The sequence below is a fragment of the Balaenoptera acutorostrata genome, chromosome X, assembly GCF_949987535.1.
Source record: "Balaenoptera acutorostrata chromosome X, mBalAcu1.1, whole genome shotgun sequence".
Classification (NCBI taxonomy): Eukaryota; Metazoa; Chordata; class Mammalia; order Artiodactyla; family Balaenopteridae; genus Balaenoptera; species Balaenoptera acutorostrata.
The window spans coordinates 185,907-329,133 of NC_080085.1; the positions used below are offsets into that span (position 1 = coordinate 185,907).

At 54.3% G+C, this 143,227-nt stretch overlaps 1 protein-coding gene across 2 annotated transcripts; it reads right to left on the reverse strand.

Annotated features, from left to right (window-relative positions):
- Positions 1–12,024: 12,024 nt before the first annotated feature.
- PPP2R3B (protein phosphatase 2 regulatory subunit B''beta) lies at positions 12,025–75,282 on the reverse strand. Of its 2 annotated transcripts, none has more exons than XM_057539153.1 (13): positions 74,182–75,282; positions 51,668–51,853; positions 26,866–26,969; positions 26,541–26,643; positions 25,712–25,786; positions 24,202–24,288; positions 22,434–22,590; positions 19,143–19,191; positions 18,138–18,227; positions 17,261–17,436; positions 16,494–16,612; positions 16,181–16,287; positions 12,025–12,822 (listed from the first exon to the last, which is right to left on the reverse strand). In XM_057539153.1, the coding sequence occupies exons 1-13, from the start codon at positions 74,512–74,514 to the stop codon at positions 12,672–12,674; spliced, it is 1,737 nt and encodes a 578-aa protein (XP_057395136.1). In that variant the 5' UTR covers positions 74,515–75,282; the 3' UTR covers positions 12,025–12,671. The 2 variants fall into 2 exon arrangements, with proteins under 2 accessions (XP_057395136.1, XP_057395137.1); XM_057539154.1 differs by lacking the exon at positions 74,182–75,282 and adding an exon at positions 59,226–59,489.
- Between the last annotated feature and the right edge of the window lie 67,945 nt (positions 75,283–143,227).

Below are 143,227 nucleotides of genomic sequence, written 5' to 3' on the forward strand. Positions count from 1 at the left end.
GTGGTCACAGAGCACCGAGCTCATCTCCCTGTGCTATGCGGCTGCTTCCCACTAGCTATCTGTTTTACATTTGGTAGAGTATATATGTCCATGCCACTCTCTCACTTCTTCCCAGCTTACCCTTCCCCCTCCCCGTGTCCTCAAGTCCATTCTCTATGTTTGTGTCTTTATTCCTGTCCTGCCCTTAGGTTCTTCAGAACCATGTTCTTTTTTTCAGATTCCATATATATGTGTTACCATATGGTGTTTGTTTTTCTTTCTAACTTCATTCTGTGTGACAGACTCTAGGTCCATCCAGCTCACTACAAATAACTCAATTGTGTTTCCTTTCATGGCTGAGTAATATTCCATTGTATACATGTGCCACATCTTCTTTATCCATTCATCTGTCGATGGACACTGAGGTTGCTTCCCTGTCCTGGCTATTGTAAATAGAGCTGCAAAGGACACTGCAATGGTACATGACTCTTTTGGAATTATGGTTTTCTCAGGGTATCTGCCCAGGAGTGGGATGTCTGGGTCGTATGGTAGTTCTATTTTTAGTTTTTTAAGGAACCTCCATCCTGTTCTCCATAGTGGCTTATCAGTTTACATTCCCACCAACAGTGCAAGAGGGTTCCCTTTTCTCCACACCCTCTCCAGCATTTGTTGTTTGTAGATTTTCTGATGATGCCCTTTCTAACTGGTGTGAGGTGATACCTCATTGTAGTTTTGATTTGCATTTCTCTAATAATTAGTGATGCTGAGCAGCTTTTCATGTGCTTCTTGCCCATCTGTATGTCTTCTTTGGAGAAATGTCTATTTAGATCTTCTGCCCATTTTTGGATGGGGTTGTTTGTTTTTTTTAATATTGAGCTGCATGAGCTGTTTATATATTTTGGAGATTAATCCTTTGTCCGTTGATTCGTTAGCAAATATTTTCTCCCCTTCTGAGGGTTGTCTTTTCATCTTGTTTGTAGTTTCCTTTGCTTTGCACTTTTAAGTTTCATTAGGTCCCATTTGTTTGTTTTTATTTCCATTACTCTAGGAGGTGGACCAAAAAAGATCTTGCTGTGATTTATGTCAAAGAGTGTTCTTCCCATGTTTTCTTCTAGGAGTGTTATACTGTCTGGTCTTACATTTAGGTCTCCAATCCATTTTGAGTTTATTTTTGTGTATGAGTGTTCTAATTTCATTCTTTTACATGTAGCTGTCCAGTTTTCCCAGCACCACTTATTGAAGAGACTGTCTTTTCTCCATTGTATATCCTTGCCTCCTTTGTCATAGATTAGTTGACCATAGGTGCGTGGGTTTATCTCTGGGCTTTCTATCCTGTTCCATTGATCTGTATTTCTGGTTTTGTGCCAGTACCATATTGTCTTGATTACTGTTGCTTTGTAGTATAGTCTGAAGTCAGGGAGTCTGATTCCTCCAGCTCCGTTTTTTCCCCTCAAGACTCAGCTTTGGCTGTTCAGGGTGTCTTGTGTCTCCATACAAATTTTAAGATTTTTTGTTCCAGTTCTGTAAAAAATGCCATTGATAATTTGATAGGGATTGCATTGAATCTGTAGATTGCTTTGGGTAGTATAATCATTTTCACAATATTGATTCTTCCAATCCAAGGACATGGTATATCTCTCCATCTGTTGGTAACATCTTTAATTTCTTTCATCACTGTCTTATAGCTTTTTGCATACAGGTCTTTTGTCTCCCTAGGTAGGTTTATTCCTAGGTATTTTATTCTTTGTGTTGCAGTGGTAAATGGAAGTGTTTCCTTAATTTCTCTTTCAGATTTTTCATCATTAGTGTATAGGAATGCAAGAGATTTCTGTGCATTAATTTTGTATCCTGCAACTTTACCAAATTCATTGATTAGCTCTTGTAGTTTTCTAGTGGCATCTTTAGGATTCTCTGTGTGTACTATCATGTCATCTGCAAACAGTGACAGTTTTACTTCTTCTTTTCCAATTTGTATTCCTTTTATTTCTTTTTCTTCTCTGACTGCCGTGGCTAGGACTTCCAAAACTATGTTGAATAATAGTGGTGAGAGTGGACATCCTTGTCTTGTTCCTGATCTTAGAGGAAATGCTGTCAGTTTTTCACCATTGAGAATGATGTTTGCTGTGGGTTTGTCGTATATGGCCTTTATTATGTTGAGGTAGGTTCCTCTCTGCCCACATTCTGGAGAGTTTTATCAAAAATGGGTGTTGAATTTTGTCAAAAGCTTTTTCTGCATCTGTTGAGATGATCATATGGTTTTTATTCTTCAATTTGTTAATATGGTGTATCACATTGATTGATTTGTGTATATTGAAGAATTCTTGCATCCCTGGGATGAATCCCACTTGATCATAGTGTATGATCCTATTAATGTGTTGTTGGATTCTGTTTGCTAGTATTTTGTTGAGGATTTTTGCATCTATATTCATCAGTGATATTGGTCTGTAATTTTCTTTTTCTGTAGTGTCTTTGTCTGGTTTTGGTATCAGGGTGATGGTGGCCTTGTAGAATGAGTTTGGGAGTGTTCCTTCCTCTGCAATTTTTTGGAAGAGTTTGAGAAGGATGGGTGTTAGCTCTTCTCTAAATGTTTGATAGAATTCACCTGTGAAGCCATCTGGTCCTGGGCTTTTGTTTGTTGGAAGATTTTTAATCACAGTTTCAATTTCATTACTTTTGATTGGTCTGTTCACATTTTCTGTTTCTTCCTGGTTCAGTCTTGGAAGGTTATACCTTTCTAAGAATTTGTCCATTTCTTCCAGGTTGTCCATTTTATTGGCATAGAGTTGCTTGTAGTAGTCCCTTAGGATGCTTTGTATTTCTGTGGTGTCTGTTGTAACTTCTCCTTTTTCATTTCTAATTTTATTGATTTGAGTCCTCTCCTTCTTTTTCTTGATGAGTCTGGCTAACGGTTTATCAATTTTGTTTATCTTCTCAAAGAACCAGCTTTTAGTTTTATTGATCTTTGCTGTTGTTCTCTTTGTTTCTCTTTCATTTATTTCTGCTCTGATATTTCTGATTTCTTTCCTTCTGCTAACTTTCGGTTTTCTTTGTTCTTCTTTCTCTAGTTCCTTTAGGTGTAAGGTTAGATTGTTTACTTGAGATTTTTCTTGTTTCTTGAGGTAGGATCGTATTGCTATAAACTTCCCCCTTAGAACTGCTTTTGCTGCATCCCATAGGTTTTGGATCATCGTGTTTTCATTGTCATTTGTCTCTAGGTATTTTTTGATTTCCTCTTTGATTTCTTCAGTGATCTCTTGGTTATTTAGTAACGTATTGTTTAGCCTCCATGTGTTTGTGTTTTTTACGTTTTTTTCCCCTGTAATTGATTTCTAATCTCATAGCATTGTGGTCGGAAAAGATGCGTGATATGATTTCAATTTTCTTAAATTTAGTGAGGCTTGATTTGTGACCCAAATGTGATCTGTCCTGGAGAATGTTCCGTGCACCCTTGAGAAGAAAGTGTAATCTGCTGTTTTTGGATGGAATGTCCTATAAATATCAATTAAATCTATTTGGTCTATTGTGTCATTTAAAGCTTGTGTTTCCTTATTAATTTTCTGTTTGGATGATCTGTCCATTGGTGTAAGTGAGGTGTTAAAGTCCCCACTATTATTGTGTTACTGTCGATTTCCTCTTTTATAGCTGTTAGCAGTTGCCTTATGTATTGAGATGCTCCCATGTTGGGTGCGTATATATTTATAATTGTTATACCTTCTTCTTGGGTTGATCCCTTGATCATTATGTAGTGTCCTTCCTTGTCTCTTGTAACATGCTTTATTTTAAAGCCTATATTATCTGATATGAGTATTGCTACTCCAGCTCTCTTTTGATTTCAATTTGCATGGAATATCTTTTTCCATCCCCTCACTTTCAGTCTGTATGTGTCCTTAGGTCTGAAGTGAGTCTCTTGTAGACAGCATATATATGGGTCTTGTTTTTGTATCCATTCAGTGAGCCTGTGTCTTTTGGTTGGAGCATTTAATCCATTCATGTTTAAGGTAATTATCGATATGTATATTCCTATTACCATTTTCTTAATTGTTTTGGGTTTGTTTTTGTAGGTCCTTTTCTTCTCTTGTGTTTCCCATTTGTTGTAGAGCTGGTTTGGTGGTGCTGAATTCTCTTAGCTTTTGCTTGTCTGTAAAGCTTTTGATTTCTCCATCGAATCTGAATGAGATCCTTGCCGGGTAGAGTAATCTTGGTTGTAGATTTTTCTCTTTCATCACTTTAAATGTGTCATGCCACTCCCTTCTGGCTTGCAGAGTTTCTGCTGAGAAATCAGCTGTTAACCTTATGGGAGTTCCCTTGTATGTTATTTGTCGTTTTTCCCTTGCTGCTTTCAATAATTTTTCTTTGTCTTTAATTTTTGTCAATTTGATTACTATGTGTCTCGGCATGTTTCTCCTTGGGTTTATCCTGTATGGGACTCACTGCACTTCCTGGACTTGGGTGGCTATTTCCTTTCCCATGTTAGGGACGTTTTCAACTATAATCTCTTCAAATATTTTCTCGGGTCCTTTCTCTCTCTCTTCTCCTTCTGGGACCCCTTTAATGTGAATGTTGTTGCGTTTAATGTTGTCCCAGAGGTCTCTTAGGCTGTCTTCATTTCTTTTCATTCTTTTTTCTCTATTCTGTTCTGCAGCAGTGAATTCCACCATTCTGTTTTCCAGGTCACTTATCCATTCTTCTGCCTCAGTTATTCTGCTATTGATTCCTTCTAGTGTAGTTTTCATTTCAGTTATTGTATTGTTCATCTCTGTTTGTTTGTTCTTTAATTCTTCTGGGTCTTTGTTAAACATTTCTTGCATCTTCTCGATCTTTGCCTCCATTCTTTTTCTGAGGTCCTGGATCACCTTCACTATCATTATTCTGAAATCTTTCTCTGGAAGGTTGCCTATCTCCACTTCATTTAGTTGTTTTTCTGGGGTTTTATCTTGTTCCTTCATCTGGTACATAGCCCTCTTCTGCCTTTTCATCTTGTACACAGCCCTCTGCCTTTTCATCTTGTCTGTCTTTCTGTGAATGTGGTTTTCGTTCCACAGGCTGCAGGATTGTAGTTCTTCTTGCTTCTGCTGTCTGCCCTCTGGTGGATGAGGCTATCTAAGAGGCTTGTGCAAGTTTCCTGATGGGAGGGACTGGTGGTGGGTAGAGCTGGGTGTTGCTCTGGTGGACAGTGCTCAGTAAAACTTTAATCCACTTGTCTGCTGGTGGGTGGGGCTATGTTCCCTCCCTGTTGGTTGTTTGGCCTGAGGTGACCCAGCACTCGAGCCTACCTGGGTCTTTGGTGGGGCTAATGGTGGACTCTGGGAGGGCTCACGCCAAGGAGTACTTCCCAGAACTTCTGTTCCCAGTGTCCTTGTCCTCATGGTGAGCCACAGCCACCCCCCGCCTCTGCATGAGACCCTCCAACACTAGCAGTTGTGTCTGGTTCAGTCTGCTATGGGGTCACTGCTCCTTCCCCTGGGTCCTGATGTGCACACTACTTTGTGTGTGCCCTCCAAGAGTGGAGTCTCTGTTTCCCCCAGTCCTGTCAAAGTCCTGCAATCAAGTCCCAGTAGACTTCAAAGTCTGATTCTCTAGGAATTCCTCCTCCCGTTGCTGGACCCCCAGGTTGGGAAGCCTGACGTGGGGCTCAGAACCTTCACTCCAGTGGGTGGACTTCTGTGGTATAAGTGTTCTCCAGTTTGTGAGTCACCCACCCAGCAGGTATGGGATTTGATTTGATTTGATTGTGATTGCGCCCCTCCTACCATCTCACTGCGGCTTCTCCTTTGTCTTTGGATGTGGGGTATCTTTTTTGGTGAGTTCCAGTGTCTTCCTGTCAATGACTGTTCAGCAGTTAGTTGTGATTCTGGTGCTCTCGCAAGAGGGATTGAGTGCACATCCTTCTACTCCGCCATCTTGAACCCATCTCCTGGATTGCCTTTTATTTTGAGTTTTACTTTCGGGACGGGTTCTTCTCTGTTTTCAACCTCTGACCCCCCGGGGGCTTTTCTACAAGAGGTGAGGACACAGTCTCACCGGTTTTTTCTCCACCTTCTTTTGCTGGGTTTTCCATGCCCCCCGGAGGCCGCCTGCACGTGGCTCAGTTCAGCTCTGGTCAGAGTGGCCGTGTAGCCTCACCGTGGCCCCCTTGCTGCCCGGGGGCCCCACCCTCCCCACGGAAGGCGCGTCCCCGGTTGAGGGCCCAGCACGGCGGCCATGGCTTGGACCCTCTGCTGAGGGTGCATCTCGCCCCGAGGACGAGGCTCGGGGTCCAGCCTCCCCGGTGGGTGTTGGACGCACCTCCGCGCTGGGCCAAGGCCGGGCCCGAGGGGCGGGGGGTGCTGAGGGCACCACAGGCACAGTTAGTCTGGGGTCCAGGCAGTGCGGCTGGGCCACGGGTGGCTGTCCCCACTCTGTGACTTTCAGTTTTGGAACACAGTGGCCACCAGTGTGTGCTTAAAGTGTTGCCGTGGTAACCGTCCCTTTCTGCAACTCCCAGCATTGCCACCACTTTGGTGACACCTTCGAGGAGACGGTGACCAGGACGAACATAACCGCGGGCTCTGAAACGCCCCATCCCTGCTCTTCTGCCGCAGCAGGAAGCCTGGAAGGTCTGACGGTGCCCCGCGGCCACCCAGCCGGGACGTGAAGTCACGGTGAGTCGCCGGGGCCTGAGGACGGCGGGGAAACGCCGGGGTCACCTGCTGCCTCCTTAGAAATCACCCGCCCTGGTCTGCAGTGTGTCCTCGGCTGCGCATGGGCACGGGGAATCCTGGTGTCCTGTCCTGTCGGGCAGTGGTTACAGCAGAAGGGCCGGCTGTAACATCAGACGTTTGTCTCTTGTCCTGGAGGCTGGACTCTGAGACCAGGCTGCCAGTGGGTCAGGTTCTGCAGAGGCCTCTTCTGGGCCGGGTCATAGGCGGCCCCTTCTGTGTCCTCACAGGACAGAGGGGAAGCTCTGTCCTGAGTCTTACGAGGACTCTGACCCCATCATGGGACCGCAAGCGTGTGACGTCATTAACCCCGATCACCTCCCAAGGCCTCACCTCCTAATCCTGTCCCACCGGGGGGTTAGGGCCTCCACACGTGGATTTGGGGGGACATGCACACTGAGTCCACCCCATGTGGCTTATGAAGTCAGCCCCACCTTAGGGACGTTGGCCTTTGTGTCCTGTCCCTGAGGACAGGAGGGGGGGATGGGAGGAAACGGCCCCGGTGTGTCATTGGGATATGTGACAGGTCGGGGGTGGCACATGGAGGGGGGGGGGGGTCTCGCCCTGTTGCCCAGGCTGGGGAGTAACCTGTGGTTCTGTGTTGGGCTGGACTGTCCCCGGGGTGGGGGGCGGCTTTCCCAGCTGAGCCCGGGACCTTCCTGCCGTCTGCAAGAACCCCAGGGCATCTCAGGGGCCGGGTGAGGGCAGCACTTACCTACAGGTGCTTCTGCGTCTGCCGGGGACAGGCGTCCCTCACCCCGGGGCGTCTGGGCAGTTCCTGCAGCTGCCTGCTCTCTGGTCAGGCTGCAGACTGTCCCCTCCGTAGACCCGCCCACTTGGGCATCCCCGCACACCCGACCTTGGCCCATCCTTACACAGGGTACGAGGGAGGGCCCCGTGCGTGAGCTTCGTGTTGAGTGTGGGGACTTGTGCTGCCGACGGTGACGCGGGGAGGGGTCTCCCCGTCCCTCGGGGTGGGCATCTATCTGTCCTCTGTCTCATCTGAGCTGTCACGTTGTCATGACGGCGTGCGAGCGAGGTTGGTTTTCTGATTCTTCGTCTTCGTGGAAGAGTTGACCCCAGAATCGTGGCGTCCGGGGTGTGGCGAGTGGCTGTCTCACCCTGGGTTGTGTTTCCTCGTGTGTTTCCCTCGCCAACACCCCTGCCTTCACATCGGGGGTTACTCACAAGTGTCGGCAGATTCTCTGATGAGCCCGCCTTGAATCAGGGCCAACCTGGTCTCGGTCCCGAAAGTGTGTCGGGGGAGGCGGTGCTGCTCTTCTCGCCTCGTCCACTCGTCTGGGCTCGGCGCCGTGTCTGAGCCCTGGTAGGGACGGCCTGCAGCCCCCGGGCCTCAGGCTTTCTGCTGCTGCCGCGGATTCTCCCCCCTTGGGGGTTGACCCCCTGCCCCTCGCGCGCTGCGGCGGTTTCTCAGGAAGGGCCGGGACGGAGCCCCTCTCGGAGCGTGAGCGCTGGGCGGGCGTTCCCGGCCGGCACGGGTCCTTCAGGACCCGGGGCTGCGCACAGGCCAGGTGCCCAGCTTCCCCTGGACAGCCGTTGGACGTCCTTTACCCTCCCCGTCCTGCAGGGACGTGGCGACCAGCCTCCCCTCTTCTGCGGTTTCTGAGATCCTCACGCGCAGGTTTCACGTCGGTTTCGTGCAGTTTGCTCCTGGGCGGGAACGGCCTCGTTCCTTCCTCGTTGTGGAGCAGGCCGAGACGTCCAGACCATCCCCGAATTCCAGGAACCGAGCGTCCAACGTTGGCGGCCACGTCGGGCTCCACACGTGCCCTTCTCTCTTGGTAATGAATCGTGAGCGTCTCCCCTGGTCAGCGGGTTTCCGTCCGGTCGTCGTGCTGAAAGGCTGTGAGGGCGTCCGTGGACCGGAGGTGACGTGGCCGGTGCGGGTGTAGCTGGATGTAGGCAGACCCTGCCCCCAGCATCTCGGCCGTGGATCAGTGGCCTCCGTGCGTGTGTTGCTGTGGTTCTGTGCCCCGCCCAGCCCCGTGAGTGTCCCCAGCCTCAAGGGTCCCCGTTCACCTGCACTGCATCAGCCTGTGGGTCACCCTTCCCTCGACCACACGCCTGTTTCCCGGGACCCTGTCATTATTTTGCCTCTGGGGGAGGCGAAGGTGGGGAGGCTCTTCCGGATTCTTCTCTGGATTGTCTTGAACCTGGGTTACCTGGGGAGGGGGCTCTGCCCTGCTGTCTTGGTTGACAACCTGATCCAGACACCGGCCCACTCCCCTGAAGTATGGGGGCCGGGGGAGGCCCCAGGTAGGTCTGGGGTCCGAACCCCTGCGGCTCAGACCTGGGTCACAGGCCTGTGGGTGTGGCCACGGTGCAGAGGTTTTCCAGCCTCAGTTGGGGGTGAGGAGCCCCACACCCTTCCCCTGGAAGGAAAGGGGGTGTCAAGGCCACGATGGCTTCTCTTGGTAAAACATGCAGATACGGATCCCCAGAGCCGGGACACCGCCTCCTCCCACCCCTGCAGGTTCACCCGGACCCTGGCATATTGGGTGCCCCCAGACCGCCCACCCCTGCACATGGGAGGGCCCCCTGACCCTGCACTGGGAAGGTCTCTCAGACCCCTGCACATGGGAGGTGCCCCCTGACACCCCCACGCGTCCTTGGACACATACGGCCTGGGCAGCGACCCCACGGAGTGCATTTGCGTCCCCTGCTACTCCACGGGCTGCTGGCTCACAGCCTGGTGCTTACGCCACCCACCGGGTGCACAGGTACGCTTAGGTCCCGCCCCTCTGCCTGAGCCCCGCCCACTTCTCTGAGCTCCAGTTCCCCCATCAGAGCTCTGCCAAGTCCTGAGCCCCGCCCACCTCTGGCCCCGCCCTAGCAGTCCCGCCCCTCCTCTGGACCCACCCCGTCTCTAAGCCTCACCCTTCCACCTGAGCCCCGCCCACTTCTCTGAGCTCTAAGTCCTGAGCCCCGCCCACACCTGGCCCCACCCACACTGGCCCCGCCCTCTGGGCCCATCCCTGCATAAGCCCCGCCCTCTCCCTGAGCCCCGCCCCCAGGGATGGGCAGGCCTTCGCCTTCCCGGAGGCCCGAGGCCCCGGAGCCCCAGGTGAAGGACGGAAGGACAGAGGAGGACCATAGCTGCCAGCGCATCCCCAGCCTCGGCGTCCTGCTCCTGCTCGCCCAGTTCCGCAGGATCCTGGCAGAGCGTGCGTGCCCAGCCCGCGCTGTGGTGAGGAGGGCCGGGGGGATTCCCGCGGGGCAGGACGCTCCCCCGCCCCCGAGCCTCCGTGTCCCCGCACGGCGTCCACGCCGCTGTGAGCGTGGGGAGGGGGCACAGGTGGGCTCCTGGGGGGGTCCCCTCCCCCGTCCCCATCCCCATCCAGGTACCCTGTGGGGAGGGGGCACAGGTGGGCTCCTGGGGGGTCCCCTCCCCCGTCCCCATCCAGGTACCCTGTTGCTGCAGGCTCGCCCACTTGTGGGACTTCATCCCCGAGGGCGTGCAGGCCTTGGGGGAGGGGGGCGCGGAGCCTGTCGACAACCCGTCGCCGCCCCCAAGGGGTCTGTGGGGAGGTGGGGGGGGCGGGGGGTGAGAGGCGGGCGTCCTCGGAACAGCGAGAGGCCTTGGGGGCGGGGGGAAGCAGCAGCCCTGCTGTACCACCGCGGCTGACCGCTCCTGCCACTGCAGAGCTGCCCGCGGGACGAGCTCCACCTGGACCCCCGGCCGGCACCTCCGTGGGCGGCGGGGAACCCAGAACCGTCTGCAGGGTCCCCAGTCCAGCAGGTGAGGCGTCCCCTGTGCTGTGGGTAATGGGGGGCAGCGAGGGAGCAGGTGGGACTCTGCAGCCGCTGGGGTCTCCCAGGTGAGACCTGAGCCCAGCGTGGGGATGGGAGGGGCCCCTGTGCAGTCAGCACCGGGGATCCAGGTCCTGGTCCCAGTGACCCGGGGCCACCGTGTGCACCATCACCAGCGGCTGGCCGGTTGTCAGGTGGCCCAGGCCCCACTGAGCCACCCCAGGTGCTCTGATACCCCAGGTATAGACTGGGGCTCGCTCGGGCGCCTCAGGCGTGCGCCCAGGCCCGCGTGGCTCAGGCCACTGGGTCGGGGGCGCCCTGGGGTCCTGGCGTCCCTCCTGACTCTGGGCTGGGGCAGTGCTGCCGGAGCCCCGGTGAGTGTGGGCCTGGGACGGCCCTTTAGGAGCAGAGGTGCCCCGCTCCGGGGCACCTTGTGCAGACCCTGCGTGGTCAGTGCACCAGTCCGGGGGGGCTCTGGGCGGGAGTGCGGCTGGCCTTGCCCCCAGCTGTCTTCAGAGCCCCAACAGCTGTGGCAGGTGAGGGTTCCCCGTCTGCCTTCTGGGGACTCGCCAAACTGTCCCTAACTGACTGGGAACCACCCTGTGGGCGGCCGGGCTGACCTCTGGCCCCGTGTTTGTCCGTCCCAGGCCCTAACGTTTGTGCATCCGTCCACGTGTCCTGAGCACCTGTCCTGTCTGTCTGTCCACAGGGCGGGTCTGACTGAAGGCGAGCCACACCCGCTGGAGCTCACGTTGGCAGTTCCTCCTCCATCGCCAGGTGCCCAGGGGCCAGCGTGTGCCGATGACCCAGGCCTCGGGGCCCCCAGGCTGCGGGGCGGGTGACGGCGGCCCCTGCCCAGGACAGGGCTGTGTGACCATCAACTGGGGAGTCGCCTGCCCACAGCCGCCTCAGTGGCCAGTCGCCGTGCCCGGCTGGGAAGGCAGGTGCCAGAGCCGGCCCTGCTCCCGCCCGTGGGGCTCTGCCCTGTGTGGTCCCACGTGGTGTGGCTCTGCGGGGGGCCGGCTCCTCCTCTCGCTGCCGGCCCTGCCGTGGGCGCGTCTTCTGTCCACCGCCGCGGGCCCAGCTGCAGGGTGGACGGACTCATTCCCTGAGGTCTGCTCAGCGCCCAGACCTTAGACGGCCTGTCCCTGGCCTGGGCAGGGGGACGCTCGTCGACCACCTCCCCCTGGACACGCGGGACCGCGCCCTCCCCTCAAGTCTCAGGTTGGTGCCGACTCAGCCGTGCCGGACCCGGGGGTGGCCCGAGCGGCGTGGAGGGTGGGCGTCGGGGCCTCCCTGTGGTGTCTGCGGGGAAGGCTCGCGCCCCGTCACGCACAGATCAGAAGTGACCGCGGGCGACAGCGGCCACCCGGGCCCACCGTGGCCGGAGGGTCAGGCTGCGAGTGCCCCGGGGCCCAGGGCCTGGGACCTGCGCCCCCGGCTCCTTGCCCTGAAGGCCTCCACACCCTGCGGTCTCCCCGCACTGACACCACCGTCTGTCCCCACGTCCCTCTGTGACCTGCGTTCGGAATCCCCGGCCGCTGTGTCCGTTTTTGTCCCAAGGTGAGCCTGGGGCTGAAAATCCTTAATTTCTTTATTTGAAAATACAAACGTGATCTCATAAAACGTTTTTAAACTGCTCTGCACAGCAAATAAAGATCAACTTTACATATTCTGTACATTTACACAAAAACAGTAGAAGATGATATGCTGACGTGGGCGCTCCCTCTGGGGGAGAAGCTGCGGCCAGGACAGTGGCCCCTGCGGGGGCGCCCGCGGGACGGAGGCGCCGGGGCTCCCGGAATGTTCCTGACGACCACACCCCGCCCCGAAGTCAGCGCACCTCCACGACCGCAGGCAGATCTCCCGGGTGGCGCCTGGGAGCCGCTCAGCCGGACGAGGTGAACCGTCGGCCAGGCGACGCGAGTCTGCAAACACCTACACTTGGAAGCTGGACGGCGGGGCCGAGGTCGCCCTGCCTGCCGGGGACGCTGGGGCGCGCGTGTCCTTGCCGCCAGGCCGGGCTGGGGCTCTCGCACGCGCGGCAGCTCCTCCGGGGCGGGTGGGGCCCCCCTCAGTGACTGTCTCTGGCCAGCTTCTGTGCTGAATAAATAAGAACGTCTCTCCATACAAACGCACTTCACTTTCTGTAAAAGAGCTCCACGAGCACGCCGTTCTGTTCCCGAGGCAGAGGCCGCGTTCACGCCCCGCGGAGGCCACAGGTCACGAGGGCGGCAGGTCGTCATCCCCGCACTCGTACTCATACAGCTCGACGGCGCCCAGGCCGGTTGGCACCTCGAAGAAGGGCCTCTGGGCCAGCGGGGACCGCAGCGCGCCCAGCTTCTGGTCCACGGGGCTGAGCTCCGCCTCGTACCTGCAGGGAGGGGCTTGGTGAGGACGCGGACAGGCGCGCCCCCCACCTGTGCTCCCCCACGGCCGGAGGCGCTGCTGGCAGACCCCCGATGCGTGAGCGCAGGACCGCCACGCCGACGGCCTCCTTGCTGAGTCCTGCCCGCGGGGAAAACAGGCACGTCCCCCGCCCAAACTCCTCCCGAGGGCGGGAGGAGGCACCCTCACTGTTGCAGGAGGCCGTGACCCCGACTCCAGGATGGTTGCCAGGAGGCCCGCGTGACCCCGGTGCCAAAGCAGGGCACAGTGTCACAAGAAACTGCAAGTGATCGCTGCAGCAGAATCCGAGAACAAACAAGAAGGCCCGTGTACCGTGACCAGGCCTGTCACGGGAAGGCAAGGCCGGTTCAACCACGAGAACCACACCGTATCTGTGTCGGCAGACGACAGGCGAGAAGCCACCTGGCCAAGGCAGCTGACGAAGCGCAGGATTCAGAGTCTCCGCGAACGGCAGTGAAGCGGAGCGTCCGCAGGCTGGGGAAGCACGTGGGCGGAAGCATCCCACAGCAGCGTCACGCTTCCCGGGCAGCGGGGGACTCCACCCCTGACGTGGGATCAAGGCCGGGCCGTCTCCCGTCACCACTCTGATCCAGCACCGTGCTGGGTGGTGGAGGAACCACCACAAGATGAACAAACCGTACTTCTCTACGTCACCAGTGAACTGCTGGGACGGAGACCTCAGCAGGACCGCTTCAATACCAAACACGACGACGTACTCGAGTACAAATCTCACAAAACACGTGTAAGAGCCATACACTGAAAACTACACAACACTGGCAGGAGAGATCAGAGGCCTAAATAAACGGAAAGAGTGCTTTGCGGGTCAGGAAGCCCGATGTCACTAAGGCGTCACTGTCCCCAGAGTGCTCATTCCTTTCTCAGAGTCTCAGCTTAATATCGTGTAGAGACAAGCTTGTTCGTAAACGTCCACGTCAAAACAAAGGAACCAGCACAGCCGACACCACGCTGAAGCACGTGGGGTCTCACCTCGCAGAGGCTGGGTGACCTCGCAGCTGCAGGAAGCACAGCCGGGTGGGCGGCCAGAGGCCAGCCACACCGGTCACGGGACAGACGGTCCCGAGACCAACTCACAGGTGGTCGCCCGGTCACGGTGCCAAGTCTCACCACGCAGAGACCCGGCTCAGCCCAGTAAACGTCTCCCAGGCGCTTCCTGGACAGTCAGGCCGAGTCTACGATTCACACAGAAGCCAAAGCAACCGGAGTGACCCCGACGGTCCTGAGCAAGACGAGAGTCGGAGGCCTCGCTGCGTGATCACTGCCGCACCCCGAGGCCACGGCAGGCGAGACGGCGTTGCACCGGGGGCCGGACAGAGACGAGCGTCAACAGAACCGAAGGAGCTCACAGACAGACCCACAGACACGGTCAATTGATTCTCAACGGAGATGCCGATCTGGTGGCCTTGCGTTACACTGGACATCCACGTGCATAAAAAGTAACCGGGACCAGACCCCATGCCCCACAGGGGAGGTCCCTCAGAGCAGATCACAGACCCAGCGCAAAGTGGAAAACGCTGCAACTTCCAGAAGAGTCTCTGTGGCTTTGGATTAGGCAATCATTTCTTACATGTGACGCCAAAGCCCAGCCCATAAAGACAAAGTGGCAAATGGCAGTTCATCAAAGTTCAGAGCGTCTCCTCCGTGATACACAAGGTTAGGAGAAGGAAAAGATACACCACAAACGGCGAGGAAATACAAGTCCCCTCTCTCCTGAAGGGCTTGTATCCAGAAGACGTAAAGAACCCGAGACTCGATCAAAAGGAAACAAGTAACCCACGATGGGGAACAGACAGAAGACACGGCCCTTCACCAGAAAAGGGCGACAAGGACAGCTAAAGCCGGGACGCAATCCTGCTGCACACGTCCGAGTGGCTACAATTAAAAAAACAAACCAACCGTAACCACGGCAGAGCCGGCGAGGATGTGGAGCGGCGGGAACGCACGCCCGACACCGGCGGGGACGCAAAGTGGCGCAGCCACGTGGGAAGATGGGTGGGCGGCTCGTGGAGGTGACCCGGAACCTCCCGCCCAGGCTCTGAGCCAGGAGACGAGCGCTTACAGCCCCACGAAACCAGCTCGCACGTCTCAACCGCGCAGCCGTCCACGCGTGCCCAGGCCCGAAGCAACGGACACCAGCAAGCAAGCGTCCATCGCCGGTGAGGACGCGGCCAGGTGTGAAGGGGCCCAACCTCCTGACGCGCCCAGGGACGCGCGGGGCTCTGAGAGGCCGCGTGCTGAGAGCAAAGGCGGGCGTGAAGGGGCTGGGGGATTCCACCTCTGTGACCTTCTGGAAAAGGCCAAACACCTGGACCAAAGACAGGCCCTGAGGGTGGGCGGGGTCCGGGGTGACAGGCGTGCTCACCGTCCCGCCCACTCTGAACCCCCTCGGACCCCTGGGCAGGCAGCGCCGCTGTCGGCAAGCTGAAGCCCCCTCCTCAGAGGCGGAGGGTGACCGTCAGGCCCCGGGCTCCGCTGCCACCCGTGCGCCACACACACGAGCAGCCATGCCAGCCCCGGCCCTGGGGCCGAGCAGCCACGGCAGGGGAAGAGGCAGGCGGGGAGGCTCTGGGCGGGACCGGGTGGGGGTCCGAGCCCGTCAGGGACCCAGGCATGAACGCTGGACCCCAACCCTCCTCCACCGCAAGGCTGCTTTCAAGCCTGAGGACCAAGGCCCTGGGGGAGACGCGCAGTCCCCGGCCCCCCTCACCTGTCCACACCCGCCAGCCACGGGGGAGGAGGGGCGTCGGCGGCAGGCGCGCCCACTGAGCTACAACCACGCTCCCCGACGGGAAGCCCCACGAGGGGCTGCCCTGCCAGCTCCCCCGGCCACCCTTCCGCAGGGGTGGGCTCTGCGCCCCTCAAGCCGCCTGCTGGTCCCACCCCCGAGGGCGAGGGAGCTCGGGAGATGGCACATGGGACCCCGGAGGACCCTGTGTAGAGCCGCGGAAGGGCCTGGCTCAGCAGGAAGCCCTCCCGGGGCCAGGGCAGCGTGAGGCCGGGCGGTTGGGAGCGGAGTGAGCGCCCGGGGACAGGGCGGGGAGCTGCGGGCCCAGCCTCCACAGGTCCCTGTCCTCGGGGTGGGGCGGTGGCAGGTGGAGCAAAGCAGGCATCTGGGCTGTGACACAGGGGGAGTGTCCCCGTCCCCCCAGCTGGCCGTCCCCGCGTCCCGGGCCCCCGTCCCCCCACCTGCATCCCCGCATCCCGGGCCCCCGTTCCCCCCAGCTGGCCGTCCCCGTGTCCTGGGCCCCCGTCCCCCCACCTGCGTCCCCGCGTCCCGGGCCCCCGTGTCCCCGCCGCGCCCTTACTCATCGTCCCAGGGCTCCCCCACGGCCTCCTCAGCCACCAGGATGTCGTACTCCTCGGCGGCGTACCTCTCCCAGTCGGACATCTCGGGGCCCTCGCTCTCGCTCTCCTGCGGGAAGCATGCGCGTCATGTCACCCGGGCGGGGGGCGGGGGGAGGGGGAGAGGACCCGGAGGTGCCCACGCGCCCCGCCCCCCCCCACCCTGAACAGGGAGACCCGCTCTCCTGCGGGAAGCATGCACGTCATGTCACCCGAGGGGGAGGGGAGGGGACCCGGAGGTGCCCCCGCGCCCCGCGCCCCACTCCCCCCGCTCACCCTGAACACGGAGACCTGCTCTCTCTGCTCGTGGTCCAGGTACTTCTCAATGTTGAAGAAGGTGTCGAAGAAGACGCTGGCCAGCTTGCACTTCTTCAGGTCGTGAAGCGTGATCCTCCCTGCGGGCAGGGGCGGCACGTGAGCTCACGCGGCTCCCACGTGCGCCCAGGAGCCGCGTCCCCTCCGTGCGTGCGTAACGACGCGCCTCAGGACCCAGCGCCCCCCGCCGCGAGCCAGGCCACGGGTGTGGGCAGAAGCCCGGGGGAGGGGGAGGGCGGGAGACAGGGCCCGACGCAGCGAGGGCCGCGCGCGAGTCACCTGAGGGCGGGACCGGAGCTGCCCTGGACCCGCGGACACGGGGCAGGAGGCCCTAAGCCAGGGCAGGAAGGCCCAGGACACCGTGGCCCCCGGTGCCGACACCTGAGACCAGGGTGCAGGACACGGACGCACGACACCGACTGAGGCGGGTGGGTCCGGGCAGAGCCAGCCTCTGACCCTGGAAGGTGTCCTGGGCGCCCCTGGACGGACGCACCTGGTGGGCTCCCGGCTCCCACACCCACCAAACACACCCCGGGGGCCCCAGCACAGGGCCGGACGAGGGGGAGCCGAGGGCGGGGGGGGCCCTCTGAAGTGCCCACACCGGGCGTCCTGGGCTTGGGGTCCCCACGTGGGCCGTGAAGGAGCACAGGCACCGGGCCATGGGGTCGGGGACCCCCTCCCCCGGGGGTGTCCCTGTCTCACGGGGGCACCCCGCCCCCCAGCATCACCTTCGCTCTGGGGCTTCACCAGGTCCAGCATCTGGCACAGGCAGTCCTCAAAGGGCAGGGCCTCGATGGCCATGCTGTCCAGCCGGCGGCACTGCTCCTCATAGAAGTACTCCAGCTCGTACATGGACAGCACCCCGTCCCCATCCAGGTCCATGCAGCGGAACCAGTACTCGATGCTGTGACGCCGGGCCACGGTCAGCATGGCCGCCCAGCACGGACCCCAGCACCCGGGGACGCCTCCCCCAGCGCGAGCCCCGCCTGGGACAGACGCCACCACCCGGACACCCCTCCCTCAGCGCGAGCCCCGCCTGGGACAGACGCCACCACCCGGACACCCCTCCCCCAGCGCGAGCCCCGCCTGGGACAGACGCCACCACCCGGGGACCCCTCCCTCAGCGCAAGCCCCGCCTGGGACAGACGCCACCACCCGGACACCCCTCCCCCAGCGCGAGCCCCGCCTGGGACAGACGCCACCACCCGGACACCCCTCCCTCAGCGCGAGCCCCGCCTGGGACAGACGCCACCACCCGGGGACCCCTCCCCCAGTGCGAGCCCCGCCTGGGACAGACGCCACCACCCGGGGACCCCTCCCCCAGCGCGAGCCCCGCCTGGGACAGACGTCACCACCCGGGGACCCCTCCCCCAGCGCGAGCCCCGCCTGAGACAGACGCCACCTCCTGGGGACGCCTCCCCCAGCGGGAGCCCCGCCTGGGACAGACGCCACCACCCGCGGACCCTCCCCCAGCGCGAGCCCCGCCTGTGCCTGACCTTGCCCAGGTGGATCACGGAGGGGGGCGCCCTCGCTCAGGGCTGACCACCAGCCCCTGCTTCTAAGTGTTCCAGCAAGTGGAGCAGAGGGCAGCTGCCAGATACTCACCTGGTCGGGGTTTTCTTGTCTTCCTCGGAGATCAAGAACCAGACAAAGTCAGCGTAGCTTATTTTTCCTTCTTTCTGCACTTTTCTCCCTCTGGATTCAGGGCCGGAACCGACAGACAAAGACTGCGTCAGGCAGCAGTGGCCTGAGGCGGGGTCCCCCCCCACCTCCCCCGGGGAGGAGGCCCAGTTTTGCGCCCTTGGTTCCTCCTCGGGACAAGGCCTGAGAGACCACGTGACCCGGAGGAGGGTCCCTGGGGCCCAGCTGGGGCAGGAGCAGCCGCTGTGGTCACAGCCGCCTCACAGCCTCAGGGGCAGGGGCCTGTGTCCCCCGACTCACGACCTCGTGGCAAAGGTGTGTACGCGTGTCCCTAACTCACCTCATGCGACAATGGCGTGTCCCTTACATGTGACCTCGTGTGACAAAGGTGTGTACGCGTGTCCCTAACTCACGACCTCATGCGACAATGGCGTGTCCCTTACATGTGACCTCATGTGAGTGGCATGTGTCCCTTACATGTGACCTCATGTGACAAAGGTGTGTACGCGTGTCCCTAACTCACGATCTCATGTGACAATGGTGTGTCCCTTACATGTGACCTCATGTGAGTGGCATGTGTCCCGGACTCGTGACCTCGTGTGACAAAGGTGTGTACGCATGTCCCTAACTCACGACCTCATATGACAATGGTGTGTCCCTTACATGTGACCTCATGTGAGTGGCATGTGTCGACTCGTGACCTCGTGTGACAAAGGTGTGTACACGTGTCCCTGACTCACGACCTCATGTGACGATGGCGTGTCCCTTACATGTGACCTGTGAGTGGCATGTGTCCCCAACTCGTGACCTCGTGTGACAAAGTGTACACGTGTCCCTGACTCACGACCTCATGTGACGATAGCACACGCTCCCAGAGCACGGCCACCTCACATCAGGAGCGAATGAGTCAGACCCGGATGCGTGTGCGGAACGTCAGCCCAAACCCCGACGAGAGCGGCTGGGACGCACCGCGTCACGGCTCCGGAGAAGATCCTCTCGATCATCTTGGTGGATATGGCTGCAAAAGAGGAAGCCGGCCGTGAGCCCCGCACGCTGCTCCTCGCCCAGCGTCACAGCTGTGCAGGTGGCCGGGCGGGCTCAGGTCTGAAGGCCGAGACCCGAGCCCGGTCAGGCGGAACCCTCGGGACCGAATCTCCTGCTCCTGGCCTCCCTCAGCGCTGCCCGGCGCGTTCCAGTCCCGGACCTGAGCCCAGAGCAAAGCAGAGTGAAGAGCTGGCCCAGGGGCCCCAAGACAGAGCGGGCGGTAAAGGCAGGACGCACACGTCCACCCTCTCGGAGGCTCTGCCTCCAAACACTCAGTTGTGATCAGCACACAAATGCATCCAACCCGCCGGCAACTAAGAGGATGGAAGAGTGAAAGACACCATGTCAGTCGGCTGGGGCTGCCATGAAGCACTGCAGACGGGGCGGCTTAAACGGCCCACGTTATTTCTCCCCCAGTCCCGGAGGCTGCAGTCTGAGATCCCGGTGTGGGCAGGGCTGGTCCCTCCTGAGGCCTCTCTCCTGGGCGTGTAGACGGCCCTCTCCTCCCTGTGTCCTCACAGGGCTGTCCCTCTGTGTGTGTCTGGGCCCTGATCTCTTCTTATAAGGACACCTGTCCTGTGGGATCAGGACCCACCCTAGTGACCTCATTTTACCTTCATCCCCTCTTTGAAGGCCTCATCTCCAAATACTGTCACATCCTGAGGTCCAGGGGGTCAGGGCTTCATCGTGTAAATTTTGGGGACACTTTTCAGCCCATACCCAAGATCTATAGCCACAAAAATGGGGAAATAAAGACCAAGTGTCTTTTCCCCCAAGTCATCCGGCCTCACTGAAAGTCGCCTCTAATGGGAAATGACCGGATGGTGTCAGAGGCTGAACAGTGTTTCTCAGAAAGACACGTCCGCGTCCTGACTCCTGGGCTGCGAACGGGACCTTATGTGGAAACAGGGTCTCTGCAGATGTGATGCAGTGAAGGGTCTGAGATGAGGTCCTCCTGGAGGAGGGTGGCCCTACATCCAGTGACAGGGTCCTTATAAGACACAGAAGAGGAGAGACCCAGACACAGAGGAGAAACCACATGAAGATGAAGGCAGAGACGGGAGGGAGGCGGCCACAAGCCCAGGGACACCTGGAGCCCCCAGAAGCTGGAAGAGGCAGGAAGGACCCTCCCCTGGAGCCTCTGGAGGGAGCGCGGCCCTGGGACACCCTGACCTCAGGCGTCTGGTTCCCAGGACTGGGGGAGGGTGGATTTTAAGCCCCCGATTTGCGGTAACCCGATACAGCCGCCTCAGGAAGCCCCTCCTGGATGACAGTCCTTCATAAATGCGTTGGTTTTGGACCTCTGGCCTCAGAACTGGGAGGATAATTTCCTGTTCTTTGAGGGTCCCTCCCCATCCCGCCATGACGACAGCCCCAGGGAACTGGACAGCTGACTCAGACTCACTGCCACGACCGGCAATCTGAGACCAGAACCCACTCGTCCGTGGGACACGGGACAGGTCAGCTCTGCCCCTCTGCCCGTTCCTTCCCACGACGTAAGGAGGAGCCCTGCCGCCTCTAGTGCAGGACCTGGTAGGTTAGGAAGCGGCAGATGGAAGGGGAGGGACGCATCACGGCACTCACGTCCACAGCTGGGGGACTGTGCCCGAAGCCACCCAGTGTCCTGTGCTGGCCGCAAGACCACGGTCCCCACAGTCAGTCGTGTCTCCAGGACAGACGAGGCCACAACGCCACCAGCCCAGCCTGGTGACAAAGCCCCAACACCGGCCCCACAAGATGCCCTGACGTGAGACCTCGATGGGGTGGACACAGGGACACCGGGATGTGGGCACCAGGAGAGGGTCGTGGGGACAGGCGGGGACAGGTGACCCCCGATCTGGGGAACCACGTGCCGGCCACCACGGGTCTGCGCCTGGAGCTATTCCCGAGATCACAGAGGGAGTTGGAGTTGAGACCAGGCGTCGAATTTAGGGACGGAGTTGAGAGAGACCCACGTCCGCTCAGGCGTCCACACGCCAGCGTCCACGGCACCCTCGCAAGGCCAGTCCGAGAGATGTAGCAAGCAGACAGTGCCCCGGGGAGCTCACGTCCGGGCCCCGTCACCACAGACAAGACACACGCCCTGAGGATGCAGAAATTCGGTTGTGCGCGTGGGTACGTGAAACATCCGTTACACGAAAACGTGCAGTCTTAAGAAAATTGTTTCTAAAACTAAGAACCCACGGCGCACTTAAATTCTGGCCCACTCTGTGTACCCTGAAAATGTGATTTCTTGTCACGGGAGGTGGGAGGTGATAATTTTCTCTCATCAAAGAAGCATTGACACTGGATTCCCCCCTGCTGCTCCTCAACTGTGAGAGGCCAGAGTGCAACTTCTCAGGCCTTTCTGTGGTGAGAAGGCACGGAAGCTCACAGTCAAACCCAGAAGCCAGAAGTACAACCTCTCAGAGAACCGCGTCTCCGCTCCGCCGTTCCCTCCCCTCAGGACGGCTCCCGGGGGCCCGCCGCCGCCGTCCCACCCGCCCCGGCCCCAGTGGCCCCGAGCTGGCATCTGGCCTCAGGACGGTGCCCAGAGCCGCCCACGCAGACAGGGCACCGTCCACTCTGCAGACGGGCCGCTCGAGGCCCCGACACAGAGCAGGAAGCCGCGGGAGGAGGGAGGGAGCGAGGGGAACGCTGCCGAGAGATACAGCATACGGGGACAGTTTGCTCAGCTCTGGGAACAGGTGCTGGGGGCTCAGGGCGGCACCCAGACTGGCCCACGCCGGGGCTCATCAGGGGACCTGGCGTGAAATGACGGGTGGGGTGGCCCCGAAACACTTGAGCACAAATGGAGGGGAGGTGGGCGGGGAGAGCGGGGGGACGGACGGACGGACGCAGCCTGTGTGGGGCAGCCGCTGCCTCTGCTCAGGACGGGGGCTCCACGCCCCCCAGAGAGCGCCTCCACCAACAGCAGGACCTGTGTGTCCCGGTCCCCGCGGGTCCCGTGCTGTCCCGTGTCCGCCCCGACCCCCATCCGTCCCGTGCCGTGTCCCGTGTCCGCCCCGGTCCCCGTGTGTCCCGTGCCGTGTCCCGTGTCCGCCCCGGTCCCCGTGCGTCCCGTGCCGTGTCCCGTGTCCGCCCCGTTCCCTGTGCATCCCGTGCCGTGTCCCACGTCCGCCCCGGTCCCCGTGCGTCCCGTGCCGTGTCCCGCGTCCGCCCCGGTCCCCGTGCGTCCCGTGCTGCGTCCCCGCTGCCCGCCGGCCCCGCCCTCACCGTGGTCGCTGTGCTGGGCCAGGTCCTGCGCGTCAATGAGCAGGTCGTGGTCCGTGTCCAGCTCCCAGAACTTGCAGTAGATGACGTAGAAGTGCTCGTAGGAGAAGAACTCGGTCAGCTGGTTGATGTCCGCCTCGTCTTCCAGGAGTGCCACGTTCTGCCAGGACAGACCCAGAAGACCGCTGCCAGGCACCTCCGGCTGCAGTGTGGAGACGGGCCTCCCGCAGGTGGGACCCCCCCCCACCCCGCCCCACCCTGCCCAGGAGTCTCACGTCCTGAGGGTGGAGGGTCCGCGCTGGTGGAGACCTGCTTGAGGGCTGGGAGCCCAGCACCCAGGTCGGGGCGCACCGGGCAGGGCCCCGAGACTGCAGCACAGAGCAGCCCAAGCACGCACGCTCTCGTGGCCGGGGGCTCCTGACGCGAGCGGGTCAGCCCCGCCCTTGTCGACACGCACAGGTCCACAGAACCCGGGTGCACCCACTCCCCAGAGGGCGGGGCCGTGCCTCCGGGATGGACAAGGGGAAAGGAAGGGTACACGACGAATGGAAGAAGAAAAAGGGTGGGCGGGTGGATAAAGGAAAGGAAGGAAAATGAACGGATGATGGACGAGTCGGGGGACGAGGGACGGATGACGGTGGAGGGATGCAAGGTGGGTGGGGTAGTGATGACAGGTGAGCAGATGAATGGGGTGACCGCGGATAAGCTGGGTGCTGGATGGAGGGATGCAAGGTGGGTGGGGTAATGATGACAGGTGGGCAGATGAATGGGGTGACCGCGGATAAGCTGGGTGCTGGGTGGAGGGATGGAAGGTGGGTGGGGTAACGATGACAGGTGGGCACATGAATGGGGTGACCGTGGATAAGCTGGGTGCTGGATGGGTGACCGCGGATAAGCTGGGTGCTGGGTGGAGAGATGGAAGGTGGGTGGGGTAACGATGACAGGTGGGCAGATGAATGGGGTGACCGCGGATAAGCTGGGTGCTGGATGGAGGGATGCAAGGTGGGTGGGGTAATGATGACAGGTGGGCAGATGAATGGGGTGACCGCGGATAAGCTGGGTGCTGGGTGGAGGGGTGGAGGAATGGAGAATGGGAGGGTGGAGGGAGGCGGATGGAGAGTGGGTGGGTGGAGGGAGGCGGATGGAGGATGGGAGGGTGGAGGGAGGGGAATGGAGGATGGGAGGGTGGACAGAGGGATGATCTAGGGGTTGGTGTAGCGACGGGTTACTGGTGGGGGAGTGGAGGGATGAACGAGTGCGTGGGTAGATGAAGAAGGGGATGGTGGGTAGGGGATGGAGGCAGGAACAGGTGATAGTGTGCTGGAGGGATGGGTAACGGCTGGGTGGATGGACAAGGAGGTGGACGACGGGTGGGTGGACCGGGTGGGGGACCGGGTGGGGGAAACAGGTGATGCGTCAGCCGATGGAGGGACGGGTGACAGGCTGGTGGGTGCAGGGAGAGACGACGGGTGGGCAGAGGGGTGAGTGGACCGACGGACGACGTGTATGTGGATAAAGAATGGACTACTGGCGTGTGGGCGGAGAAACGGATGACGCTGGGGAAGGGAAGGGAGGGAGGGAGGCTGGGTGGGGTAATGACGACGGGTGGGCAGACGGGTGGGGTGACCGCTGACAGGTTGGTGGAGGGATGGGGGATCGCTGGGGGGCGGGCGGAGGGATGGGTGGGTGGGTCGCGGTGGATGCCGGGAGGCTGGATGAGTGGGCGGGGGCATGCAGGAGGCCCCGTGCCCCTCGGGCAGCCGCCACCCACCTGCAGGAACGTGCTCCTCCGGAGCTCCGTGCACGTGATCCTCCCGGACCAAGACCTGTTGACCGTGTAGAAGATCCTCTGTATGACCTGTAGGAGGAGGCCCGTCGGCTGAGCACCGGGACGCGGGGGGCTGGGGGCCCCGCACGTGACTGTGCAGCAACCCCACGTGTGGTCCTGCAGGTACCCCGCCTGCGACCTCGCCGCCAAGCTCCTGCCTGGCCTCACCAGGAGCTCCGCACCCTGGGCCGCAGGGCCCCGTGTCGCCAGCAGAGGGCGACCGCTCCGCACGTCATCAGACGGTGGGGGGGAAGCAGTCCTGCCTCCAGCTGCAGGGAGGACACAGGTGGCAGGAGAGGCGGACCCGCTGCCACATGCAGGGGGATGTCCGGGTGAGATGGCCACACCTGAGCTAGGACGGCGTGGGCATGCAGTTCCTGTGTGGCTGGGAGTCTTTCTTACACTGCGGGTGGTTTGAGAAACTGCTCCCAATGCTTCCACGGACGCTCAACTGACCACTGAATGGAAAACGTTAAGGCCAGAGAGTGACCCCTGCGCCCTGCACAGTGAGGCCCACCTTGGCCACGGGGCTTAGCTCTGCTCCCAGGTGGGGACGCCCCTCGCCTGTCCCGGGGCATCTGCTCACCTGTCCTCATCTGAGACGTCCCCTCGCCTGTCCCTGTCACGGGCTGTCCCCTCACCCGTCCTCCTCCCGGGGCATCCCCTCCCCCGTCCCTGCTGCAGGCCGTCCCCTCCGCCCGGACGTGCCCTGCCTTGTCCTGTCTGCGCAGGGAGGCCGGGGCACGGGAACGGGGCTCCTGGCACCCAGCCCCGTTCACACGCAGCGCTCCCTGCCGCCGCTGGAATAGGCACGGCTCCGAGCACCGCTCCTCGGCGACGACCCCTCAGGGCGACGTGGAGCGGTGAAGGGGCGGAGGGAGGCCTGTGGAACCGCGGGCACGTGGGCTTCCACGAGCGACGGCTCCGTGCCATGGGGCCGCGGCGCCGCCCACCTCCACCCAGAGCCGGAGGGCCGTCCTCCACCCAGAGCCGGACGCCCACCTCCACCCAGAGCCGGACGCCCACCTCCACCCAGAGCCGGAGGGCCGTCCTCCCCAGGCGACCTCTGACCGGGGCAGGGGCGGGGGCTGGGCTGTGGCGTCCTCGTGTCCCCGGGCCAGGCCCTCAGGCTGAGGGGCCCAGGCTGCCCAGAGAGGGAGACCGCTGGGTCTGTGGACGTCCCCTCGCCTGCCCCGACCTGTCCGAGCCCGGGGCACGCGGCCAGGACCACCCAGGCTCTCGCTGAGCGCGCCCAGCTGGGGCCCAGCTGGGACCCAGGTGGGACACACAGCCCACCCGCGCCCGAGCCCCACACCCTCTTCCTGGTGAGAAAGCGGGGCTGTGAAGGGCCACGGGTGCAGGGGCTGGGTGTCCGTTCCCTCACGGCGGGCCTGGAGCCCGGGCCTCAGGCGCCCACGGAAGCCACAGGGGCAGCGGACGTGCTCGTACTCACCGTGGTGATGTAGCGGGAGTGGAACTCCGACGCTTCCTTCAGGAATGCCAAGCCCGGGTGGGTGTTCACCACGTCCTGCAGACGGGGGACGGGACACGGCCCTGGGATATGCCGCCAGGCCCAGGGATAAGCGCGCACGTGTCCACCACCAACACCCAGGTTCACACATCCAGCCACAGAGCCGCTCACGCAGCGTCAGCCCAGACACACGGTTACGTGAAATCACATCAAATTAAAGGATCACACAGAATCATCTGGGACACGAGCTAAGGAAGCACGCCAGCTGTCGCGGCCGAAGGTAACAATCTGACACGTATAAAGGTATGAAAGACCACCAGGGAACTCCACCCCAGATCCTGAGAAAGAAAACTGGTGATATCCTCACTTAACAAAGCACTGCAGTCCCAGGAGCCCTTTAAGTCGCTTCCATTCAAATGGCTTGGTAACTTCGGTTACTCCGTGTTCACGTGGAACACGCGGGTAACCGGGGACCGCCTTCGATTCCCCTCTACAGGACGTAACAGAGAGCGCTAAACAAAACCGTGTTTACAGGAACCAGAACGGCGTGTGGAAATGCGCGTTCTGCAAACCGCGAGAGGCCTCTCGTGGGCGGCCCGGCGCCCGAAGGTGCGACTCCACGCTCCGCGGGCTCAGGTGTGCAGCTGTCTACACCGTCCTGCCTCTCACGCAGGTCTGGAGGGGCTGCACGGAGCCAGCTTCGGAGGAGCCCGCCTGCCTGCCCGCCAGCCCCCGGGGTGTAGACACCGGGGCGCGCCTGCGAGGAGGGGGCGGGGGCGAGGGCGTGTGCGGCGGGGAGGCGGGGACGCACCTGCAAGAAGGGGATGAAGTCCTCCTGCGCCAGGGAGTTGCCGCCGGGGCTCACGAGCAGGTGGACGAACTTGGCCGCGTCATCGTGACAGCTCTGGAGCATCCTGGGCGACAGAGGGCACCCCAGCTGCACCCCGCGCGCGTCCACAGGCCCCTCCCCAGACTCCGGAGGACGGGCACAGACGGACGGGGCCCCGCAAGGGACACGGCGGCCGTGCCGGGCACCCCCGGACATCCGTCTCCGTCCCTTACTGTCCCGGCCGCAGGAGCACCGGCCAGTGGAGGCAGAGGCACGGCCGGGCCACCACTCCCGCCCCGGGACTCACTTTCTCCACATGGCGACGAACTTGTGCACAGAGACGGAGCCCGTGCGCTCCCCGCCGGCGCCGCAGAAGAGCGGCCCCTTCCAGTAGAGCGGGCAGCCGCAGGCCTGCGGGCGGAGGGGAGGGGACACAGGGTTAGCGCGCCCCGGGCCCCGCAGCGGCCGGGAGCGCACCGCGTGCAGACAGCCCGGCCGCGCAGCCCTGCGCCTGCGCCTGCGCCACGGGCCTCCGCGGGGAGGGGCAGCCTCTCCCAGCCGTCACTCCGGAGACGCCGACGGCAACGGCGCTCCCGGGCACGCGGCACAGACCGCCTGCCGCAACTGGAGGCGGCACGTCGGCAGCTGTAGGGAGGCGACGAGCACGTGCCCACCCCTGGACGTGCAGCACCTCCGATGACGCGTCGGGGCGGCGTAAGCGACGGAGGAGGTCAGGGGACACTCGGGGTGCGACAAGGACGAGGCTGTGACCCGGGCACATCTCAGGGGCCGAGGCGACCGCAGGGCTGGCGGCCACAGCTGTCAACACAGGTGCTGACCGGGAAACAGGCGGAAAACCCACGCTCTAAGCTTCCCTCCCGACAACGCAGAAGCAGCAGGGCGGAAACAACAAAGGCTGAGAGAAGAGAAAAAGAGAGCAGATACGCCACAGAGAGAGTCAACAAGGCCGAGTCAGCTCTTCGCAAAGCTTTTAAGCAAGCAATTACCCCTCAACAACACTCCTGGGGAAGCAGAAAAAGGAAACGCGCGCTCCCCACGTCAGCAGTCACTGCAGAGCCCGCCAGCGCTGGACAGACAGGCAGCTGACACTCCCAAAAACTGGAGGCCAGGAAACGCGACAACTGCAGGCAAACGGGCGGACCCCTTGACTAACAGACGTGTCCAACCACAACTGACAACGGACATCCAGACGGTTCTACATTTCAAGAGACCGAACCCGTGGCTTAAAGCCTTCCTGCCAAGAAGATCCCGGGCCCTGCTTTAGGGAAGAAATCACGTGGATGGTACCCACACTCTTCCAGAGAATGGAAACAAGGGACGTCTCCCAAATCCTGTTACGAGGCTGCACGTCCTGGACCCTGACACCTGTGAGGGGAGATCAGGCCCCCTCAGCTCCCAGGAACAGAGATGCCAACATCCCACACAAATCCAGGCCAGCAAATCGAATCCAGCAGTAAAAAAAAAAAAATCACAGTGAAACAAACAGCAGGCCAGGAAACCTAAGAACAGAAAGGAACACAGCACTGTAATCAGGGGCGTACACAGGAGCCCACGGCTCACATCTGCATGTGGGGACACATGCCGGCCGGCTCTGCCCTGAGCTGGAACGGGACAGGCTCCACCAGCAGAGATGGAGGAGGGGACGCTCGGGGCAGAGACAAAGAAAAAACTCTGGTAATTCACAAATACGCGGCGGTAGGGAGAATTCCGAAAGGTTTACGAAATACCAGAATTACACTAAGTCCCCTACACACGAACGAGTTCCATTCCGAGAGCACGTTCCAAAGTCCAGTTTGTCTGTAAGTCCAACAAAGTCAGCCTAGCTACCCAACTAACACAGTCGGCTGCATAGTACTGTACTGTAACAGATTTCTAATACTTTCCATGCAAATGATACATAAAAAACAAACACAAAAGATGAAGAAAACATTTTTACATTTTTACAGTACCTTGAAAAGTACAGTAGTCCAGTACAACAGCGGGCACACAGGGGCTGGCATCGAGTGAACAGGCAAGAAGAGTTACTGCCTGGAGGAGGGAGAGGAGGTGGGAGATGGTAGAACTGAAGGATCTCCGGCAGTAGGAGACGGAGGGCAAGCTGCAACGTCACTCGTGCCTGACGCTGACGGTAAGCACGTTCGCATCTCTAAAAGTTCGCAACTTGAAGGTGTGTACGTAGGGGACTTACTTGTAACAGAAAACCAGCAAAGCTGCGGGATCCCAGGACAATGTACAAAAATCAATTATATTTCCACACACTGGCGACAAGCAATTAGAAAACAGAAAATGTAACAGTGCCATCTATGAAAAGCATAAAAGACATCAACCTACAGGTAAACGTAACTGAAAGTGTGAGATCTCTATAAAGGGAACGACAAAGCGTGGCTGGGAGAAATCAAAGACCCCCCAAATGGAGGGACAGACCATACAGATTCCTGGACTGGACACTTAATGCTGTTGACACATTTTTGACCGGAGACGTTATTACAGGCACAGGCGTTAGTTTCTGCAAAAATCCCCCAGTCAATAATGTGTTAAGATGTCAACTGTTCCCCAGACGACCCACAGAGTCAACGCAAAGCCAATGCACACCCAGCAAGGGGTGTTTTGCAGAAATCAACCAGCTCATTCAAAGCCCACATGCAAACGCACACGACTGTCAAGCCTTCCGTGCAGTCACGGCAGTGAGGCTGTGCATCAGGGCAAACAGGACGGGACCAAAAAAAAAAAAAAAAAAAAAAAAAAGAGGACGGGACCAGTTTAGGGACAGACCCCTGAGCTGGTGCCGCCCACCAACTCAGCACGCAGACGAAGCTGGCGGCAGCTCAGAGGGAACGGGCGTCCCTAGTGGGAGCCCAGCTGGTCGGCGGGGCAACTCTACGAAACCACGAGGGACGGATGCCAGCCCCAAGCGTGGACGGTGAAACTCCAGAAGGAAATGTAGGAGATCGTCCCGATGCTGGAGAAGCAGAGGTTCCCTAAACGTGACTCAAACACCAAAGCTCTGAAAGTGAAACTCCAGAAGGAAATGTAGGAGATCGTCCCGATGCTGGAGAAGCAGAGGTTCCCTAAACGTGAGTCAAACACCAAAGCTCTGAAAGAGAAGGTGGGTGGACTGAACCGCTTCCCCACCAGAACTCCAGGGCAGACGTCGCCGAGGGCATAAAAACAAGCCGCAGACCAGGAAAACGTTCGCAGGGCATTATCCTGACAACGGGGTCACACACAGACTTCAAACTAAGGCAAAGGTACAGGAAAAAAGGCCAAGGGCCCAAGAGAGCGACAGGCCCTGCAGGGAGAAGGGTGAACACGGCCGGACTCCGGAGGGAGAGGCAGAGGAAAGGCGCAAACCGGGTCCCCACAGAAGCCCACACGGGCGACGGCGCTCACAGGACCCGGGTCACGGGCATCGCCCGCGGGTCGGGGAGGTGGCGGCGGAGCTGCCGGCAGATGGTCTGGCAGGACCGAGCACCGGCCAGGCACGCCCGCGGCCAGGGGCCGCCCCGGGGGAGACCGCCGGCGCCCGCTCCTGCCCACGACGCCAGGCCCAGAGCGCGCGGGCGCCTCACCCTCGGCGCCCCGGGAGGGAGCAGCCCAGCTGCGCGGGAGCCGTGCGTCCGGACGCTCTGGGGCTGCGCGCACACGCTGGGGCGGGGACCACGGGGCGAGGCTCGGGCACAGGGCGGGCTGAAAGGCCTCTGCTCCGCGCAGGTGGGCGCGCGGCCTGGGGCGACGGGCAGCGGAGGCCTCCTGCCAGGGATGCTGGCCCCAGGGCCCCGAGGGGGCAGTGTGAGCCGGGGGCGCGGAGGGCACTGGCCGCTCCCCGGGGCGGGAGGGCGCAGGCGGCAGGGACCGGGGAGCCAGGGGCCTCAGGCATCCCGCCTGGAGCGCTCGCGCGGGCACGTGACAGCTATCCGGACGGACTCGGGCGACGGCACCGTCCCGTCCCACGGCCGTGCGTCCGTCCACCGCACAGCAGGAGCTGTACCCTTGCCCGTGGGGTGACGTCACCTGCATTCACGTCCCAGAACGAGCGGTGCCGCACTCCCCAGCCCACCCACCCCACAGGCAGCTGGAGAGTCCATCCTAACGCTTTCACCGTGACCTCCGTCCACCACCTCTCAGGACCGTCTGCAAACATTCCAAGGGAACAGGAAACACCAACTCTGAAATCCAGAGGTACGAAGAAACGCGTTTAAAAATATGGTAAAATGCCACCCTGAAGGGAAGAACACACGACATGGGAAGGTTTTACAGGTCTGTAACTTTCATCTAGCGTACGTGACGGGAGACCCGGGCACACGCTGAGGCCCGCGTCACCCCGTCAGGAGCAGCCCCGCGGTGACCCCGATCCCGTCCCTCACGCCCCTCACGGCACCCCCCACCCGACGCCCGCGCACACACAGAGCTCCCCGTCCGTCCACACGGCCTGTCCCGAACACGGCAGCATCTGGCTGGGGCCTGGGGTCTGGCTCGGCTCCCGTGGCACAGGGCATCTGACACCCACCCGAGCAGGACTCCGCATGTGGACCATCAGCAGGTGCAGGCTGACCTTTGCCCGGCTCCCCCCACGGGGCTCCTGACCACGTGGGGTCCCCTAAGGGAGGGATTCCCAGAGCATCTGCGCTCCCACCACGAACCAGTGCCAGGAGCGGCTTCTGTGCTGATATTTGGCCTCTGCCCCCAGGTCCGGACACAGAGCCCCGAAGTCCCTTGGAATCTCCTGGGGGGACAGGAGCCTGTTTCGTCGTGGATGGGGCTGTCCTTAAAGAGCCCACGCCACGGTTACTGAGCTGGAACTTTCCGCGCCCCGGCATTCTCTGCAGAGGGCGAAGGCAGAGGTGGAGAGAAACCTCGATCATGCCCACGGGATGAAGCCTCTGAAACAGCCCCTAAAGGAGCGGGTTCAGGGGCCTTCCAAGCTAGGGAACAAATCCGCCGTACCAGGACGGAGATGCACCCCAACTCCACGGGGACAGACTGCAGCACTGGGGAGCCCCCGACGCCGCACCCTGATGCCTCTTCTCCAGGCTGCTCACCGGTACCCCTCAGCATACCCTTCATAAGGAACCCTTTATAACGAACTGGTGTTTCCCTGAGTCCTGTGGGCTGCCGAGCAAACTGCGGAACTGCGGAATAGACGTGATCGTCTATTAGAAACCCCTCAGGAACCTGAAAAAGTGATCTGATGGGCATGTGTCGTCCAAAGCCAACACACAAAAACCAACAGCAGGGGGGTCATGAGGGGGGTCGTGGGAAGCCCCGGAATCCAGAGCCGGTCAGGCGGACACACAGGTGACAGCCTGGGACGCGGGCCTGGCGTGTGAAATGGGGGTGGCCCCAAGGGCTCAGCACCCGCCGTGCTAACTCCAGGCAGCAGGGCTCAGAACGGGAAGAACTGCAGGACGCCCAGATCAAAGCCCACACGTGTGCCGACAGGGGCCCCCCTGCGCAGGGAAGGGAAGCAGAGACTGCCCTTTTCACGGACCAGCCGTTTGCCCCTTTCTGTGTTCAGAGGAGCTGGTCCACTGACCTCGGGCACGCAGGCTCCCGAGAAGCACGTCTCCGGCAAGAACAAGGGCCGTGTCGCGATGACGAGAGAGAAGAAGGGGTGTGAGGACGGAGCTGATCTGGGGACAGGAGGTCCTCACACGACACAGCCGCCCACAGAGGCACAAAGGCCGCGGCCCCCGGCCCACAGCTCCCCGAGGAAAGCCCGCAGTCACTCACCGTCGGGAGCCGCACCCTCTCCCGCAACTGACAGAACAGGCAGAAGCTGCTGAAACGCCGGGACCCGGACACGCTCGGAACCCAGGGAGCAAACCGACACTCAGGGCTGGACGACCTTCACGTGCGCGTTTACCAAGACGACCACCCTCAGCCCAGAAAACAAATCTCAGTACATCTGGAAGCACTGAGACCAGACAGAGCACCCCTGCCCACGACAGAACTAAACTGGAAATCAGTAACCAAAACATGTCTAAACAAGCTGCAGGAGTTGAAAATCAAAACAACAAAATTCTAAATAACGCAGCATCAGCCAAAGGAGAAGTTTACAAGACAAACACAAATGTAGTTTGCACTGAATGAGAAGGGAAATAAAAACACACAAAAAAACCCAAAAACCAACACATCAACAACGTTTGGGATGCCGGTCAAGCAGCGCTCGGAAGGAAGTTCACAGCATTAAGTGCTTCCGTGAGCAAAGCAGAAAGGCTGAGTGGACAGAGCTGCCTCGTTAAGAAACTGCAAGGAGAACAGTTAGCCCTAATGTGAGCGGAAGAGAGGAAACAATAAAGACGGGAAATCAATGCGATAGGAAATCACTACAAAAAAGTTGGCAAAACTAAAAGCTAGTTCTCAGAAAAGATCAGGAAAATAAAAAACTTCTGGCCAAACCAACTGAGGATAAGGACAGAAGACACAAATGCCAACATCAGAAGTGGCAGAGGGACGTCAGTCAGTACAGACCCTAAACGTGTGGAATCTTATCAACAATGTGTGTCAATAAATTCACCAAGTCACAGGAGCTGGGCACACACTTGAAAGACGGGAACTACCCCATCAAACTCAATGTCCACAACCTTCCCAGGGAGAGAATGTCCAACCCCAAATGCTTCACTGTGAATTCTGCCAAACGTTTATCGTGAAACACCATCCCAGTTCTAAACACGCGGCTCAATAACCCAACCAATTCTGTGAGGCCAGGCCACCCTGCTACCGAGCCAGAGAACTCACTAGACAACGCATCTCCAGATGGGCGTCCTTCCGGAGCCTGGATTTAAACCCTAACAAGACACAAGCAATCAGAACCCAAAAGCACGTAAGGAGGAAGAGACAGGATTTATGATGAAATGGGATTCATCCAAAGACGCAAGACGGCTTGAGGGAAGAAGAAAAGCCACAGGAGCACTCAACACGTGCAGAAAAGCAAATTTCAACACGCGTTCAAGATTTTACACAGTAAAAGGGCTCTCAGCAAACTAGGTTCCTCAACCTGGTAAAGGACACAGGAGCAGCTGCAGCTCCCACGCTGCGTCTGCGGGGGGTCACGCGCCCCAAGGCTGGGGGGGCGAGGGCTATGGTGCTCCCACACCCCGAGTCAGCGTCCTCACGGAGGCCCAGCCAGCACAGCGAGCAGGGCAGGAAAGAGGATACAAGACCCGCAGATTACAGAGCAAACGGGGACACTCTCTTTATCTGCAGAGGGCGTGATCGTTCACTGGAAACTCCTAAGGAACCTGAAAAAGTGATCTTATGCGTAGTCCAAAGCCAACACACAAAAACCAACAGCAGTTCTGTGCACTTCAAGGAACAGCCATGAACTGAAGCAAAATAACGCTACTGACAGTATCGTCAAAGACATGAAACACTGGGTTATGCCCAAGTATTCATACGTTTGAGGAAAGACCAACATGACAAAAGAGTACTGAGAGAAATTAATGATGACTTAGAATCTGAGAAATGCCGGGGTCATAACCCGGCAGACTCGATGTTGGAAAGGCGTGGACTGTCCCCAAATTCACCTACACACTCAAACGATCACAACCCGAATCCCAGCTAGCTTCTTTCCCCAGCAGGCGTGGGGACGGTGATTCTGCAGTTCACGTGGGAATGCAGAGACACCAGAGCAGTCGCAGCACTTGAGAATCAGAGAGAAGCAGGAAAATCAGCACTGCCGGACGTGAACACAGCAGTGAAGCTACAGCAGCGGGGCCAGTGCTGTCCTGCTGTGACAGACAGCCCGTCACCGACACCCAAGAGCGTCCAGGGACAGACTCACGTACGGCAATTCCCGTCGGAAGAAGGTGCCAAGGCAAGTCAGCGGGCGGACGGGGTGCCCAGCGAGCGGGTCTGGGGCCACTGGACACCGTGTGCAGAGACGCACCTTCCCTCCTACCCCACATGCGCCAATACCCAGCTCAGAGTGGAGCACAGGCCTGAAGGGAAGAGTTACCCGAATCGGCCTTTAGAAGAAAACACGTGAGAAAAATCCTACTGGCCTCGGATTTGCCAACACTTCCCATCAAGGATACAAATGCATGAACCAAGTAGGGAAAAAATCTGAAAACTGGACACAATCAAAATGAAAAACGTTTGCAATTCCAAAGACTGTTACGAGAGCAGAAAGACAAGAGAACATTGGGAGAAAACGTCTGCTACACAGTACCTCTGACAAAGGACTTGTATCTAGAATGTATGCAAAGCACATATAACTCAACAGTAAGAAAACACCAGATTTTTAAACACGCAAATGATCTATCTGAACAGGCATGTCATGAAAGAAGACATACAATGATAAATGGGCACATTTAAAAGATGCTCACTCAGTACTGACAGTCATTAGAAATGTGCAAATTAAAACAAGCTATCTCCACATACCCAGTAGGATAGAGCTATGGTCTGAATGTTTGTGTCCCCACCCCACCCCGCAAAGGTCTTATGTTGAAACTTAATCCCCGAGGTGATGGTGTTAGGAGGTGGAGCCTTTGGGAGGTGATGAGGTCATGAAGGGGATTAGCGTCCTTGTAAAAGGGACTCCAGAGAGCTCCCTCACCCCTTCCTCCGCGTGAGGGCACAGTGAGAAACTTCTGTGCCCCGGAGGACGGCCCTCACCAGAACCAGCCCTGCTGACACGCTGATCTCGGACGTCCAGCCTCCAGAACTATGAGAAGTGAACTTCTGTTCTTTATAAGCCACCCAGTCTGCAGGATTGGTACATCAGCCTGAAGCAAGACAAACGGCTACAATTAAAGGGAGAGAAGAGCAAGCGTGCTGAGGGTGTGGAGCGACGGGACCCACACGTGCTGGTGGGGACGCAAGATGGTGCAGCTGCCGTGGAAATCAGTGGGGTGGTCCCTCAGTACGTCAAACACAGATTCACCACATGACCCAGCAATTCCACTCCTAGGTATGTGTACACTCACCCACACCACCGCCCACCCCCCCCCAGCCAAAAGAACTGAAAACGGGGCCTCACACAAACACTCGTACTCAAGTGTTCACAGGAGCACTGCTCACGACAGCCAAAAGGTGGAAACCACCCAAACGCCCAGCCATGGATGACTGAATAAGCAGAATGGGGTGCAAGCACCCAATGGAACATGACCCAGCCATGGAAAGGAGTGAAGCTCTGACACAGGCTACCACGTGCATGGACCTTGAGGACGTGATGCCAAGTAAAGGAAAGAAGTCAGACACAGGACAATTAGTCCTGGTTCCATTCACATGAAACATTTAGAGCAGGCAAATCCAGAGACAAGAAGCAGATGAGCGGTGTCAGGGGCTGGCGGAGGGGGAGTGCAGCGACTGCCAAGGGGCCCAGAGCTTCTTTTGGGGTTAGGAGAATGTTCCGGAACTAGACAGTGGTAAGGGTCGTGCAACACTGTGTGTGTAGTAAGGCCTCTCAATTTTAGATTTTAGAATGGCTAACGTGCTGATAGATTTTTATGTAAATTTTACCACAATTAAAAAAATAAGTACCTACTGTGTGATGAAGTTCTAGGAAACTCTAACTGACCCACAGTGACAGAAAGTAGACCAGTGGGGGCCTGGGGCTGGGCCAGGATGGACTGGAAAGGAGCCAAGTTGAGGGGAGGCTGGAAATGCTTCTCATCTCGACTGCATAGTCTCACGGGGATTGACACACATCAAAGCTCACCAAATGGTACATAGTAAACATCTACTGTTTACCTCACATCAGTTATACCTCAAGAGAGCTGCCAAAAAAAAAAAAAAGCTGCTGATGAGAAACAAACACATAACCAGGGACTGAACATAATCATTAGGGAAATGAGACACGAAGCCACAGTAAGTGACCTCTGCACGGGCACCAGCTCGGCTAAAGTTAAAAAGCGTCAACACCAAGTGCTGGCAGCTTACAGAGCAACTGGCGTCTCACACACCGCTGGCTGGACACACGTAACGGACAGCCACACTGGAAGACGGTTTCACAGTTTCTTATAAAATTAAACATAGAGCCACCAGATGACCAAGCAATTCAACTCTGCAGCATTTCTCACCTCAGAGAACTTGCAAAGGTGTTGCACAAACCCTGTGTACAGACGTACACAACAGCTTTATTCATGAGACAAAACTGGGAACAACCTTTCATCCACCAGTAAACAGATACACCAAGGGACGTGCGTGCACAGAATATTACTTAGCAGTAAATGCTAAGGACGAACGTCGACAATTAGGCCGGGTGAAAGAGGCCAGAAAAACCCAAGACAACCCACCACATGATCCCATTCATGTGAAATTCTAGAAAAGGCAAAACAATAGCACCATAGGGCCAGGGAGTGAGGGTGAGGTAGGCCGGGACCTGGGACCCTTTGCTGCAGGGCTTGCACATGGACAAACGTCTCCTCCAGCAACAGATACAAAGAAACTATAAGGGACTAAAAATAACTGCACACACGTGCAGCTGGGGCAAATTACGAACAAGACACAAAGAAGTCAGAACCTAACTGTCACTTCTGCGGTGCCAGGAGCCAAAGCAGGGTCCTGCACCCATGATCCCTGTACACAGCACCACCAAGGGGGTGGGCAGATGCCCAAGCCACTCCCTCTGGCCCAGCCCACTGATCAAGGAGTCCAAGGGACGTCCCTGGGGGATTAGTGTTCCCTACCTTGCCGGTGATGTGGATCCACAGGGGTGAACATTCATCAAATTCTGTCAAACTGTATACTTAGAACTGGGGAGTCTTACTCTGTGTCAATTTTATCTCAATAAAGCTGACTGAAAAATAATTAATTGTTCAATTCAAGAAGCTGGAAAAAAGTGACAATAGAAAAAATGTAAGAAAGTAACAAAAGTGAAAGCAGAGGTTCATGAAGGAGATGAACAAAAAATTAAAGTACTCAATGAAGCTGATAGATTCTTATCTGAAAAAATATAAGTTAACCTCTAGCATGACTAGTCAAAAGGAGAGATAAATAACCCTATGAAGACAAAGCGTCAAATGTGCAGATTTGAGTTCTTGGATTGAAAGAATGGATACTGCCAAAATGAATATACCACCCAAGGCAAACTACAGATTCAGTGCAAACCCTATCAATTTACCAATGGCATTTTTCATAGAACTAGAAGAAAAATATTTTTAATTTATATGGAAACACAAAGACCCCCAAATAACCAAAGCAATCTTGAGAAAGAAAAACAGAACTGGAGGAATCAGGCTCCCTGGCTTTGGACTACACCACAAAGCTACAGTAATCAAAACAGTATGGTCCTGGCATAAAAACAGACACACGATTCAATGGAACAGGATAGAAAGCCCAGAGCTAAACCCATGCACCTATGGTCAATTAATCTATGACAAAGGAGGCAAGAATATACAATGGAGAAAAGACAGTCTCTTCAATAAGTGGTGCTGGGAAAGTTGGACAGCTACATGTAAAAGAAAGAAATTAGAACACTGTGTAATACCATACACAAAAAAAAGCTCAAAATGGATTAAAGACCTAAATGTAAGGTCTTTACACCGGGCGGGACGTGGAGGGGAAGGAGGAGGGAAGGAAACGTGGAGGTGGGATGGGACCGGCACCCTCGGGGCGGTGAGGGGAGGGGTTCCTACAGCGGAGGAGGGTCAGCGGGGATGGGGAGAGGCGATCAGGGGATCAGAGGGGAACGTGGCCAGCGTCTCCCCCGACCACTCGGGCCCTGGCGAGCCTGCTGGGGTCCTGGGCCTAACCCTCAGCCCTCCAGGGCCCCTCCCTCTGCGCTAGGCCTAAGCCCCACCCCTCAGGCCTCTTCCAGCCCCCTTTTTTCTTCTTTTTTGCTGTTGTGGTTCTGTTTTGCCTTGTTGTTGTTGTTTTATTTTTAATTTTACAATATTTTTATTTTTCTAATTTTATTTTTGTTTTTATTCTTTGTTATTGCCCTGCTTTGCTTTTTTTTTTTTTTTTTTTTTTTGCTGTGCCGTGTGGCTTGTGGGATCTCGATTCCGAGGCTGGGGGTCGGGCCTCAGCTCCTGTGGCAGGAGCACCAAGTCCAAACCACTGGACTAACAGAGAACCTCAGGCCCCGGGGAATATTAGGCAGTGTGAGGTCTCCCGGATGTCCTCATCTTCCACCAAGACCCGGCTCTACACAACTGCCTGGAAACTGCAGTACTAGACGCCTGAGGCCAAATGACCAGCAAGAAACAGGAACACAGCCCCACCCATCAAAAAAATGAGATGACAAAAAAAATATGTTACAGATGAGAGAGCAAGATAAAAACCTACAAGACCAAATAAATGAAGAGGAAATAGACAACTTGGCTGAAAAAGAATTTAGAGAAATGACAGTAATGATGACCCAAAATCTTGGAAACAGAATGGAGGCATGGATCGAGAAAATACAAGAAGTGTTTAACTAGGACCTAGAAGAACTAAAGAACAAACAGAGATGAACAACACAATAACTGGAATGAAAAATACACCAGAAGGAATCCACAGCAGAATAACTGAAGCAGAAGAACGAATAAGTGAGCTGGAAGATAGAATGGTGGAAACGACTGCCGAGGAACAGCATAAAGGGAAAAAAATGAAAAGAGATGAGGACAGTCTCAGAGACTTCTGGGACAGCATTACACACACCAATGTACAAATTATAGGGGTCCCAGAAGAAGAAGAGGAAGAGGAAGGGTCTGAGAAAATATGTGAAGAGATTACAATTTAAAACTTCCCTCACATGAGAAAGGAAATAGCCACCCAAGCCCAGGAAGTGCACAGAGTCCCATACAAGGTAAACCCAACAAGAAACACACCAAGACCCTTATTAATCAAACTAATAAAAATTAAATTCAAACAAAAAATATTAAAAGCAACAACAGAAAAGCAACAGATAACATACAAGGGAATCCCCATAAGGTTATCAGCTGATTTTTCAGCACAAACTCTGCAGGTCAGAAAGGAGTGGCAGGATATATTTAAAACGATGAAAGGGAAAAAGCTACAACTAAGATTACCCAGCAAGGATCTCATTCAGATTCGACAGAGAAATCAAAAGTTTTACAAACAAGCAAAAGCAAAGAGAATTTCAGCACCACCAAACCAGCTTTACAGCAAATGCTAAAGGAAATTCTCTAGCAGGGAAACACAAGAGAAGAAAAAGACCCACAAAAACAAACCCAAAACAACTGAGAAAATGGTAATAAGAACATACATATCAATAATCATCTTGAATGCAAACGGATTAAATGCTCCAACCAAAAGACACAGACTGGCTGAATGGATACAAAAACAACACCTGTATATATGCTGTCTACAGGAGACTCACTTCAGACCTAGGGCTACATACAGACTGGAAGTGAGGGTGAGGGGTGGATGGAAAAAAATATTCCATGCAAATGGAAATCAAAAGAAAGCTGGAGGAGCAATACTCATATCAGGTAAAACAGACTTTAAAATAAAGACTATTATAAGAGGTAAGGAAGGACACTACATAATGATCAAGGGATCAATCCAAGAAGATATAACAATTATAAATATATATGCACCCAACATAGAAGCACCTCAATACATAAGGCAAATTGCTAAGAGGCATAAAAGCGGAAATTGACAGTAACACAATAATAGTGGGGGACTTTAACACCCCACTTATACCAATGGACAGATCATCCAGACAGAAAATAAACAGGAAAACACAAGCTTTAAATGACACAGTAGACCAGACAGATTTAATTGATATATATAGGACATTCCACCCGAAAGCGGCAGAACACACGTTCTTCTCAAGTGCACACGGAACATTCTCCAGGATAGATCACATCTTGGGTCACAAATCAAGCGTTGGAAAATTTAAGAAAATTGAAAATCGTGGCAAGCATCTTTTCCGACCACAACGCTGTGAGATTAGAAATCAATTACAGGAAAAAAACTGTAAAAAAATACAAACACATGGAGGCTAAACAATATGCTACCAAATAACCAAGAGATCACTGAGGAAATTTTAAAAATACATAGAAACAAATGACAATGAAAACACAGCAACCCAAAACCTATATGGGATGCAGCAAAAGCAGTTCAAAGAGGGAAGTTTACAGCAATTCAATCACACCTCAGGAAACAAGAAAAATCTCACATAAACAATCTAACCTTACACCTAGCAACTAGAGAAACAAGAACAAAAGAAAACTAAAGTTAGCAGAAGGAAAGAAATCATAAATATCAGAAGAGAAATGAAGAAAACAAAAAGGAAGAAAACAATGGCAAAGATCAATAAAACTAAAAGTTGGTTCCTTGAGAAGATAAACAAAATTGACAAACCTTTAGCCAGACTCATCAAGAAAAAAAGAGAGAGGATTCAAATCAATAAAATTAGAAATGCAAAAGGAGAAACCACAGCTGACGCCACAGAAATACAAAGGATCATAAGAGACTACTACAAGCAACTCTATGCCAATAAAATGCACAACCTGGAAGAAATGAACAAATTCTTAGAAAGGTACAACTTTCCACAACTGAACCAGGAAGAATTAGAAAATATAAACAGACGAATCATAAGTAATGAAATTGAAACTGTAATTAAAAATCTTCCAGCAAATAAGAGTCCAGGACCAGAGAGAGCTTAACAGGCAAATTCTATCAAACATTTAGAGAAGATCTAACACCTATCCTTCTCAAACTCTTCCAAAAAAACTGCAGAGGGAGGAACACTCCCAAACTCGTTCTACAAGGCCAAAAGCAGACAAGGATATCACAAAAGAACAAAATTACAGGGCTTCCCTGATGGCGCAGTGGTTAAGAATCTGCCTGCCAATACAAGGGACAAAGGTTTGAGCCCTGGCCCAGGAAGATCCCACATGCCGTGGAGCAACTAAGCCCGTGCGCCACCACTACTGAGCCTGCACTCAAAAGCCCGCAAGCCACAACTACTGAGCCCACGTGCCACAACTACTGAAGCCTGAGTGCCTAGAGCCCATGCTCCACAACAAGAGAAGCCGCAACAATGAGAAGCCCGCTCACCGCAACTAGAGAAAGCCCGTGTGCAGCAACGAAGACCCAACACAGCCAAAAACAAAAACAAATTAATTAATTTAAAAAAAAAAAGAAAATTACAGACCAATGTCACTGATGAACATAGATGCAAAAATCCTCAACAGAATTCTAGCAAACAGAATCCAACAAAACACTAAAAGGATCATACATCATGATCAAGTGGGATTTATCCCAGGGATGAAAGGATTCTTCAATATACACAAATCAATCAATCTGATACAACATATTAACAAATTGAAGAATAAAAACCATATGATCATCTCAATAGATGCAGAAAAAGCTTCTGACAAAACTCAACACCCACTTATGATAAAAACTCTCCAAAAAGTGGGCATAGAGGGAAACTACCTCAGCATAATAAAGGCCATATAATGACAAACCCACAGCAAACATCATTCTCAATGGTGAAAAACTGAAAGTATTTCCTCTAAGATCAGGAATGAGACAAGGATGTCCACTCTCGCCACTATTATTCAACATAGTTTTGGAAGTCCTAGCCATGGCAATCAGAGAAGAAAAAGAAATAAAAGGAATACAAATTGGAAAAGAAGAAGTAAAACTATCACTGTTTGCAGGTGACATGATACTATACATAGAAAATCCTAAAGATGCCACCAGAAAATTACTAGAGCTAATCAATGAATTCGGTAAAGTTGCAGGATACAAAATTAAAGCACAGAAATCGCTTGCATTCATATACACTCATAATGAAAGATCAGAAAGAGAAATTAAGGACCCGATCCCATTTACCATTGCAACAAAAAGAATAAAATACCTAGGAATAAAGCCGCCTAAGGAGGCAAAAGACCTGTACTCAGAAAACTATAAAACACTGATGAAAGAAATCAAAGATGATACAGACGGAGAGATAGTCCATATTCTTGGATTGGAAGAATCAATATTGTGAAAATGACTATACTACCCAAAGCAATCTACAGATCCAACGCAATCTCTATCAAATTACCAATGGCATTTTTCACAGAACTAGAACAAAAAATTAAGGGGCATCATCAGAAAATCTACAAACAATAAATGTGGGAGAGGGTGTGGAGACAAGGGAACCCTCTTGCACTGTTGGTGGGAATGTAAGTTGATACAGCCACTATGGAGAACAGTATGGACATTCATTAAAAAACTAAAAATAGAACTACCATATCACCCAGCAATCCCACTACTGGGCATATACCCTGAGAAAACCATAATTCAAAGACACATGTACCCCAACGTTCACTGCAGCACTATTTACAGCCAAGACTTGGGAACAACCTAAATGTCCGTCAACAGATGAATGGATAAAGAAGATGTGGTACATATATACAACAAAACATTACTCAGCCATAGAAAGAAATGAAACTGGGTCATTTGTGGAGATGTGGATGGACCTAGAGCATGTCATACAGAATGAAGTCAGTCAGCAAGAGAAAAACGAATATCGTATATTAACGTATGTAGGTGGAATCTAGGAAAGTGGTATGGATGAACCTCTTTGCAAGGCAGGAATAGAAAGACAGACATAGGGAACGGACTTCCCAAACCTAAAGAAGGAAACAGATATCCAGATACAGGAAGCACAGAGGGTCGCAAACAAGAAGAACCCAAATAGACCTACACCAGGACACGCTATAACAAAAATCACAAAAGTTAAAGAGAGGATTCTAAAGGCAGCAAGAGGAAAACAAAGAGTTAATTACAAGGGAACCCCTATAAGGCTATCAGCTGATTTCTCTACAGAAATGCTGCAGGCCAGAAGGGAGTAGCAAAACATATTCCAAGTCTTGAAAGGGAAAAATCTGCAACCCAGAATACTCTACCCAGCAAGATTATCATTTAGAATAGAAGGAGAGACAAAGAATTTCTCTGACAAGCAAAAACTAAAAGGATACAGCAATTCTAAACCTATCCTAAAAAAAGTATTGAGTATGGCTGAGTCACTTTGCTGTGCACCTGAAACTATCACAACACTGTTAATCAGCTGTACTCCACTATAAAATAAAAAAGTTAAAAATAAAAAGAAAGAAATATTGAAAGGTCTTCTCTAACTAGAAACGAAGCGAGAAGATATAGGAAAGAGGAAATCACAATTGGGAAATAAATCACTTAAATAAGCCAGTACACAAATCAAAAAGAAAAAAAACCTATTTGTGAAAGCAATGATAAACACAAGGAACAGCAAAAGGATAAACATGAAGATGTAAAAGAGGACATCAAAATCACAAAATGTGGAGGAGGAGAGTAAGAATACATAGATTCTCTTTTTTAGAACGTGTCTGAGCCTATATGACTATCAGTCTAACGTAAGCAGATGTAGGAAGGGGTTAACATACTTGAAAAAACAGGATAACCACAAATCAAAAACATACAGTAGAGTCACAAAAACCAAAGAGAAGAGAACACAAGCATAAAATAAAAGGAAATGATCAAGCCACAAAAAGAAAAACAAAAAAGAAACATATAATCAACTGGAAAGCAAGGTTTAAAATGGCAATGAATACATTACTTATCAATAATTACCTTAAATGTCAACAGACTAAATGCTCCAATCAAAAGACACAGAGGGGCTTCCCTGGTGGCGCAGTGGTTGAGAATCTGCCTGCCAATGCAGGGGACACGGGTTCGAGCCCTGGTCTGGGAAGATCCCACATGCCGCAGAGCGACTGGGCCCATGAGCCACAACTACTGAGCCTGCGCGTCTGGAGCCTGTGCTCCGCAACAAGAGAGGCCCCGACAGTGAGAGGCCCGCGCACCGCGATGAAGAGTGGCCCCCGCTTGCCGCAACTGGAGAAAGCCCTCGCACAGAAACGAAGACCCAACACAGCCAAAAATAAATAAAATAAATAAATAAATAAAATTAAAAAAAAAAAAAAGACACAGAGGAGTTCCCCAGCGGTCCAGTTGTTAGGACTCAGCACTTTCACTTCCATGGCCCAGATTCAAACCTTGCTCAGGAAACTAAGATCTCATAAGCCGCTTGGCGCAAACAGAAAAAAAAAAAAAAGACATAGAATGGCAGATTGTATTAAAAAACAAGAGTTTACAATATCCTGCCCACAAGAGACCTACCTTAGGGCAAAGGACATGCACAGATTGAAAGTAAAGGGAGGGGAAAAAGGTATTTCACGCAAACAGAAATGACAAAAAAGCAGGGGTCACAATACTTATATCAGACAAAATAGACTTTAAAAAAAAGGCCATAAAGAAAGATAAAGAAGGACACCATATAATGACAAAAAGATCACCACAAGAAGAGGATATTACACTCATCAACATATATGCACCCAAATACATAAAACAAATACTAGCGGACATAAAAGGGAGAAATTGATAGGAATACGATAATTATAGGAGACTTTAACACCCCACTCACATCAATGGACAGATCTCCAGACAGAAAATCAATAAGACAATAGAGCTCCTAAATGATACAACAGAACAGTTACACTTAATTGATATTTTCAGGACATTACATCCAAGAAAACCAGAATACACATTCTTTTCAAGTGCACATGGAACATTCTCTAGAATTGACCATGTACTAGGGCACAAAACAAACCTCAACAAATTTAATGGTATAGAGATTATTTCAAGCATCTTCTCTGACCACAACAGCATGAAACAGGAAATCAACCACGGGAAAAGAAATGAGAAAAAAAGATTACATGGAGACTAAACAATATGCTACTAAAAAAACCAATGGGTCAGCAAGAAAATCAAAAAGTAAATTAAAAACTACCTTGAGACAAATGAAAACGAAAACACAACCATACAAATCTATGGGATGGATGCAACAAAAGCAGTTCTTAGAGGGAAGTTCATAGAGATAACAGGCCTTCCTCAAGAAACAAGAAAAATCTCAAATAAACAACCTAACCTACCACATAAAAGACTTAGAAAAAAGAAGAACAAACAAAACCTAAAGTCAGCAAGAGGAAGGAGATAATAAAGAAGAAATAAATAAAATAAAGATTAAAAACTAGGAAAAAATCAATAAGACCACAAGCTTGTTCTTTGAAAGGGTAACAAACCCAACAAAAATTGACAAACCTCTGGCCAGGCTCACCAAAAAAAGAGAGAGGACTCAAATAAACAAAATAAGAAATGAAAAAGGAGAAACATCAACCAATACCACAGAAATACAAAAAACCATAAGAGAATACTATGAACAACTACATGCCAACAAATTCGACAACCTAGAAGACATGGACAACTTTCTAGAAACATAAAACCCACCAAAATTGAATCAACAAGAAATAAGATAATTTGAAAGCCTGAAAACTGGAAGTGAAATAGAATCTGTAATAAAAAAAAAACTCCATACAAACAAAAGTCCAGGACCAGACGGCTTCACAGGCAAATTCTACCAAACATACAAAGAAGAACTTTTACCACCCCTTCTCAAACTCTTTCAGAAGACTGAAGAGGAGGGAACACCCCCAAAGACATTCTATGAAGCCACCATCGACCCAATACCAAAACCAGACACTACCAAAAAAGGAAATTACAGGCTAATAGCTTTGATGAACACAGATGCAAAAATTCTCAACAAAATACTAGCAAACCGAATCCAACAACACATAAAAAAGATCATACACCATGACCCAGTGGAATTCATCCCAAGTTCACAAAGATGGTTCAACATATACAAATCAATGTGAAACACCACATCAACAAAAGAAAAGACAAAAACCACATGATCATCTCAATAGATTCAGAAAAAGCACTTGAGAAAATTCAACATCCATTCATGATAAAAACTCCTACCAGAAAGAGTACAGAGGGAACATATCTAAACATAATAAAAGTTATTTATGACAAACCCACAGCCAACATACACTCAAAGGGGGAAAGTTAAAAGCCTTCCTGCTAAAATCTGGAACAAGACAAGGATGCCCCTCTCACCACTTCTATTCAACACAGTATTGGAAGTCTTCGCCACAGCAATCAGACAAGAGAGAGGAACAGGTATCCAAATTGGAAGGGAAGAGGTAAACTTGTCACTATGTGCAGATGACATGATACTATATATAGAAAACCCTAAAGACTCCACACAGAAACTACTAGAACTGATAAACGAATTCAGCAAGGTACCGGGATACAAGATTAACATACAGAAATCAGTTGCATTTCTTTACACTTTAACGTACAGAAATTGGATGCATTTCTTTACACTAAAAATGAAAGAGCAGAAAGTGAATGTAAAAAAAAAAAAAAAAAAAAACCCAAAAAACTAAGGAATAAACCTGACCAAGGAGGTGAAAGACTTACATGCTGAGAACTACAAAACATTAACAGAGGAAGTTAAAGATGATTCAAAGAAATGGAAAGATATCCCATGCTCCTGGACTGGAAAAATGAATATTGTTAAAATGGCCATACTGCCCAAAGCAATCTACAGATTTAATGCAGCTCCTAACAGATTACCCATGACATTTTTCACAGCACTAGAACAAATAATCCTAAAATTGATATGGAACCATAAAAGACCCAGAATTGCCAAAGCAATCCTGAGGGAAAAAAACAAAGCAGGAGTCAGAACCCTCCCAGACTTGACAAAATACTGCAAAGCTACAGTAATCAAAATACTGTGGTACTGGCACCAAAAGAGACACATAGATCAATGGAACAGAATAGAGAGCCCAGAAATTATACAATGGAAATAAAACACTTTCTTCAGCAAGTGGTGGTGGGAAAGTTGGACAGATGCATGTAAATCAATGAAGTTAGAACACACCCTCACACCACACACAAAAATAAACTCAAAATGGCTTAAAGACTTAAAGACACCATAAAACTCCCAGGAGAGACATAGGCAAAACATTCTCTGACATAAATCGTACCAATGTTTTCTTAGGTCAGTCTCCCGAGGCAACAGAAATAAAAACAAAAATAAACAAATGGGACCTAAACAAACTTACAAGCTTTTTCTTGCACAGAAAGGAAACCATGAACAAAACGAAGACAACCTACGGAAGGGGAGAAAATGTTTGCAGAGGATGCAACCAACAGGGGATTGATTTGCGAAATATACAGTCAGCTCATGCAACTCAACAACAACAAAAAAACCCAATCAAAAAATGGGCGGAGAACGTAAATAGACATTTCTCCAAAGAAGAAAGATGGCCAACAGGCACATGAAAAGATGCTGAACATCGTTAATTATCAGAGAAGTGCAAATCAAAACTACAGTGAGATACCACCTCACACTGGTCAGAAGAGCCATCATTAAAAAGCCTGCAAATAACAAATGCTGGAGAAGGTGTGGAGAAAAGGGAGCCCTCCTGCACTGTTGGTGGGAACGTAAGCTGGTGCAGCCACTATGGAAAACAGTACGGAGGTTCTTCAGAAAACTAAAAATAGAGCTACCGTATGTTCCAGCAACCCCACTCCTGGGCTTAGATCTGGACAAAACTACAATTCAAAAAGATATATGCACCCTTATGTTCACAGCAGCACTATTCACAGTAGCCAAAACATGGAAGCAACCTAAGTGTCCAGAGACAGAGGAATGGATAAAGAAGATGCGGTACATATATACAATGGAACATTACTCAGCCATAAAAAAAGAGTGAAATAATGCCATTTGCAGCAACATGCATGGACCTAATCATACTAAGTGAAGTAAGTCAGAGAAAAATATCATATGACAACGTAAATATATGTGGAATCTCAAAAATGATACAAATGAACTTATTTACAAAACAGAAACAGACTCACAGACACAGAGAACAGACTTTGGTTGCCAAGGGGGAGGAGGGGTGGGGGAGGGATGGATCGAGAGCTTGGGATTAGCAGATGCGAACTAGTATCAGGTTGGCCAAAAGGTTTGTTTGGGTTTTTTTGGTAAGATGGCTCTAGTAGCACTTAGTTGTCTTTAACTTCATTCAAAACAATTTTGTTAGACTGTATGTGACAGCTGTCATACCAGCATGCATTTAAAAAAAGACTTATCAGAATTGGTTAAATTTTTGTGTAGCCATTTTAATATTGAAGATGGGAGAAAAAAAGCAACATTTTCGGTATATTATGCATTATTATTTCAAGAAAGGTAAAAACGCATTATTGAACAACGAAACTGGGTCATTTGTAGAGACAGGGATGGACCTAGAGACTGTCATACAGACGGAAGTCAGAAAAAGAAAAACAAATACCTTATATTAAGGCATATTTGTGGAATCTAGAAAAATGGTACAGATAAACCGGTTTGTAAGGCAGAAATAAGAGACACAGATGTAGAGAAGAAACATATGGACACCACGGTGGGGAGGCGGGCGTGGGATGAACTGGGAGATTGGGATTAACATATATACACTAATCTGTATAAGACAGATGACTAGTAAGAACCTGCTGTACGGCACAGGGAACTCCATTTCACTGTACGGTAGACACTAACAGAACACTGTAAAACAACTATACCCCAATTAAACAAAAAATAAGTTGTAAGTATGTAAGGTTATGGATGTGCTAACAAACATTATTGTGGTAATCATTTTGCAATAAATACATCTATCGAATCGCTATGTTGTACACCTTAAACTTACACAATGTTGTACGTCAATAATCTCAATAAAGCTTACACAATGTTTTATGTCAATAATCTCAATAAAACTAGAAATAAATAAATAAATAAGTACAAAAACCAAAACCGAAGGCACTTTTTGGCCAACCCAATACATATAGAATGGATAAACAACAAGGTCTTACTGTATAGCACACGGAACTATATTCAATATCCTGTAATAAAGCATAATGAAAAAGAATATACAAAAGAATGTGTGTACCTGTATAACTGAATCACTTTGCTGTACAGCAGAAATTAACACGATGTAAAACAACTTTAATATTAAAAAAGTGAAAAAACTCACCCAGAGAATGGGAGAAAATATTTGCACACTATATATATCCGATAAGGGATTCTATCTAGACTGTATAAAGAACTCTTACAATTCAACAATAAAATGACAAATACCCCAACTGAAAAAATAGTCAAAGGATCTGAAGAGACGTTTTTCCAAAGAAGACATAGAAATGGCCAATAAGCACATGAACAGAGGCTCAACATTAACCATGAAGGAAATGCAAATCCAAACCACAAGGAGGTACCACTTCACACACACTGGGATACGATGGTCTTTACTCAAAAAGACAGGTAACAAGTGTTGGCGAGGATGTGAATAAATGGGAACCCTCACACAGTGCTGGTGGGAATGTAAAGCGGGGCAGCTGCTTTGGAAAACAGTCTCCTAGTTCCTCAGAAAGTTAAATAGTGTTACTGCCTAACCCAGCAATTCCACTCCTAAGTATCTACCCAAGAGAAATGCAAACATGTCCGTCTACACAAAAACTTGTAGCACGTGAATGTTCACAGCAGCACCACTCACAAGAGCCAAAAGGTGGAACAACCCAAGTGTCCACGAAAGGATGAATGGATAAATATGTAAAGGAATATTAAAAGGAGTGAAGGGACTTCCCTGGTGGCGCAGTCGTTAAGAGTCCGCCTGCCAATGCAGGGGACACGGGTTCGAGCACTGGTCTGGGAAGATCCCACATGCCGCAGAGCAACTAAGCCCGTGCGCCACAACTACTGAGCCTGCGCTCTAGAGCCCGCGAGTCACAACTACTGAGCCTGCGCGCCTAGAGCCCGTGCGCCACAACTACTGAGCCTGTGCTCCTAGAGCCCGTGCTCCGCAACAACAGAAGCCGCAATGAAGAGCAGCCCCTGCTTGCCGCAACTAGAGAAAGCCCACATGCAGCAACGAATACCTAACACAGCCAAAAATAAATAAATAAAATTTATCAAAAAGGAGTGAAGCACGGGCTACAACGTGAACGAACCTTGAAAACATGATGCTCAGTGAGAGAAGCCAGACACAGAAGGACACACAGTGTGTGATTCCACTTACAGGAAACGTCCAGAACAGGCAAATCCAGAGAGACAGAAAGCAGATTAGTGGTTTCCTAGGGATGGGGGAGAAGGGGATTGGGGAATGACAGCCAAAGGGTATAAGGTTTCTTTCTGCGGTGATAAGAATTAACTGCAGTGATGGTTGCACAACTCTGTGAATACACTAAAAACTACTGAGTTTACTGTATAGTTTAAATGGGTGAATTGTGTGGCATGTGAATTACATCTCAAGAAAGCTGTTAGAAAAAGAAAAGAAGGCAACCGCTGAAAACTGAAAGCAAAAGGGAGCACATGAAGTTATTCAGCACACAGAACAGGAGAACTTTTCAGAATGCACATAACGGACAGAGGATCAGCCGCCAGGATGCAGAGAGAAATTTTACAGGCGGGGAGGGAGAATGAAAAAAGAGAACTCACCCCAGCAGCACCAGGGGCAAAGGAGAGGCACAAGCAACCCACTGAGGAAACCTAACGCTGAATTCAGAAGCACTTTGTAAAGCAGCCTGACCCACGGGGGACCGGGACGTACAAACTCCAACACCCAGGAAGTGCCCGCGCGCAGCTGCCAACGACACAGAGAGCTGGGGGCTGGGTGCGCAGGAACCTGCCACGGGGCACAACACCGCTCGGCAACCTGGGGCATCTCACGGAGGTGAGGGTGAGGACTGTCCTCTGTCCAGCAAGCCCGCCCCCAGGCTGAGACACCAGAGGGACCGCGCGGAACCCGGGTCCCTCGCCACGGGCAGCCAGCCATCGGGGAGGGACGAGCACACCGTGGTGTGTTCCCGCAACAGACGGTGCAGCAAGCAACCGACGGGGCGTCCACACGCGGGACCCCGACACACGCTGCTGGAAGAAAACACCGAACCGCTCAGGGGTGCGCACGGCGTGGGAACACCTGGGCTCAGCTGGAAACCCCGCACACGGTGCTGGTCCACGCGGACCGACCGTGGGTCCACACGCGCCCGCCCAGAACACCACCACCCTGCACAGCAGACACAGAGCCCCGGGGCAGGGTCCCTCTAAGCCGCCACGCCTGGGAGGACGGCACACAGACACGCCCGAGGACAAAGCCTAACACGGGTCCCTCTGCGCCTCAGATCACAAGGACCGAAGTAAGCGGGACGCAGGTGCGGTGAGCTCACGCACGGCCACGACCGCACAGGGACCGCGGGCCGCGTCCCCGCGCGCAGACACCCACCTTGGCCACTCTGCCCATGTCCCCCATGGTGGCCCTCTCGTGCGGGAACTGGGCAAAGGTCCTCTCGATCTTGGCGATGACGGCGTCCACGTTCACCGCGTCCTGCGGGCGGCCTCGGGGGAAGTAGAACGTGGGAATGCTCAGGCTGGCAGCGGGCGGCAGGGGCTCCTCCCTCCTCGTCTGAACCTGAGAGAGAGAGAGCAGTGAGGACCCAGCACGGCGGGCACCCGCTTCCCGCCGGCGCGGACTGGACCAGAGCGGCCGCCCCGAGCCCAGCGAACCCGACTGTGGACAGAGCCCAGACCATCGCCGGGCTGACTGCAGACGCGGGAGGCGACGCGGCCCGTGGCGGAGCGCCACACACGGCCCTGCTTCCCCTGATCCTGCCTCGGGTGTGACCCCTCAGGACGAGGACGGCTGCTGAGAGAACCTGCCCTCCTGCCCTCCCGGGAGGTCAAGGTCGGCACAGGCGGGCTGTCCCCTCGTTTGCATCTCGCGCCTGGAACCGCCTGTCCCCACACCGTCCTTCCCTGCGGACGGGATGCGAGGCCAGCGCCGTGGCTGGGCGCGGCCCTCGGAAAGCACCACAGCCCCGAGGGCTCAGCATCCTGGCACGGGGAGCGGCAGGAAGCCATCCTGGAGCCCACGCCGCGCCTTCCAAACGGCAGTGTCAGCACGTCTGCCCAGTGACCAGCGGGGTGACCTGCGAGCTAGCTGGGTGCAGTCACGGGTCAGAAGCGTGCACCACGCATGCAGAAGAGGGTTGCGTTTGCCAACGCCCCTGAGCAGACGGGAGCGGCCAGCGGAACCACTCAGGAAGCACCTGCCGGGAGTGGACGCGCTGGGACCGGGCAGGCCTGGGGGGGCCGGGAGGGCGGCCGCACTCGGTGACGCTCGCTCTCCCTGGACTGCGGGGCACTGTCCCCCTGCAGGACGCGCGGTGTCCCTCTGCGCTGACCCGGGAAGGCCCCCTGGGTGCCAGAAACAGCTGCCCCGAGTCACAGCCCGTAATGCCCGTGGAGACTCATGCATCCGGGCACCCCTGATGGGCAGGGACAGGCAAGCACGGCCCAGCCCACGGCCCACCTCCTAGACACACCCCAGGTTCCCTGTGGTTGGGGACATGAGGACACACCGTGACGCAGCAGGAAGAGCCCAGGGTCCGGGTGGGAAGTGCTGGAGTGAGGGAGGCGCACCCAGGCCTCAGGCCACGGGACCGGCGGGGGGACGGGGCGTGACCAGGTGTTCCGGAGAGGGGACGGCGAGGGGTACGCCCGCCCACGAGGCCTGGGGAACTCAGCGCACACAGGGCACTACGGACACACGGAGCCCACGGCCCCTGGGCACCCAGGGACACACGTGGAAGAGCAGACGGAAGGCAGACGCAGGAGAGAGGGCTCACGGGCAGGAGTGGTTACATCAGGGGGCTGGGGCGGGCAGCCAGGCCCGCACAGCCAAGGACGGGGCCGGGTGGCGGCCTGCTCACGGCGGGGTGCCCCCGTCCCAGCTGCCCGACCAGGCGCACACAGCACAGCTCCACGCCCACAAGCGCCAGAGGCCCCGCCACCAACCCGCAGCCGAGACACAGCACACGGCCCTCAGGAGTCACGCTGTGCGCCGATTCTAACGTTGTAAGTGGACGTCACTCCTACAGCCTGCAACCCGGACCGCTTCTCCACCCGCAACACAGCAGCAGACGGCAGGCAACCCCCTCGGTCACACCTCAGGACCTCCTGCGACCCCTCGGTCACATCAGGACCTCCCGAGACCCCTCAGTCACATCAGGGACATCCCACGTCCCCTCGGTCACACCTCGGGACCTCCCGCGACGCCTCGGTCACATCAGGGACATCCCGCGTCCCCTCGGTCACATCAGGACCTCCCGCGACCCCTCTGTCACATCAGGAACATCCTACGTCCCCTCGGTCACATCTCAGGACGTCCCGTGTCCCATCAGCCACATAGGGGATGTCCCGCGTCCCTTCTGTCACATCGGGGATGCCCCACTTCTCCTGTGTTTCCTGAGGTCCCAGCTGAGGCAGCTGTTCAGTGCTCAGTGACCTTGCACGGCGCGGTGACCGCATCGAGAGGAGGTGCGGCCGTCATCAGTCAGCTGTACCAGGTCTGTGTGGCAGCCTGGGGACACTGGGCAACGAGCTCTGTGATCACCACGGGGCCAACACAATCCTGAGGGGCTGCATGCAGATCTGGCTCAGTCCTGAGAGGCGAGAGGAGAGCTGGGGAGGCGCACGCGGGGGAAGGAGAGGGGCGGCAGGCGGCCCTGAGCGTCGGCACAGCCACGGGCTGGGGCAGGGACAGCACGGGGATGGGGCGGGGGGACGGCAGGAAGCGGGAGGACAGGCCCTGGAGGAGCCCCTGACCCGGGAGGGGCCGCGGGACGCCTCGGCCCACGTTTCATTCGGACTCGGCCCTGTCGGCGCCCAGGGACAGAGGCTGACCCCCTCCTCCCAGCCCAAGAACGTCCTGTCTCTGGGATTTGGTCTCGGGGCAGAGCTGCTGGGCTGTGATGCCCACCTACGGCGGCAAAGAACAGCCGCAGGGGAAGCAAGACCCAGCGCCGGCCCTGAGGACGGAGAGATTCGAGGGTTCACGCGTCGCCTGGGGACGCCCAGGGTTCACCTGGGGAATGTTTCCCCCAGTCTCACTCCTCTGGGCGGGTTTAGTTTTCCCCAGTTTTCCTCGCCTCTGTTTGGAGGGCAGGACGGAGCGCAGGCCCCGTGTCCTGGGCTGTCACCTGTAGCAGCTCATGGCTCACGTCTGCGGAAAGGGCTGCCGGCTTGCCCCGACGCCTCTGGCATCCTCCCCGGCACGGCGGCACTCAGCGCCGGGTGCCGCCATCGCCCGTCCCCGAAGCAGCTGGGCCGGCCGGTCCCAGGGCCGGCATCCCCACCTGCCCAGCCACGGCTGCAGACACAGAGACGAGGTGTCGCTCAACAGCGTGCGCTACTTTCTCCGCCGTCAGGACGGGGCCGCCGCCCTCACCAGCCACCGGGAAGCCGAGGGAAACGGACCCGCCAGGGACGCAGCGGAGGGGAGCCTCGCGTCCTCAGCGCGGTGAGCTCTCGCCGCGCCACCAGCTCCATGGCGCCTGCCCCACGGTCAGCTCGTAGGCCCCTCCCGGGGAACTGGGCGAACTGGGCTCGGGCAGGAGACAACGTGCTCCCAAACGGAAGGTCTGAATTGCAGGATGGAACGAAGGGCAGGGCACGTGGCGCCTACGTGCGCGTACATCCACGCACGCGCCCGCCACGCACATCGGTAACAAGCATGTTGTTTTCTCTCTCTTTAAAGACTCTCTCGGGACAACAACACGGAAGGAGAGGCTGCCAGCAGTGAAGGGGTTGAGAGTTTTGAGGGTAAAGATACTGACTCTGTACCTAGAAGAACGAAGGCACTGACATTGTAAGATGAGCAGTAAGCTAGTACTAAGTACTCCAACGAGGAAAAGATAAAAAAGAGGGAAAGGAGAGCATAAAAAGAAACATAAATAAGATCGTGAAAATAAAACAGAATGGATTAATAGTCCTTATAAATGTAAATGGACTACATGTTCCAGTTAAAAAACAAAAATCAGACGGAAAAAAGAAAGTAAGACTTACTTACAGGAAACACGTGTAAGATATAAGGACACAGAGGTTGAAAACTTTTAACAAGTGGAAAAAGATACGGCAGCCAACAGTGACGAAGAGAAGGCTGGCATCGCCGTATTCACGCCCAGATAGGGCTGAAGGTCTGGATGCGACAGAGAGAGATGGTCAGGACACCGCACTGGGCGCCCATCCCGGGAAGCTCTGCCGACCCGGAGCTGACCGGTACCCCAGCACAGCCTCGGCGCCGACCAGGCCAAGGTGCTGGGGAAACGCGGGCACGCGGCACAGAGGCGGGCCAGGCCCGCTCCCCCGCCACCCCTGACGGACCACCGGATGACGGAAAAACAAACAGCTGGGCACGGACAGGGGAGAGTCACAGTGTAATCTCTGGGCCATAAATAGAGCGCGGCCGGCGCAGCTGCAGGACACGCGTTCTTTTCCAGCACACGGGGCGCTGCTGGGAGCCGGCCACCTCCCGGCCCCAAACAGGCCTCAGCAGAGCCTGAGGGGACCACGGGGGCTGTTCCCTGAGCTACCTGCGGCCAGGCTGGACGTCCACAATGAAAGCGGACGCGGCACAAACACGTCTGTGTGTGTCTGTGTGTGTCTGTGTGTGTGTGTGTGTGACAGACAGACAGGGAAGATCCTCGAGCAGGGCTGTAGCCTCTCAGAAGCCAGCACAGCAGGTGGGGCACTCGGCTCCCAGCAGGGCCGCTTCCCTCCCAGCGACACGCCTGCCGCCCGCCTCCCGGCTGTCACCCGGGCACCGGTCAAGATGACACCTGCTCGCAAAGAGCTATTTCTGTCGCCGGCACGGACACCAGCGCGGCCTGACTCATCACGATTGCAGACATCACGGAGACGCCCGGGGCCCCCGGAACACAGGCGGGCTGAAGGCTCGGCCTCATGGGAAGCACGGCTGTCCCCGCGCAGCGGCAGGGGCCCCGGGAGGTGGGCCCGCGCAATCAAGCACCCAGGCCAGCCTTCTCGAAACGCAGCTCGCACGCAGCGCCCCTCGGGCAGACGCACTAGCTGGGGCGGCGGAAACGTCCGTGGGTCCGACTCGGCCAGGGCAGGACGCAGGGCAAGCGCGGCACAGCCCGGGGGCAGCAGCCCGCGGGCCGGCCCCAGCCGAGCCGAGACCCGGGGGCAGCGGCCAAGCCCGGCGGGCGGCGCGGGGACACGGGCGGGCACGGCGCCCACCAGACGCCACCGCCAGGCTGGGAGGCCCTGCAGGCCGGAGCTGCTTCCGCTGCGACCCCAGGGCCCCTCTCCACCGGGTGGCGGCAGGCTCCCCAGCTAGACCTGCCAACAGCCCGCCGGACGGACAACAAGAGTCCAACTGTGAAAGTTTAAAGCAGAGGCGCCAAAACAAAGATGAGAACGGCTGGCCCTGCGCGTGGGTTTGTTCAAAAGTCCTCTAGCCACCACAGGAGAGGGACCAGCCTCGAGGGGCCACATGAGCCACGGAGCTTTCCAGGGGAGAAAGGGTGTCTGGAGAGCAAACTCTCAGAGCCGCGAGGAGCTGGGCCGAGCAGGGCGGCTGCCATGAGGGGACAGGCCGGGGCTCCACGTCCACAGGCAGGGGCCTGAGACGTCGGCTGGGTCTGCACCCCCGGCCAGAGGACGCTGGGGCCCCACGGGGCCGGAAGGCAGGGCTGGGGGCGTGGACGGGACGGGACGGGGGGCGGCGTGAGGGGTCACATCCATGGGCTCAGGGACCCAGGGGGCCACGTCCGACCCCTGGTTCCTGGGAGCACGGATCAAGGGGGTACTCAGGGCCCACCCCGCACAGCGCCGTGACCCCGCGCGGTGTCCGAGACAGTCAGAGTCCCCAGGCCAGGCTGTCACCGTGTGGAGGAGAGGTCGGGTCAACGCCCAGCACTGTCCCCAGGGGGGCGGCTGCGCTGGGCTCTCGGTGCCCCGTGGGGCCCGTGCATCCACCTGAAGGACCCCACGGGGAAGCTGGACGGGCGTGAGTGGGACCAGGGCACGGTGACAGCGGAGGAGAGCATGTGCAGAGCCCGAGAGTCAATCCCCAGGGGACGGAGGGTCGGGACCCGGCTAGGACAGGGCGGGTAGCACGGCCATAGCGGGCCCTCGTGGGCTTGGGACAAGGTCTGAGGGACGTCGCGGTGGACGACCTGGGGGCCTCAGGGCTGCTCAGAGCGCGCAAGGCGCGGGCGCCACAGGCAGGGCAGGCGGGTGGACACGGGCCGCAGGAGCAGGACGGCCTCCCACGCACGACACAGCCTCGCTGCACACCTTCCGTTGGCCCCGAGTCCAGCGCGGACGCCCCAAGCTGGCAGCAGGGCCGGCACGGACGAAGCACCCCCCCTATCCCTCCACAGTCCCCGTCTGCCCACAAGGCCAACCCCACCTCCCTCAGGCCATCCTCTCTGGCCACGCCCCCATCCCCACACCTTCCCCCGCTGCCCTCCGCGCCGCCATCATCTCCCCACGCCCCCCACCATCTCCTCCCACGCTCCCCCCACCTCCCCACGCCCTGAGGTCTGCCGACCACCCACAGCTCTGCGCAGAGTCTGCACTCAAACACCAAGGGGCGAAGGAAGCCAGGAACACTCTCCTCCCCGACACTCCCCCGATGCCCGCCCCTGAGAAGTGCTCACTCCACGCAACACGTGCCCACGTTCGTGGAAAACGTCATTGGAACGTATGTGCCGTAACGTGAAACTTCTTCCTTTTAAAGGCAACCGCGAATCGCGTATCCCAAAAAGTGATTCTGTAAGACGAACAGCCGTCCTGGAACAACCAGGCTTCCATGAACAGTTCTGCGTGGAGCCAGGACCACCCCCCCCCCACCAAGATCAAGTCACAGCCGCCGTGGGGGGAGGGGGGAGGGCTCCCCAATCCAGGAAACACCCCGGCGCAGCCTGCGTGCACCATGTGTGCGGCCACGCACACAAACAGTAACCAGCAAACATCAGACCTCCTCTCTGTAGAAGATCACCCTTAGCTGATTCCACGTTAAGGTCTCCACGTTCAGATTCTAAACAGACTTTCATTCTCCACAAGCGACAAACATACAAGCATCAGCCACTTGCAGACAGAATTTCACAAGTTGAAGGATAGAGATAAGACAGAAAAGTACCAGAAGCCCTGTAAAAGTTGAGACATGATCCCAGGAAAAAAATCCAATTACACTACCAGCAGAAAGCAGGTCTTTTTTCCCACCCCAAACAGCCTGGTTTGATTCGATGTGATTTTTTTTAGGCCACGAGATGACCTTTAACTCCTCGCCTGGGCGAAAATACAAGTGATTAACGTGCCAAATACCCGTAAGGCAGCAGAACCTCCAGTTGCCAAAAGATCCCAGGTGGCCATGACTTTTAAATTCCATGGTCCCCTTACACGAATTTACAAAGCACACACGAGGCACAGACACGGGGTTTGCTTCTGTGAAGCGCCGTGATGTTCACAAGCCGAGTCGTCACTGAAGCCGCGGAGAAGGGCGCTCCGGCTGGTACGTGCCTGCGATAAAGCCCTTAAAGCAACACAGGCGCTCGCGGCAAACCGCGCTCTCCTTTCCAGCAGCGCTGCGCTGTTATTACCCAGGGCGCCACACGCTCCAACGACACGGGGAGGCTCGCTGCGCACCTGCGGAGGGTCAAGTCCCGAAGGCTCCTACTGCCCGAGGTCGACACCTCCCCGCCTCGCGCAAGACGCACCACGACGTTGCCCCGCGCCCGGGGTATCCGCTGCTAGGACTCCAGGAAAGGAGATGCCCGCGCCTCCCTTCACAGCGCTTTCCCTGACAAACTGCACGGGCACACCTGCCCTCTGCGCGCACGGGCGCTGTTCCAGGGGAGCCGCGCACGGGCGCAGGTGGAGCCCCCCGAGCCCAGGCAGCCCCCCACCCCAACCTCGCCAGAGCGGCGAGGGGCCCGCGGACGCAGCGGACCCGCCCGCCCGCCGCCCCGCCGCACCTGCTGGAAGGCCTTGAGCCTCTTCTTGAAGCGGGAGGGCAGCACGAAGTCGCAGCCGCGGGCCAGCGAGGCCAGCTCCTGCCGCAGGTCGGGGTCCTGGCGCAGGGACAGGTCCCGGAGCCGCATGTCGGCTCGCATGGGCCGCCGGGGCCCGGGCCGGGCGCGCTCGCGGGGCTGGAGCTGCGGCTGGCCGGGGCCGGCGGGGTCGGGGCGGTCCGGGCGGCCGGGCTCAGCGCGCTCCATGCATCGCCGGCCGGCGCTCTGGGGGCCGGGCCTCGGGCGCGCGCATTCCTCAGGCGGGGCCGGGCGGGCGCAAGCGGCGGCGGGGCAGGGGAGGCGTGGCGGACGCGCGGCCCCGCCCGCGGCCTGGGCTGTGCTCCGCGGTGCAGGACGGAGCGCCGGACGCCCGCCCCGAGCTGGCCTGTTGCGCGCGGAGGCGGCTCTCCCGCCGAGAGCCTCCCTCGGCTCAGCCTGTAGGCAGGCCGGCAAGGGCAGCGGACCTGGAGACGCCGCCTGCCGGCTCCTGGGAGGGTGGGCCTTCTCTCCGGACAAGGGCAGCCCGTCCAGGACTAAGCGCAACCTGTTACCGAGCCCGCGGCTGGCGCCCCGGCCGCGCCCGCCCGACAGCCCACGTGCGGCCCAAGAGCTGGTACGTCGGGGAAACGGCCCCAAACGAAGGGGGCACCCTCCAGCCCTCCAGGAGTTGAGAAGATACACTTAAACGGCAGAGGACGCTCTGACGGCCTTTGTTTAAAACTCGGGGTGGGGGTGGAATTCGGCGTATTATAGCTCTCGCTCTGTCGTACACGGCTGTGTAGAGTGTAGTGGAACGCAGATGTCACAGATGGTGTGCGTGGTGTGGAATACGACACAGACGACGCATGCTATCGTGTCATGTGAACGATGAGAGCACGCGACTGAGCCCCTGACACGAGGAGGAACCAGGAGCAGAGCCAGGCCCCCCTTCTGGGCGGGGCTTTCCCCCCACATACGGTCTAGATCGGGCCTGCACGTCCCACCCCTGAAATCCCAGGACCCCAGGAACGCCTGCTCCGGCCAGAGCTGACCTTCCCTGCCCCTTCCCTCTGCCCCCAGACAAAGACGTTGGGGAAATGACCTCGGGGGTCGAAAGGCACTTCACCCATCCACCCTCCTCCTTGTCTCTCTAATGGACTTTTTTTGGGGGGGAGGGTAGTTTTTGTTTTACAGAGACGCTGGGCAGAAAGCACAGAGCTCCCGTGTGCTGCCCCTGCGGAAACCAGGTTCCCCGTCACAAACACCCCGCTCTGGGTGCTGCGTCTGTTACAGCAGCGAGCACCCAGGATGAGCCCATACTGATGCGCTGCTGTGAACAGAAGTCCACGGTGCCCCCCGGGCGCATCGCGGTGGTGCACATTCTGTGGGTCTGGACAAACGCACAGTGACGTGTGTCCACCATTACTGCATCACGCAGCGCGGGGTCGCTGCCCTGGAGTGCCCTGGGCCCGGCCTGTTCATGTCCCTCCCCAACACTGACCTCTTACTGTGTCCGTATTCTGTCCTAAGCCTAGCTGGGATCGCAGGGGTCTACCCTTCCCGGCGTGTCCCCTAGCTGGGATCGCAGGGGTCTGCCCTTCCCGGCGTGTCCCCTAGCTGGGATCACAGGGCTGCAGCCTCTCAGACCCACTTCCTCTTTCATCTGCACCATCACCCCGCCCCAAATTCCTCTTCAAACTCCTGTTCGGGGGGCTGCCCTCTCTCCTGTCCTTCTCCTCTGCCTCTTTCCCATCTCTTTACCCCATTCCGTCCTTCTCCCCATTCCTGGAACATCCTCAAAGATTCAGAGGTTGGCTGGCGACCCCTCTGGTTCTCCAGACACACAGACAGGGGCAGTGTAGGCACCCCAACGTGGGCACAGAACCGCCCCAGGCGGTGTGAGGCCACAGGGCCTAAGTCCTGCCCTGTCCAGACCCGGACACAACACGCAGGAAGGCCCCCAATACCACGCCCCGGGCAGGGGCCAGGTTCAGGACAAACTTCTGACTTCAGGGTGTCGGCAGCGGGTCATCAGTGGCTCAGGGAGACCTCCGGACCCAGGCACAGCCCTGTCACTCTGCGCTACGCCTCTGCCACGAACGGCCACACCTGCAGGTTCACTCTTGTTCCCCCTCCCCCTGCAAACCCCAGGGAAGAGGAGCCCCTCCTGCAGCTTGAAAAGCTGTCCAGGCCCTCCACTGCTGGCCCCTGCCATGCAGCTCCTCCAGGGGAAGGCGGAGCACGTGCGCTGCCCGAGACCTGGGCTTGTCCCTGTGCCTGGCCCTGGCCAAACAGCCCACGGGGTGGCCGCAGGTCCCGTGCCGGCACAGACTGGGGAAGGTCCTGCCGAGAACACAGGGGCTGCTAAGCCCAGGGCTGAGTCTTCACAGCAAAGCCCGGCGCTGCTGCACTGAGCGTGAGAGACGAGCACAGGGGCAGGTGGGGCAGCACAGAACTACACACCTGGGCAGGCCCTGCCCGCAGGGCCTCCCGGCCATACAGACTCTGCCTTTCCAAGTCAGCTCTCAACTCTTCTGTTTAAGTTTCTGTAGCGATGCTGGTAGGCGTGCATCAACTGCAGGGCTGAGGGTGCGTGAAAAGGACACCGAGAGAGTCCCCAAGACCCCTCACTGGTAGCTTACAATTTGGCTACAAACCAGAAATTTAATCCAAGTAGAAAAAAGGAATCTTTTACTCATTTCTCCACTTCTAGGTAAACTGGGGAACAATCCATGGCTCCTCCAACGCTCAAAGGTAGCTCAGGAGAGAGGGAGACTGAGGCCCCCAGCAACCTTCAGTAACGTTTCTGCCCCCGAGCAAGGGCTCACCCGCAGGACAGCCCCGGACGGAGGGAGCAGGTGAGGAAACAGGGTGGAGTGGGCCTGGCTCAGGAAGGCAGCTGACCCTGCGCAGGACTGACGGCTCGGGGCGCCCCACAGGCGGGGGACATCTGCCCCCCGCGGCCACTGCGCTGAGAGCAGCACACCCACCGAGGCAGCGTCCAGAACCACGCGGGCACTCGGCACATACAGACACAGCATCACCGGCTCTCTTTCCCCTCCTTCAGCCCAGGCCCTGGTGCTCCGGAACCTGAGCCCCCAGCCAGGCTGGAGACACTGTCACGAGGAACAGAAAGAGCCCTGGGCCCCAGGGGGCGGCCCCTCGCTGGGAAAACACCCGTGAAAACTCCTCTTAGCCGCACCCGGTATGGACGGCGCCCAACTCCAGCGGTGCAGACCCTGGGGCTGGCAGCAGGCCACGGGCACCCCTGAGGCCCCGGGCTGCGTGGAGGCCCGAAGTCCCCGGGACGGCAGAGAACAGCCAATCCCTGCCACCAGCACCCCCTCCCCACGTTGCTCATCCCATGATTCTCTGAGCTCGGAGCCAAATGCTGGCCAGAAAAACTAAGACGTGATGTACTGTCCACAATGTAGTGTCGATTCAGATAAAATAACGATTCCCGACAATCAGCTCTGCAACCCAGCTACAGAGTCAACCCGGCCCTGGCCCATCTCCTGCCCCAGCTCCTCAAAGGCCCAGAGGCGGCCAGGCCACGTGCGCACGAGGCCCCCAGACGGAGGCGGCTAGAGACGAGGAAGTGCCAGCCTCCTCGTGTGGTCTGAGCGATCTCAGAAAGCTCACGGCGCTTCCCCTCTGGCAAAGGAGTTTTCTGGAAGTCTGTTCTTAAGTTTCTGGACTTATCTGACAACGCTGATGTCTACGCTGCTCTGTGACGACAGCGTGTGGTCTGTAGGATGGGAAGGATCTGACGTTTGTTCACACGGGCTCTGTGGGCTGGGACTCGACACCCAGGGAGGTATCTTTCAACAGGGACGGTGAAACTTCTGCTTCCAGACAAAAGAGGAATGGAGACCAGATTCACCCCCTGCCTAGATTCTACAGAGCATTTTAAGGAGGAAATGATACTGATATTGAACACTCTTACAGAAAACAGAGCAAGGAGTAACCATTCCTAGCTGCTCTTGGGAGGCCAGCATCGCCCTGACACCACCGCCAAGGAAATCACACAGAAGACGGGAGACGGGTGCCCCCCGACCACAGACACACTGATCTCACAACACGGGAGCCCTCAGAGCCCAGCAACGTGTGAGAGCATCAGCTGGGATCAGTGGATTCATCCAAGGAAGCAAGGCTGGTTAACACCCACAGATCAAGTGAGAAAATATCACGTGATCATAAAGAACTGGACAAGATTCAACACCCATTCATGTTAACAGTTCCCAACCAACTAAATATACAGGGTCGCTTCCTCAACCTGCGAAGGGCGTTATGAGAACACCTGTATCTATGTCATCCTGAGGAAGCTTCCTCAACCTGCGAAAGGCGTCATGAGAACACCTGTATCTATGTCATCCTGAGGAAGACGGGATGCTTGCTGGCTGAGCCGGGACCAATCGAGCAGCTCCGCTCTCAGCGCTGACCCCTGACCAGGCCCCGAGACCCCAGCTGAAGTGTCGGGCAGGAAGGAGAGTCCCAGGCACGCCGGCCGGGAGGGGTGATGCGGGACAGCTGTCCCTCACGCCAACACGACCCTGGTGCAGGGTCCTCGAGCATCTACTGACCGCAGAACTGATCAGCGGGTCAGCGACTTCACAGGGTGGGGACTCAAGTGCACGGCCGTCGGAAGAGAGCACGCGGAGGTGACGGGAAGACAGTTCCACTCACGGCAGCACCACAAGCAACAAACGCCCCAGGAACTCGTCTAGGGGAGGAGCCGTAAGACCTGCCCACCCAGCCAGAAACCCCGCGGACAGGGACGGGCGCCTCCATGACGGGGGACCCGCACTGCCGGGCGGCCACTGCCCCACAGGGTCTGCAGACCACGCGGCCTTGAGCCAAACCTCAGCCGCCGTTTTGTGTAGAACTTGGCACCATGACTCTAAAAGTCCACGGAAGCAAAAAGCACCCAGAAAAGCCATCCCAACAGTCGTGCACCGGGGCGGGGTGCTGGTTTCAGGTCACCAGAACGCGGGGCGACCTGCACAGAGACCTGCAGTGCGCACACAGGTGCCCACAGGCGCGGGACAGAGGGTCCAGGAACCAACCCAGACACCTGCGGACACGGGACTTCCGGCAAAGGCGCCGGCACCATTCAACGGGAAATCATTTCAGAAAGCCACGCTGCAGCAGTTGAGTAATCGCGCACAAGAAGCACACTCCGAAACTCACCTCAGACCACACACCGAAATTAACTCGAAAGAGGCCACAAGTCTAAGCGTAAAAGCGAAATTTGGAAAAGTTCTAGAGGAGACACAGGAGAAAACCTATCTGCCCTGGGGTTTGACAAAGATTGTTTAGATTATGGATTATACTTTTGGGAACATCAAATAAGTAATAAATTGGACCTCATCAAAATTAAAAACTTTTTGCTTCAGAAAACACTAATAAGAATATAAGAGAAGGTGAAGGAGACTGAGATACAGACTTCCAGTTGCAAAATAAATGAGTCAAGGGTATAAATGTACAGCGTGGGAAACAGTAATTATGTAACGTCTTTGTACGGTGACATATCATTACTAGATTTATTGAAATGTACAGAAACACCAAATCACTATCTTGTGTTACAAGAACATAGTTTTATAGGTCAATTATACTTCAAAACAAAAAGAGATCAGATTCCTTACTAGAAGAAGTGCGCGTGTGAGGAGGGAATTGGATGAAGGAGGTCAAAAGATACAAACTTCCAGTTAAGGGATACATGTGTACTAGGGATGTAATGTACAACATGGTAAAGATAATTAACACCACTATATATGGAAGTTGTTAAGAGTAAATCCTAAGAGTTCTCATCACAACAAAAGAAAAAGTATCTTTTTTTATATATCTTTAATGTATCTGTATGAGATAATGAACTATACTTATCGTGGTCAGCATTTCACGATTACGTGAGTCTAATCATTACGCTGTACACCTTAAACTTATGAAGTGCTGCGTGTCAATTATATCTTGATAAAAGAGGTAGAAGAAATGGAACATAAGAGAAGTCATTGACTAGGAAGACAATTTGCAAATCCTGTACGTGATAAAGGAGTTGTATCCAGCAAACACACAGGACTTACCAACTGAATGAGAAAACCAACGACCCAGTGGGGAAAATGGTAGAGGATCTGAACGGACACTTCAGCAAAGAAGATGTGTGAGGACCAAAAGCCCAACATCACCGTCACCAGGGAAAGGCAGATAAAGCCGCAGAGGTGCCCCAGAGGCCCACATTCCAGAACGGGGCAGGTCAGAGGCCTGGCGATACCCAGGGCTGGTCAGGATGGGGCGGGAACACCCCCCGCGCGGCCCCTTTGGAAGGCAATTTGACAGTCTCTCAGACAGCAGAAGGCACACGTGCCGTAAAACCCAGCGATTCCTCCTTCGGCCCGTCCCTAAGGTGAGCGAAGACACGGTCCTCACGAGGAGTCACACGCGAATGTGCTCACACGAGTACCCGTGAGCGCAAAGCCCGGGACAGGCCCAGGGTCCAGCAGACACCCCACAAGGCACCCCCGCTCAGGGAGCAGTGCTCAGCAAGGAGACGAGGTGCAGAAGCACGCGCTTGAACTCGGTGAGCTTTATGGGATGAAGGACACGTGAACGCAGCTGGCAAAAGTCCGCCTGCAGTTGCAGAGGAGACCTCGGACTGCTATGGACGTTGCTGAGAGCCCTGGCTGCCTCAGGGGGTGGCTAAGGCGGGAGAGGGTTTGTGCACAACTTTTCACGTCCTTGGAACCCTAAATGGGAAGGCACCGCATCTCCAAAACTAAGCCATCCACTCTCGGCCAGCCAGAGGGACACTACAGCACCGCCCTGGACGGTCTGCCGCACCGCTGCACAGCCCGGTGACCTGCAGCACCCTCCAGCACAGGACGCTACCGACACCAGGCCACCCCACTTCAAAGCGGAGACGCGGCTGACACACGGGGAACAGCACTTCCCAGCCACTCCACAGCGGTTGGAGAAGCCCAGGTCACAGTCAGCCAGCACCTCCACCCAGGGCGGCAACAGAGCGCTGCAGCTGCAGGCCTGAGAGGACCCCTGTCAGCCACAGGCAGCCCCCCACCTCCTCATGGAGACCACCCGCACCCACGTCCTCCTGGAGACCCTGCACCCACCTCCTCGTGCAGCCCCCGGACCCTCCCCTCAGCCCCTGTCCTCTGTATCGTGAGGAGCCCCGTCCCGTTGCCTCTGACCCCCGCCCGGGTGCCCCCCGGGTGCTGGTGCCACCCCCAGAGCTCCGCCATCCTCCCCAGCAAGCGTCCTCCAGGGCCGCCCTGCGTCCCTTCTCCTGGGGCCCCGGGGATCCTCAGGGACCCGTGCACCACGCGTCCTCACTCTCCCTTCCAGCACAGCCTTGCAAAGGTGCTTCCTTCTTCCAGGACCACTGATGGGGCACCTGCAAGAGGCAAGGCGCAGGGAAGGCCCCGCCCCACCTCCCCGGGGCTGCAGCGCAGACAGACGGGAAGCAGGCGGCTCCTGGGGACGAAGAGGTGCACGGCGGGTGGTCAAGCTGGCAGGACGCGCAGCACAGCCCGGGAGCCGCTCCCAGGCCCGAATGCTGCCCCCGACCCCCCACACGCGAGACAACCAGCACTCTGGCCCCGGCGGGGGCGGGGGCGCATCCACGGGGACCCTGCCGCCTTCCCCTGGGGGGACCCGGCACAGTCGCACCCGGCCCCTGACGCGCGAACTCTGCCCAGAAGACTCCGGTCCACGGCGCTCCCGAAACCTCCTTTCATCCCGGTCTAATTACACACGCGTTCGTGCCAGCAGCCCGCGTGGGGATACGAAGTGCTCTTCAGCACGCAAGCGGACCCTTGGAACACGTCTGCGTGGACAGGCTTCCTGTGGGACCGCGCCCTCCTGGACACCCGAGCCTAACCACGCTGATTAGAGCAGGCGAACAGGGAGCCGGGACAGCGGGGTCTGACCTCTGACCCACCACAGGGTCCGCTGGCTCTGTGCTCGTCAGGACACTGCAGCCCGGGGCAAGGAGGGGACATCGTGACGGGACCGGCCAGCGGGCCTCCCGAGCAGACCTCGGCCTCGGCGCTGTGCGCACGGCGGAGAGGCGGGGGCTGGACGACCGTCTGCGGGGTGGGGGGGGGAGGGTGGGGGGAGTGGGAGGGGGTGGGGGTGGGGGCGGTTGGGGGGCAGCCCTGGTCGCCACCCCAGAGGCCGGGGCCCCTCCCCCAGCTGCAATAACCAGAAACGCGGCGCACGCGGCCGCCGGGTGAGCAGCGGTGCTGTGGCCGAAGACCGACACACTCACCGGCCCCCGGGCTCTGTGCTGGGAGCTGGTCTCGGGGCACCGGCAGCTCAACTTCCACCTGGTCCTGAAAAGCACAGGCTCCAGAAACGGCACCGGGTCGCTCGGACAGACACGACCCATGGGAGCACCACGGACCTACTTCCGAAAGCACGGCCGCCTCCGCCGTGACCCCCGGCAGGCCCGCCCGTGGTGTGAGCACAGCGGCTCCGAGCGCCCAGGGCCCCTGCTCCGCAGTTTCCCCGCAGGGAGCCGACGCGACGCGGGCTGGCAGCCCCGGTCCCGTCCTAACCGCGCGGACCGGAGGCGGCGCACGCGCGCGCACGTGGGCCCAGCTCCCGCCGCAGTCACGCGCGCCGGCCCCTCCAGCCGCGCTTCCCACGGCGACGCCGCTTCCGGGCCAAGGTGAAGACTGTGTAGACGGCACGGCCCCGGTCCTGCTGCGGGGTCCGAAGTGCCTCCTCAGAGCCCCCCCCCGTCCCCTGCACTGACTGTCTCCACTGCTCCGAGCACGGGTCCTCCCAGGGGCTCCCAGCAGCAGACCCGGGAACGGGGTAGACACGCAGATTCCACCACCACCGCAGCCCCCGAAACTGGAATTCTGGAAAGGGGTCAGCAACGGTTTTCACAGGCCTCCCTTCCGCCTGTCCGCCTGTCCCCAGGACACCCACACGTCCATCCAGCCTCAGCACCCTCCCATCCACGGCCCACCTGCCCCGAAGACCGTCTCATCTGTCCCTTCATCCATCCGTCCCCAGGGCCCTCCTGAAGGATGTCATCGGCTCCGCCAAGCAGGTCACCAGGTCACAACACTCACAGAGGCTCCTACAGCGCTCTCTGCTGTGGACCTGCTCCCACACTGCCCTTCAAGGCTCGGAAAGACCCCCCGAGTCTGGCGCTGACCTGAGGCCCGCACAGTACTGCCTAGTGCTGAGAAAACGAATGCTCCAAAGAAACAAGCGTAAATCCTAGGCAATTCTGTCACCTCCAAAGAAACAAGCGTAAATCCTAGGCAATTCCGTCACCAACAGGGGTGAGGGGTGGTACACAGCTCTGCCCTAGACAGTCACCAACCCGGCTCCTGAGGCCCTGGGCTCCGAGGCGCCGCCACGAGGGCCCCCCCGCAGGCACACACTACCGGCGACTCCGCAGGTGAGTCCTCTGGGGTGGGGAGGGCCCTGATTCTGCCCCCCTACAAGCCCCCTTCAAAGGCCCCATCCAACACGGGGCAACGTGATGGCCGTGTTCTGCCTTTGTGGGGCCCCGGGGATAAAGACGCAGGTTGAAGGTACCTGCTCTATGGGGAACCCATGGAGACGCTCCCCGGCTCTAGCTCTGGCACCCTCCTGAGCCAGGACTAAAACAGGACTGAGCCAGGGCCCTGAACCAGGACTGAACTGCCAGGACTGAGCCAGGGCTCCCGAAGCACACCTCTGAACCAGGGCTCCCCTGGACGGGGTTCTGCCATGTAGTGTCCCCCCCACCCCGGGCCTCAGTGACCATCCAGTGGCCGAGCCTCAAGTCGGCCCCTTTCGGCCCAGCAGCCTGGACAAGGCCTGGGGAAGCTGGTCCACGGGGGGCCCACAGGCAGCTTTGGGGGAGCTGAGGACTTGGGGGTGAGGCGATACCCACCATCGCTGGGGAGTGGGCTGTGGCCAATCTGCATCTGAGGCCCCTCAGGCTCCTCACGCAGCCCGCTCTGTGGCCACTCGGGCACAGGAGTGGCGGCCCAGGCAGCACCCAGGTGGACGCCGGGTACCAGAGCGAGGTGCCCTTGGCGGGCACATGCAGGCTGCGGGTGCAGGGCCCTGTGTGGGAGGCCCGGGAGGACAGGACAAGAGCACTCACACACCCCCCACCACGTGATCCCGAGAAACCTCCTGGTTCCACTCGTCAGGAAGAGAACGGAGGGCGTCTAGGTTCGTGCCACTTCAATGTGGCAAACTCTTGACCAGCGATAAAAAGTTCTCAGTATTTCCCCTCCTTCCTGCACAGAGATTCTCGTTGATGCCAACTATGAAAACCAGAAATCGTTCTTCACTAAGAGATCCACAGACTGGAACGTGGCCAAGCTCAGCCCCTCTGTGAAGTCACGGTCACCGGGCAAACTCAAGGCTCCCGTCAGAAACGCTCTCAGGATCCTGACCTTCTGCTGCGAGGACTTCCAGGTCCTTTCTGTCTCCAACACATCTGCAGGAAAATCTAAGGACGCGTCAAAGTAAACACACGTGCCTGCTGTGTGTACACGCATCTGCACATACACACGAGTGAGTCTCCAAGGAACGCACTTCTAACCTAGAACATGGTCGCACGTCCTGAGGGAATCAACGGTTAACTGGATACCCCCAAAACTACAAAACGGCTGCAGAGAAAGATCTAAATAGATGATGATAAATTTAACCAAGGAGGCGTGACACCTGTATGCACACAACATTGCTGAGAGAAATTATGGGACATGTAAGTAAATCGAAAAACATCTAGGGCTCATGGGCTGGAAAACTTAACTGTTTCTGGGTATCAGTTACACCCAATTGATCTACAGATTCAATGCAATCCCAATCACAATTCCAACAGGCTTTTTTGTACAAGTTCATAAGCTGATTCTCAGTGTTAGGTGGAAATGCGAATGTCAGCATAGCCAGAGCTGTTTTAAAAGAACAGAGTTGGCCATACACCACCCACTTTCCACATGTTAGTCTACAAAGCGCCCCAGAGTGAGAACACAAACACAGATCAGTGGGTTAGGGATGAGAAAATAGACCCAGGCGCATACAGCCAATTGATTTCAGACAACGCAACTCAATGGGAAAAGGAGAGACTTCAAAACTGCTGTGTACCTGGATATCTTACACCACATGCAGAAACTTACGTGAAATGGATCAGAAGTTTAAATGCAAAAGTGAAAACCGGGAAGCTTTCAGAAGGAAAAGAGCAGATAACCCTGAGAGCTTGGGATAGGCACATATTTCGTAGATCAGATGTAATAAATAAGAACCATAAAAGAATAAAATTGAAAGAATCAAAAAACAGCTTTTGCTTTCAAAACACATGTTAAGCTTTCAAAACACATGTTAAACAAATGACAAAATGGGCCACAGACTGAAGAGAAATATGTGAAAACATGTGTCTCATAAAGGAGCTGCATCCAGATTCTACATAAAGAGCCCTTACAACTCAATGACAGAGAAATACCCAGTTTTCAAAATGGGCAGAAGATTTGGACAGACGGTGCACAACGGCTGATAAGTCCTGAAAAGAGGCTCGCCGTCACCAGAAAACAGGGAAATGCAGATAAAACCATGACACACAACACGCCCGCCAGGACGGCTGAAGTACAAGTCTAAGGACAGCCAGTGCCGGGGAGGCGTGGACGAGGACCCGCACGCACGGCTGGGGAAATGGGACGTGACACCTGCCTCAGATCAGTGTAGGGGCTTTGGAGGCTTTTCAGTTTTTTTGTTTTTTAAGTTAAACACACACACAGCGCACAGCCCAGCAACTCCACTCCGAGGTCATTCATCCGAGAGAGATGCAAACAGCTGTCCACGCGGGGTTCTCAGCAGCTTCATTCATGAGAAGCACACGCAGAGACAGCTCGCGGGGCCCCCAGTGCTCACGTGACAATCAGGCTGTGCTCCATCCACGCAACGGGATCCTACTCGGCAGGGGGAGGGAAGCAGGGCCCGCCGCACCTCAGACAGATCCTGGCAGCGGGAGTGGCTGCCTGCGGCGCGGACAAGGGGTGCGGGGCCCTGGGGGCGGGCAGCGCTCTGCTCCTTGGCGTGTTCACATGCAAGTGTGACGACCGTCCCGCACACCTAGAGGCACCATTCGCTGTATGTAAACTAACCCCCCACAAACTGGACTTTTCAAAAATCAAGGGTTAAGAACAAGCCCGCCCCCCTTTCCCTGACACCTCTGCTTCCACACTCGGGGAGGGGCTCGGCTGTTGCCGGGCTGGGGGATCAGCCGGCACGCGCACCCCTCAGCAAACCCGCCGTGGAGGTCTGAGTGTGTCCAGGCACCCGGGACGCAGCAGGCGGCAGAGAGATAAAACAGCCCTCCGCTTCCCATGGCGATGGGAGAGGAGGTACAGCGGCGAAGGGGGAGGGACCAGTGCCCAGTGGAGGGGCAGAACCGTGCGACAAACATTCATGTTCACTGGAACCTCAGAACAGGGCCTTATTAGGAAACGGGATCTCTGCAGATGGGATGCAGTGAAGGGTCTGAGATGAGGTCCTCCTGGAGGAGGGTGGCCCTACATCCAATGACAGGGTCCTTCTAAACACAGAAGGCGAGAGACCCAGACACAGAGGAGAAGCCCCGTGAAGACAAGAGGCAGAGACGGGAGGGAGGCGGCCACAAGCCCAGGGACGCCTGGAGCCCCCAGAAGCTGGAAGAGGCAGGAAGGACCCTCCCTGGAGCCTCTGGAGGGAGCACAGCCCTGGGACACCTTGACCTCAGACACCTGGTCCCCAGGATGGGGGAGGGTGGATTGTTGCCTGTCACTCCCAGGACTCTGAGGTGTCCTGGGCTCTGCGTGGAGGGTCAGGACCCAGCCTCCTTCCCACCGCTCCCATGGGTGAGGGCCTCACATGAGTCTGACTCGCTTCCTATTAGTTCTTAAAGAAAAAAAGGTTCAGAACTTTTCTCATAGCACTTTATGTATGAACGTTTTTCTGAAATTAATTATCCATTTCTTGGGGCAAAAGAGCTCTTATCATTTTGTCAGAATGACAAACATCCTTTTGGGTTACTCCCTTCTTGAAATCCAAGTGAAGCACGCCATAAATTCCAAATACATTGAGACGTGTTTAAAGTCACCTTCAAGTACCAGACAAGGTCCGTCATCACTTTTTGAAAACTCTTGGGACGACTTAGAGAAAGTCATTCTGTTTTCCCTCAAAACCGGTTTCTCATGCTGACTTGCTCTATCTGGTCATGGAAACCACAGACCAGAGGAAGGGTCTTCAATCTCACCCCACCTCCGTCAGCACTTCCTTTCATTCACCCCCTTTCCATCCTGGCCACGCCACCCAGGCCACGCCCCACCCCTCCAGGCAGAAGCTCATCTCTCTGCGGCCCCATGTAGCGCAGGGCAATGCAATAACGTGGTCTTGGGGAAACACCACTCCCGCCGTGTCGCTGCCCTCGGGAAGCCCAGCAGCCGGCCACAGAGGCAGAGAGATTACCCAGCCCTGAGCTCTGCTTCTGGCTCAATCCGAATCCGGCTGGCGCGGCCCAGACGCAGCAGCCCGCTGTGCGACAGCTCTGGTCTCTGAGCATAAACATGTGGTCCTCACACTTGGAACATAGCCCCCCCCCCGCCACGTCCCCTCCGCCCCGCAGGCGCCCTCCCCTAATTCAGGGTACCCCCTAGTCCCACAGCTCACTTCCTCCACGCCCCATCCCTCCAGACGGAGAGGAGTGGCCTCTCCCCGCTGTGAACACCTACGGAACTTAACTTCCACTCGTCTGTGACTTCCTACCTGCTGCGCAGAAACACATTCTCTTCACGTGCATCCAAGTCCCCCTCCTCGCACGAGCTGACCTTTGGTAGACATTTCCAGACCTACGGGGACTCACACCAGGTCGTGGGGTCACCGGACCCCATGTCACCGGAGCACACTTAGTGACAAAGTGGGGAGCTCCCCACAGAAGACCTGAGGGATCCCAGGGAGGAAGAGCACCTGGGGGAGGACGGGCGGGGGGCTGTCACTGCTAGAGGGGGCTTGCTGAGAGAGCCCTGGCCCCCCTCACGTACCCACCTCCTCAGTTCAATGGGGGCTCAGGCAGGCGTTCTGGACCACTGTGGTTCTGCAGGTCAGTGGGGGCACTGCAGACGGTCAGACTCAGGGATGGGTCCCAGGACACACGTTCCTGCAGATCCAGATAAGCCTCCTTCGGGGCGTTTCTACAGGGTCTCCCAAGCTGCCTCTGGGTCTACCTCCCATCCTCCTTGGAGGCTCACTTTCTGGAAAATATCCTTGCTCCGTGAGAACATGTCAGACACCCTCCAATCACTTGGAACCAGACGAGTTCCTTCTGGACTGACATCCACCTCTCACTCTCCCCTTCGTGGCTGGGAAACCAGCAGACTAAGTGATGGGGGAAGTCCCTCCTCCTGATACGCTCAGTGCTGTTGATGGGATGGATGCGGGCTCAACCGGAAAACCGTAAATGTTACCAGCAAGTCCCAATGGAACAGGCGCACTCCTTCAGGCTTAGGCGTACGCTAGGGGTACGATATGCACCAACCATACGTTTTCCCATAGCACCTGGAGGCGCTTTATTACTTTTAACCGACACAGTATTAAATATCAAAAAGCACCTTTTTTTAAAAATTAAATATACTGCTGTCCAGCTGTCCTTATTGTAGATAAATGAGGCATAAAACCTCTAGGTTCAGAAGCTAGGCAGAATAGAAGCTGAGACATGGATAACTAAAACCAACCGGAAACAAACTCCAGAATGACGACCAACTTGGGAATCTGTCAAAGACAACATTTTTCTGTGTGCGAGACTTTCTTGGCAGGGGAAAGAGACTAGATGTGCAAGCGCTTTCACGCCTGACATTCCTCCGGCATCTTCGACCACCCTCAGCTACACGTCGGTAGGCGACCCGAGTTACCTCCGCAGGCGTTAGGAGAAGGAAGAGTAACTTACTACTCTCGTCCCTGCGGATCGACGAGGCCCTCGAACAGGTGGTCCACTCCGGGCACTAGAGGCGGCTCCCAGGGGGAGAGCGGTGGACGCGGGGGACGGGCTGGGCGCCCCCGGGCCATCCAACCCGCGCGGCCTGCAGGCGAGGGCCGGGGCTGCGAACGGGGGCCCGGGCTGCCCTGCGTCTCCCGCGACCCCCTCGGGCCCCCCGGGCATCTTGATCCTCTGCAAGCAGTCTTGGAGCATCGCCTGCGTGCTGGACTCGCTGAGCCAGCACAGGAAGAGCTCGTCCACCTTCATCTTCAGGACGGGCTGCAGGACTTTGCCGGGCGGCATCTCCGGGGCTCGGACCCTCCTTCCAGGGGGACGCCTTCCTCCTGCACAGGTGCCTGGAGCCGGGACCGAAGTCCGACCTGAATGGACCTCCGCGTAGTAGGCGACGGCCGCCAAAGGGGACGAGCCCCACGGGGGTCCCGGACCCGTGGTCCCGGGTGAAGGCGGCCGGCCCAGCGGGCGTCGCGGGTCCGGGGCCCGGTGAGGAGGCAGCGGCCCGGCGGGCGTGGCGGGCCCGGGGTCTGGCGTGGAGTCAACGGCCCGGCGGGCGTGGCGGGCCCGGGGTCTGGTGTGCAGTCAACGGCCCGGCGGGCGTGGCGGGCCCGGGGTCTCGCGTGGAGTCAACGGCCCGGCGGGCGTCGCGGGCCCGGGGTCATGGGTCGGGGTAGGGCGGCGCCCCGCCCAGGGGCTGCGCGGACTGGGGGGCCCGGCGGAGGCGGAAGGCCGGACCGCGGCGGGGCCCGCCCAGCTCAGGGCAGCTTCAAAACGGGCGCGCCGGCTGCGCTCCCAAAGCAGGTCGCCTATGTCGTGCGTCACCGTGACGCGTGGCGTCATCACGGCGCCGCCCGTCGGCGCCCACGACTCCAGCCGCGGCTGTGCCGGGGCGCTTCGGTGGGCAGGAGGGCGCTCAGGAGCTGGAGTGCGGACGGGGGCGGGGGATGGCGGGCACCCCACCCCACGTCTTTCAGCTTTTAGGCTTTCCTGGGGTGCGGCCCGCACCAGCGACGTGCCCGTATGTCCGCGGAAGTGCAAGCATGCGCGGTGCGATCTCGCCGGGATGGGCGGGGGTAGTCGGGCGGTCTGTTGGGCATGCGCAGTGCATGCCGTAGTGGCGGCGCTCGGGAGGCCTGCCGGTCGAGCATGAGCGTGCGTGCCCGCCGGGAGCTAGTCGGAGGCCGGGCATTGTGCGCGGAGAGGGCGTGGTACAGGGGAGGAGCATGCGCAGGGCGTGCCCGCCGACCGCGGGAGCGAGCACGCGCGCTGCGGGAGCGAGCGGGAGGCGGGCGTGGCGGCGATTGCGGGGAAATGCAGTTTTTAGATAAAACGGGCCCCTTCAGACCGCAATGGTCGCGGTTATGTAAAATTTGTTAAATGATGATAGTGACGGCTTGGAGGCGTGCAACTGCTTTAAAGCTGGCCTTTCAGGCTGAGAATGAACTGCTTTTGTAATTGCAAAAATAATAAATCTATTCTGATGGAAGTGGAAGTAATTACTTAAATGACTTTGGCCCCATGACTAGCTTATTTCAGTTTATCCTTTTAATAGTGTCGATAAATCATCCACACAGCACACATGCACCTCTTTTTTTTTTAATGCCTTGATCTTTTTTCTAAATTGTTTTTTTTCTCTTAACATTATGAGTTTTCACTTGGGTTTGCTCTCTTTTAGGAGGTAGTTTCGAGGTCTTATGAGCCGGGCTCTCCTATTTCTCAGGAGTATAAGTATAGCTAGACTTACTAAATAACTCTTAAACTATGGGTTTATTGTGTGCCTACAATGATTTCAAACTTCGTTTGTGTTTCCTGACTGAAGAAAAATGCACAGCCTAAGAGTTGAGAATTATGTTTGATTCTGTGGACTTGCTGAGGACTTAAGCCAGGGAGGTACCCTCTCAGATGGCTCTGAGGGACTTCTTCCAAGAGGTCAGGGAGGAGCCAGGGTACAGAGGCCTTTTTTGCAACAAAAAATAAGATAGTTGGAAGGTTACTGTTAATGAAAGAAAAACAGACATCTCAAGTTAATGAATTTAGCACTTTTCTATAATGAAAGAAAAACAGACATCTCAAGTTAATGAATTTAGCACTTTTCTAAGGATGGGAAGATGCTAAAGATAGGAAGTCACTCCTTTGATATGCACCTTAGCTACCTGGGACCAGTATCCTGGTTTTCTCCATCCTGAGTCCCCCCAGGGTGCACAGTCCAGGGTGCCTGCAGTGGCTGAGGGCTTGATGGATGCAATATCCTTTGTTTACTGATATGGCTTGAAGATAAAAATCCGAGTATCCTGGGTCAGGACAGGGCCATAACGCAGGAATTCTGTGTGGTTCTTTCTATTCATTGGGAAGCTAATGCTTGTGTACACAGGCTGTCACTTCTGGAGAGAAGTAAATATTAATACACGTCTCTGAGTTTATCACACACAGACATCTTGTCCAAGAACAAATGTGCTTTTCACTCGGGGTCTGTAAACGAGCTGCCATTCATCCATGTGGTTTTGGGGGGAAATGGTCTTTTTGAGTCCCTGCACAAGACGGCTTTATACCCTGGGGCTCGGCGGAGCCTAAGGAAAGGTCTGTGCGTCTGCCAACAGGACAGCAACAAACTCCGTGAAGGAAACAGAACCTCCTTCAGTCTGTGCGGTGGATCCCGCCGCAGGGGACAGAGAGGTGCTGTGCGGCAAGAGGCCGGCGGGGCAGAGGCCAGAGGGGCCTGCACCGCCCACCCCTGAACAGAGGCAGGACTCTGCTGATGGCAGGAATGGAAGCGCTGCTGGCTGCAACCGCCTTCCAGGGGTGGCGGAGGTCTCAGGGCAGAGGGTGGGGGGTGTGGGGGTGGAGAGCGTGCACGTGGAGAGGAAGATTCCAGAGGCCCCACTGTGGGAGGGCATGCACTGCGCATGCTCCCCATGTGGGAGGGCGGAGCTTATCCAGGGGAGTGGGAGGGAGGGCAGTCCTTCCTTCGTCCACGGGAGCCCAGGTCCCTCTGTGGCCATCAACTCAGAGCCCCAGGTGGAGCTGCTCGGAAAGGCAGGCGCTCAGAACATCCTGTGGCTCTGAGTCACACCTGCCTGTCACCAGAGCCCAGGTCGGGTGGTTGCTTGCACACTCAGGCGTGAGGCATGAAGACGCCCTGGACAGAGTGTCCTATGTGGTCAGTCTCACTGGTCCTGGGCTGACCCTGAGCTCCAAATATACGTGTCCTGTGCAGCTAGAAGTCGGAGTGATCAAGTTTTTATCTGCCAAGGCTGTTCCACCTGAGTTTCCTCTTTCTTCCCTCCTTCCTTTCTTCCTTTCTTTGTCTCCTTCCATCTCCCTCTATTCCTTCCTCCCTCGCTCCCTCCCTCCCTTTCTTTCTTTCTTTTTTTTCTTTTTGGTTTTTGTCTTTCTCTTGAAAACGGACTCCTGAACAGCCATGAGGGTGCATGTGTTTGATTTCAAGTGACTTCCTCTCAAAGTGCTTAACGGGGAGTTACGTCAAGTACAGTGTGGAGGCTCTTTTCTGATTGGCGTGTCTTTTCCATCTCTGTCTTTTCCCTTCCTTGTCTTTATTGGCTTTGCTTTATTCCCGACTGATTTCCTTTTCAGCCTTGGTTTGTTGCTGGATAAGACTCCCTTTCAGACAATGTGAAAGTGGAGGAAGCAGCTGGTGCATCCCATCACTGTGGGGCAGCCCCCGCAGACACATCCCATTACGGCAATACTGCACATTCCCTGATCGTCGAGGAACCATTTGCTTCCTGTGAACCTCGCTCACCCCTGCACCCTCTAACCTGTGGGACTCAGACAAGCCCCGGACGCAGTGCCCCCGAGTTTTCCTCCGTTGAAAGCAAAGTGGTTTCGGGGAAAGGTTTTCAGACTCAGAACCGGGGATCAAATGGCCTTTGAACATTTTTTCAGCATTCCTTATGTGCTAAGGTTTTCCTGCAGCCAGGACAAAAAGGAGGGGGAAATCCATTGAATGTTTCCTATATAAGTAGTAGCATTTTAGGTAAAATGCGATATGGACCTGATAATTAAAGAAAAAAAATTTTTTTGTTAGCACCCATTTTGATAAGCTTTCAAAGAATAAGAATGTTGAACAAAAGAGGAAAAATGAAACGAATTCATAGCAGTTCTAACCAAACTAAAGAGAACTGAAAAATCTCAAATGCTAAAACTTTAAAAAAAAATTTTTTTAAAGATTGGAAAAGGGAGGGATAAATTGGGAGATTGGGATTGACATACACACACTACTATACATAAAATAGATAACTAATAAGAACCTACTGTATAGCACAGGGAACTCAGTACTCTGTCATGGCCTATATGGGAAAAGAATATGAAAAAAAAAGACTGTATATATATAACCGATTCACTTTGCTGTATACCTGAAACTAACACAACATTGTACATCAACTGTACTCCAATAAAAACTAAAAAAAAAAAAAAAAAAAAATTGGGGAGTGTGCGTATAATCTGCCCTTTTATCCACAAGAAAGAGTTTTATAGAAGTTGAGTATGTGCATGGTTTTGTACTATTTATAACGAAACTTTCCAGACATCCACTGGTGGTCTTGATTCAACATCCCAGTTCTAAATGCTGGCTCAGGACCCCATCCTCTAAATGACCTTTGACCCTGCCCCATTTTTTGTTGTATTTGTCCAGCTGTCAACTGTAATGGTTGTGATCCGCTGTAAGTTCATGACATCAGCTCGCCCGCCTCTATCAGTCCCTTGTCTTTTAATTTACTAACAATTTATTTGTTATGCTGGGACGCAGCATAATTAAACGGGTTAGTATTGGGTCGTCTGAGTGTGTGCGACACGCCTGAGGACATAGATAAATAAAACAATTCGTGATCTCGGAGATCCGGTAGCGGAATGGGGTGGGAGAGGGGAATTATTTAATTAGATAATTCAACGTTCAATTATACGGTATGATGCAGAAGGATGATAGAAAAGTGAACGTGGGGAGACAGGACAGGCTTGCGGGGGGTCGGGGGGAGCGCTATTTAAGCAGAGTTGTTAAGGATGATTAATAGTGGAAAGCAGTCTGCATGGAAAGAACACACAAGAATTGAAGCTAGAACCATTGTTTGAGGGTCTGTCGTGAAGGGCTTCTGTGCCAGGCAGAGACTTTGGACGTTTTCATGCACAAATACCTTAAATTAGGAGGCTGGAAAAATAGTGATCATGTTAAGTTATGGTGGGGTAGTTGGTAAAACCATGAGGAAACATAGTGATCACGTTAAGTTATGGTGGGATAGTTGGTAAAACCATGACTTGCATTAACCTGGGAGGCAAAACATGTGCCTTGTACACCAGCAGCTCTGGGAAACCATCTGAAAACAAGACTGCAGGCTGGTTGTGACCAACTGCATTCCATCAGTTTCTACATGAAAGAAAAGAAAAGAATGGGCCAGTTTGCCACCAGAATTTTACAGAGAATAAGGGCAAGCCTCCAAATTGCAGGGTTAGAAATTGAATCCATTTTCTTTCATCCAATCAGAAGTGTGTCCACTATAACACAACCTTGGAGAAAAGACCTAATGCAGGTTTGATTCCCTTTGTGAAGACCTCTGAAAGAACTAGAGTGGGCAAATTGGGGGTGGGGGACTCTGAGAAAGAGCCCAGAATCCCTGTCACTGAGTTTAGAGAGAAGGGCCAGCCCACATCAGCCAACTCCCAGCCATGGATACAGATGCACAAGGGAGAAGAAATGATTGTTATTGTGACCACAGAGTTTGGGGATGGTCATTACACACCACTAACTGCCTGATACACAAAAGGCAGACCATTGAAACACAAAAGGCAGGGATTGAAATGATCCAGTATGTCTGAGGCCTTTAACTCTGACAGTGAGGAGGAAGATGAGTTACAGGCATGGGAATCTAGACAACGATTCCAAGGCTGTAAGGGATTTTAGCGGGTGCATTAGTTGCCTAGGTCGGCTATAACAAAAAGCCACAAAATCAGTGGTTAAAAAGAACCCAAATGTCCTCTCTCATGGTTGTGGAGGTCAGAAGTCCAAAATCAGTCTCACTGGGCTGCAGTCAAGGGCTGGTTCCTTCTGGGGTCTCCAGGGGAGAATCTGTGCTGTGTCTTTTCCAGCTTCTGGAGACAGCTGCCTTCCTGGGCCCATGGCCCCTTGCTCCATCCTCAAAGCTCATCACTCCAATCTCTGTTTCTGTAGTCGCACAGCCTTCACCTCTTCTGCCTTCAAATTTCCCGCTGCCTCCTCCAAAAAGGACCCTTGTGGTGACATTGGGGCCACCCAGATAATCCAGGATCACCTCCCATCTCAACACCGTTGATTTCATGACATCTGCGAAGTCCCTTTTACCACTGGTGTTAGTTTCCTGGGGCTGCCATAAGGAAGTAGCACAGCTGGGGCTTAAACAACAGACATGTACTTCTCCGAGTCCTGGAGGCTGGATTCTGAGATCCAGGTGTCAGCAGGGCTGGTCCCTCCCGAGGCCTCTCTCCTGGGGGTGTAGACGGCCCTCTCCTCCCTGTGTCCTCACGTGGTCGTCCCTCTGTGTGTGTCTGTGTCCTGATCTCCTCTTCTTATAAGGACAGAAGTCCTATGGGATCAGGACCCACCCTAGAGACTTCATTTTACCTTCATCACGTCTTTGAAGACCCCATCTCCAAATACAGCCCCATTCTGGGGTCAGGACTTCAACATAGGAATTTCGAGGACATGGTTCAGCCCGTAACAGGTGAAAGGGTGGGCTGGGGAGGGGTCTTGGGAACATGAGACATCGTGAACGGTAGCCATGACTATTGCCTGGAAACCTCACCTGTCCAAAAAGCAGCAAAGAACTCAGAAGCAGAGAAAAGACTGCTTCTTCTTGTTTCCTCTTCATAATTTCTGTCTCTTTATTAAAATTCTCCTGGTCAGGACGCCGTGCTTCCATTGCAGGGGGTTCGGGTTCGATCCCTGGTTGGGGAACTAAGATCCAGCAAGCCATGTGCCACAGCCAACAACAAGCAAACAAACAAAACAACAACAAAATAAAGTCTGTTGAGTGAGTGCAATGTCTGGGCACATACTGTGTGATTCCTTTTATGTGAAATGTCCAGAACGGGCAAATGCATGGAGACAGAAGGCAGATCAGTGGTTGCCAGGGGCTGCTGGAGGGGGACGGAGAGTGACAGCTCATGGGGACGGGGTCTCCTTTTGGCGTGATAGAATGTTCTGGAACCAGACAGAAGTGGTGGTTACACAATATTGTGAATGGGCTTAATGTCACTGAGTTGTCCAGTTTAAATGCTTATTTTTATATCACGTGAATTTCACCTTAATTTTAAAAAAAAATGAAAAGAGAGCACGCAGGTAGAGAAAAAATGGGAAACAGCCAAGAGAGGGACCCCAGGCCGGGAGCCGGAAGACTGGATGTGGTGGCGTGTCTCCTCGGCCGCCCCCTGAATACCTGAGGCTTCCGAGTCAACTCAGCACCAAGGCAAACGCTGCTTCTCGTTTTGCCTTAAAACCGCCTGGTGACGTAGGTCTGATTAGCCAGCCGTGTGTAACTGACGGAGGCATTTGAAGCAAGTTGACAAGTGGCCGGAGAAGTTTGGAGAACGAAAACCCGGCAAAGTCATCCCAAGCTTCGTGTGGCCTCTGAAAAGGGAAACACTGTTCTGACAGAGATGACTATTCCCTCGTCACCCCGGTGTAAGGGATTCAACGGGGGGCCCCCAAAAGTTATGCCCTCATCTTGACCGCAGAACCTGTGAAAGGGGCCTCATTAGGAAACAGGATCTTTGCAGGTGTGATGAAGTGAAGGGTCTGAGATGACGTCCTCCTGGAGGAGGGTGGCCCTACATCCAGTGACAGGGTCCTTGTAAGACACAGAAGAGGAGAGACCCAGACACAGAGGAGAAGCCCCAGGAAGACAGAGGCAGAGACGGGAGGAGGCGGCCACGAGCCCAGGGACGCCTGGAGCCCCCAGAAGCTGGAGGAGGTGGGAAGGACCCTCCCCTGGAGCCTCTGGAGGGAGCTCAGCCCTGTCCACACCCTCACGTCAGACGTCTGGTCTCCAGGACTGGGGGAGGATGAATTCCCATGGTTTTAAGGCCCCCATTTCTGGGTGATGTGTTACGGCAGCCCCGGGACATTCACACTCTGGGTCCTTGTGAAAATGGGGTGGTCCTGGGGAGAAAGTCCAGAAATCTGAGCTTTAATCCAGACCCGTTGTCCGAGATGCTCTGTGAAACTCTAATGAGTACATTGTGTCAATTTTGCGGGTCTCAAGTCGGAGGAGAGGAAAAAGAAGAAGCAGAAGAAGCCGAGAATGGCTGGTACCCCGTCTCACAAGAGAGCACAGGGGTTGCTTCTCCCTCCCCTGTAACTTCTCAGGCCTGCATCCTGATCCAGCGGAAGGAGACCCTGACAGACACCTCTTTGTCCTGGGCCCTCTCACTGCCACTTGTTTGGCAACATAAAAGGTCCGTTGAAAAATGCTCCTTTTCCACTTTCACGTCTAATTGAATTCTCTCCCTGACCCCCCAGTTCCCCACGGCGTCATTTCAAGGTTTTGATGATAAGGAAAAGAATCTCGTATTTGGATAATAAAATTTTCTGACTTGCCTTCCGCCACCTTCAACTCAATTTCCCGTCCCTGGAGACGATGTGTATGATAGAATAGAATCAAATTCCTTATTCATGGGGAAAAAGCTCCAATTTAATCTGAATATGCAGCACTCTGCACGGGTCAGGGTGATGGATGGCATATGGAAATGCTTCTGGGGCAGGTAATCAAATGGGAGAATGCACGGCGGGAGTGCTGGAAATAATGAAGTCGATTGAATATCCCCGCAAAGTGCAAAAATGCACATTACACCGCGAGACCCCGCGTCCTCCTATTACTGTACCAATAACAGCTCTGTCGCAGGGGAAAAAATGGTAGGTCACAAATTAGGACTTAATGTACGAGAGCACGTGGAAATGCATCCGCTGGGCTGGGCAAGGCGGCGGCCGCCTGCCACCGCGTTCGTGGAGGAGGACAGATGCCCTCGCAGGAAATGAACAGAAGCTGTGGGTCTCGCCAGACCTTGACGCGTTTCCGAAGGATTCAAAGGAGAAGATGAATCTGCGGGGGCTGCAGAGAATGGGAAACACCTCGTTAGAGACGCGCATGGGAATTCACAGGATGGACAGCCTGGAAGGTCGAGCCCTGGCCCATCCCAACACCAGAGGCAGGACTGCGGTTCTCTGGCATAGAGGTGCGTCGGGGTGGAGAAATCAGGCTGAAAATGAAGAGATTTGGAGCCTGGAAGGAGCAGCCCAGGTCCTAGGCCACTGGGCCCTGCGCTTTAACTGTTCTGGAAAAGCACACACGGGAAAGTTCCTTGCTGTCTCCGGTGCCCCTGTCACTCAGCCTGCTTTGGTGGGGAGTGATGACAGTCACCGTGGTCCAATGAAACGTGCCCACAAGGAGCGCATGGGGAATGCGTTTCCCGTCTTCTATTTATGCTGCGAACGCTGGGTGTTTAGTTTGTTTCTTCCTTGGTCACCAAGGCAGGGACGTTGTAGAGGGAGACTCAGGGGCCGTAGGGTGGGGACATGTCTTTCTGGGAAGTATTTAGAGAGGAAGACTCTGCCTTCCCGTCAAAGTCCCCTTGAGACACGTGTGATCTCCACAGGGTCCCAGATACAAAAGGGGCTCAGCACCGTCCTTGTGTGGACCGGACGGTGACGCCAATCATTAGATGTCCGGACCCGGGGCTGGACCAGCAGGGCACAGGGGACGGAGATGTCAGAGTGACCTCCATGACCCCAAAACCATCCCCTGGGCGACCTCTGAGACCCCACCATCCCTGATCTGTCACAGACATGACCTCACAGTGCCCTGGACATAGATGTCATCCTAGGTGACCTCTGTGACCTCACCATCACCCAGGTGACCTCTATGACCTCTGTGACCTCACCATCCTCTGGGTGACCTTGACGTCGCCATCCCCCAGGTGATCTCTGTGACTGAGCCATCCCCTGGTCTGCTCTCAGACATGACCTGGATGTGGGCCCTGTCCTTGGATGACCCCAGTGACCCCAGCTACACCCACTTTTTTTCTCTCAGGTCACCGCTTTGCCAGCCCCTCCTCACCTGGGCACAGGTGGGAATCCAGGTGGCCCCGCCCCGCCCATCACACTGATCTCCTGGGCTTGACTCATGGGCAGTAGAGCAGGGAGCGGGGCTGTGCAGAGGGCCCTGCTGCAGGAGGGTCTGTCCAGCCCCTGGCCGCCCCCCCAGCCCCGCTGCTGGGGGAACCAGGTGGTCTCCAGATGATCACCTGGGAGAACCGCTCTGTCACTCTGGTGGTTCCCAGAGCTACCGAAACCCCTTCCTTTTGTCTATGACCCAGAATGTCACATGCCTGCACACAACTGTTCCATTTTATAAAATTTAGTTTTTAATTTATTCAGGTGAAATAACATAAAATTAACCATTTGAAAGTGGGCAAGTCGGTGGCATTTAGCACATTCACAGTGTTGTACAACCACCACCTCTATCTACTTCTCATCCGCCCAAGGAGTCCCCGTCCCCATCAGCTGTCACTTCCCATGCCCCTCCCCCAGCCCCGGTAACCATGAACCCACTTTCTGTCTGTGGATTTGCCTGTTCTGGACGTTTCCTATCAATGGGATCACACTGTGTGTCCTTCTGCATCAGCTTCTCTCACTGAGCATCCTGTGTTCAAGGTCCATCCATGCGGTAGCCTGTGTCAGAGCTTCACTCCTTTTCACGGCTGAGTCATATTCCACTGTGTGGATGGACCCCATTCTGTGTGTCCATCTGTCCATCCATCTGGCCATCAATCCATCCACCCATCTATCTATCCATCCATCCATCCATCCATCCATCCATCCACGGACACTTGGGTGGTTTCTGCTTCGTGCCTGCTATCAATCATAATGCTACGAAAGCCTTCATGTTTTAAGGGAACATGCTTATCATTCGCCGTGTCACTGAGGTTTACTCGGGGACCAGAGCTTTGACTCAACCACTCTGACCCTCAGTTGCCTCCTTGGCAATGTTGCCTTCATCACAGCCCTCACCTGGCAGATTCTGACACACATTAGATGAGCTGACATGGGAAAGGTACTCAGAACCATTCTGGAACCTCACAACGAGGGCTGGGGACGCAGTGTGGGCCCCTCGCTGGGGTCACGTGAGCCCTGCTCACTTTCAAACACCCACACAGACCCTGCTCTGCCCCCACCGGGCACAGACCATGGTTATGGGCTGAAGGGTGGCCCCAAAAAGCTATGTGCATGCCCTGACCCCCAAAATATGGGAATGAGACCTTATTTGGAAACAGGGTCTCTGCAGTTGTGGTGAAGTGAAGGGTCTGAGATGACGTCCTCCTGGATGAGGGTGGCCCTACATCCAATGACAGGGTCCTCCTAAGAGACAGAAGAGGAGAGACACAGACACAGAGGAGAAGCCCTGGGAAGACAGAGGCAGAGATGGGAGGGATGTGACCACTGGCCCAGGGAAGCCTGGAGCCCCTAGAAGCTGGAAGAGGCAGGAAGGACCCTCTCCTGGAGCCTCTGGAGGGACCTCGGCCGTGGGACACGTTGACTTCAGACGTCTCGTCTCCAGGACTGGGGTCGGATGGGTTTGAGATGTTTGAAGCCCCTGGTTGGTGGTCAGTCATCTGTGTGGCCGCCCCAGGACACTGACACAGCCCCACCTCCGCTGGGTCCACGGGGCCTGCAGATGCACAAGCCCTCACTGACCATCACCCGCGGCCCTTCATCCCCCTTAGAAGACAAGAGACACTTCTCTGTGACCCCTGGGGCTCATTTGATAAATCCCTTAAGTCAAAGAAAATGAAAACATTAATTTAAAGGTATATAGACCCCAATGTTCACAGCAGCACTATTTACAATACCGAAGACATGCGAGCAACATAAATGTCCATCCACAAATGAATGCATTAAGATGTGGTACATATGTACAATGGAATACTACTTAGCCATAAAAAAGAATGAAATAATGCCATTTGCAGCAACATGGATGGACTTGGAGGGCATTATGCTAAGTGAAATAAGTCAGACAGAGAAAGACAAATACAGTATTTTATCACTTATCTTTGGAATCTAAAAAATGCAACAAGCTGGTGAATATAACAAAAAAGAAGCAGGCTCACAGATAAAGAGAACAAACTAGTGGTTACCAGTGGGGAAAGGGGCAAGATAGGGGTAGAGGAGTAAGAGGTACAAGTTACTATGTATAAAATAAGTAATCTACAAGGATATGTTGTACAACACAGGGAATATATCCATTATCTTGTAATAACCTACAATGGAGTATAATCTGTAAAATTTTTGAAGCACTATGTTGTACACCTTAAACTAATATAATATTGTAAATGAGCTATACCTCAATTAAAACAAGAAACAGAAAACAGTCTCCCAAAGCAAGCACAGATCTTCATCCATGCAAGACCCACAAAAAATGGAAAAACGAAAGCTGTCTCCACGACCAAGAACAGCAGGAGGGACCCGTGAGTCACGGCGCATTTCCTCAAGATGCTGGTCAGCACTGCGCATGTTCAGACAGAAGGCCGTGACGAATGAGGACCACAGTAAGTGTGCCTGTCACATCAGCAGAAAGAGCTACATAGTGGAACAGGATGCATTCTCTATAAAAGGAGCCCTTGAAGAGGACTGGGAAGGAATACACAAAAGGAAACTCATTTTTGTTAAACAGATATGGATAATAAGTGACCTAAAAATATTTTCTCTATCTTCCAAATTTCAAAGAGTGAGACCCACATGCGTTAAAATTACATGTGTGTTGAAATTATTTCTGGGAAGCGCTAGGCTATAAAAAAGCTTAGGTGATAAAAGAAGAGAGTACAATTGTACCGTTCCCAGAAATGTGTGGCTCTAGAAAATCACTCACAAATTCTTCTTTAAGGAAAGAAAAAGGATGTTTTCTGGATGCTTCTTTGGTTAACGAAAGCCTTAGATCTAGCTCTTTTGCTATGACATACGCTTTCCCCTGAACTTAAAGCGGGTGGAAACTCTTAGGAGCTCAGATATGATACTCTTTTCTTTCAGTGAGTGCAATTTTAAGGATGCTGGTGACAGAAACTAGTTTTTTCCTGTTCAAGATGTACATTTGACTCGGAGTGTAGAACGCACACTTTTCTAAATGATGTGGGGCTGTATTTCTGAGGGCCAAGGTTAGTGATTTAGATCACCATATTCCAGACATCTGATTATATTTACGACTGTAAAAGTGATAGGTAGCGATGGGAGAACATGGGGAAATCTAAGGAAAACATAAAGAACACAGAACTTGAGGGCCATCATGCCACCCAGAGTGGACCCAGTGTGTGCACGTGCCTCTGGGTCCAGGTGTGGATGGCCGTGCTCAGGAGGACAGGTAACTGTACCCTCGTGAAGGTGGTAATGGGGCTTCCCTTTCTTGGGGAGAAGGCCGATGCCCACATGGGTGGTCAGAAGGGTTCTGCAGAGAACGGGGATCCGTGTTGTGTGTTTGAGAGGGTCCTGGTGCCCCCTCTCAGCTTCATGGTCGGGAGACACAGGCACTGGAGTCAGCCCTGCAAATGTGGGGAAGGGTCCCGGGCAGAGAAAAGAGCCAGGGTGAGGGTCCCAGGGCAGGAAGGAGCTGTGTGTGTCCAGGGGGGCCAAGGCCCAGCTGGAGCCCATGGGCCATGGGTGCTGAGCTGAGCTGATGTCAGCGGGTGACCAGGGCCAGCCAGCAGGTCCTGGAGTCACAGCCAGCCACCGGGAGGGAGGTCTTACACGAGGGGGCACTGTCTGTTGTGTACACAGGGGGCGAGAAACGGTCCAGCCGTTCCTCCAAGGGTTAAACACGGGGTGACCATGTGACCCTGCGATTCCACCCCTGGGCATGTACCAGAGAGAGAAGAAAACAGCCGTCCACAGAAAACCTCACACACAGCGTTCACAGCAGTGGGATTCACAACAGACGAAAGGTGGAAACAACCCAAGTGTCCATGGATGGATGCATGGGTGGTGGGTGGGCGGATGAATGGATGGATGGATGGATGGATGGATGGATGGATGGATAGGTGGATGGGTGGATGGATGGATGGATGGATAGGTGGATGGATGGATGGATGGATGGATGGGTGGGTGGGATGGGTGGATGGATGGATGGATGGGATGGGTGGATGGATGGATGGATGGATGGATAGGTGGATGGATGGATGAATGGGTGGATGGATGGATGGATGGATAGGTGGATGGATGGATGGATGGATGGATAGATAGGTGGATGGATGGATGGATGGATGGATGGATGGATAGGTGGATGGATGGATGGATGGATGGATGGATGGATGGATGGATGGATAGGTGGATGGATGGATGGACGGATGGATGGATAGGTGGATGGATGGATGGATGGATGGATGGATGGGATGGGTGAGATGGGTGGATGGATGGATGGATAGGTGGATGGATGGATGGATGGATGGATGGATAGGTGGATGGATGGATGGATGGATGGATGGATGGGTGAGATGGGTGGATAGATGGATGGATAGATAGGTGGATGGATGGATGGATGGATGGATGGATAGGTGGATGGATGGATGGATGGATGGATGGATGGATGGATGGATGGATAGGTGGATGGATGGATGGATGGATGGATGGATGGATGGATGGATGGATGGATAGGTGGATGGATGGATGGATGGATGGATGGATAGGTGGATGGATGGATGGATGGATGGATGGATGGATGGGTGAGATGGGTGGATGGATGGATGGATGGATGGATCCTTGGATGGATGGATGGATGGATGGATGGATGGGTGAGATGGGTGGATGGATGGATGGATGGACGGATCCTTGGATGGATGGATGGATGGGTGGATGGATGTTGGATAAACAGCATGGGGTCCATCCACACAGCGGAATATGACTCAGCCATGAAAAGGAGTGAAGCTCTGACACAGGCTACAATGTGGATAGACCTTGAACATAGGATGCTCAGTGAGAGAAGCAGACACAGGAGGACACACAGTGTGTGATTCCATTGACAGGAAAGGTCCAGAACAGGCAAATCCACAGACAGAAAGTGGGTTCGTGATTTCTCAGGGGGTCACACGGACATGATGGCTGACGGGTGTGGGGTTTCTTTTTGGGGGATGAAATGCTCTAAAACAGACTCTGCGGTGATTGCACAACTCTGTGAAAACACTAAAAGCCACCTAATTATACACTTTAAATAGATAAATTGCATAGGATGTGAATTACATCTCAGTAAAGCCACTAAAGAAAGACCCCAGAAAACGAGGGGACGAGAGCTGCTGGGCAGAGAAATGGGGATGGGTAGGGGGCAAGGAGGCAGCTGTAGGGGTCCTGGGAAGGGGACGGTGGCCTGGGACACGGAGTTGGCATGGGGAGGGGAGCAGGGGACAGTGCATGCTGGGCTCAGGGGGAGAGGTTGCAGGGTCACTGAAAGAGGAACAAAGGGATCTTGGGTCACCCCAAACTTGTGATTTGAGCCAGGGTGTAGGGTTCCATGAGTACAGCACGAATGAGTGTGTATGAGTTACTCAAGGTCGTGGACAGACGGAACGACTGATGTGAGGTCAGTGCTTGAGTCCCCGGTAGGGGTCACTTAGCTCTGTGTGTGTGTGTGTATGTGTATCTCTATGCATCTTCACCTGGTCAAGACATAATTAATGAATGTTACTGAAGGCCAAGTGGGTGTAGTGGGCTGAACTGCATTTCTAGAAGATGCATCCGCATGCTAACCCCTGGGACTTGTGAACAGGACCTTATTTGGAAACGGGATCTCTGCAGATGTGATGCAGTGAAGGGTCTGAGATGAGGTCCTCCTGGAGGAGGGTGGCCTTACATCCAATGACAGGGTCCTTATAAGAGACAGAAGAGGAGAGACACAGACACAGAGGAGAAGCCCCGAGAAGACAGAGGCAGAGACGGGAGGGAGGCGGCCACAAGCCCAGGGACGCCTGGAGCCCCCAGAAGCTGGAAGAGCCAGGAAGGACCCTCCCCTGGAGCCTCTGGAGGGAGCGCGGCCCTGGGACACCTTGACCTCAGACGTCTGGTCTCCAGGGCCGGGGAAGGATAAATGTCCGTGCTTTTAAAGCCCCCACTTTGCAGTCATCTGCCACCTCAGGGAACCCACAGAGTGGGGGACATCGGAAACTGAACACAGCCTGTCAGCCTAGTGCCTGGGTGCGGGCAGAAGTCCCGATGACCGTCTTAAACAGCACAGGATGGCGTCTCGTGACAAACTGTTCAAGCGAGGCCGCCCCGACACCGTGCCTTGTCTCTGGCCGCTGCCCCCAAGGTTGAAGAGGCCACACGCTCAGCTGCTCTGGCCGTGAGCCGTGTCCCCCCAGGAGCCTCGGGAAAGGCATTTCCTCGTGGGGACAGCTGAGCACAAGCTTGTGTTGGCAGCACATAACTCGGGTTATTTTAAGGGCTCTCGTTCATGCCCCAGGGGTTACGTACCAGCAAATTTCAGGAAATCACAGCCACGCATGGCATTAAAGCTGCATTACTGTCCGGCTCCGGAATCTGAAGAATGTCATTAGCTCCTAATCCTCAGCATTGACCTCGGTCGGGCTCTTCAAGGACAGAGAGGCACTGAGTGGTGGGCTTTCGCTGGGTGGAAGGGATGCACAACCCGTGCGGCCTCGGCGGGCATGGTAGCTGGTGCTGCGTGCGCGGGGCTGGGCGCAGGGACTGAACAGGATTGTTCCGTAGCAGTGAGAAGCGCCTTCCTCCACCTTCCGATGGGCTTTTCTGGTGACATGGAAGGCGCGCTCTCACAGGGCTGGTGGCAGTTCTTTGCTTTTTTTAAATTTTTAAAAAATATTTATTTACTTTACTTATTTTCCTTATGTTTTTCGGCTGCGTCGGGTCTTAGTTGTGGCACGCGGGCGCTTCGTTGAGGCACGTGGGATTCTTCGTTGCGGCACGCAGGCTTCGCTCTAGTTGTGGCGTGAGGGTTTTCTCTTCTCTAGTTGTGGCCTGCGGGCTCCAGGGCGCTCTGTAGTTTGTGGCATGCTGGCTCTATAGTTGAGGCGCGCGAGCTCAGTAGTTGTGGCGCGCGGGCTTAGTTGCCCCGCGGCATGTGGGATTTTAGTTCCCCAACCAGGGATCGAACCCACGTCCCCTGCATTGGAAGGTGGAGTCTTTAACACTGGACCACCAGGGAAGTCCCAGGCTGGTGGCAGTTCTGATGTTCAAACAGAGCACACGCCGTCAGTGGGAGCTGAAGAAAGTCCCCCACCATCGTCAGGAATGCGATTGGTCAGAGAGCTCTTGCTTCTGTGGTGTCTGAACTTCTCTGCTGAATTGCTGTGTTCTGGCCACAGGGAGAGTGGCAGAGTCAGAGCTGGGTTTCAGGGAGGAAGTGGGTTATTCACTGGGGATTTGTTTCTGACCCACTTTAAACCCAAACCTCATGGTGTTGCCCAAACCAATTAAATTCTTTCTGTGCAAATGCACTGAGAGGGTGGACACTTGACGCTTTGAAAAGTAACTCATGTATTGAGCTTGAGTTTCCTTCCAGACATGGGATGAAAGGGAAATAGACAGGATAGATAGATAGATTAGATTAAATTAGATGGATATATAGATTAGATAGACACACAGATGATAAATAGGTAAGTAGATAAATGATAGCTAGATTAGATTAGGTTAGATTGATAGATAGAGGCCAGATAGATAGATAGATAGATAGGTGATGGATAGGTGATGATATATAGATGATAGATAGGTGATATGTATTTCCTTCAAGATACATACACATATGCCACTTGGAAATAAGCAAAGAGTTTATGAGATACGTGAATATATATATAATGTGTATTAAAATTATATAATTATATATTATAGTCTATAGTATTCTGTAATATGCATACAATGTATATCATATAAAATTGTACAATACATAGGTATATATTACATACATATAATACATATGTATACATCTTATGTAACATAACTTTAATATATGTGTACATATCATATAACAATATAGTATTAGATGCTTTATATTATGATACTATACTATTACATAGTACATATGTTATATAATTAACATAGTACAATATAATAATACTATACACTATAAGTTTCATACACACGTGGCACATGCATATATTATTATACAATACGGTAGTATGCTATATTATATATAATTTGACTTCTATTTTGCATCATTTTGACAATCCAACAAATTATTAAGATGGCTTTGAAGTTTTACACATAGATTCCGACCTTGTGCCCACCCCACGGAGTGAATTCTCCAGAGTCTTCCTGCCTGGAACCTCCCCAGGGCGGCCGTGTGGTGGGGTCTGTGGACAGGTGCTGCCCTCCCACTGGGGGCAGATCTGTGTCTGGCCAGACAGGGATTCAGGGCAGCCCCTGCCTGGGTGGTCTGGGCCCCAGAGGCTGCGGGCCCCCAGCTGCACTTCTCCCCTGCTGTCAGGCGCGGCCCAGGTCCCCCTGCCTGGATGCCAGAGCAGCTTACCTACCCACACAGGCGTGCCACGAGCCCTGAGGTCCACAGAACTCACCTGTGGGCAGGTTTCCCGTCTCTCTCTTTCCCCCTTGAGCCTGTAGACTTAACGTGCTGGCTGTGCCCCATCTCTAGGTGTGGGAGAGGGGACCTGACCTTACAGCAGCTGATGGGAGGGGCCACAGGCCTCAGCTGGGGGGGGATACCCACGGCAGAGGCCATGGGCTCAGGCCACGACCTGTCACCCCATGACCTCAGGGAGGGTCCCTGGGAACTGCCACCCCATGCACCTGGGGAAGGTCCCCACGACCTCTCACCCTATGTGCCTGGGGAGGGTGCCTGGGACCTTCCACCCCACACCCGGGGGCTGTGCAAGGCTGGGAGCCAGGCTCCTCTGTTCATAGGTTTGTGTGTCCACCTCTTTTATTAGTAGTTAGGTTTTCTCATTAAAAGCTGGAATCCATCCCTCGCAGGCAGGGGCCATCATCGGCTCACGGTTTTAGAAGGCTGCACCCACAAGCCCTTGATGGACCCCGACCTGTAGAGTCTGCATGCACAGAGAAGACTGTGTGTCCCACCCACCCACCCCCTGGGGGAGCACAGCCGAGTCCCCTTGGATGTGATAAACGCCGCAATGGAGGTGTCAAGCAAATGCCCCCTGCAGCTCAGAGCTGCTCGCCTGGCAGGGGCTATAGGTCAATAAGGCACGGTTATGACGCCACTGAGGGCACGATCGAAGCTGCCTGTGTTGTTACAGCTCGCAGGAGGGACCCCCAGACGGACGCCAAGAGCCAGGAGGATGCCTGGGCTGGTACTTTAGCTCGTGAATAAGAGTGTGGTGGACACACAGGTACACAGCCAGAGTGAGGACCCGGAGAGAGAACACTGTGTATTCTAAGAAAGGACAGCGCCAGCGTGAATCCTCGGGGTGAGCCAGCGAACGTCAAGGCGTGGACGGGAGCCCGCGGGACCAGGGTGGCCTCTCCCGGCTCTGCCTGGGCCATCTCTGCAGAGCAGGGAGGTAGACCAGATGTCGCCAGGCCCGCATCTCCCAGACGCCTGGCCTGCCGGAGCAGGAGAGTTTATTTCTGGCCACAGCACAAGTTGACTAGATTCCAACCCTCGAAAAACATCCCCGCGAGCGTGCAGGGGCCATCTGTCCGCATTCCTCTGCACCCGACACCTGATACCAGGCGCCCTGGGCAGCTCTATTTTTGGAGGGCAGCTGCAGGAAGGATGAAACCGTGTGGTTTTGCTGTGTTGAGTGGGGGACGACAGAGGGATTCCTAGCCTGGCTAACATTTTTATTCTTCAGGCTTCCTCCACTCAGCTGATGAAAGAGAGGTTGAAACGTCCGAATGAAGGGCTTGGGTGCCAGGAGGGAATGACAGCCTCAACAGGGTGTCTGCGACGGGATGCTCTTTCTCGTGGCAGAGGTTAGAGGTTTTCTCTCTTGGTTGCAAAGGCTGTGCCTTGCGGCGGCAGGTTCTCACACTTTTCCTGCCATGCCAGCTTGCTTTTGGGGGGGACCATTTTTGTCATTCAGTGCATCTCGTAGAGCCTGACCGTATGTCCATAGTTAATTCCCCTGCTCCCGTCTGCAAGCCTTTGGCTCTGCAGGAACTCCTGGTCCAGGTTCTCTCCAGGTTGATAGCACAGAGCTGCTGTTTCTGATGGCCAACAGTTCCCCACACGAGCTTCCCTCTTTGGGTCTAGATTCTCATCCTGGTCTCCCTGCAGCTCTGTGGTGGCCCCAACGGGATTTCAGAGATGCACTTACATTCTGGCTGAACCCCCAGGAAAGCAAATTCAAGCAAGAGCAGCTAACAGCTTCCCCGGGACAAGCAGGGCAGTGGAGGGATTGTTGTACATATTTTTCTTTTCCTGCGGCAGTGTATGATTTTTATGTTTTTAATTAAAAAATTTTTCTTATATTATTTCTTTTGGCCGTACCACGCGGCATGCGGAATCTCAGTTCTCCAACCGGGGATCGAACCCGCGCCCCCCGCACTGGAAGCGCAGACTCTTAACCACTGGACCACCAGGGAAGTCCCAAGTATATGATTTTTAAATATGAAGCCTCAAGGATCCCACTCCTCCCTACCCTTCTTCCTTGTGTATTGAATCAATCCCCCCGACACCCCTAGGAGCTAGCCTCCTGGGTTCTCAGAGGCTGGCTTGTTTAAGGGAAGCGTGCGTGAACCTTCTTCCTTGTCATAAAGGAATAAGGTGACCCCGTAGCTGGCCGTGGTCTCAAGGCATTTGGACCCTCCCGTGGCTCGGGTGCTATGTGCTGAGTCCTGAGGTTGCGGAAGCTGGGGAGATGTTCCTTCAAGGTGGGAGGCTGGAGACGGTGGGCGGGGAGGCTGGGGGAGTGGGGAGCAGGACGAGGGCCTCCCAGACAGAAGAGACGGCCGTGCAAAGGGAAGCAAGCAGGAAGGGGGAGACCGGTGTAGTTGACACCTGTGATGGGCTGGATTGTGTCCCCCGGACTCATCCGTGACCCCCAGGACCTCAAAGTCTGACTGTGTTTGGAGACGGGGGTCTTTATAGAGACAGTCAAGGTAAGATGAAGTTGGTCAGGAAGGGCGTCTGTCGGGACACCATGAAAGGACCAGGCAAACCCAGAAATGGCCAGTGACAGCCCCTTGCTGGGACCGCTCCAGGGAACTCGTCCCGCTCCTGGCAAATCCACCGCGTATGTCATCCTGCTGACCAGGAATGAGTCGGCCCTGGCTCTTTTATTTACAACTGACATTTGATTCTCATGTCTCAGACAGATTTTGGGGCTGTCTTACTGCTCCCTAACAATTTCAGAGGAAAGAGAGATGCTGAGAAAAGTTCTTCTTTTGATCATTTATTTTTTTCCCAGATTTGCTTTAAAGTCATTGTCTTAGTCTGCTGGGACTGCTGTAACAAAATACCCCAGGCTGGGGGCCAGACATTTATTTTTTGCAGTGCTGGAGGCTGGGAGTCCGAGATCACGGTGTGGGCAGATTTAGTTCCTGGTGAGGCTCTCTTCCTGGTTTGCAGACAACCACCTTCTTGCTGTGTCCTCACATGATAGAGAGCTCTGGTCTCTTCCTCTTCTTAAAAGGACACTAATCCCATCTTGGGGGTCCCACCCTCCATGACCTCATCTAACCCTAATCACCCCCCAAAGGCCCTGCCTCCTAACACCATCCCATTGGGGGTCGAGGCTTCGACATATGAATTTTGGGGAGACACACTCAGTCCATTACAGCTATGCTAGTGAAAGTTTTAAAGAGATTTAAATAATAAGAAAGTGGGATATGTAATCACCCACATCACTGACATTTCTGAAACTCTGAATTCCTTCCACTAGATCCTTATTTCCCCCTGATGCCGTTTTCCTTCTGCCTGAAGGAAGTCCTTTAATGTTTCTGGAATGTGGATGAGCTAGAGATAAATTCTTTCAGTGGTCCTGCCCCTGAAACATCTTTGGTTTTTGCCTTCATGTTACAAGTCCTGGGGGAAGATTTTATAGGGAAGGATGTTGATGCTGTGACAAAAAATAAGGTGTTTTTGGACTGTCTGGATGTCATGTCCCCATTGGAGCAGCCCCCAGCCCCCGTTAGAACATATACCCCTGAGGGCAGGGAACAAGTCTGTTTCACCCACTGCTGGGACCCCCCAGCTCCTAGATCTTGCCTGGCACTGGGTCGGTGTCTACATAAGGTTTGTGAGATCAGTGCACGAGTGGATGAGGTGGTGAGACGGCATGTTCTGTTGAGAATGAGAAAAGATGAGCTTAGGTGGGGTTTCTCTAGCAGACGCCCTCCCTGTCTCAGAAGAGCACAGACACCAGGCCCCATCGAAGCTGTCTGTGCAGGGAATAGGCGTGCTTTTCAGTGCTGATAACCAACACTGTAGCTCCCACCCCTTACTCTTCCTTTACGCTACATCAGTTTGGAGAAGAGGTGAGTTGGAAGAAAAGGGAGGTCTGTTCATAAGTTAATGCAGTAATTTTTTTCGCCATGTCCTTGCCCGTGGATATTAAGGAAGGCTTCTATTACAGGACGTAGTTCTGAGCATTCTGGAACATTCCGATGGTAGGTGAAGCTGCCAGAACAGAGCCCTGCCCCCTTGGGCAGGAAAGGGAGGGGGGGTGAGTCGTGGGCCTGATGTCCTGGGGGTCAGTGTTTTCCTAGGTGGGGAAATATCACCCCAGAATCTCATTGCTCAGCAGTGCTGTGTGTCTGCAACCGTGATTTAGGAATAAAATATCTGTGGAGAGATGGGTGTGTGTGCGAGTGTGTGTGTGTGTGGAGGGGGGGGGTTGCTGAGGCTGGCAGGAACGGGCCATGACACGAGGGTGGGGGGAGTGACCTTCCTTCCTGCCTCCTCTTCTCTCCCTCCCTGCTCAGGAGGGGGCGTGAAGGGCAGGACGCGAGGGGGTCAGGCAGAAGGTGGCAGCAGGGTTTTCTCCACCTGGCGGACACCTGACACTTGAATGGACGATGCACTTCTTTGGGGGGGTGTCATCTTTCTCCGTTTAAAGCAGAGGGACCTGGGGCACCGCGGAGTCGGGGTACGTGCGGCGGAGCTGAGACGACTCGCGGGCAGATGGACACCCCCCTCTTGTACCTCCCCACTTGCGCCCGCCGCGCACTCCGAAAGCCCCGTGCGCACGGCAGGGCAGGAGCCAGCTGGTGGAGGGAGAGGAGCACCTGAGGGCATCCTGATGCTGTCACACGAACGGGCCTTTGGCCACTTCAAAAAAAAGCAAGATGAGCTTATATTCCAGTTGGGGGATCAGGGCTCAGTCCGGACCTCCTGTCCCAGAGGCTCCCAGCTCAGATATCGAACCCCTGTTATTAAAGCTCTTTGTTATTTTCCTCCAGGTTGGAAGCAGAAACTGCCCTAAATCATAGCCATGAGATTTCATTCCAGAAACCACACGTTTTGGAGGACGCAGGATTCCGACTTCTGGCACCTGCACTTGCCTGTGTCAGAAACCCCTCCTCCATGACCCCCATCCTTCATACGCAGTAAATGCTGATGGACTTAAGTCATCTCTGAGACAACCCCGAGTCATCAGAGTTTAAAGAGAAAAGCAGGAGGGTCGCGCACAATGCTGACCGTTCTCTGAAGAAAAACGGCCCTAGATCCGCGGCAGCTGTTTCATGACTTCTCAAAAGGATGTGGACTTATTTTATAAATGGAAGAATTTTTTAATCAAGTCATAAGACGGGACATATAAACTCCATTATGGATTACATGCTCGTAGGATTAGACTTCCTTCCTTCCCTCAGGTTTCTGTGGGTAATTTAATCTAAACTCTTACTTTGTATTTTTTTTTCTTTTATTACTTCATGTGACAGTACATTGTTGGAACCACAGATTGAATAGCATAATTGTTTTTCCTTCCCAAGACAAAAAAAAAATGGGCTTTTTGTTCAAGCAGGTAATAATTCTGGACAAAACGTCACCGTTTTAATGCAAAAAAGTTCTACCAAAAAATAAGAAGAAACCCCCAAACCGTTCACCGACATTTATGCATGTATGTGCACCTTTGATCTCAAACGATTCGGCCGCGTAATCTCTTTTTTCAAAGGAACAAAAGACTGCTTGGTTGTAAATAGTCTGTTGGAACATTTGCTTTGTTACCTATTTTAAATAAATCGTGGTTTTGTGTCACTGCCTGTGCCACCTCCTTTGTGGGCTGTCTCCGCTCTTCCTGGGCGGGGGAGTGAAGGGTGCGCCTGAGGCTGGGGACCCTGGGGACCCCCAGGGACCCCCAGGGACCCCGAAGTCTCCTCGTCTTTCTGGGCCATGCCAGGCTGGGTAGAGCGCCAGATTGGGGGTCCACTGCGACCCCTCCCATCCCCTCCCTGCTCTTTCCCTGGTGTTTGGTAAACTCAGACATTGAAGGTCTGTGCTTCCTTTGGCCTTGAGAGTATTTTTTTCCTAATCAAGCTTTTGTTTTCAAATTGAGATAAAATTCACAGAAACGTTCATTATGACATTACCTGTGGGTTTTCCGCCCTTAATCAGGTTAAGGGAGATCTTTCTGTTCCTCGTGTATTGAGTTTTTATAATGAAAGGTGTTGGATTTTTTTTTTTTTTCAAATGCTTTTTCTGCATCCATTGCGATGATCGTGTGTTTTTTTTTTGTCCTTTATCTTATTTGTAGAGTGGATGACATGGATTGATTTTGTGAAAAAGGGGCTTTATTGAGATAAAGTTCACATAACACAATTGACCCATTTAAACTGCTCTATTCAGGGCGGTTTTAATGTGTTCAGAGCGGACAGTCATCACCCCAGTCAATTTTAGACCATTTTCATCACCTTAGAAAGAAACTCCACATCCCTTTGCCATGAACCCCAGACCCTCCCCCAACACCCCAGCCCCTGGCACTGTAAGAGGGACAAGCCAATTCTGACTCCACGTTGGATCTGTTTCTTTCACTTTAACCTTTGCTTCCCGCTGCTTTTGTTCACGAAAAGGATACTGTCTATACACAGTGGTCTGCCTCGGGGGACCCTGCCCCTCTGCCTGAAGGTTAAACCAAAGTGTCTTTGTTCAGGGAAGCATCCGGACCCCGCCCACCTGCGGATGGCTGCAAGAAAGAAGAAATTAACACATCCCCTCCCCGAGGCTGGCCATTCCAGGGGATATTTGCAACACTTACGGCCTTTTTACTTTACTTCCTCATCTCCTGCCCCTCTCTGTGCTATAAAAGAAACTGGCATCCAAACCCGGATAAGGTGGTTATTCTGAGGCATTAGTCTGCCACCTTCACGGTCTGCGGGCTTTCCAAATAAAGTCATATTCCCTGCTTCTACACCTCGTCTCTGATTTATTGGCCTGTCGTGCGGCAAGCAGAGTGAGCCTGGACTCCGTAACAGCACCACTAACCCACTTCCTGTGTCTGTGGATTTGCACGTTCTGGACGTTTCCTATCAATGGCATCCCACACCGTGTGCCCTTCTGGGTCTGCTTCTCTCACTCACTGAGCATCCTGTGTTCAAGGTCCATCCATGTTGTAGCCTGTGTCACAGCTTCACTCCTTTTCATGGCTGAGTCATATTCCACGGTGTGGATGGACCCCGTTCTGTGTATCCATCCCTCTCTCCCTCCATCCCTCCCTCCATCCATCGGATAAACCTTCCCTGTGAAAAGTTCTGTTAACAATTGCGGGCCTGCAGACTTCTTTTTTTGTGTCAAGTGTGTTTGTGGGTATTCCATGCGGTGTGTGACTTATACATTATCTCACTTGATTTCCTGGCAGCTCTGGGGACGTGGGATCTGCTAGGGGTGAAAATAGGGCCCCAATCTATACCTGTGCTGGGAATCAATGCGTTCTAAAGCGGCCGCTGGTGGCGATTCGCGCCACCTGGTGGGCCAGAGGGAAATGACCATCGCGGCCGAGCCCTTCCAACCTCTTCTCGCAACAAGGTCTTCAAGGGTTCTCGGCTTGAGCACGGAAGCCTCGCCGCACACAGGAGCCCGAACCTTGCCTGACAGCACGGAAATGCTGGTCTCTGCAAACCCTGCCCCGCACGTCAGTTTATCCGGGACCGCAAGCTGGGACGTGGCCCCCTCTCAGGTGTGTCTGTTACACGTCACATGGCCATCCTTCGCCCGGTCGCGGCCTCGGGGGCGGGGCTGAGCAGCTGCCGCGGGGGGAGGGGGACCGCTGGGCATGACCTCCTGGCTGGCGAGGTGGCCTCCTTCCGGTTGGCAGGGCTGGCGGGTCTGTTTACCCGTCTCCGTGTGCGTCGCTATGGCCACTCAGTGTGACATTTCCTGCCTTGTCCCCCAGGGGAGTGGGCTTTCTATCCTGCAGGGATGACCGGACGCCCTCCCTCTTCCAGGAGACCTCCCCATTCTGGACCTGCTGGAGGAAAGGGATTCCAGGGGATGGAAGGGAGGTTGAGGGGCTTAGTCAGGGAGCTCGGGGTGAAAGGTTTGGAAGCCGGGAGCTGCGGTCCGGAGATACCGAGCTCATTCTCCCAGGCTGTGGGCTGTCGGGTCCAGACACCTACCCATCTGTCAATAATCTCTCTATAGCTCTATCTTTTATCTATCCATCCATCCATTGTGGATTTATCTATTATCTGTCATCTATCCACCCATTTATCTACCCATCTATCAATAATCTGCCTATATCTCCTTTATCTATCTATCCATCCATCCACTCATCCATCTATCTGTATCTATCTCTCTCTCTCTCTCTATCTCTCTCTCTCTCTCTCTATCTCTCTCTCTCTATCCATCAACGCTCCGTCCATCCATTGGAGATTCATGCTGTGAAGAAAAGGAAAGCAGACACGGGCACATCAGGATGGCGGTGTGGACGTGTGCGTGTGTGTGTGTGTGTGTGTGCGCGCTTGTGAGTGTGTGTCGGACACATGATCGGGCATTTGAGCAGAGCCCCGAAGGACATGAGGGCGGGCGCCGTGCGGGCCACCAGGGGAAAGCACTGCAGGCAGATGGACCAGCATGAACACACACACCCAGGGTCTGTGCGGTGATGCAGCCGAGGTGGACAGATCTGGGGGCTTGGGGGGCAGATGGTGCTGGCCTTGCGAGGCTACTGCGGTCCTAGGCTTTCTCCCTGAGTGGCAGGGGGGACCATGGGGGATTGTTTTTGGTATTTTAAATTTATTTATTTTTATTGAGGTGAAATTCAATAACATAAAGTTAATCCTCTTAAAGTAAACGACTCAGGGATATTTAGCACATTCACAATATTCTGCAACCACCACCTCTGTCTGGTGTCAGAACATGCTTGTCCCCTAAAGGAGACCCCGACCCCGTGAGCAGTCACTCCCCATCCCCCTCCCCAGCCCCTGGCACCACGAACCCACTTCCTGTCTCTGTGGATTTGCCAGTTCTGGACGTTTCCTATCAACGGAATCACACACTGTGTGTCCTTCTGGGTCTGCTTCTCTCACTGAGCATCGTGGGTTCAAGGTCCATCCACGTGGTAGCCTGTGTCAGAGCTTCACTCATTTCATGGCTGAGTCATATTCCACGGTGTGGATGGACCCCGTTCTGTGTATCTATCCATCCATCCCTCCATCCATCCCTCCATCCATCCCTCCCTCCATCCAGCCATCCATCCATCCATCCATCCATCCATCCCTCCATCCATCCCTCCATCCATCCCTCCATCCATCCATCCATCCCTCCCTCCATCCATCCCTCCATCCATCCCTCCCTCCATCCATCCATGCACACTTGGGCGGCTTCCACCGTTTGGCTCTTATCCACAAGGAGAATTTTGAGGCTGGCTTGTCTGGATCTGCCTCTGGCTCCAGGTGAGAACTGACCATCAGGAAGAGTGTGGGACCAGAGAACCCAGGGCCGGGGCCTAGACCTAAGTCCAGTTCACAGCCCAGGTGATGGCAGAGGAAGCAAGACCCAGCTGGACTTGAGTGTGTTTTGGAGACGGAGCCCCGGGAACTTGCTGGCTGCCTGCTGGGTGAGGAGGAGGAGGGGCCCAGGGCTGGCCCGGCCGACGCGGCACAGGGGGTTGCCTTTTACCACCTGAGAGGGAGGCAGGAGCTCATCATTCGTGTGGAGCCGTTCTCCTGAGACGGGAACCAGCTTAGCTCCCGTGGAAGGAAGTGGAGGAGGGTTATAAGGGACCCCATGGATTCGGGGTCTCCAGGCGTCCGGCCAGTGGGATTGAAATAAAAATGGAAAGCGCAGTGGCCAGGGACAGCTGTGGCGTCCCGCTTCCATCTGAGGCCAGCGCCGCAGTCCCGCTTGAAGTTCCACAGCACTTGCTTTCACGAGGCTGCCGCCGGGGCACGTGCTGAAAGCTGGTGGCTATTCATGGGGGCTGACGAGTGAGCTGAGACGCCCACCTGGTGAAAGCACCCTGCTCACACGTTCCCAAGACACTAGCCCGCAGGGAGGGGTCGACTGGGTCAGGAAAGCCAGCAGGAGTGCGGGTCTTCGGTTTAGATGGCAATGTGCACAGCGGGGCACGTGCCTTTTTAAAAAAATTCATTACTTAATTTACAGTTTATTCACTTCGATTCCTCTTTTTTAATTAAAGTATAGTTGATTTACAATATCATATTAGTTTCAGGTGTACAGCATAGATAAATAGTCTTTAAAAACATGAAAAGTCTTTACCATTTTTAAAGACTGTACTCCATTTACAGTGATTATAAAATTTTCGCTGTATTCCCCGTGCTGTACACAGGGAATTTAGTGGGTTATTTAGTTTATGCCTAGTAGCTTGTATCTGTTAACCCCCTCCCCCATCTTCCCCCTCCCCCTTCCCTCTCCCCACTGGTCACCACGAGTTTGTCCTCTGTATCGCTGAGTCCGCCTCTGTTTTGTTGTATGTGTGCGTTTGTCTTTTCCGTTCCGCGTGTAAGTGATATCATACAGAATTTGTCTTTCTCTGACTCCTTTCACTTGGCGTTACGCCCTCTAGGTCCATCCATGTGGTCACTCTCCTTTTAAACGGCACCCAGAGCGGCTCAGACCTAGAGGTACCTGGGCTCGCAAATCTCCATGAAGTGCCTTCCCCGGCTATGGTCCCATCCGTGCCACAGCCTCTGGCCCGAGCCCGGCCAGCACCGCCCTCAGCCTCGGGGACCCTGGCAACCCCTTCCGAGTGAGAGAAGACCTGAACCCGCACGTGGGGGAGATGTCACAGCCTCTCACCCTCCGGGTCCTGGCTGGCGGCTGGGTTCGCGCAGAGAATCCAGCCGCCCCCCGAGCTGTGGGATGGGCTCAGGAGTGGGGACCCCGGACGCCTTGGGGCTCAGGGCTTTTTTGGGCCTGTGTAAAGAAACAGGATCTGCGCCTCTAAGACCTCAGGGCCGCGCCTTTGCCCCTCAGCTGTCACACGAGCTGTGTTTGTGTGGTTGCTGGGAGACGCGGGGTGATAAATAGGGGGGTCAGCCAGGGTCAGAGCCAGGCCTGGGCCGCCAGGACGGGCCGCTGTGAGCAGTGGCAGCCTCTCGACGCCGTGGGTTACGGGGGAGACGGCGCCTTCACGCTACGCCGGGGCTTCGTGATGCTGCGCGCACACAGAGCCAGCAGCTCTGCAGACCCCAGCGTGTGAGGGCCAGACGTTTCCTGGTCTGATCTCCGTTTTCAGAGACATGGGCAGGGCCCTGGCTGGCGAGGTCTGTGCCGCTTTTAGGACACACGGTTGTGAGTCACTTTGCCCGAGAAACGGCACCGGGCCGGAGGGGTCAGGCGCCCGCCTCTGCTGGCTGGTTCTCTCTGCAGCGGCAGCTCACAGGCGGACAGAGCCCTGGGTGTGTGCACCGTGGTTTCAGGGAGAATCCCTGTCTTTTTCTGCAGCGTTGCCTGCGTGAATGAAGCAGCGTCAGTGTCCTTTGAAAAGCACACAGAATTTCCCGAAGTCTGAGTTCTAGGAGATACGGATGCTTATGAGCAGGAGGGTGTCGGGTAGGAAAGTGGAAGAGTTCAGAGGAAACGTGAAGACTGTAAGAGGGCCCTCTTGGAAGTCCGGGCATCGGGGTGTTTGCTCGAGAACGGTGGACGTGGGTGTGGAAAGGGGCGAAATCAACCCTGAAACGTTACCCGGGAGGCACTGGGGGCTTTGTGCAAAGGGGGGGAGCTGCCATCCCCGCCCATCACTCCGGGGATCCCGGGGGGACCCCAACCCCTCTGAGTCTCCCCGGTGCCGAGTTTGCAATGACCAGGCCCCCATCCTGCAGAATGGGACGTGGCCCCGGAGTAACTAAGGCCCCAGGAGAAAGAAAGCAGCTGTGCTGGCCCCGGGGACCCGTCCGGCAGGGCTGGGTGAGCGCTCCGGAGGGGACGCTGCCCCCCCCCCCCACCCAGGGCACGTGGTCTTGTCCTCCTTCATGCAAAGTGGGCACGTCTGCTGCAGGATGCTGACCCTGTCGGGTGCGGTCGGCCGTCGGCACCCTCACCTCCAGGAGCGCAGTCGTCCCGGCTCGGGTGACGGTGCCCTTGCTTCAGGAAGGAGGACGCGGGACCACCGGGGTGTGGCGCTGTTGGGGCCATGGAGGGTGGAGACGCCCCGTGTCAGGTTTAGGCAAAGCTGGGATGGGAATTGGGACGCTGTATAAGGAGCCCAGAAGGAACCCCACCACCACTTGCCGGGGCCTGGACTGCTCCCCGGGGCTGGGGGACTCCAGGGTGGACCTGAGGGTCCCTGCTCATCGGGAGCCCACCGCCCACGGAACTTCATGCATCGGTGGTGCCGACGGTCAGACTAGCCACGCCGCAAAACAGAGTCCAGAAGTGCTGTTTAACGTTTCCAAAATGCGAGGGAATGGGGGTATGGTGGTGCTGTGTATGGTGGAACGGGTGGCCCTAGCAGGCCAGAATTTATGGCTTTTCCTGCAAAGGGTCATGGCAACCAAGCCTCCTCGTCTTGGTCAGGACTAAATTCGGGCGATGAGTTTCCTGGGGGTTTTCGTAACAAATGACACCAACCGGGAACTTAAAAGCACAGGAATCCATCCTCCCCCAGTTCTGGAGACCAGACATTTGAGGTCAAGGTGTCCCAGGGTTGAGCTCCCTCCGGAGGCTCCAGGGGAGGGTCCTTCCTGCCTCTTCCAGCTTCTGGGGGCTCCAGGCGTCCCTGGGCTCGTGGCCGCCTCCCTCCCGTCTCTGCCTCTTGTCTTCACGGGGCTTCTCCTCTGTGTTGGGGTCTCTCGCCTTCTGTGTCTTAGAAGGACACTGTCATTGGATGTAGGGCCTCCCTCCTCCAGGAGGACCTCATCTCAGACCCTTCACTGCATCACATCTGCAAGGACCCCGTTCCCACATGAGGTCCCTTTCCCCAGGCGGACAGGAATCTGGGGTCTCTTCATAAAGACACTAACGCTTATGACCACGCTCATGACCTTGTGACGTCCCAGAGGCACCATCTCCATCACAAACATCGGCCTGTAACACCCTCTCCCTCGCTTGCCTTTCCTGTGAGACGGGACCGGAAGGGCTGACTCTGCTGCCCTGGGGACCCAAGACAGCCGGCAGCTCACGGGGCTGTGCTGTCCCCCTCCCCGCTCCCCCCGCCACCAGGAACGCTGCCCTGGGGACCCAAGACGTCCGGCAGCTCACGGGGCTGTGCTGTTCCCCCCCCACCCCGCCCCACCAGGAACGCTGCCCTGGGGCTGAGCGCAAGCTGCCTCGTCTGAGGTCAGACCATCCATAAGCCTTACAGTGAGATACGACCGTGCGGACCAGACACCCAGGTCGGCCGCGTTTATAAGCCCGGACGGCTCTACGCACCGGCTGGGGGTCCTTATTCCTCTCCGTGCCGGTGAAGGCCCGCCCCCCTGCGTCCGCGAGCCACAGAGGCCCTGGGAAAGTATTGTTTGTTTATTGGGTGTAAACGTGTGCGGAAGGGAACAGCGTGGGGGGCTCGGGACCGCCCCCGGCTCCCCGGTGGTGAGCTGGTTGCAGAAGGACTGCCGCAGGGGCAGAGCTGGGGGCCTGCGGGGGAGGGGTTTGCATGTCTGACGGCGGAGGAGGCTGGCTGAGGGAGTGGTCCAAGCCGCGGACGCATCAGCTCAGGTCTGCAGCTGCCCGGGGCCGGGACGCATCGGATGAAGGCAGGCGGAAATTCACCACCACCTTGATGGAGGCGTGGCGGATGTCCGGGGCCACCTGGGCTGGGTCTCCTCTGTCCCACGCTGGCCGAGGGTGAGGGCCTTGGAGTTCTCTCTGCTTCAGGATGGAGAACCTCGGTGATCCAGGCAAAGAGGGCCCCTTCCTCCTCCAGACCCTGGGCAACGAGAAGTGCCTTTGAGATTCAGATTCTGCCCAGGGCTGGGTCTCCTGTCTGATCCAGGAGCTGGCTCTCAAATGCATTCTCCCCAATAACAGTACGGTGCGACTTCGAGAGAGTAGACAAAACACAGTTATTTGCACACGGAGGCCGTGTCCCCGTACGTATGGCTGACTCACCCAGCTCCCAGGGCTTGAGGGAGGGCCAGGAGCGGGCAGGGTCCCTGTTCCCTTGCTGGCTCCTCTGCTTTGCTGTACAGACGGGGTCCAGTCCTCTGTTGCTCTGGGACTGCAGGTAGGAAGGGTAAGTTCTCAATCGTCTGGGGTCAGGGAGGGAGTCTCTTTGCTAAGCTGAGGTCCTAAGTTACTGAGGTCACAGCCCCACCCAGGTTCCAGCTCAGCTCGAGTGTTTTACCCGTGAACGTCTGCATTACAATCGGAAACGTTATCCAGAAAGGAAACGGCGATTCCTAGGCTTCAGGGTGAAAAATGAAAATGAGGTCTCCCTGCGCAGCCCCTGGAGAGACGGTCCCCAGTGTCACCACCGTGTCCTGTAAGTACACGGGCGTCACCGCCACCCCCAAGCAACTCATCCTACTCACCTCTGTAAAGACCCTATTTCCAAATACAGTCTCAGGATGGGGTCCTGGGGGTAAGGACTTCAACATACTTCATTTGGGGGACACAACCCACCCGTGACAGCTTTTGTTTGTTTTTTTCTTTAAAAAATAAACGTCAAGGGAGTTAAGAGCCGTGGCGGGCACCTCTGGACAATGTGGGTGGTTTTGAGTGTAGGTTTGTGGATTACACGGGTCTCTGCCTTCATGCCAGGGAGGCGTGTAATATCCTTCATCTTACTTTTTAAGAGAATCACCCCAAGTTTACCAATTTATGTGTCTGGACAGGAGATCCTTATGGCACAGGTTTGAAAAGCAACAAGATCATGAACAACAAAAAAACTGCTTTCTGTGAAGGGTTAACTTTCTTGGCAGTGATTATAATTGCTTTGGGGTTTCCCACAGTTTCTTAAACGTTACATTAGCAGATGTTATATAATTAACCGTAGCTGGAAAAGGATATCAATTTACACATCATTCAAAGAGCAAATGATTTTTTTCTACAGTCTTATGTTCTGTTTTTCCCGTGCTCTGTGTTTTGAGATGTAATAGGACATGATTGACATTTACGTAGAAACTTAATTTTGTACAAGCCTGCCAGAGCATTTCACCAGTTTTGAGGTTTTCTTTACTTTTTTGAGTTTATTACAAGTAGAAATAACATTGGTACTTATTTTGCTATACCTTGCCCAGCAATGAAAAGGATGGAATTTTTAAAAGCATTTAATTGAAAGAAATGAAACTTCACTTATTGAATTAAAAAAAATCCCAATGTTACAAAACATTCCACCTGCTTTATTTATTGAACCTTGGTGGCCGTTAGCGAACATCATTAGAATATGACCCAGAGCCCATGAATGTTAACTTTGACCCTGGATGCTGCAGACCTTTCATTAAGATCAGACAGAGATAAAGAGAAGTCAGCAATTGTCTCTAATTATTTTGCAGTTCAGGATCTGGGCGACCCCGATAGCACAAATTCACGCACATCTCACACCAAGTACCTAGTTTTTGGGCATCGGAAGCATCTGGCTGAAACTAATTACACAGAGGAATCGAGGTCCATGAGATGGGCCAGGTCTGCACATGAGGCTGGTTAACTGACGCTGTTTATCCTTTGGTGATTGTGGTAAAATATACGTAACATAACATTTTCTATTTTAGCTATTTTTGGGGGGCCATGCTGCAGGGGTTGCGGGATCTTAGTTCCCCGAGCAGGGATTGAACCTGGGCCCACGGCAGTGAAAGAGCCGAGTCCTAACCACTGGACCGCCACGGAATTCCCTGGTTTTTAACTATTTTAATTGCACAGCTCCAGTACATTCACGTTGTACAGCCATCCCCAGCATCCGTCTCCAGAACTTTCTCATCCTCCCAAACTGAGACTCTGTCCCGTTGAAACACTCACTCCCCGTCCCCCTCCCCCAGCCCCTGGACCCACCCTCCTGCTCTCTGTCTCTATGGATTTCACTCCCCTAGGGACCTCCTATGGGTGGAATCACACAGTGGTGTCCTTCTGTGTCTGGCTCATTTCACTTAGTGTAATGGTCTCAAGGTCCATCCACGTGGTAGCCTGTGTCAGAGCTTCACTCCTTTTCACGGCTGAGTCATATTCCACTGTGTGATGGACCCCATGCTGGGTATCCGTCTGTCCATCCATCCATCTGTCCATCCATCCATCCATCCATGGCCTTGGGCTATGTTGACCTCTTAGCCATTTGTGAATAATGCTGCTGTGAACCTGGGTGTACAACTGTCTCTTTGAGTCCCTGCTTTCCATGATTTGGGGGGAATTCCAGAGGAGAATTTCTGGATAATGTGCGAATTCGATGTTTAGTATTTTGAGGAACCGCCGTACTGTTTTCCAACGTGACTGCCCCATTGCACATTCCCGCCATCGGCGACCCTGGGTTCCCCTCTCTCCGCATCCTCACCAGCCCCGAAATTCTGTTTCATGATCATCGCCGTCCTGATGGGTGTCAGGTGGTGTCTCATTGGGGGGATTACCTTTCTCTCAGGCAAAAGGAAACGTCCGGCTGGGGAAGAGCCGGCATTTACCCACAGACCCAGACGCTGGAACTTAGGTTTGTAGACCACGTGCACCTGTGCCAATGTCTGATTCTGTCCTGCGGCTCTTGACCTCTGGCCTCAGCCCCTAGCTTATCTTGAACGCTCTGCTTTACCTGACCAACTGCCCATCCATCTGGTATCAAATGTCCACCGAATAAAGCACTGTGCCTGACACAGAGAAGAAGCCGCTCCCCAACACAGAGTGGGTTCAGTGAGGTCCGAAGAGACCCTCCTTCCTGGACATCTTCGTCAGCGTGAACGCCAGCGCCCAGAGGCTGGTTTTAGGAGGAAAGCTGTGAGTGCCACCAAGGCTGAACTCAAACCCACTGCCCCCTACATCTGAGCATCCTATGCGTGGGCAGGGAGGCCGACACAGGAGCCAACACGGAAGGGCCCCGAACGCCCACCCAGCAGACAACCCAGGGCTGCCCGTGGCCGCCGCGGCTCCAGGGCCCTCCAGGGACACCCCACGCCCTGAGACCAGGCGGGGTCGGGACACCCGGCTGGTCCCCGTGATGCAGCCGTCTCAGAACGGAGCAAACACGATCAGTCCTGCTCACGGCCACGTTCCCGACGGCCCGAATCCGTGGTCTCTCTCTAGTGGCCTTGGAGCTGCCGGCCAGCGGCGAGATCTCACTTCTGGACCAGTATGGCGGCCACCCCGCTGCACAGGATGCCTCCCGTATCACAGGGCTGTGTTTAAGGAGGCAGCTTCCTTCCCCGGCGTCCGGGCTACCCGGGCCTGTGTCTGCCCACATCTCCAGGTGCCCAGGCCACCTCCACACCCAGGACGGATGCCCTGGGCTTCCCGAAAGAAAGAAGTGTGTCTGCGGCCACTGGACGGGGACCCTGCCGGGCACAGACACAGTACGCGGCGGGGCCGGGGCGCCTCGCCGGGGGTTCACCCGTGTGGGCACCGGGGGCTGCGTGGACAGATGGCCTGGGCTTCTGACCGCGGCTCCAGCGCCTGCTGGGTCTGCTGTGCGGGCAGTAAAGGGGTTATTGTGCCTGGCGAGGCTCCCTCAGGCCGGACGCATCATCTCCCGGACCCAGGTGGGCGCTCGGTGCCTGCCCCGGAGAGCCGGCCTCCTTTCTTCCTGCAGAGGCTCTGGAGGGGCCCAGCTCCGCCCCTCCAGGCCCGGCTGTCCTCCAGACCAAGACAGAAGGAAAGCTTCTCTTGGCTTTTGCAAATCATGAGATGCTGGCCTCTGATTGCAAAAGCAATCCAGACGGGCTCCTGGTAAAAAAATTCCAGAAAACAATAAAGGAAAAAAGAATTGAGTCTTAAAAAAAGTAAAGGCGAAAATAACGCCAGCACCCTGAGAGAGTTTCGGGCGCGTACTTTGGTGTCTTTCCCTCTGTTTTGTCTTGTTTTTTCCATGTGTTTCCTTCCATTTCCCCCCCTAATCAATTATATGGGCACCCACATGGATCCCCCTCTCCCCCGCCCCCCAGGGCACAGATAGCACATCTGGTCCTATAAGTTAGGGCTCCCACCAGATTCACAGCAGTTGCTTTTATATCCAGAATGTCTCTTCCAGTTAAATTGTGTGACGAGCAGTCTTCTTGCCGCGAAAAACCTCTGAAAATGTCTTTTCTTGTTCCGAGCGAGGGCGCTACTTTGTGGAGTGGCGTCTCCAAGGTTGATGCAGCCATTTCCTTCATGTCCCAGCGCTTCGCTTGTTTCCAAACCCAACACGAGGAATTTCTCAGCGAGGACGGTGCCCACGCACGAAGCCTTGGGCACGGCTCTGATTTACGACTCTGGGAGCAGATCCTGGAAGGAAGGGAGTGGATGAACTTTCTCGAGTCTTTGATACCCAAACGCTGAATTGCTTTCCCAGAAGGCTTCACCATGGCTTGAACGAGCTGTCCTCTGCTATGCTATCGGTTCCCCTAATGCTGCCAACCTCACCGCTGAAAGTGGCCCTGTGGGAGTTTCCAGGGGCTGCTGGCATGAAGACCCAGACGGGGGGCTTAAAACCACGGGCATCCATCCTCCCCAGTCCTGGAGACCAGACGTCTGAGGTCAAGGTGTCCCAGGGCCAAGGTCCCTCCAGAGGCTCCAGGGGAGGGTCCTTCCCGCCTCTTCCAGCTTCTGGGGGCTCCAGGCGTCCCTGGGCTTGTGGCCGCCTCCCTCCCGTCTCTGCCTCTGTCTTCCCGGGGCTTCTCCTCTGTGTCTGGGTCTCTCCTCTTCTGTGTCTTAGAAGGACCCTGTCATTGGATGTAGGGCCACCCTCCTCCAGGAGGACCTCATCTCAGACCCTTCACTTCATCACATCTGCAAGGATCCCATTTCCAAATAAGGCCCCATTTGTAGGTCCTGGGGGTCAGGGTGTGGACACGTCTTTACTGGAGCACACCATAGAGCCTATAACACAGTTTTTTCTTACTGTTTTATTTTGCATTTTTGCGGGGGCCACCGGGGGTGTAAACTCACCTCATTTTTCTGTTTTTCCCTGTAAAACGTCTGTACGTGTTTTTATCTCTTTTTCTGCCACGAGTGGCTGTTTGCTTATTGGTTCCCAAGGCCTTCGGTAACAAACCTCCCTCACTTTATTATTCGCCTTGCACTTTATTATTATTTGAATTTTCTTCACATCTGTGCATCTAAAGTTTCTGTGTCGCCGGATTCTGCAAACTGATATTTTAAGGTTTTTCATAACGGGGAGGCCTTCCTGGTCCTGGAATCTCGGAAACACTCGTGTGTTTCCTCCGCATTCTTTTCATGCTTCTGCTTTGCCGATCCACACAGGATCCACGGTGGAGTCTTTTTCGGGGCGAGCTTCCCACGTGATGGTTTTGCCCTGTGGAGTGAAGTCACCGGGACGTAGGCTAAGTGGTCCGTCCTCGCCCACTGGTTCTGCGTTGTGGGCCCTTGTGTGGGAGGTGTCTCTTTAACGGTTTCCCCTTAAGTTTTTGTCTGGAATGTACCAGAGCCCCAGGCCGGGGCTGGGGGTGTCCTGACCAGCAGTCACATGGGACTAGGGGAGACGCAGCCCTTCCTGTTGCACCAGCCCTGGGTCAGGCCGGGGGTCCCGAGCCGGTGACCCCAAGGCGGACACCTTTGCTCTGCAAAGTCCGGCTTCCTTCCTGTGTGTCTATCCCTCCTTTGCTGGTTTTTGGGACGCCGGGGAACCTTCTGGTTCAGACCACCCCGGGCCCTACCCAGGAACCTGGTAAACTTAGGGAGGAGGCCTTCATGGCCGGCCCAGGCCTGATGCGTTTCCCAGCCAGACAAGATGTGTGGTTTGACAGCTGCCTTAAATTCCTCGCCTGCAGAAAAAGTGCAGGGTCTGGGGCACCTGCGGTGGGGCTGGGGGTTGGTGGGTGGTGCTCCTTGTGTCCCTGGAGTCACTTCATGTAGGTGGCTGCCGCCTCCGATGGGCAAGGACCCTGCTCTGCAGCCCATGGTGCTGGCAGAAGATTTATCGTGTGCGTGGCCTCGGAGACGCAGAAGGAAAACAGAGGCTGTAAGTGGTTCTGGCACTCGGACGGGCCCCGGGGAATCGGCCCAGAAAATGCTTTTCTCCTCCCCACTATGCCTCATGGGCATGCCCTGTGGAGTTCACCTTAGTAGATGCTGGCTGAGCATCCGCTATGAACACTGAACGTGCATAGACAAACAAAATAATATATAACTGCTGCTTTTGGGGACATACCTGGAAGCAGAATTGCTGGGTTGTATAGTAATTCTGTTTCACTGATTGACAAACCACCAAACCATTTTCCCTTCTCTGCTGTGGACTCACCTGTGTGCCCAGGTGTGTGGGTGACTCTCACCCGCATGGCACCTACACTGGTCCCTTTGCTCCACTGTGGATGAAACCCTGGGGCTGAGGTCTCCCCAGGGTGGAGCCCAGGCATCAGCACATGGCCCCCCAGCACCCAGACAGCACAGTCCCTCCAGGTGCCCTGGTGTCCACCCCAGGGGAGCCCTACAGATGCTTTCCTGCAGAGCTTTGTGCTGCTGGGGTCCCAGGGCGCTGGATGGCTTTCTGGGCACCGGGCGCTATCGGGTTATCCCAGAGGACAACAGGTTGGGCATGGCTCCTGAGTTTCCTCTGCCGTGACTCCGTTTACCTGCACGGCAGTCCTGGGGACGGAGGCCAGTCAGCCATCTGAAAGGGGATGCTCGTGGTGGGATTCGGACAAGTGGGGGTGGCCTCAGCCCCCTTCCTGCAGAATTAGCAAGCATTTGGACGGCTGATGGCCACACACGGTCGGCTGGTGTAGATGGAGACCCGGGACCCTCTGCTTCCTGAGGCTCTGGGGATCACAGGGAAGGGGGGATGGGGGCTCCCGAGGAGGCTGGCGGGGCTGGGGGTGTCTGTGTGCACGGAGGGGTCATACACGGTGGTTTCCTGGACTCCACCTACAATGGAGTCAGCCTGAAGGGTATAGACAGAAGGCAAGGGTCTCCCTCCCTCCCTCCCTCCTTCCTTCCTTCCTTCCCTCCCTGTTTCCTCACCTCCTCCCCTCTCTCAGGAGACACCCCCAGGCACCCTGGGAGGCTCACAACCCCAGGCTCTGTCTCCGAGTCACACTGATCGCAGGCAGCCTGCCCCCGGGGACCGTGCTGCTTGGTGGACAAGGTGACCCGGGACATCAGACCGACCGTAGGAGGCAGGGGCCGCTGACGGGAGCGAGCAGGGCAGGTAGGAGGAGAGGCGGGGTTGATGTCTCCAGAGAAGGGATGAGTGATGGTTTGGGCTGAAGAAGGGCCTGGTGGGGGCGGGAGCAGCTCAGGCAATAGCTTGGAGGCCGGGGAGCCCTGGACTCGTGGGGACCACCTGGGCAGGGCGAGGGGGGCAAAGGTCTGTGCCAGCGTGGTGGAGACAGGCCCGCACTGCTCTTGGCTTTGTAGGGCCGTTCAAAGGCTTTTCTTTCATAACACGGTGTCTGGAGCACAAAACCCGGAGCCCGGCCGCTTGCCAGCTGTGTGACCAAGGGCAGGTGTCTTGCTCTCTCTGTGCCCCCGTTTCCTCATCTGTAAAATGGGGCAATTATGAGACCCATACAGGGCAGAAGAGCCATCACTCAGCTATCGTTTGCTGATGCTGTTTTCAACTCGTGGAAATGCAGGACACAGACTCACAAACCTGCAGGAGTGGGGAGAGAACAGAGTGGGGTCAGGGAGGCTGCAGCCGGGACCCACAGGTCCTGGGATCTTGGGGCCAGACCCTTCTGTCTGTCTGTGGAGCTGGATGGCTAAACACAGAACATGGCTCAGAATGTTCCAGGATGCATCTCCTAAAAACAAGTCCCCACGACCTCTAAGATAATTATCCATCCGCTAAACACAGAACACCGGTTGGTATTCCAATGCCTACAGTTCTCCCCCCCAAATGCACGGCGTGTTAGCTTTTCTCCCCAGCCAGGTTCACGTGGAGGCCTGCGAGGCCGCCTGTCCTGAAGGATGCTCCCTGGGCCGGGAGGAGGGCAGCTGCCACTGACTCTGGATCAGAACCCAGGATCTGGGTGCCCGTTCCCCGTGCAGCCACACGATGGCGCTGTCACCCACGGAAATGCAGAGACTTCCTGGCTTCTGCAGAGTTTTGAAATACTTATTTCCTTTACCAAAGGCTTTAAAATTTTTCTCTGCTGACCAGCGGGAGCCTTCCCCACGTTTCTGTGTTTAACGAGGCTGGTGTTTCCGGTTTTTTTTTTTTTTTTTGAAGTTCATTATAAACCAGCATCAACCCTCCCCCATCCCAACACGGGTTCCTAACTTGGTCCAGGTTACACCGCAAACCGACTAATTCAGAACTGATGTTGGCATGCCTGCAGCCGCTCCTAACAAACCCATCCCCTCGGCCACCTTTCTGACTTCTCCCGGCTTCTCTGCTTTTACGGGTCACGGTGCAGATCTGATGACAACCGATGGGGAAGACAGGTTCCCTTAAGGCCCCGTGTCTGCCCCGGCCAGTCAGTGAGCCCAGTGAAGAAAACGTCAAAAACCCGGGTGGCGTGAAATTGTCCAGAACACGCTGAGCAGAGTTCTTGCTGCTTCCAGACATGTGCAGGGCGTCCAGGGCTGTTCTCACGTCACCCGGCCACACGCGGGCAGCTGATGGCCACGGGCACGGCCGAGTGTGCGGGTGTCCCCTGGCCTCCCTGCTGGAGACGGTCTTACCCAGCCTTGCCCTGGAAACACCGCTTTCCCAGCAGCTTCACCGGGAACTGCACTGTCAACCTTTCGGGGTTTCCTCGAGAAATTTTTTTGGGGGCAGAAATCTTTTAAGAGCCAACAAGAGTGCGTGAAATGTCCTGCTGTCATCCTCTGCGGAGACTCACGTTCTGTGGGTGCGTAAGGATCTCTTGATGCCCGAGTGAACTATTTAGGGTCACAACCAGGATTTCTTGGTGTTTAGACAGATCCTGCTCTTCAAATTTCTAAGAAGAATGAATGGAAGTTTCCGGAAGTGGGACGTCCTTTGTGGTTCGTTTGCACGGGGATCATTGCACGGAGAGGCTTGTCCAGAACCGACGTGAGGCGTGCGGACCCCCCGTTTAAGCGGCCGTGAGGGCCGCTGGGGGCTGCCCGCTGGTGGCCCTAGGAGTTCAGGGGCCCACGGATGGACCAGCCCAAAGCTGCCTGTCACAGTGGTTGGGGAAGGGCCTCCTGCTGCCATGGAGACCATGACCTCAGAGGTCCGGTCCGTTCTAACCTGCTCCTGTCCTGCTGGCTGGGCACTCCCTTCTCTGCAGGCCCTGCAAAACTGCCGCACGCAGCAGCTCCTGGGTTCTGACACACGTCGGGGATGTGATGATGAAGCACTGGAGAAGCTTCAGCAAAGTGGCCCCGTGTGGCCGGGGCTGCCGAGGGGGAGCGGTTCTGCGGGGACGATGAGACGCCCCGATGTGCTGGTGGGCGAGGAAGTCCGGGCTGCAAAGAAGCCACTTCTGCGCCCAGCTCCCAGTCCGGGATGGGTGAGGGGAGGGACGGGGCATTTGGGGCAGGAGCGGGGAGCCTGGTGTGGCAGCAGGTGGCAGGGAAAACAGCAAGCAGAGGGGACTCTCTCCAGTCTTTCAACGGACCCTATAAAGCCGTGACTGGAGAGGTTCAAGGTCGTCATCTTGGCCCTGATGACTCTTCGTGGCATTTAAAAGTCCAGCTGTCGAGGCTGCTTGGAAAGATGATATCCCAGTGTAGCTTCTATTGGGATCAAGGAGCCAGACCCCCCGGAGTAAGGAACACAGACAGGAACCAGCTCTGCTTCCTAGAGCAGCTTTAACAAATGAGATGCACTGAACAACCCACGTGTCCAAGGGTGGATGGATGGATGGACACACAGCATGGGGTCCATCCACACAGTGGAATATTACTCAGCCATGAAAAGGAAAGGAAATTCTGACACAGGCTGCCACGTGGGTGGACCTTGAGGACATTACATTCAGTGAAATAAGCCAGACACAGAAGGACCAATACTGTGTGATTCCACTCATAGGAGGTGCCTAGAGGAGTGAAATACATAGAGACAGAGAGCAGGAGGGTGGGGGCCAGGGGCTGGGGGAGGGGGATGGAGAGCGAGTGTTTCATGGGGACAGAGTCTCAGTTTGGGAAGATGAGAAAGTTCTGGAGACGGATGGTGGGGATGGTTGCAGGACAATGTGAACGTACTTAGTGCCCCTGTGCATGTAAAAAGGGTTAAGATGGGAAATTTTGCAGCATCAGGGATGGACCTAGAGATGAACATACTAACTGAAGTGAGTCAGACAGAGAAAGACAAATATCATATGATATCACTTATATGTGGAAACTAAAACAAAAAACAAAAAACAAATGAACTTATTCCCCAAGCAGAAATAGACTCACAGACATAGAAAACATGGTTACCAAAGGGGAAAGGTAGTGGGGGGAGGGATAAATTAGGAGTTTGGGATGAACATACACACACTACTATGCATAAAATAGACAACCAACAGGGATGTACTGTAGAGCACAGGGAACTCTACTCAGTATTTTATAATAACCTGTAAGGGAAGAGAATCTGAAGACAAATTATATACATGTATGTATATAACTGAATCGTTGTGCTGTACACCTGAAACTAACATGGTATCGTAAATCAACTCTACTTCAATAAAAAAGTAAATTAAAAAAAATAAAGAGTATGTAGAAACAAACAAAAACAAACAAGCTGGCAAATTTTTGGTTAGGTAAGTTTTACCACCATTCACGAAAAGCTCAGTAGGAAAGTAAGATGCATGGGTTTGCCCTTGGCATCCGCACCGTAACTTCAGGCAAGTTCAAGGCCACCTGCCGGGTGACTTGTCCTCTCTGCTCAGGCGACAGCCGCGGAATTCGGATTCAGCCGGAGCTGCACTCCTTCCTGAGGGAGATCCCTGTGGCTCGAGGTTCCCGGTTCATCCCCGGGTCCATCTTGCCCTGGGCTCAGCCGAAGCGGCTCTGTGGGTTGGCCTGGGCGGGTGAGTGTGGAGGTGACGGGGGCGGGGAAGGGGTGGGGTGGGTGTGGGCTGTGGGGTGACGAGTGGGCGGTGCAGGGAAGGGGAGGGGAAGGGCGGGCGTGGCCCCTTATTTCACCATCACGGCCGCCTTCACTTAATCGCAGGGTGTCCTTATGTCTCCAGCTTCCCAAGTGTGCCTGGCGGGTCATGGTCCAGCCAAGGCTCTCTTCTTTTACGTTTTCACATTCATTTAAAATTTTATTCACTTATATTTTTTTAACTGTGATAAATATACATAGCCCGAAATGATTATTTTTAACCATTTTTAAGTGCACGGTTCAGGGGCGTTAATTACGTTCACCTTGTTGTGCAACCATTCTCACCATCTGTCTCCAGAACTTTCTCATCTTCCCAGACTGAGACTCTGTCCCCATGAAACACTCGCTCCCCATCCCCCTCCCCCAGCCCGTGGACCCACCCTCCTGCTCTCTGTCTCTATGGACTTGACTCCTCTAGGGACCTCCTCTCAGTGGAATCATACAGTGTTTTTCCTTTTGTGACTGGCTTATTATATTTATCGTAATGTCCTCAAGGTCCACCCACGTTGTAGCCTCCACCTTGGCCACCATCACCGGCACTGTCAGCTCCACGTTGGCCATGATCACCACCCCTGTCACCTCTGTAATCAATCACCAGCTCCGTCGTCATCACCTGCACCTTGACCACCCTCACCGGCACTGTCACCTCCACCACTGTCACCTCCCCCTTGTCCAGCACCACCACTGGCATCCCCTCCATGACCAGCCATCATCACCATCGTCATCAGCTGCACCTTAACTTCCATAACCTTCCTCATCTCCTCCAACTGGGCCATCATTCTCACCGTCACCCTGACCTCAGCCGCCATCACCGCCAACTCACCTGACAGCACTACCAGCGTCATGTCCACCACCACCTCCTCCACCATGGCCTCCACCTCAAGCACCACTGTTCCTTCCACCTCGGCCACACCAGCCCTCTCGGGGTCAGGGACACGTCTTGGGAGAAAGTCTACTCACCTATGGCGTGCTGGAAAACAACTGAATAGGAGGCAATAAAGGTGGAGACAAGGTTGGTCTATTTATGCCTGCCTGTCAGGGTCACTGCCCGCCCATCCTTCATTCAGGATTATTTTAAAAATACTGCTTCTGCCGGTGTTCAGGTCACTTCTGTTTTCCTGTGTTCTTATTTATCTGGGGAAATTATTACTTACATGAGCTGTGTTTAAACATGAAAAGTCAATGTGGCCAATGCCCCACAAATCCGCCTCTGTCTCTGTGGATTTGCCTGTTCTGGACGTTTCCTATCAATGGAATCACACACTGTGTGTCCTTCTCTGTCTGCTTCTCTCATTGAGCATCGTGTGTTCAAGGTCCAGCCACGTGGTAGCCTGTGTCAGAGCTTCACTCCTTTTCATGGCTGCATAATATTCCACTCTGTGGATGGACCCCATTTGCAGTCTTATTTATCCCTGCTGAAAACAATTCCTCTTTAAGTACTTTGATGATTATTCTTCCACACGAGCATTCTTTTGTGTGGTTTTGACCCAGCAGAAGACCCACAAGGCAGCGAGCAGAAGAGAGCGCAGAAGTCAGATGGTGGTAGGGACCCATGTGGGAACTTGGCGCATGGCAAGGGGGCTGCTAGCTGCCCATGTAAATCCTTTCTCCCTTCTCCCGCTGTACTGGCCGTGTGTGTGGAGGTGGGTGGCCAGCCTGGGGCTCTATTTCCCAGACCCTCTGTAGCCTGGTGGGGCGGAGGGTCTACACCCCAGCCAGCGGACTCGAGCACCTACCACGGTACTTGCTTCCAAGCCTGAGCTCTTCCCCGTTCCAGCTCAAGTGGACTCAACCTGGGAGGCCACGTGTGGCGGGTAGCACAACCCAGGCAGCCAGCATCCCCGCACGACAGCCCCGCCGCCCACTAAGCGGGGGTGTAAACTTGAGCTGCTGTGTTGGTTCCTTTGTGCTGAAGTTTAGGCGAATCTTTGTTACGATAGCTGAGCTGACCCTCGGCAACACAAGAGGGAAAGGGCAGGTGTGTTTCGGGGGTGATGCTGGCGTGGTGCATCCCGGCGTTGCCCGCCTGGAGAGATGCGGAAATGTCCTCCACAGAGCCACATCCCACCTTCATGCCTGATCAAACCGAGGGTGGAGCATCGATTTTCTCGGAGGGAAGAGGACAGGCGAACGGCGAGACTGATCTTGTTTCCAGTGGCTCTCTGGAGGTCCTGGGGCAATGCTCTTTGGGAGCTGGCTTGTCCACGGTGATTTTGGTGCATTTGCTCCTCAGAAGGAAGGAGGTCTGACCCTGAAAAGGGAAGGATGCAGAGTCCTCGGGGGTCTTCTTCCTGCTCTTGCCTCCTCTGACCCTCCCAGCACCAGGCTGACTGAAGGCAACCCACAGTCCCTGGCCTGAGGTCAAAGTCCGGTGTTGCAGATCAGAGGTCAGGTCTGATCACGCCGTCTTCTGGAGCTAGCCGGATGCCGCGGTGATGAGGCCACGCGGGTGGGGTGCGTGCTCGGCTTCCCTGGGATGTTGACTGACCCCCTCCTTTTTCTCGTTTGATTCTCCTGTTTTTCTTTCGGTCTAGAAAGCACCGTGGGTTTTCAGATTTTTTAAATGAAAACAAAGCGTGAGGCGGAGAGAGCAAACGTGATGCTGGAAATCTTTGATAAATGTTCTGAGTGGGATCCCCGGGACCGTACGAAGCACTGTCTCAGGACCCAGGGGGTCTGTCTCCATCCTTGGGCCAAGAGGTTGAGGGTCTGCTATGTGGGAACGAAGGGTCAGGCTGATGTTATATTTATCATCTTGGGTGGAGAGGGAACGACCAAGATGCTAGAAGAGGGTTTCTCTGGATGCATCATTTTCAAGGGTATGAGAGACGCCTTTGTTGGCGGAAGGTATTTCTTCTGTTGGTTTAAAATCTTAGAGGGATGTAGTCACGAGTCACCGTTGTGGAGAGTTTATCGCCTGTTGTAGGTGCCTTTGTTATAAATCCTCAGATGCCAGACGCTTGGCTGGAATTAGAGGGATGTTTTACTATGGGGGTGATAACAGCTAGCATTACAGTTTCTAAAGAGCTTCCAGAAGACTCATTACATTTTCAGAAGTAATGTGGCTTTCAGAAAAGAGCCTTGTTCACTTAGATTGAGGTAAAATTTACGTTACATAAAATCAACCATTTTAAAGTGGGCACTTTAGTGGCCATTTAGCATATTCACAATGTGCTAACACTAGCACAAAGTTGTGTAACTGCCACCTCTATCTGGTTCCAGAACCTTCTCATCCCGCAAATGAGACCCCGTCCTCATGAGCAGTCACTTCCCATCCCCCTGCCCCAGACTCTGGCACCATGAACCCACTTTCTGTCTGTGGATTTGCCTGTTCTGGACGTTTCCTATCAACGGAGTCACACACTGTGTGTCCTTCTGCGTCAGCTTCTCTCACTGAGCATTGTGTGTTCAAGGTCCATCCACATTGTAGCCTGTGTCAGCGCTTCACTCCTTTTCACGGCTGAGTCATATTCCACTGTGTGGAAGGACCCCATGCTGTGTATCCATCCGTCCATCCGTCCGTCCATCCATCTGTCCGTCGTGGTCACTTGGGGTATTCCCACCTTCGGCTGTCGTGAGTAGCGCTGCTGTGAATGTGTGTGTTTGAGACCCTGTTTCCACCTCTTTTGGGCACATACTTAGGAGTGGAATTGCTGGGTCATATGATTACTCTGTAGGTAACAGTTTGGCATCCAGTTTTGAGTCAGGGATGGAGACCTATTGTACGTACACCTGGAAGGTTCTCCAAACAGCCCACAGGTGGGTTGTGGAGCTCATCAGACGCACCAATGCCACCTTCAACCCTTTCTGTTGGTCTGTCCGCCGTGTTGAGATCTCCACGGGAGCCACACAATCCGAGATTCAATTGTACTCAAGACACAGTTTGCTGATTCCAGACGTGTTACACGCTGCATGCGTTGTGCAAAGAGAATTTTTGTCCCCTAACGCGCATTTTGTGGAAACCTAGAGTTACCTGTGTGAAGGGGGGTAAGCCTGCAGACATCGGGCCACCTGGCCAGCGGTGGCTGGAGGGACAAGTTCTCCGCAGGGTGTGTCATTTGATCCCAGCCCAGACTCGTGGCGCCGCGTCCCTCAGGGCTGTCTGCTCGAAGACGGACACGGGGCATGCTCTGTGGAATCCGAGAGTCGTCCAGCCCCAGGCGCCCACAGTGCGAGGCTGACAGACCCTACGCAGATGGTTCTCTTCCAGATCAGAGCTGCTGTCGGTCGTCATCCGACAGAGTGTGAAAATCTCTGTCTGTCTCTCTGTCTATCCACCTGTCATGAACCAAAAAATATATACATCCATCTAGCATATCTAGCTAATATCAAACTATCTTTATCTATCATCTATCTATATCTATGTATCCATCTATCATTAATCTATCATATGTATTAACCTAACATCCACACCTAATCGTCGATTATCTATCAATCAATCCATGCCTCTATCCATTTATGTATCTATCTATCTATCTGTCATGTATTTCTATCTAGAATCTATCTATTTATCTATCTATCTAGAATCTATCTATATCACATCTGTTCATTTTTGATCTATCATCTATTTATATCTACGTATCCATCTATCATCGATCTACCAATCATATCTACTATCTATGTCTATCTAATCATTTATCAATCAGTTGATACATCTATTTATGTATCTATATGTCATCCATTTTTATCAACATGTATCTCTCACCTATGTCTGTCTAATCATCTATCGATCAATTCATCTATCGATCAATCTATCTATCGACCATCTCTCTCGCTATCGCGTCTATCTGTGTACGCATTACCTGTCCCCTCTCTCTCTCTCTCCATCTCTGCTCCTGCCCCGACAGCTCACGGCAAACGGCCCCTCCCCCGTCAGCCGTGGAGGGTGAAGGAACACCGGGAAGAGGACCCCCGGAGGGAGGCCTTGTGCACGGTCGCTGTGCACGGAGACGCACCTGCTGTCACATCTCGTCAAGGCCCCTCGAGTGACCTCCCCCAGGACCCCGGGCCGCAGTGCCCACAGGAACGGCCCGTCCAGCTGACTCCGAGTCTGGTCGCCCACAGGCTGGCTGACGCGTGGTCTGCCCCACTCAGCTCTCCTCAGAGGAGCCGGTCTGTGCAGATCCTGGTGGAAACCAGGGCAGACCCTGCAGTCAACCCTGGCGTCATGTCTCCACCGAGACCCCCACGGGCCCCAGCCTCCTACCGCGACCTTGGCGTGGAGAACAGTTCTTTCCAGTGTTTCTGTTACTGAGGCCGAGACACCCAGGGTGTCCGCTCTTTATGCACTTTCGTGGGGACCCCTGCCCCTCCCTGGGAGCAAGGCTTCTCCCGATCTTGCAGGACAAGAGACTATCATGGGAGCAAAAAGCCCACCGAGGGGGTGACTGGTATCCCCCCGAATTCACGTCCACCAGGAATCTGGGAACGAGACCTTATGTGGAAACAGGGTCTTTGCAGATGTGATGAAGGGAAGGGTCTGAGATGAGGTCCTCCTGGAGGAGGGTGGCCCTACATCCAATGACAGCGTCCTTCTAAGAGACAGAAGAGGAGAGACACAGACACAGAGGAGAAGCCCAGGGAAGACAGAGGCAGAGACGGGAGGGAGGCGGCCACAAGCCCAGGGACGCCTGGAGCCCCCAGAAGCTGGAAGAGGCGGGAAGGACCCTCCCTGGAGCCTCTGGAGGGAGCGCAGCCCAGGGTCACCTTGACCTCAGGCGTCTGGTCCCCAGGATGGGGGAGGGTGGATTCCTGTTATTGCAAAGCCCCCAGGCTGTGGTCCTTCGTTACTGCAGCCTCAGGAGACTCACACAGGCTGCAACCAGCCCCAGGTCCTCCTAGGCCCTCCCCTGCTCCCTGGATGGGCAGCCTTAGTTCTCGGATAGGAGACAACCGTGTAGGGAAAGAAGGTTCCTATTCCTGCCGACCTCGAGGGCAGAGCAAGCCTGAGCTGCAGGTACCCCCCAGAGCCCTTGCTGGTTGGAATCTGGGTTGTGAGAGTAACCTGACCCCAGGCCCTCATGGGAATGGCTCTTCCCCAAGCCCCTTGACGCCCAGACTCAGAGCCTGCCGTGCCTCACGCCCGGGCGCTGAGAGCCGGTCCCCTCCAGATCTGCCTGCCAATCAGCATTACCTGCAGTGTTCCACCAACGGCCTTTGATGTACTGTCTGACACTCGGAGACGGTGAGGAAGAAAATAACTTTAAAAATTTTAAGAAACCTTAATTGGAGTTAACATAAAAGAAGATGCATGGTGTTAATTGGTCTGTCTCAGGCATAATGTGGGCCCTGGAGACCATGTCCCTAACCCCCTGCCAAAGTGTCAAGACTCACATCTTTAATTCAACAAGCTTTGTATTAATTACCTCTGGATAAGGTAAGCTTTGATTGGGAGCCCTTCATGATGGAATTACAGTGCATCACCGGCCTTAAGATAAATAAATTAGGGCTGGATAAGGGGAAAAAAACCTCTCTGTCCAACCATGAATGGGGAAGGGGATTTGCGTATCAAATATCTGATGAAAGAAACGATTTCCTGAGACCTTCTTGGTGGGGGAAATGCTTCCAGACACCCCCCCACCCCCAGAATGCCGGATGGGTGCTAGCTGCTGGATGACCGGGCATCTGGGGGCTGTCTACGATGAGTGAGAGTCCAGGCTGCTCTGAGGAACCAACCCACTCCCCTGGGGGTGTGTGGGGGCACAAGGGTCCACCCTGCACTGTCTAGTCTGCCAGGGGTAGAAATCAGGCTGCGGTCTGCAAAATGGGTGCTGCGGGGAGGGAGTGGACGGGGCCATGGGCTTGGGCTATGGTTCTGGTGAGTCCCAAGTGAGGGGCAAAATGTATGGGGGAGCATGGGGTCAAAACTGCAGGGACGGGGACCATGGGGGGCCCAGAAAATAAAATATACCCTCCACGGGAGGGAACAGGGGCCACAGGAAATTGCAAGTGGCAACCCCCAGGTAGACCCCATAACGGTGTGTCTGAGTGTCCGGGGGCTGCTGTAACAAGTCACCCCACCCAGTGTCTTCAAGCAACAGAAATTTATTTTATCACTGTTTCAGAGGCCAGAAGTCGAGCAAATGGATGAGGTCCTCCTGGATGAGGTGGCCCTACATCCAATGACAGGTCCTTCTAAGAGACAGAAGAGAGACCCAGACACAGAGGAGAAGCCCCGGGAAGACAGAGGCAGAGATGGGAGAGATGCGGCCACAAGCCCAGGGATGCCTGGAGTCCCCAGAAGCTGGAGGCAGGAAGGACCCTCCCCTGGAACCTCTGGAGGGAGCGCAGCCCTGGGACACCTTGACCTCAGACGTCTTGTCCTCAGGCTGGGAGGGGATGGATTCGTGTTTTTTAAGCCACCTGGTTTGGGGTCATTTGTTACAGCTGCCCCAGGAAACCCATACATTGAACACGGTTCCTGTCAAATAAATACATGCAGACGGGGCAAGGCGGGTTCCTACATGTTCCGATGTCACTACACACATTCCTAGACATGCATGTGTATGCATTTGTCTACTGCTCATTGCTTTTCACAAATATAAACACTGGAAGAAAATATGGCATTGATGGCCAGCTTGTCCTTTACATCATACATTTATTTCTACACAGTTGGGACAAAGTGAATGGCATCTCCCGTGACAGGTCACCGCACAGGTGGAGCTATGTCCCCACTGGATAAACCCCCTCCTCGGCCAAGCCTTCCCAGGGCCTCCGAGTCCCCACGGCCTTGAGGTGAGCACTTCAGTCTTTCTGACCGGTGAGGTCTCCCTCTTCTGGGCTGGCAAACCAAATCTTGACAGTTGGGTACTGGTTTTACATGTTTATTCAAAAAGGCATTTTCTGTAGGAAGACCACTGATGTAAAAATACCAAAGCAGATTCAATACAGAAGTTTGAAGAAGAATATTTCTCCAGCAAACCTGACATTGAATCAACATCGCTGGTTACAATAAATGGGTGTCTTAGGTTTGAATGTCAAGGGTTCATTGCTTTGCTGGGATTCAATTTATCAATTTGGGTAGGTGATCACTGATGTATCAGAACGCCACATGTGATTATTTCTACATTTGTGCTTAAGCGACGTGACAGGAAAAAAAATTTACTAGCTCCAGGGAGGTCACGAAAACTCTTTCTTAAAAAAGGGTTATCCATCAATCAATTGGAGAAACAGTTGATTATGTTGAAACTTTCACCAAGAAAATGTTTAAGATGGACAATACCACCACAGTGGCCTGGGCTGCCATCTTGGGCATCTGTTTTCTTTTGTAGGGAGGCTTCACTTCCTCAGCCTGGAGATCCACCCCCTGCCCCCTCACCTCATTTGTAGATCGCTTGCTCCCCATCCTACACCATGTGATAGATATAAGATCCTTTTTTCCACTCCTGGACGTTCTCAGACTGTGCAGGGCCTCCATGCAGAACATGTGTTGGGTCTGGAAGAACTGGCCCCAGCTGTGTGTGTTGGGTCCACCATCTTGCCTCGGACTTGGCTTGGCCCAAGCATGTCCTGTGTGGGAATCCAAACTCTGATTTCCTTTGCTTTGCCAGAATAGTCACTCTGACCCCATCAGAGTGAGTATGCCCAAAATACGCAATGCAGAAATAATTCCCTTTATTTTGCTCCATGAATGCTTTGGGACATAGGTTCTGACTGGGGAAATTCCGAAAACACAACGGAAATTTGACGCAGGACTCAGACATGGAGGCTCTCTGGAGGAATAAGAATCATGGGACGGCCTCCCGGGGAGCTGGAGTCTCCCCCAGTTGTGGGAGGAGGGGCTCTGACCTCGAAGGGGATTGTGGACTTGAAAGGCTTTCTTGTTTGGCTGGGGTTCAATTTGCAAATTTGTTTTCATGTTTGCAACATCTCAGAACTCTAAGCGTGAAGCATATATGATTGTTTTTACGTCTGTAATCATTTGAGAAACAGTAAAGTAATTTGCCAGTGGTTACAAGGGGCTGTAGTACTTTCCTGACGCTGGACTACCACAGACGGGGTGGCTCAAACAGCAGACATTGATTGTCTCCAGTCCTGGAGGGTAGAATCTGAGATCCAGGTGTGGGCAGGGCTGGTTTCCCCTGAGGCCTCTCTCCTGGGCGTGTAGATGGCCGCCTTCTCCCTGTGTCCTCACGTGGTCGTCCCTCTGTGTGTGTCTGTGCCCTGATCTCCTCTTCTTATAAGGACAGAAGTCCTATGGGATCAGGACCCACCCTAGTGACCTCATTTTACCTTCATCCCCTCTTTAAAGACCCCGTCTCCAAATACATCACATCCTGAGGTCTTGGGGGTCAGGGATTCTACATATGAATTTTGGGGACATTTTTCAGCCCATAACAGGGACGTACAGTCCTCACTACCCCGTCTCAGGACCAAAGAGTAAAAATGAAATTGGCAGCCTCTTGGGGGGAACACGGCCCCCACTTCAGTACAAGGTGACCACACCCCTGGCCCAGCTGCGTGGCGGGAGTCAGGGGATCTGCGTGGCGGGCAGGGACGTGGTCTTGGCGACCGTGGGTGCCAGGGGAGACTGGAGCTCGTGACACCACCACTGCATGAGCCGCGATGTCCAGAGGGAAGGTGATCAGGGCGTCTTGGGGAGACGGAGGGGCCGGTTACGTGGGGAGGCCCCTGGGCCCGGACCCCGCCTGGGGCTGGGCAGAGTGGACGTCTGGGTGTGCACACCTGTGTGTTAGAAGGGCGGGGACCAGGTGTGCACGGGACGCCCGATTCCTGCCTGGACCAGCGTGGGGTGGCCGTGGGGGCAGCGTCTGGGGGCAGGGTGAGGGATCGGCTTCCAGGCCTTGGAGTCTGAGCGGCTCAAGGGGCCCCGGGTGGCCGCCAGCATGGGGCCCATTAGCCTCAGTCCCCAGCGCCGTGCTGGTAATTAGCACTGATTAGTATTCCCCAGCTCGGGCCTGTCTGGCCTGGGCTCCGGGTGCGTCAGCCAGGCCGCGGCCGCTTGGTAAGGGGACACGTGGAGGTCAGTAATCAGCACTAATTAGGCTTGGCCGTCAGGACCGATGCCGGGCGATGGGCTGGCTGGCTTCACAGGCACGCAGCCGGCCCTTATGAAGGGGCGGCGGACATGCCCGAGATGCACCCGCCGGGGGTCCAGTAGGTGTCTGCTGCAGCCCATGGGGGGCGCCCAGGGTCCTGTCCACACCACACGGGGCCTGGGCCGCTGAGCGCCCGGCGACCCCCCAGGGCAGGTCCGGAATCTGTGCAGCTTCGTGCATCTGCAAAGGAGCCGCGACTGTGACCGGGGATCCGGGGGTTTGCTGTCCTTGTACCTGGTGAGACTCGTGAATGCAGAGGTGATGCTCGGAAAGAACTCACAGCTCCCCGGAAATGGGAGGCCTGCTGTGCAGGGCCCCTCGGGGAAGCGCCCGGGAGGAGGCGCTGCAGGCGGGGACATGGTTGTCCGTCCGCGGGAGGAACGGGGAGGCCGGGTGAGGAAGCTGAGCAGGGTGGGGTTGGCTGGCGGGGATATTCCTGCCGATGCTCGGCTGCAGGGCTGACTCCAGTTGCCGGTACCTGGCCCTGGGGGGATGAGGGCAGGCGGATGGAGGCCCAGGGCGTGAAGGTCCCTCATAGGGGTCGCAGGGTGTGGGCGCTGGGTGGGTTGTTTGCAAGTCAAAGGTGTGTGCTAGGAAGATGCAAACCGTCCCTGCATCATCAAGGCCCCAAGATGCCAGAGCATCCAGAATCCAGAAAATGAGAAGACATGCTCTGTCCATCTGCCATGCCTGGGTCGTTATCAGCGTCAGACATAGGCGGTTGTTTTCATGTTTGTGCAGATCTAACTCATGTTACATGTTACCGTCAACATTACTTTCTGGTCCCGGAGGGTTAAGGAAACCCCTTCCTTTAAAGGGGCTTATACAGGAATCAAGTTGGGGAAACAGTTGATCACGTTGGCAACTTTGTTGAAAAAGGGTGGAGATGGAGGTACTTCTCCAGGACCTCAAACGAAGTTTCTGGCCGGGCTTCTGGTGGAGCAGGTGATGGAGCTTAGGGGGAGGGAGAGAGGGAGGGAGGAGGAAAGAGGGAAGAAGGAAGGGAGGGAGGGAGGAAGGAAGGAAGGAAGGAAGGGAGGAAGGGAGGAGGGAAGGAAGGGAGGGAGGAAGGAAGGAAGGAAGGAAGGAAGGAAGGAAGGAAAGAAGGAAGGGAGGAGGGAAGGGTGAGTGTTCATCTCTGGGGTGCCCAAAGAGGGCAGCTTGGGTGGAAACAGGGTCCATCTTCCCCTTCCTCTCAGTAACAGGTGGAAACAGGGAGAAATCAGGAGGGGGAGCCTTTTAAAGAAAACCCACCAGCTACATAGGCCGTCGGACGATGAGGCAATGTTAGTATTTCCAATTCAGAAATTCATTTTCAACATTTTTCTTCTCTCTTAGTTGTGTATGAGTCTTCCTGGAACATATAGAGAGAATTACTGTAGCAAAGTTGGGAAAATGCACTAATTGCTAATTGTCAGGGACCCATTTGGGTTGACTGGTAGAAGGTTTGGGTCATGGATTGATCGGGTACAACTACATCCCATGGAAAACCCGCTTACACAGTTGCTTCTGAGGATCTGTGATCGAGAGAAAGATGGGGTCGTGTGCACGACACACAGATTTTGGGAGCACGCACGCCACGTTTGTTATTCACCTGCTCGAAATTCCATTTCTTTTCCTCCGTTGAGGCAGCCTGGCCCAGGCATGGAAGAAGATTAGGGCCAATCCCACATGGCTATGAGCTGAGGCAGGTACCTGGAGTCCACAGGTAATCCCCAAAGTGACTTAAAAGGGAATTCACAAACAAACAACAAACAAAGTCACAAGGGATCCCTGCCCGTCAGCCAGGCCTGTAGAAAGTGGACACTGTGGGTGGGTTGAAATGGGTTTCCCTGGTATGGACAGGACTCCCGAGTGCCCCCAAAAACCTTATGCTGAAAAGTAACCCCCAAGGTGATGGTATCAGGAGGTGGGGCCTTGGGAGGTGATGAGGGTGGAGCCCCCATGATGGGATACGTGTGCTTATAAAAGAGAACCCAGGGAGCTCCCTTACCCCCTTCCACCAGGTAAAGACACAGCAAGAAGACGCCCATCTAGGAACCAGGAAGAGGGTCCTCACCAGGCACTAAATCTGCCCTCGCCGGGATGTTGGATGTCCAGCCTCCAGGACTGTGGGAAATAAATGTCTGTTGTTTATAAGCCCCCCAGTCTGGGGTATTTTGTTATAGCAGCACAAACAGACTGAGCAAAGACTCAGCCCCAAGTATATGTTCAAGTGCTGAACCTCAGTACTTCGAAATGGACCTTATTTGGAAATGGGGTCTTTGCAGACGTGACGAAGTGAAGGGTCTGAGATGAGGTCCTCCTGGATGAGGGTGGCCCTACATCCAATGACAGGGTCCTTCTAAGAGACAGAAGAGGAGAGACCCAGACACAGAGGAGAAGCCCCGTGAAGACACAGGCAGAGATGGGAGGGAGGCGGCCACAAGCCCAGGGACGCCTGGAGCCCCCAGAAGCTGGGAGAGATGGGAAGGATCTTCCCCTGGAGCCTCCGGAGGGAGCTCAGCCCTGGGACACCTTGACCTCAGACGTCTGGTCTCCAGGATGGGGGAGGATGGATGTGCTTTCAGCTCTCATGGTTTGGGGTCCTTTGTTACAGCTGCCCCAGGAAGCTCCCACATCACACCCACTCTGCTGTGGGCACCAATCCAAAGCCTCTGCCTTGGACAGGGTCATGCTGCCGGGAGGGTGGTCTCCCCTCTGGGAAGTAGGCATGTTTGTCTGGCAGCTGGAGTACTGTATGTTGAAGCCCTGACCCCCAGGACCTCAGGATGGGGCTGTATTTGGAAATGGGGTCTTTAAAGAGGGGATGAAGGTACAATGAGGTCACTAGGGTGGGTCCTGATCCCATAGGACAGGTGTTCTTATAAGAAGAGGAGATCAGGACACAGACACAAACAGAGGGACGACCACGTGAGGACACAGGGAGGAGATGGCCATCTACACACCCAGGAGAGAGGCCTCAGGAGGAACCGGCCCTGCTGACTCCTGGATCTCAGATTCCAGCCTCCAGGACTGGGCGACATAAATGTCTAACGTTTAAGCCTCCCCGTCTGTGGTGTTTGTTACGGCAGCTGAGCTGAGCTAACACAGACACTTTCAAACACAAGCAAACCAGAGAATAGCGTAGGGAAGCTCATATACCCTTCACCCAGTTCCAATCATTATCCACAACTTATTGACCATTTAAATTCTCCTCTGACACTTATGCCCAGCACATGCGCACCATTTTCCTTTCTTTTCTTCTGTTTTACATTTGGGCCATTTAAAAAGAAACGACTACATCAAATCACGCAGTCTGTCAACAGCTCCATATGTATCTGTAAAAGACGGGTTTATTTTATTATTCTTATTTTTTAATTTATTTTATTTATTTATTTTTGGCTGTGTTGGGTCTTCGTTGCTGGGCGCGGACTTTCTCTAGTTGCGGCGAGCGGGGGCTGCTCTCCGTTGCGGTGCATGGGCTTCTCATTGCGGTGGCTTCCTTTTTGTTGCGGAGCACGGGCTCTAGGCACGCAGGCTCAGTAGTTGTGGCGCACGGGCTTAGTTGCTCCGCGGCATGTGGGATCTTCCTGGACCAGGGCTGGAACCCGTGTCCCCTGCATTGGCAGGCGGATTCTTAACCACTGCGCCACCAAGGAAGCCCTATTCTTATTTTTTAATGGATGGGGGATTCTTGTTTTTAACCCAGCAAGGACTGATTTTAGTTACTTCCAGGAAAGAGTTGGAGTCAGGGGAGACGGGGCCGTCACCCACCACCCTCCTCTGGCTGCCCGGGGAGGGAGCTTCTCCTCGCCAGCTCTGCCTGGACCCTGTGTTCCATTCCTCATCTCCCCCAAGGAGTGAGCTCCTGATGGGCAGGACCCTTGCCTTCACCCTCATCCTTCCAAGGGCATCCCAGACACACGTGTTTGTAATCGGTGGGTCACGACCCCCGTAGGTCATGGAATCCATTCGGTGGGTCAGGAAAAAATGAGAAAAAATTAAATAGAGAAGAGAGAGGACGTAGCCCACGAGGGGGGTTGAGTACTGATTCCCGAGCTCACGTATTTCTACGGATGTAAAATGCACATTCACGGGGGCACAGAAATCCCCAGGCACAGCTCGGTGGTTTTTATACATGACCTCTCGAGGTGCTGCTCGTGTCGGGAAACGGACTGCTTCCAACAGCCGGGAGGTTCCCGTGTGCGCCTTCTGGGTCTGTATCTCCTGGCCAAACATCACCGGTACTCTGGTTTCTATCAGCTTGTGAGACGTTTCTCACTGTATATGTTCATCGCACGTGTATCTGTGGACGTAGACACACACGCCACACGTATGTAACGGAACGTGCATTTCGGCACGTTACTACCTTATGTAATGGGTGCAACAGGACGCAGAGATCATGCTGGTCTCACGTCTATTACACTCTTGCCTGAAAGGGCGGAGCGGGGAGTATTGGGTGAGACCAGCCCTCCCCACGTTCTCGGATGAGCGTGGTCTGTGGCGTCACCGAGACTCTCCGCTCCTTGGCCGAAGCCTGCATCCAGCGCCGGTTGGAAGTTAACCCGCCTTTCGTGGACTTGCTTAGTGAGGGCGGCGCAAGAGACGGAGCCGCCACGACAGGTGCGCCCCTCCCCGCCACTGCGCCGGGAGCCCCCCGCTTTAAACCGGAGGCCCTCGGGATCCCGGAGCGGAGACGGCTGAGAGCCGGATGCTAAACCCAGGGGGGTCCGTCTACACAGGCAGCACAGACACCCGTGTCCTGTGTCAGGAGGAAGGCTTCCGATCCCTGCTGCCAGGGTTCCACTTTCCTGAAAGTGCCCGTCACAGGAACAGACGCTGGAGGGTGACCAAGGGCACACGGGTGCCTTGTTGCCTCAGCACAGAGGAATCGTTTCAAAGGCGGGCGCAGAAACAAAGTTGCAGAGTGGAGCCCGGGGCCGGTGGGGTCTCGGGGTGCCTGTGGGCGTGCCAGTGTCCCCTCCCTGCGGGCACAAGCTCGGCACCCAGGACGCGGCCTCTCGTCTGCTCTGCATCCCGCCTCTGGACGCAGGAGGACTCGTCTCTGGCCTAAGAGCCAGGGGACCAACGCCAACCCTTGTTGACTAACGCTCGTCAAGAAGAAATTCGGGGGGAGGAAAATCAATGCACGCCCGCCTCCTGTCCTGCGGCGCCCCCGTCCGAACGCTCACTGATTAATTTACTGCCGGGCCTGAACCGTGCAAGTTTTTAGAGAAAGTTTCCAGCCGGTCTTTTCAACCGTTGTCTCGTGTTTTTGTTTTTTTTTAAGGAAAAAGAAAAAAAAAAAAAAGAAAACCCACATCCCTCCCCGTCTTCCTTACTCTGACACCGTTTTCCTTTAGAAGATCTCAAGCTACAAGCGGGTACATGACATCTGCCGCGCTCCCCAGCGAACACACTTTGCGTTTGATTTATGACACGACTCCGTAGGTGCGGCTGACAGCTCTCCGATGGAAGCCCGGGCAAGCGGGCTTTCAAGAGGGGCGGGCGATCCGGGCGAATCCATCACGGGCGCGTCCTGGGAGCCGGCGAGCTGCCTTTGTAGAGCCCCGATGCGAGGCGGCCCGCATGCTGCGCTGGCCCGGCTCGCTGACAGGCAGCCCGCACTTCACCCTAATCACGAATAAAAGCCAGCTCCCTGTAGGTTACAGATCTCCTCTGTTTTGACATCGACCTTAATACATAATTTAACCACAAAGCCTGAGCAATGTGGAACAAGATAAGAAAAGACCACAGAACTGGCAAATAAAGTGATGTTCAATCAGAAATCATATTTGTTCCTGATGGCGGAGACGTGGGTGTTAAGGAGAGAGAGGCAGAGAGTGGCGGGGAGGGGAGGAGGGCAGGGGAAGAGGATGCCCGCCTGGGCCACCGGTGCGTGGGCCAGGACGAAGGGCTGTCATAGAAAAGCCTGTCCGGGATCCGGGATGCGGGGCAGCGGTCAATTACCGTTAGATTCCCAAAGACACGACGGGCTTGGAGAAGTGAGCGGGCACTGGTATCACCTGTTTGTTTGCACTGAGAAGCGGGCGTCCTGGAGAGCGTGGAAAACAAATATTGAAAGTCACAGGGGAGTCAGCACACCTGGGTGTCAGTAACCGCCCGGGGACAGGAGGGGACAGGTGATGCCTGAGCCGGGGGGTGGGGGGTGCCTGTACCCGGAGGTGAGGCCTGAGCTGGGGGCGGGGGTGTTCTGATGTGAAGGGTGTGAAGGTGGGGACGCCAGGCCGGTGCGTCCCCGCTGTGCCCAGGGCACCCAGCGGAGGTGCTGTAGCTTCAGCACTGCTGGCCGGCTGGGTCCGTTCTCCGGCCTGCTCCAGTGTGAACCCTGAGTCCAGTGCTTACACCACGCTGTGTGAGGGGGGCTGGTGTTTATACTCAGCTCCACGAAAATTTGAGTGCTCGAAGCAGAGCCCCGAGGGAGGCTGGCAGGGAGTCCGGACCTTGACCCTCAGGGCTCCCCGGGGAGAGCAGGTCCACGGCCACCCTCTGGGAAGATCACTTCCTGCGCGAAGGGCGGCAGGAACCCGAGTTAGGCCGGATGCACTCGGGGTGTTTACACGTGAGGATGGAGTCTCGGCCCCGGACAGCCGGGCGGAAGGGGAGGCGGCACGGCAGGCGGGGGTGGCCGGTGCCTCCTGGCCCAGCCTCTCCTCGGCACTAAACGTTTCGGGGCTCGAAACACTCTGTCCAGGGCAGCAGGACGCAGGTCACAGGAAAGAGCCCGTTTCCTTTGTTATCAGCTCAGGTAGCTTGTACACGGAATGGAGAGACAAAGAAGCGTGAAGGTGAACACACTGGGGATGAAACACACACCCACACAGATACAAACACAGTCACACAAACGTGCACACACGCCTGTACTCACATTCACCCACACATACCAACCCTTGCACACACACACACACACATGCAATATGGACCCACACACATATGGACGCACACAGGCACACCCGCCTCTATACTAATAAACACACACTTGCACGCACATGTACACCCACCTCTATGTCCATACATGCAACTCGCCCACACATACACACACTATACACAACTCACACCTGCACACCCATATGTACACACGCTCTCGTGCCTACACGCTCACCTCTGCACACATATACACACCCAGCTACCCACGGCTCTACACACACAGACACCCCACACTTACACCCACACCCACACACGCACACGCACGGCCGCAGCCCACATCTACACACGTACAAGCACACACACACATGCCCCACACACTCCCATATGCCTCACACTCCCACACCTCCCCATGCACACGCACACACACGCACACACACACACACTCCCCAGTGCCCTGGCCCGTCCCCTGGGTGCCCAAGGTGGAGTTGACGTCGGGGACCAGGAGGGGGACGGCTCTGCTGGCCCGGACTCCCCCTCTTCGCGGGATGGGGAGAAATGAGGCTCCCGCTGGCCTGTCCCGCGGCCGAGACGGGTCTGGAGCAGCTGGGATCGCGGCAGTTCTGTCTGCGCCACGCCACTGAGCAGCTGTGACCGCAGAGGAGGCGGGTCATCCACAATTCCGCCCTGTCTGTGGCGTGCCCGCGGTTCGACGGCCCTGCCTGTGAACTACGGGAGTCTCGAGGTTCAAACAGGCTTGGAGACCTGGGTGATTGACATGTATCTGTGGGCACCCGTGTGACTCATGCAAGCCGCACGTATGTCTCCAACAACAAGTGATTATTCCTGCGAATGAAGAGATAAATGCTCCGGGGCGTTTTCCCTTTGGTCTTCCCTGCTCTGGCTAGGAATTTTAATTTTGGCATTTTTCTCCGTTGTAAAAGGTTCTGATGCTGTTAGATTTCTGTGCTTTACATCGTAGATGAGTGTGGAATTTTTGTAATTTCTTGTTGTTTTTCTGTAGCTTGCTGTAGAACGGCCCATGAGGCAAAACCTACTAATTAATTTTTCATGATGAAAAATAAAAAATATATAAAGGAAACCCTTGAAAAGAGAGGGAGTCGTAGCACAGATACTTCTGTGCATTTTGCTGTGGTTTTTCTCGTGGTCTTCCTTTTTTTTTTTTTTTTTTTTTTTTTTTGGTCTTCCTTTTTTTAAAAAAAATTACAGGGTTGTCTGACAACTTCGAGAGGGTTAGTAACTTTCTCAAAGTTGCACAACTGGATTCTGATCCAGGCCTCATTGATCCCAAAGAGGGTGAAATCGGCTGGTGTAAATGGCTCTGGAGAGAGAACACATAACACACAGACACACACACACAAACACACGCACCTCTACGCCAGAGAAATACATGCCTGGTGAGCTTCGTTCTCTTTTGTTCTGTTGTTTTGTTATCTGCCCATCTGTCCACCCATCCACCATCACCTTTCCCTCCTCCCCTCCCTTCTATCTATCATCTATTTATCTATCATCTATCTATCATCTATCATCTATTTATCTATCTCTTCATCTATTATCTATCTCTTCATCTGTTATCTATCTATCTATCTACCTATCTATCATCTATCTATTATCTTTTCATATATTAAGGACCATTTTTATGTTTTTATTTTCCTGATTTGTCTCTTTGTATATTTTGCCCATTCTCTGTAGGATGCTTGGTCTTTTCCCCTACTAAAAAAATGTATTATAGTAGGGATATCAGCCATTTATCTGTGACGCATGCTGCAAATATTTTTTCTCAATTTGTCTTTTCCTTTTGACTTTGATTATAGCTTTTTTGGGGGGGGGGGTGTCAATTAGGCCAAAAATATTCTTTTGTTGTCAAATTTGTCACTCTTTCCTTTTATAGCATCTAGATTTTGAGTCATAGTTAGAAAGCCTTTCCTTACACACAGATTATGTGAGAATTCTACCAGTTTTTCTTCTATTACTTATATAATTCCATTAAAAAAAAGACATGTAGGTCTCTGATCAATTTGTTTGTGTATGGCAACAGGAATGTAGTTAATTTTATCTTTTTCAATTTATGGGGAATATCTATCTTTCCCTAGTGATTTGAGATACCAGAGTTCCAAGTGGAGTTGGGATTATTTTCTGGATTCTATTCTAATCCACTGGTTTGTTGATTCAGGCACCAACAGCACACCATCCTAATGACTGATATTTGTTGTGTATTTTACTATCTGGTAGGACAAGTTCTCCCTCCCATATCTTTTTCTGTGTTTTCCTAGTATTCTTGGTATTAACTTGAATATCAACTGGCCTAACTCTAGGACAAAAAACCTTGTTGGTGCATTTCTTGAGATCCCATTACATTTATATATTTACTTAGGGAGAACTAACATTTGATAATGTTGAGATGTCCTGAAGAACAAGGGCTGTCTTTCTATTTGTTCAATTTTACTTTTGTTTATTTAAGAAGTATTTTGTAGTGTTATTCCAAATGAATTTTACAGCATTCTTGTAGGGTTTATTCCTAAGTATTTTATCTTCTTCATTGCTATTGTAAATGGTATTTTCTTGTACATTAGATGGTCTAACTGGTTATTATTGGGGTCCATAGAGGTTATTCACATTTACATGTCAATTATTTATCCTGCTACCTTGCTAAATACTTTCCTTATTGCAGTTAGTTTTATTGTTAATTCTCGAGAACTTTGTAGGTATCCTATCATGTCATTTGAAAATAAATATAGTTTTACTTTTTATTTTCCAATTTTTATGTCTAATTATTTCCTTCTAATTGCTAGAGCTAATTCCTCTAGTACAAGTTTAAATTGCAGTAGGAGTAACAGGCATCCTCGCATGGTTTTTTTCTTTTCTTTTCTTTCTTTCTTTCTTTTTGGCCATGCCGCACCGTTTGCAGGATCTTAGTTTTCCGACCAGGGATTGAACTTGGGCCATGGCAGTGAAAGCGCCAAGTCTTAACCACTGGATCACCAGGGAATTCCCCTTACATGATTTCTAATCCTAGTGGAAATGTTTTTAGTGTTTCTCCATTAGGTGGGATGCTGGCTTTTGTATTCTGATACACTGTACATTTTTTATGATGTTAATAAATAGCTTTCTATTCCCAGTTTTCTGAGTGATTTTAGGAATTGTGTCAAGGAATTTCCTAGCATCTATAGTTACTCATATGAGTTTTCCCCTTAGATCTACCTTTAGCGAATTATATTAATATTTTCCCTAATATTGAACCATCGTTGCATTCCTGGTATAAACCTCACTCGGTCACGGTGTATTATTTTCTCAATGTGGTATTGGGGGTCTGTTGGCCAATATGGTATTTAGGGTTAGTTATTAATATTCATAAGTGATTTGAGGATGTGATTTACTTTTATTTGTGCCACATATATCAAGTTTAGGTACAATTGTTATGCTTGCTTCCTGAAAAGACTTTGGGATATTTGCTCCCTTTTTAATGTTCTGTAACAATTTAAGGAGCATTGAGAGTATCTGCTGATTGAAGCCTTGGTAAAATTTCCCCATGAAAACTTTTTATCCTGGTGTTCGTAATGAGGTAGATTTGGATGATTTTCTCTATTTCATTGGTTGGAGTATTTTTATACTTTTGATCTCTTCTGAGGTTAATTCTGAAAATGATACTTTCTTAGGAAACCATGCCTCTCACCTAAATGTTCAGAGGTATTTGAACAGAAACGTCTCAAGTACTAGCCCTTCTGTAGCCTTACTTTATGTCCACTTGGTCTGCCTTGTACTGTGAGTGGTGTATTAAAGTCTCTTATTATTAATCTATTTCTCCTGGCATCTCCTATTTCTGATAATATCTAGGTGGGTACTGAGTTATTTGGCAGTCATGAATATTCATGACTGTTACATCTTGATAGCATGCTGTGCTTTTAGCATTAGGAAATGCTAATTTAATGCATTTAAATTAGCATTTGTCTAATTTAATGCTTCTTTGTCTAATTTAATGCTTCTTGGCCTAAATTCTAGTTTGTCTTTCACTAGGACTTTAACCCCTGCTGTCAGATGGCTTCTGTTTGCCTGTCATTTCTTTGTCTTTCCTTTTTGACCTTTTGAAATTTCTCTTTTAGGTGTGTCTCTCTTGTAGAACCTACAGCTGGATATTGCTTGATAAGCCTATTTGAAAACCTTTCCCTTTTAATTGACAAATGAAGCCCATTCATATTTATTAAGATGTTATGTTTGTTTTCCATTCAGTCACATTATTTCATGTTATAACTAATGTTTGTATTATGTTGTATTTACTGTTTCTTTCTGTATTTGATGAGTTTTCCTTGTCATTAAAATTTTTCCTCTAACATTTAGGAAGGTGTGTTTTTGTTCTGGGGCTTACCTTTCTGTTTATACTTTTTAGTGCCCTCTACTCCCCACTGCCCCCATTCTCTACCTTAACCTCTCACTCTCTGGTTTCTCAGTTTAAGTGGCACCTGTACACTTTCAAGTGTATGAGTGTCCTGTAGCTGCTGTAACAAACTTTGCGGCTGAAAGCAACACAAAATTATTGCCTTACTATTATGGAGGTGAGCAGTCTAAAATGTGTTGCCAGGGCTGGTTCCTGCTGGAGCATCTAGGGAAGACTCTGTTTCATCTCTTGCCTTTTGCAGCTTCAAGATGTTGCCTCCGTTCCTTGGCTATTGGCCCCTTCCTTCATGGTCAGAGCAAGAGCTTGGCTTCATCTTCTCTGAACTCCAGCCTTTCTCTTTCAAGGACCCTTGTGATGCCAATTTTTTAAAATTATAACAAAGTTACAGCACCCCATTGAGGGGAATAGGGAATCAAGTCATCCCAAAGAAAGCAGGAGAGTGGATAGGAATGTGAGATGACTAAGAACCTCGAGGTGGGGTCCTCGTGGATGCACATCAGATAGACAGCAGCTCAGGAGAGGACCCGCTACTGGCTGAGTGCGTTAAGGCAGGGCGGGGGGCGGGGGGGAGAGGCTGTGGCTGACACCCGAGGGGCATGAGCTGACAAGCAGAGCTGGAGATCCCTCACCCGGCTGCATTTATTCTTTGCTGAATATAAACTAGAATCTCATCCACCTGGTGGTGGTTGTCTTCAGGGACCTGATAAACCTGATAAAATTGACATTACCCGAGCATGCCCATATGTAGAGAGTCCCCCCCACCCCACCCCAGGCTTCACGAATACCTTCCGAATCTACTCGAGATGATCATAACACTTTGTGCACTGACCCCTCCCCCCCAATAAAAACCACCCCCAAAACCACACTCTCCTTTATACCAAGTTTAGGGAAAGTTGGAGCTCTCGAAGGTTGGCCCTTTTTTGAGTGATGAGCAGAAAAACTTTGGACACTTTTCACAAAAGTCAGAAACATATTAATTTTTCAGAGGCTCATGAGTCAAAAATGGCATGTCCAATTTGCTTCAAACTTCCCAGCCTGAGATGAAGCCTGAAAACTTTCTGGCCGAGGAAGATATTTTGTCAGAGTTGAAAGGCAGTCGGGTGAAGGCAGGGGGCACCGAGGGTGTAGGAGCTGAGGCCTGGGATCCCGGGCGTGTGTCTGTACTTATAATTAGCAGGCGTCCTCTCCCCGATGCCGGGTGTGTGGCATGCAGGGCGCAGCCGTGACGCGGTCCAAGGAGAGACGGTTCCCCTCGACGCCTCCCCCAGGAGAGGAAAGAGGCGGGTGAGTCAGATACCTGGGGCTGTCTCCATCTTTTCCAAAGCATGTCTTGTTTATCGTATGAAATCTCATCTCCAGGTGGAAAGGGGGTTCTGGGGTGGTAGGGGAAAATGAGCAGTTTTTAGAATCAGTTTTGGGAAGAGGATGCTGGCTTGGGGAGGTCCCTCTGGGGCCTGATTACCGTGCGTTTGTGATCGGGGCAGGTGGGTGACTGGAGAAATGTTAGTGCCCTGAACAAAGCCATCATCCCCTGCGATTCTCTCTGAGCTCCTTGTGCATGCCGCCCATGAGAACTGTTCTCCCCGACTTATTCATTTTTGGCACCATTGACACTGCAGCAAGGGACCCCCACTTTACACCTGAACGGGCGTTTTCTTTCTCACCACCTCCCCCCAGGGCGAGAACCCGGAGCACGGCCCGTATCTCAACTCAGACGAAGAATAGACCCTTTGAGGCTGGTCAGGGCGGGGCCGCCAACGATCATGTTGGCTTGGACCAAACCTCCCGTCACTCAAAAACAGCGATACAATTTGGAAAGATTTGGGTTCCCGATGTAACAGGGAAGAGCCAATTCTGACTCCACGTTGGATCTGTTTCTTTCACTTTAACCTTTGCTTCCTGCTGCTTTTGTTCACGAAAAGGATACTGTCTGTACACAGTGGCCTGCCTCGGGGGACCCTGCCCCTCTGCCTGAAGGTTAAACCAAAGTGTCTTTGTTCAGGGAAGCATCCGGACCCCGCCCACCTGCGGAGGGCTGCAAGAAAGAAGAAATTAACACATCCCCTCCCCGAGGCTGGCCATTCCAGGGGATATTTGCAAAACTTATGGCCTTTTTACTTTACTTCCTCACCTCCTGCCCCTCTCTGTGCTATAAAAGAAACTGGCATCCAGTCGCCGATCAGATAGATGGTTATTTATAGACACTAGTCTGCCATCTTCCCCGTCTGCAGGCTTTCCAAATACAGTGCTATCCTTGCCTCAGCACCTCGTCTCCGAGGCATTGGCCTGTCGTGGGGCGGGCAGAGTGAGCTTGGACTCGGTGACACCAATTCCCACAATCTTAGTAAGGTTGCAGGTGATTGCAAGTCCGAGAATGAAAACGGCGTCCACCTAGAATCTCAGCCGCCTGGGACATGCGGACGTTATTTTAGCAGGGCCTCCGCAGTTTGCATGAACTGAAAATGGGTCTGCAGCCTCCACCCTGGGACCCCAGAGCGAAGGGCTGTCAGCCCCGTTAGACAGGAGAGCTGCTCCCGCCAAGACAGGATGGCGGTCTGTTCACTGTTCAACTAGGACAGAGCGAGGCCTCCCTTCTGCATTTATTCTTACAGGCTCAACATGTAACTCTAGGCCCCTGTTTTTGTTTCCTGGGGTGGCTTCAGCAATTGGCCACACACTGGGAGAGTGAAAACAATAGGAATCCACCCTCCCCCATCCTGGAGACCAGACATCTGAGGTCAAGGTGTCCCAGGGCTGCGGTCCCCCCGGAGGCTCCAGGGGAGGGTCCTTCCTGCCTCTTCCAGCTTCTGGGGGCTCCAGGTGTCCCTGGGCTTGTGGTCACATTCTTCCCGTCTCTGCCGCTGTCTTCCCGGGGCTTCTCTGTGTCTGTGTCTCTCCTCTTCTGTCTCTTAGAAGGACCCTGTCACTGGATGTAGGGCCACCCTCCTCCAGGAGGACCTCATCTCAGATTCTTCACTTCATCACATCTGCAAAAACTCTATTTCCAAATAAGGTCCCGTTCTCAGATTCTGAATCACAATGTGTTTTGCAAACCCACATGCCTTTAATGATGGAAGATTCAAATTCCTGGGTTTGCAGGGCTTGCTTTTGAAGAGGCTGCGTGCCTTCCGGGTTGTCATTGTTCCCGGGAAACACTTGGACGGGCTCCCTGTAAACACAGGAGAAACAGGCTAACCGGCCTTTGGATGAAAAGCGTCGGGATTGAGCCCGGAAGGGCCGGCCGCGCCGGGCTCCGGCGAGGCTGCAGCTCTGGGGCTGGCCCAGTGCCGGGCTGGGGAGCAGCGGGGGCCGTTTCCAGCTACCGGGGGGCAGGGGTTGGGGAGAATTGCACGTCACGGCTGCGATACCACAGGTGAGGCTCTTAGCTCCATCCGCCAGGGGAAGCAGGGCCTGGGGGCTACTCTTGGGGTGACCTTCCCCCCTCTCTGGACGCAGTGCCACGTCTGTGCTGTCCTGGCCGGGGGCGGATGGGATGGAGGTGCTGCTGACGGGGTCCCCGCCCGGCCCAGCCGTGCGCCCGCGGCCAGCACCCGCCCTCGTGAGGCCCCCTCGCTCCTGTGTGGGAAGGGCTGCCGGTAGGAACTGCCCCTGGTGTCGCTGGGGCTCTTTTCAGCTCCCGAGGGGCGCTGCCCTGCGAGTACCCCGAATTCTCTTTGCAACACGGCTGCGAAGGACGCGTCTCCCGGAAGTATTTAGGGTAACAGACGGCGTCCTGTGACGGTGACAAAGCAGAAATCAGGACGATTAGAAAAATGCAAACGTGTCTTCAGAGTCTTAAGGGCAGAGAGTGGTAGGAAAGGCAGGCTTTTTGTTTTCGCTGTGCTTCTCTCCCTCTTCCCTCCCTCCCTCCTTTCTTTCCACCAAGGGCCACCTCCCTGCCCATCTTTCATCCTTTTTCTGTTAGTTTTGGCTGTCTTTCTTTTCTTCAGCTTTCCTGAGCTTTATAGGGTTTTCTTGAAACTGTGTATATTTAAGGTGTAAACGTGAGGATTTGCTACACGCGCACGCTGTGAGATAATCATCACCATCAAGGTGCTAACGTCCACCGCCCCACAGAGTTACCTTTCTCTTACCTTCTTTTTCGTGGTGAGAACATTTCACATCCACTCTCTTAACAACTTTCACGTAGATAATACGTCCTGTGAACTGTATTCAGTGTCCTGCATGGTTCTGTCCTCAGAACTTAACCGTCGTGTAAATGGAAGTT

What these genes read in the sequence shown, in the direction of transcription:
- PPP2R3B (XM_057539153.1), bottom strand. Translation starts at nt 74,514, where the DNA reads ATGCCGCCCGGCAAAGTCCTGCAGCCCGTCCTGAAGATGAAGGTGGAC. An exon ending in ACTCCCGCTACATCACCACG is followed by an intron (nt 24,289 to 25,711) that starts GTGAGTACGAGC and finishes CTCCTCCTACAG; the next exon opens with GTCATACAGAGGATCTTCTA. An exon ending in GGTGAAGCCCCAGAGCGAAG is followed by an intron (nt 16,613 to 17,260) that starts GTGATGCTGGGG and finishes CCCTGCCCGCAG; the next exon opens with GGAGGATCACGCTTCACGAC.